General features: G+C 40.3%; 4 long non-coding RNA genes and 1 pseudogene across 7 annotated transcripts in view; 2 read left to right on the top strand and 3 right to left on the bottom strand.

The window, feature by feature from the left end:
* LOC122229817 overlaps positions 1-18,879 on the bottom strand; it is a 23,598-nt gene extending 4,719 nt beyond the window's left edge. For both annotated transcript variants that reach the window (XR_006207144.1, XR_006207143.1), the window contains exons 1-2: positions 18,809-18,879; positions 3,545-3,609 (exon numbers count right to left, since the gene is read on the bottom strand). This is a non-coding gene — a long non-coding RNA (uncharacterized LOC122229817). The remainder of the gene's footprint in view (positions 1-3,544; positions 3,610-18,808) is intronic.
* Positions 18,880-34,848: 15,969 nt separating this feature from the next.
* LOC122229815 lies at positions 34,849-88,950 on the top strand. Of its 3 annotated transcripts, XR_006207140.1 has the most exons (6): positions 34,869-34,936; positions 35,769-35,904; positions 36,987-37,059; positions 56,506-56,647; positions 80,357-80,488; positions 81,734-81,859. It is a non-coding gene; the product is annotated as an uncharacterized LOC122229815 (long non-coding RNA). The 3 variants fall into 3 exon arrangements; XR_006207141.1 differs by lacking the exons at positions 35,769-35,904; positions 80,357-80,488; positions 81,734-81,859 and adding exons at positions 84,333-84,543; positions 87,864-88,950 and having other exon boundaries at positions 34,849-34,936; XR_006207139.1 differs by lacking the exon at positions 35,769-35,904 and having other exon boundaries at positions 34,849-34,936.
* LOC122229814 lies at positions 85,867-86,864 on the bottom strand (annotated as a pseudogene).
* Positions 88,951-117,058: 28,108 nt separating the features above from the next.
* Positions 117,059-128,546, bottom strand: LOC122229818. The gene is made up of 3 exons (XR_006207145.1): positions 128,443-128,546; positions 119,205-119,346; positions 117,059-117,375 (listed from the first exon to the last, which is right to left on the bottom strand). It is a non-coding gene; the product is annotated as an uncharacterized LOC122229818 (long non-coding RNA).
* A 109-nt stretch (positions 128,547-128,655) lies between these two features.
* Positions 128,656-133,771, top strand: LOC122229816. Its single transcript, XR_006207142.1, has 3 exons — positions 128,656-128,826; positions 132,729-132,984; positions 133,702-133,771. It is a non-coding gene; the product is annotated as an uncharacterized LOC122229816 (long non-coding RNA).
* The last annotated feature ends 10,408 nt before the right edge of the window (positions 133,772-144,179 follow it).

The following is a 144,179-nucleotide window of genomic DNA, read 5'->3' as shown; positions in this document are numbered from 1 at the left end:
GTGACTCTTTGAGAGTTTGACCCACAAGTTGCGTATAGAGATTGCTTAAACAAATAAATAAACTTAAAAAATTAACAGTCACATGAGATTAATATTTAAATTGAGATGAACCAGTTAATAACTACAGTTGGTTCATTCCTTCAGTTGAAGGTAAACCTAGTCACGCCTTTGGCTAAATACAAATATTTTATATGTGTATATAAGCATGTATTCATGGGTACACATCCACATCTTTGTGTACACATATATGTGTGTGATACACACAGAATTAATGACATTCTAGGGCACCTAGAATAGAAAAGTAAAGATGATGCAAAGAAGCAAAACCTCAAATGGATGCTGATATTCACTGAGGGTGCAAATTAAATGTGATTTAAACAGCAACTGCAAGAGAACCACCTGTTTGGTAAGCAATCTTGTTTAAGAAAGTAAAACATACAGGGTTGCCTGGGTGGCTCAGTGGCTTAAGCATCTGACTTCCGCTCAGGTTGTGATCTCTCAGTTTGTGAGTTTGAGCCCCGCATCAGGCTCTGTGCTGACAGCTCAGAGCTTGGAGCCTGCTTCGGATTCTGTGTCTCCCTCTCTCTCTGCTCTTCCCTGGCTTGTACTCTGTCTCTCTCTCTCTCTCAAAAATAAATAATAAAATTACAAAATAAAAAAGAAAAGAAAACATATAGAAAGATTTGTGGGATTAAAGACACAGTACCCTGCCAGAGTAAGTGCATACACATGCACATGCTCATATTCACAATTAAATGATTACCCACATTAATACTGATCCTTTGGTTTCGTTTCCTTTTCTCTTTAGTACTAACCCAACTCTATCTTGAGGTTTTTATTCATAAAGATAAAAGATCTCTGTGTTTATGGGCCACACTCCCCCCTCCGAACACAGCATCAGAGTGGTCCAGAAATAAAGTCGCAGGTCTGTATTCTATAGTAATTAAAAAAGAAACTTCCTACGTACTAGTAGCATTTCCCTGTAGGTATAGTCAATTTCCCAGAGCAATAGAAGATATAATTATACTGATGTAAATCACAGTAAGATGCCTGGGAGGGATTGGCCTTTCACCTTCTTTAATTCATTGAAAGATCTTATCTTTTTGACAGGTACTGTCAGGCAGAGCAAGGGGCTGGGAGGCAGGATATTTTTCTGGTAACTAATTTGCTTGAAGGAAAAAAAAAGTATTTATTGAAAACACTCAAAAGCAGAGAGATAATCCAGGTTTAGAGGAGAATTCTCGAAGTCTTTTCCTACCCCCACCAAAGAATAATTGTCCTTTTGTGACCTGCCCTCTAGATCTCTCCGTCTCTAGGTCTTTCTTATTCTCTTTCTTCCCCATAAGACTCTAGCTATTCCTTTGGGCCTCATGTTTCCAAAATATTTGTAAAGAAATGAGTGTATATTCACACACACACACACACACACACACACACACACACGTATTTTTCTCTCATCCTTAGAATGAATCCTTGCTGCCAGCTTTTGTGCTTTTACATTGTTTGTACAGAAAAATCAACACTGGCAGAAGCCAGCATTCTGGGAATGACTTTCTACCCCCACCGGGTCTGACTTCCTTTCACAGTTGCTTCCTGGTTTGCTGCTTTTGTTCAAGAGGCATTTCCTTCTGGACAAAACCATCTAGGGCATGACACTGGATGTCTAGGATTGCGTGAGAGTCAGAGCAGCTCCAGTGGCTGGTGGGAAATGGAGCTGAGAACCCCAGGAGCAAAAGGAGGTGTAGCACCAGCCACCCAATGGAAAATGAAAAGATGCCTGAGGTTTGGTGGTTTCTCTTACCCTCCCTTATGTCCCTTTTATTTTTGTGGCAAAACTTGAAACAAAGCTAGAGTAAAAGTGCTTTTCAGTCAGTGGGTGGGGGAGGTTCTGACTCAGGCTTTGCAAACAAGACATTGCTTGAACCCCTAGATCAACGCTGCCACAGGATTCTGGAGAAACAAAGCTTCCTGCTCCATTGCATGGCACCATTAACCTTGGGAATTCCGGTCGAGCTGGGGAGGTGGCGGCACAGGTGCAGTTCTCCTGAGGCACATGAATGGAATCGCCAGAGTTCAAAGAGGTTTTGGAACTTTAGGTCTAGGCCTTTTAGCTGCATTTAGTCTATTTGGTAACAGGTTTAGGTCTGGAATTACTAAAACAGATTCCCCAAACTCTCACTAATTTTTTTTTTTATTGTTAATTTTAAGGAATCAGATTATGTTAGTGAACAATTGGAAGCCTCCTAGTATCCGATATAGGGGATTGCCAAATAAATTATAATACTGCCATTGATGGAATAGTACGTAGCTAGTAAAAATGATGCAGAAGGTAATGGAAAAGTTTGAAGATATATTATATAAAAAAAACCTCCACAGATTATAAAACTGTGGTACAATAGTATCCCATTTGCGGGGGGCGGGAAAGGAAAAGTGTAGAAGAGAAAAAGATAGCTCCACAGAGAAAAATTGGAAGGTATATTTCAAGATGTTAAAATGCTAGCATTAGTTATCTGTGGGTGGCAAGATGGCAGGGAATTTAATTTTCTTCTTTTTGTGTACCTGAATTTTGAGATACAGAGAATGTGTGTTACTTTGGTAAAAATTATCACGATAATAATATAATTTAAGAAAAGAAACAAATTACATGGTGTTCTTTGAGCTTCCCGCTTGTGCCTGTTGCCTGGCACCAATTTAACAAGAGCAAAATGTGTGGCCTAGTTGTGGAAGGATCAAATGATAGGAAACATGCAGAAATTCCCCTACAAAGCCATAGCCTCTAGGCCTGAGTATGTTGGAACTTGGCACACATGTTCATTTGCCACATTATGGTAAATGGGTATATTGGCAGGGTATTAGCATAAGCGTGCTGGTTTGAGATTTCATAAGTCAAGGGGAAACTGACTTCATCACAGAAAGGAAATGTTTTAGTCAAATATTTTTTGCCAATAAAATCTGAGGGTGCAAAACTTCGAGCCTAGATGTTTGAGGCTGTGCTGGTCCAATTTGGTGTGTACAGATGTTTTGGGTTTGCTCATGAGCTTTGCCAACTCTTTGCCCTATGGACGTGAGGAAGGTAAATGGACAATTGGGCTTCAGATTTCATGAATGAACAGCAATGTTTTAGATAAGCCACAGAACACAAATGCAGGACTCCTTAGTGTCCCTCAGCCAAGTGATCTCGAATCTGACATCTTCTGTCTTTCCGTTATTTGCTTGAGTCAGCAGGGCTTTTGGCCTCCCTCCATGAAGAGGCAGGCTGTCATCTACTCATGGCCCACGTGGACCAGGCATTTCACATAGCTTGTCTCATCTCCACACAGACTAGGGTTATCCTTCCTTTAACAGAGGAGGAAACTGAAGCTCAGAGAACTTAAGTCATTAGGCTTGAAACTTGCTTGAGAACCCACATCTGTCTGGTTGAAAACCTGATGCTTATATAATCAATACAGTAGACTCATTATAAACCCAATCCTATGGCTTTACTTGATTATTTTCAAGTGACCTATTCAGATCCAGCTGTTAGTCTATATTATTTTCTCCTTACCTGAGCCTTATACTCTCATCCTTGTCTCCTCCTTCCGTTCATCTATTCCATTCTCTTTTTCGTATCTTTTAAGCAAAGAGACACGACATGTAAATTTAAGAAGAAGCAAAGGTGATTTCATTCATTGATCTCTACTCTGCAGCCTACTAAAGCTCTCTTTTAAAATTATGCGTCTATAGCTTTTCCCTTAAAATCCAGGCTATCATATTAGACTTTTACTTTACTAATTAAAGAAGAGCGAACATTTATTGATACTATTTATTTAAAAGAACCCTCTTTAAGGAAGATTTTAGAACATATACAAACGAATAGTATCATGAACCCTCACATACCCATCACCACTCAGCTTCAACTCAGACCACTCTTACTTCATCTCAACCCCCCACTTCCCATATTATTTTGAAGCAAATTCCAGGCATCATATCATTTACTCCACAAATGGTTAAGGATGTGTCTCTAAAAAATAAAGGCTCTTAACAAAAACACACAATACTATTATCAGAGCTTACAAATTAACAATAATTCTTTATCATCATCAAATACCTCGTCAGTATTTTAATTTGCAATTGTCTCATCATCTCATTAATTTCTTATTGTTTTTATGGCTTATTTAAATCAGTGTCCAAATGAGGCCACACATTATGATTTGTTGATATGTTTTTTAAGTATCTTTTAATCTGTAGGTCTTTCTCTTTCTCTCTCTCTCCATGTGATGTGATTTATTTGTTGAAGAAAGGAGACCAGACCAAAACAGTCTGGATTTTGTGGATTGTATCTCTGTAGCATACTTCACATATCCTGTATCTTCTGTCTATAGTTCTTATAAAGTAGTGTTTGGATTTAGAGGCTTGGTCGGATTCAGATTAGATTTTTTTTTGACAAGTTTATTTCACAGGTGGTGTTGGTTCTTTCATTAGGAGTACATATTGACTGACTCTCTCTTTTGTGAAGTTAGCGGTTGTTGACAATCTTTAATTCATTTAATTCATTAATTCATTAGTGGCTATAAAATGGTGGTACTTGGATTCTATTATTCCTTCTTCATTTATTATACTATTACTGTGGGCAGCATATATATTTATTAGTCAGAATATTTCTATAAAAAGAAACACACTCTCAGCTCCTATTTATCGAACTGCCACCATACGCTGAGTATTTTACAGATAATGTTTCCTAAGTCGAAGTGCTGATAATTCTCCCATAAAATTATTCCGGTTTTCCCATAAAATTAATTTTTAGGCATATTTCATTTGGTTGCACTGTATTTCTTCATCTTTCCATCCTTCTTTTCTCCCTTTCCCCATTCCCTTTCTTCCAGTTCTCTTTGGAGAACTTTTTTCCAGGGGGGAACTCTCCCCCCACCCCCTTTTTAATGCTTATTTATTTCTGATGGAGAGAAAGCATGAGCGGGGGAGGGGCAGAGAGAGCGGGGGAGGGGCAGAGAGAGAGGGGGACAGAGGATCTGAAGTGGGTTCTGCTCTGGCAGCAGGGAGCCCAATGTTCAAGAAGAACCATGAGATCATGACCTGAGCTGAAGTCGAACACTCAACTGACTGAGTCCCACAGGCTCTCCTCTTTTTCCCCCTTGAAATTTGTTTCTGCAAGGACATAGTCACATCAGTGGTCACTACTGGATCATGAGGAGAGTTCAAGATTCTGAATGTGCAGAAATGAAAATTTAATGTTCAAGAAAATGTAACCTTTCCCAACAGCACTTGCCACATGCAGCTGGAGATGTAACTGCTCTGATCAGGTTTTACCAGAATCTCTGATATTTGGAGGGTAAAGCTCATTCTGGAATTTATGTGTTCAATTTTACCTTTTTTGGGGGTGACTCACTATTGCTTTCAGCCCATTTATGATATTTATGAGTAGATATAAGTAAGTTGGTTGTTTTTCAGAGTTTAAATCAATATTTGTAGTTATAGTTGTCTGATATAAGATGGTCTCCAAAACCAAATCAAAGATTGCTGGGATTTCCCACAAAATTGCTCTTGGTCCACAGAGTCTGGGGGACTTTAAAAAAAAATCTGTGCAGATTGGGGGCTCAGTCCTTATTGAATAGGTGGGGCCCAGATGTGAGGAGGAAGGGACCTTTTTAGGAAAATGAACTTTTAAAGAAAGCCAGGGCACCTCAAAGGCTGGGTTGAGTTAAAGCACTTCACCCAGAGTCCTGATCAGTCCAGGCTGGGGGAACCAGTCTCCTTGAGGTGAGCATAAAGCAGAAACTTGAGTGAAAGGACACAGAAGTAAGGGCATCATGCAGACTTGGTTCAAGCGCTGGGACAGATACTTCCTAAGAGGGACTATAGACCGGAAGACTCTCAGCCTCAGCTTCTTCATTTGTTAAGTGGTGATAAATATGCCCTCACCACCTCTCCAGGGTTGTTATGTAAATCAGATAAGATAATGCTACTGTTTTGAAAGTTTTATAGCCTTGTTTAAATGAAAATATTTCAATGAATATTTATTTCTTTTAATAGTGAAAAATAGCAAAATTAGGAAAAGATTAAAATATATATATATATCTGGTTTCCTTAACACCTTTTTATTGTTGTGTATTATTTCTGGTCATTATTCACATGCCAAAGTTTTACAGACTTGACGTCCTGCTAGAATACCATTGGATATTTTGCATTTGTAGTTAACATTTTATTGTTAATATGACTCAGTTGCTGCATTATCCTTATAATTATTGTTTCTTTGTTATAACCACAGTTGAACATTTAAATGATTTCACTTTTACACAGGAAACCGCCACGAACATCTTTGTACATGAATTATTTCCTTAGAATAAATTCCCAGGGGTGTGATGACTGGGTGAAAATATATGGGCATTTTTATGGCTCTTAATAGATTTTGCCATATTGCTTTCCAAAGGCTAGTAACAATGAACCTGACACCAGCAATGAATGTGTGTCATTTACAGTGATTATTTCAAATCAATTATTCACCAGCCATATGTGAAGGCATGTCCCAGGATCCCTGTCTGCCAGGACCTTCCATTTCTGACTCATTCATTCATAAGAAATAAGTAGATGAAACAAGGAGACTGTGTATGCTGAATAAATGAAGAGTTCTTTTAGTTAAGATTCTAGAAAAGCCAGAGGGTTGTTCAATGTGATACTTGCTTGCCTGTTTGATTTTACAGATTTGGTGATATTTTCTGCAATTTTCCTGGAACCTACAGAGAACCAATACATGCCACTATCTAGAATCTTTTATACAAGCATATATAGAAGTAGGAGTTCTCATACTAGTTTTCAAGAATTTATCTTTTTTTTTTTTTTTGATCAGTCAAGATCTTTTTTGTTTTGCTTTGTTTTGTTTGGGGGCTGTGGTTAGGTAGGTCATGATTCAAAAGCACAACTGAACCCAGAGTAGATATTAATATGCATAGTTTCAAACTATGGAATTATAATAACATCCACCATTTGTGAATACAGATCCTTTAACTTTCAAAGCTTTTTCCTGTGTGTGTGTGTCTGTGTGTGTGTGTGTGCGCGCGCGTGTGTATATTTTATTTGATCCTTGCAACCACTGCATGGGGTAGGCCGTGGTGGCGTTATCATCTCAGAGTGACTGAGATGGGGAGACTGAGGTATAGGAGCCTTGTCTAAGATCGCACCACATCTCAGCTGCCACAGCGCCTGACTCCCAGCTCCTGGCCCTTTTCACCCAAATGTACGCTTTACAATAGTCTTTCGTATCAGTACAGTGCTGCTCAATTAGCATTTTAAAAATATATGGTCATATAGAATTAGCTTGTGGCTTGTTCTCTACAGCATTTGTGGGGAGAAGGAAGTTTCTTAGTTAATGTTAGCAATAGTTAATATGATTAACTTACATTCTCAGTTAATGACAGCAATACCTGTCACATGCTGAGTGGCTAGTGTGTGTCAGGCCCTTCTTACCGGTTTAATCCCTGTCACAGCTCTGTGAAAGAGCAGGTGTTATCACTCACGGTGTTACAGGAGAGGACACTGCAGTTTGGAGAAGTAAAGGAATTCTCCACTTTCATAGAGCTAGGAGGTGACAGAGTTGGGACTTGAACCCAAATCCATCTCAATTCGAATCGAATGATTTTTCATCTGTACCGCACAGCTTTGCTCAAGGGCCACTTTTCAAATAGTGAACATAATATAAATTAATTCTTTATTACAAAAGAATTATATGTTCACCAAACAGCACTTGGAAATATAGAACTTATATTTAAACAATGTCAGGCTGTGGTTTTTCATGCAGAGCACCTGATGTAAGATGTTACAAAGACTGGTATTTAATTAGCTGTCATCTCAGAGACAGAAGCATGGAGTTTAAGTGTCCAGTGAGCCATTTTTTGGCCGCCTCAAAGTCTACGTTTCTGTGAAGCTTAAAGGTTTAACTCGTTGAATCCCACCTACCTAGTTTATGTACTCTCTAGTTTCCGGTCTTGTACTTACTTTATTTGCTCACTTGGGAAGAAAGCAAACACAACAAAAAGAAATCAAGCTCTGACTTGGTACAGTAGTTAATAGAGCATCTTAAATCAACACAGCCAGGGGAACTTGTACTGATTCAAGTAATTACTTTTGTCTCTAGCATTTCACATTGTCTCTGCTACCAAAACTTCCTGATACGTAGACATGGGACAATGGGAAGCCCAGCTGTTTATTGGCACGGCACTCATCTTCGGCTTATGAAAAGAAGATGCAATTCCCGGTCTTGTCTCCTAGACCTCCAGTGTCACACCCTTTCCTTTGACTACAGTAAAGTGGTAGCAGAAAGCATTCCTCGAGACACAATAGAGCACCTTAGCAGCCACTCCAGAGTTGGAATTGGTATTAGGTTACCATTCTGCATTTTTTTTTCATACCATACCCGTTTACAGGAAAGTTGGAAGGAGGTCAGGGAAAGTGCGTAATTGTTATCAGCTTTGCTGAGGCCACACCTGAATGAAAAGTTTGGGGCTGAAACAAGATCGAACTTGAGTGTTATTTGGGACTTAAAACAGCAAACATCACTGTAGAAGTGAAACAGCCTCATGGAATTGTTTTAAAGGGGACTAAAGCCCCATTGGAGCAAATTAACTTCAATTTGACGGATGTTTCTTGTGGGCCTGTTGCGTGCACCTATTTGTGCTGTACAGCCCAGGGTGTGCCTGTAGAGCCCAGACTGGCCAAGCTGGGCATCCCAGCAGTTAGCAGCTCAGGCCCTGGCTGCACGCACTCTCGCAGAATATTACTTGTTATCACGGTGATTCGGATCTAAAACAGATCTGCTCCTGTTCTCAGAAACAAATTCCATCCAGCAAAAGCTTGATAGAGCATAATTAACCTATATCCTGTTCTGTCCCCTGACCCTGGTGATATACAGATCTTTAACATTTTGCTCATATTCTAGCTGCTGGCATGCTGACTCCTTTAATGAAATTCATATCTGGTCTTTGGAGCTGTCATTAGATGAAAATTATTACTGAGCCTGCAAGCAACTCTCAGATGATTTTGAGAACCTCCAGAATTAATTATGTTTAGAGACACTGCAAGCTACATTGGGTCAATCTGTTTCTTCTCATTTCAATTAAATTGAATTTACCAAACATTCATTGCATTCCTACTGTGTGCCAAGCACTGTGGTTACAAAAATGGATGGGATGCGGTTTGTGCCTGAAGGAGTTCTTCGTCATTGAGCAAGTTTTGGAGTCTTTCTCCCTTGCTGCCATTACAGCCGTATTCCATTCTCCCTGCCCCCGGTCTTTGGGTGTGTGTGTGGGTGCTGTTTCTGTTCTTTACACCACATGTGGGTGGTTTCCCCCCTTCTGCTGTGGATAAAACTCTCCCCAGTCCCATTCCTAACTCTGCGGTAGTCTTCCTAGTTCTAGGGAATAGCAGCATTGGGAGGGTGGGCCTGTGCCTCTGGATTTGAAAATGAGGCCAGTTGTCATTATCAGACAAGTGGAGCCAAATGCTTGGCGAAACATGGGTTTGTCAGGGGGGGGAAATAGTTATGCTGTGTTTTTTGAGTTATGGGAAAAAAAAGTGGTTGTGATTTGAATTCCCCTAAAGCATTTGCAGGGAAGGAAGAAAATATGCAGAAGACTCCAGTCTTTTCATTTCTGTCTCCATTTAAAAGATTCCCCAAGTCATCACAGACCATTGGCTGGCCTGGCTAAGGATGGCTGTTTAGAAGTTTTAATTGAAAAGTTGGCTTGGATTTTTCAGTTTGGACCTACAGATGAGAATCTACATTTTGAGGCACAATTCAAAATGAGCAATTTGCCTTGAAAACAGGCATATTTTCCAGCTTCCTATGACTAATGGCACATGAAGGGAGTTTAGTAATCACATAATTAGTTTGCCATTACTAAGAAATCATTTTCAGAGACCAGGAGATGTGGTTTGCAATAACTTCAGTGGTTCTGCACCAACGACGTAGACTTTGGAGGCCTGCATTTGAAGAGAAAGGCCCAATTTTCAATGATAGAGCTCTGGGGAATTCTTCTAATTGGGGGATAAAGCTTGGTTTAACTCATTTTCTTTTTATTTTGTTTAGATTCCAACCCTTGCACCAGGTTTGGGGAAAAAACTTCTTAAAGTGTTTGTAAACTTTACAAATGTCAGGCCCTACTCAAGTTCATATATGTACATTGATTCCATGCTGAGTTTGAGAATTCGATGGATCATATATCTTTTGTAAAATTATTGCACCATGTAATATTATAAACCATGCTTCCAAAAAGATGGAGCTCTTTTTTCAATTTTTATTTTTAAAACCGGCTAAAGGGAAGCAAAGTGTGAGCTGTATTTGTACGTTTGAAAATAATTCCTGGTATTTTTGAAATTTTATTCAGAGAAACTCAAGTGATCCTATATGACAAGTACATTGAAGAGGAATTTATTAAAATTTAGGGTTAACCTTTAGAAGATTAGCTACACATTAATAATTATTGGAGCTCAGTGATGGATATTTGGGGGTTTCTATTTTCTCTAAATTTTGTATGTTTGAAATCTTTTATAATAAAAAATGTAAAATTTCAAAGAAAGAAGAGTGATAAAGATATAAAAGGAAATGAGACAGAAAGAGAGAGGAAGATGAGGAAGAGGAGGAGAAAGGAGGAGGAAAAGAGGTGAGTTAACCTTTTGCAATCACGTGGGAAAAATACCACATCTCTGGAGCCACTGGTTGAATCAGCGAAAAACAATAATAGTTACTAATAACGGTCTCTGACAGCATACTTAACATGTACTGGGACCGAATGAACATTACCTTATTTAGCCTTCACAACACTCTTTGATGTAAGCAGCACATCAAGGTCTGCATTTTTAAACTTGTAAGCCCCGAGGTTCAGAGGGTTTACGTGAATTGCCCAGGGTCACACATCAATAAATGGCAGATTATCTGCAACCAGAGCCCAGGTCCCAAGCAAGGGGCTATTTTACAATGGCCTCCTGCAGGGTGAAGGAGTTTAGGTGAGAAGCACTCCTCATTTAGAGTCATGAAGGTACATTTCCGTAAAGATATCCACCAAAGTGCAGTGGAAACACTGTTGAACTGGACCTTCTTCACCTCGAATCCTACACCTGTAGCTTAAGGCTGCGTGACCTCAGGCAAAATGGAGCACTCCTGGGCCCTAGTTCCTTCATCTGTAAAACAGCACACAGTAGGTACAGAGGCACAGAGTAGGCACTCGGTGTAGAGCACACGTATCATTTTCTTTTCATGCCCTGGCTCCGTTCCAGTGGGTGTCCACAATGTAGCAGCTTTTCATGGTAGAAGAGACCATAATGAGTGAACTTTAGAATAGTTTTTGACCATGAGAAGAGGCTTAAAAATGGACCTTGCCTTATATTAATAGAATATGGAGTCTAGGTCTACGTGAAATGTACTTCATCAGCCACACAGCGGTATTTTTAAATTTTTTTTTTTTTTAACGTTTATTTATTTTTGAGACAGAGAGAGACAGAGCATGAACGGGGGAGGGTCAGAGAGAGAGGGAGACACAGAATCTGAAACAGGCTCCAGGCCCTGAGCTGTCAGCACAAAGCCTGATGCGGGGCTCGAACTCACAGACTGTGAGATCATGACCTGAGCCGAAGTCGGATGCTTAACCGACTGAGCCACCCAGGCGCCCCACAGCGGTATTTTTATAATTGCTTGTGAGACAATGGTGAATCATCTTATTGCTGCTGAATCATCTCTCCACTACTGGGAGAAAGATGAGCAAGGGCTCATCAGGGCTGACCTGAGCATTCCTCGGAAGTCTGGCAGTTCTTTGGATGGGTTTGATTATTTTCTTATTCTTCCTATGAGCCCCAGATAATTTGGGGGGACATAGTGAGTGGCATGGTCACAGTTACCTACTCAGTGGCTAAATGTGCTTATACTTACTGTTCCAATGAATAAAAACCACCCAAATTGGTTAATTCAGTAAAAAATTAGATTAGCCACAGAAGTTGTTTGAAATAACTAATTTAATCAAAACAATAACTTAATAACCCCTACAGACCAGGCTAAAGAAAGTCAAATTAACTTAGTATTCTTAAATGTGTCATGCCACATGCTGAATTGATAAGAACGTGAAAAAGAAGAACGTGTGAAAGACAGAGGATGAAAGTTTCTTAGTGTACCGTGCTTATATCTACAACATCAGGAACCTCTCTTGACTTTTCTTCCTTCACCACGATCCCCAGCCAGGACTGTGTTACTTAGATATGAGCTCTTAACTATCGGCATTTAAAGGGTTTTCTTCGAATCTCCTTTGAGGACTAGAACAAACATTTTCAGACACTTTGTTGGACAGGCTTTCTTCCCATATAAAGAAAGCAATACATAATTATTTCCAAGTGCTGCAGTTCACTTCAACTCCAAAATTTGGCTTGCCATGATGTGGACATGGCTTGTGGTAATAGGTCAAGTACTTAATTAAATTTGGGACATCCTAGGTAAAGAAGCTGGTGAAAGAATTTTTTCCTGTTTAAAACAGACATTTTTTTTTTTCCTTGTAGGAAGCCTTTCATATTCTAAGTCCTTTATATTATAAAACAGCTTCTTATTTACAGCTTCACTATTAGACATTGACAGGGTAGGAAAGAAGACAGAATAAAACATTATCAAGTAAAAGCAAATGGTGCCTCTTAAATATTATTTGGTAATTTTGAAAGTTTAATCTCTCTGAAGAGGGAGGCTTTTAGCTACTTTGCAGAAACCACTCTTGTTTATAAATTAACTACCTAACTTACTTCGTCTTTGCAGCATGATTTAGTAGTTCCTTGCTTGATCGAATTCCCCTAAACATCACTGGAAGTTATGTCTCAGTAACTAGTTTAGAACTAGGCCCAAAGCAGATTTTTGAGTGGGAAAATTCTAGATAATGTGTGAAATTTTGGTGTCTGTGTGTCAGGTTGGGGAGGGGGACATGGAACCTCCTAGCTTCAGATAGTAATACACATTTTATTTCGGTCCTACATTTGGTGAGACTGCTACAGAATACAAGGGGGTTCCTTGTGGAGGCCACACGTGGTCATATGGAGAAGTGAGACTTTGACATGTGTGAAATCCCGAGAATTATCCTGAAAATCTGTTTTCAGAAAAAACAACCCTTATTCAATTGCCGTTCCCATACAGGTGGTCTCCCAGACAGCTTTTTCTGTGTGAACAAATGAACAAGTGGAGGAATCTGACTGTTCCATTAGTGAATAAGCTGCTTTTGCAGAAAAATGCAAACTGGATTAAGGCTGGATTTTCTAAGAAAGAGGATAGGATCTAAGATTTGGAGATTGGTATTTGGTTTTGACGTACACAATACCCTTTTAGCGATTGGTTCAGTAGTTGGCTGTAGATCTGGAAAGGAAGTGTAGGCAGCTCTCATCTACTTGAGAGGAAGACCTGAAACTAGCCCCTTGGGAGCCTGGATGCGCTTGAAGGTTAAGGGTTGGGCGGGGCTAGCCCAGGGCAAAATTGTGAAGAAGGGAAATCTTGATTTTTCAGGTGCATTCGCACTCCCAACCCAAGCATCCAGTAACTTCCAAAGCGGGTGCCAACACTGTCATTTCCTCCCTAAGCCTAGATCGCTTGGTTGGGATCCAGATTTCAAAAGAAGCAAGAAAATAATAAAACAAAAACAGAAGCCAACAATTTATGTATTTGCGATTACAAAATAGTGGATACTAATTGCATAAAACCTGGAATATTCAATAAAGAATAAAGACAATGATTACTCTCCACCCATTACTCAGAGATGATCACATTAGCTTTTCTGATTATTCTATTTCTATTATATGTCACGTACATTTTTAGTAGGAGTGAGGGTATCACAGTTGGCCCTTAAGATTATTTTTTACCCTCTTCCCAATAAGATTTATTTATTCTGAATCTCTCTTTTTAAAAAAGTGTATTTACTTATTTTGAGAGAAAGAGAGAACACGTGATTGGGGGAGTGGAAGTGAGAGAAAAAGAGAGAGAGAATCCTAAGCAGGTTCTGTGCTGTCAGCATGGATCCTGACGCAGGACTCAGTCCCATGAATGAGATCATGACCTGAGCCGAAATTGAGTCTGAACTTAATTAACTGAGCCACCCAGGCGCCTGTGTATCTCCTTCTTTTAAGATCCTGTTGAGTGCTAGAGGTACAGTCAGTTCTGTTCTAATGTGATATATGCACTTCTGAGAATATACATGTTCAGCACAACTGTACAATAAAAACCGTAGTCCTTATGAGAAAATGAGATTAAAGGGAAAACACTCAAAAACATTGTCAGTGACACATAAGAAGACAGAATCCCAATAAAGTGGTAGCACAGTTGTACCCATGTCAAACAGTGATGAAATGTATAAACACTAAAATACATAGGGCACTATATCTGGAAAAAAGAGCTGATGTTTACTTGGAGAAGTATGCATTGGGAGGGTTGGCTCTTGTGAGTTATTATGAAATGCTACAAGAAAGGTTAACTAAAATGTTTTTGGTAACTTAGCTTAGGGAAAACTTGATCCAGTTTAGGTTCATTTGTCAGCACCTGGTTTAAACTGACGTAAGGCTCTTTGTTTTGCACAGTGTGAATATTTATACACTTTGCTGCAAAAATATTTTTGTATTTGACAGTTAGATGGTATCTCAGACCCTCCTGGAGGTTTAAATAATATACGGCATAAGCAATCTTCTAATATCCCCCAAATTCTGAATTCTGAAACACATATAGCCCCAAGAGTTTTGAAGGGGCCAAAAATGTGTAACTCATTTTAGATAACAACACATTTCCATTGTGACGGGGACCTTCACGGCTGTAACATTTAGGGTCAGCCATCTTGGGAAGGCTGTTGTAGAGAACGGTGTGACTGACCATTCTTCCCTTGTTGAAGCTGTCTTATTTGTCTCCGGGAGCTATATTCTAGTCTTACTTTCTCTACTCCAGCTGCTCTTTCTTAGATTTTATTGTGTTTCTTTCCCTCCGCCCATCAGTAACATCAGTGTTTTTTTTTTTTTAAAAGATTTTATTTTTAAGTAATCTCCACACACAAATGTGGGGCTCAACCTCACAACCTTAAGATCAAGAGTTGTATGTTCTGCCAACTGAGTCAGCCAGGTGTCCCAAAATTAGCATTTCTAAAGGTGTGGTCTGAGGCCTGTCTGCATCAGAGACATCCAGCAAAATGCAAACTTTCAGGCCTCAGGGCAGACTTTCTAAATTTGAAACTCATAGAGTGGAGCCCCGTATTTTTAACAATTTGCCCCATGATTCAGAAACGTAAATAATCGTATACCTCAATATCCTTCCCTGTATTCACTTCTTAGTCTTACTTTGGTCTCACTCGATCAATGGCCACGTGCATGCCGACCACTTTATTGTTTATGGCACGTCAGCATACAGTATCTTTATCTTTACTCCTGGGCTTCAGATTCCTATGAGCAGCTGCTAATGTGGATGTCCCAGGGGCATTGCAAAGTTAGCTTATTCAAACTGGACTCCTCTTCTTTTTACATTTCAGTGAATGGAGCCACAACCATCCCATTTTCTCCAGCCAAAACTCTCAGCTCCTCTCAGCTCTCCACTTCCATACCCTTCTTCCACTTTCAAAACATATCTCCAAGTTTTCCACTTTTCTCCTTCCCCTAACCTAGGCCACCACAATCTCTTGCCTCGACTACTGCAGCAGCACAAGCTTCCCCTTCCAGACTGTTCTTGTCCAATCCATTCTCCATAATGGAGCTGGACTGATCTTGTTAAAATGTAAGTTAGAGCATATTAGTCCCCAGCTTAAAAACATTTAAGAGAATAAAAGGTCCTACCTATTGTTACTTGGAAGAGCCCAAACTCCTTATCAAGACCAGCAAGGCCCTGGTTAGTCCTCCAGCCTCAGCTCTATGGCCCCTGTCCCCTGTGACACCCTGCCACCACTCTCCTCCCCGGGCCCCCCACTGCATTTAGGTCTCCCTGCCATGTGCTCCTGTGGCACCTCATGCTTCCCTCTCAGAACACTCATTGAACTGTATGCAATTACTTGCTTAATTATCCGTTTCCTCCATCATCAGACTCTAAGCTCCATGATAGCAGGACCCTGTCTTTCTTATTACGGAGTATTCCAATGGAAAGCACTCAATTAATATCTGATGAACAAATGAATAAATGAATTATTTTGGCATGTGTGGATGTGAGGGCAGGGGTGGGGCCTTTTATGCTTCTTAAGCAATATAAGTGAGGATGGATGGCCAATTCAATTTAGTTCAAGACAACTCAATTTAACAAACAGTTATTATTGAGTATTTATTATGCTCTATTGGGCCTGTCACAAAGTTGGAGAAGACAAGGCCTCTGCCCTCAAAGACCACTGCCCTAACCTAACTTGTCACTTGCTGGCATCCTGCTGTTATGGACAGATGGCTCAGAATCACAATGCCACTGATGCCCTGACTTCAGGAACTGCCCACGCCTCTAACCCCCACTCGGTGTCCTGCTTGTTTCCACTTCAGGTGTTTGGCCAAACTAAGCCTGAATTTGCTACATTCATTAGCATGAGCAAAGAATTGTTTAATGACTAAATTTTCCTAAGGACATTCCGACTAACTCCCCACTGCTATGTGCCCTTGACCATTGGGCGACAAGCAATTTCCATACAAGATTACATTTATAGAGGAAGTTACAGCAGAAGCAGGAGTGAGGCAGAACTCTCAATTCCAGCTTTTAGTAGTTTGTTGACCGTGGGCCAGTCTTGATTTTCTCACGTATAAATAAAGAAAACAATAGCCAACTCATAGATTTTTGTGACTTTTAATGCTGTTAACCAAAAATAATAATGGCAAAGATTTCTAGAGTGCTTATTACATGCTGGGCCTTGCCCCCAGGTTAGCACCAGAGTCCATGTCTGCCGTCACTGTGCTATTTCCTTGGGGGTAAGCTTAATCGAAGATGTGGATAACCTTCTACTCTGGTATTGGGGAAAATCAGCAAAACCTTTCTTTCTTTTTTATTTTTAAGTTTATTTATTTATTTTGAGAGAGACAGAGACAGCACAAGTAGGGGAAGGGCAGAGGGAGAAGGAGAGAGAGAGAGAGAGAGAGAGAGAGAGAGAGAATCCCAGGCAGGCTCCATGCTACCAGCGCAGAGCCTGGCACAGTGCTCAAATTCACCAAACCAAGAGATCACGACCTGAGCCAAAACCCAGAGTCAGATGCTCAACCCACTGAGCCACCCAGGCCCCCCAACAAAACATTTCTGAAGGGATTTATTTTATTTTACGTGAATTCTCTTATTTTCCAGGGCCCAGAGAAAATGTGCTGTTAAGTTTTTTACAGAACAAATGGGTACTATTAAAAATAACATGCCACCGTTCATGTTATCTTCAGGGGCGCCTGGGTGGCTCAGGTCATGATCTCACAGTTAGTGAGTTCGAGCCCCGCGTCAGGCTCTGTGCTGACAGCTTGGAGCCTGGAGTCTGCTTTGGATTCTGTGTCTCCCTCTCTCTCTGCCCCTCCCCTGCTCATGCTGTGTCTCTCTCTGTCTCAAAAATAAATAAAAACATTAAAAAAAAAAAAAGTAAATAACATGCCAGTGTTCATGTTATCTTTTACTTGGCTTTTCCTTCTTATGTTACTGATGTATTATCTGTTAGGTGTAGTTGGATTCCACGTGGCCTGGTCTTACATACGTTCAGCCCTTTGGAAGTTACTTTGGAGTAACTGAGCATACTGAGGAGGGGAGGGGGAGAGAAGGTACATCTTTTAGTCACTTGTTGAAGTAAGTTTAGCAGTCAAGTTAATTCTTGAGTCTAACGGCTGTCTTCAAGCCAGATTTTTGCTTTATTTGATATATTATTATCTTGATTATACGGTATAACTGAAGTAATTTTACATCACAGGAAGAGTTTTTGTTTAAGTGCTTGAAGGTATACAGTGACTTTAGAGCAACATTCCAGCTCACAGTACGGTCAAAAGGGAATTATACCAGTGTTTTAAAAAATATTTTATTTTTTGTTTTTAATTTGTTTTTCCCAGAGGAATTCTATCAAACATTTATTTTTATTTTTTAAATATAATTTGTTGTCAAATTGGCTAACATACAGTGTATATACAGTGTGCTCTTGGTTTTGGGGGTAGATTCCCGTGATTCATCGTTTACATATAAGACACAGTGCTCATCCCAAGTGCCCTCCTCAATGCCCAGCACCATTTTTCCCCTCTCCCCCGCCCCCCCTTCAGCCCTCTGTTTGTTCTCTGTATTTAAGAGTCTCTTATGGTTTGCCTCCCTCCCTCTCTGTTTGTAACTATATTTTTCCACTTCTCCTCCCCCATGGTCTTCTGTTCAGTTTCTCTTGATCCACATACTCACAAGTATCTACTAGACACTAATGATTTCTAGATTATAAGAATTTGGGGACACAGAAGCCATATTAGTGACTGAATGTGGCTAACATCCATTATCCTAAAATATTCCTACAGTCTTACTTCTATAGGTTTTGAGCTTTTTTGGGGCATAATATAGGGCTCTACTGTGATGAGACACATCTAAAGGAGATAAATAGTTGGGTCGAAAGCCCAGTCCATGGCACGTAATTGACTTCACTGGAGTTCATGTAACCAAATTTCCTTGGTCACATGTAGCTCAGAATAACTGAGGCCAGCTACCTCCATATTCATATCGTGTTTTCTCTAAGAAAGATTCAGGATAGTGGCAGGAATATAAATAAATATGCTGCAACTTCATAAATCTATGTATGTGTATATATTTGTGTTCATTCAAGTTTGGATTAAAGTAGAAATTATTGCAGTAAATAAGTCCATCAGCAAAGGGTACCTTTCATCAAGTAGCTGCAGCATTTAAAGAAGTTAAATATATTTAGGCTTCTATCCATTTGAAGGCAGATTCTGAAGTACTGACACGAGGCCCTAAAAATAAATGTGAAAAGACATATGTACTAAGTAAATAAGATTGCAAATTTAGTGAGATTTAACATAAGCATTTACAGAAACTGATGTGGAAGGAGCAGAGGCAATCTATAACTCAGAATATGGAGGGAAATGTCTCTTAAGTGGTGTTATGGGCTGAACTGTGTTTCTCCAAAATTCACATGTTGAAGCCCTAATCCCCAGAATGTGATTATATTTGAAGAGGTAAATTTCAAAAAGATAATTAAGTTAAAATGAGGTCATTAGGGGGGCCTTAATCCAACATGACTGATGTTCTTATAAAAACAGGAGATTATGATACATACATGTACAAAGAAAAGACCCAGGGGAAGACAAAGAGAGAAGACCATCTATGAGTCAAGGAGAAACAGTTCACAGGAAATCAACCCAACCAAGAGATGCTTTGGTCTCAGACTTCTAGCGTCTGGAATTGTGAGAAAATTCATTTCTGGTTTTTGGTTTTTGTTTTTAAAGCTACGCATTCTGGGGTACTTTGTTATGGCAGCCCTAGGAAACTATACAAGTGGTTTTTACCACTTCTCACCCCTTGACCCTCTTGCTTTGTTTTTGAAGACACAAGCATTGTTTCACTTCTACTTGATTTGGCTCTGAGTATGATGTGACTCTCAGAATTGCTGATGAGGCACAAGAATTTCATTGCTACATGGAAATGCCATGTTAGCTAAGTTTGATGCTGAGAGACCCTGTAAATATCTTCAAGTTTATCCTTGAATGGGAACAGAGAAAGATGCTTATTATATTTGTAGCTAACAAGAAACCAGACGGTACGGGCCAACCCGAATCATCTTGGTTGGTTGAACAAGGAGCTGAACGGAAGTAGAGGAAAATTCAAAAAAGATAAGGATAAGCTCTTGAACTTGGATTTAAAAATGTCAATTGCATAAGCACAAGGTAAGAGAGAAATTGTTAAGCAGTAGTATGTATTGAAAGCTCATTATGAGTCATCTGAATCATGAGAATGCCCTCATACCCAGTATTCTTATAAGCTATCATTTATGGATTCCATGTTTTCAGGGGTGCCTAGTAAGAACATGAGCTGCCTTAGGAAGCAGGACTATGAATTTCACATGGATGGAGGTGTCCAAGCAAAACTGGGCAGCCACAGGGATGTGGCAGAGGATACCTAGTTAACTTGACACACTGGTGGTTGAAGTTAGACTCACACTAATTGCTGCCCGAGGAATTCAAGACCACCTGCCCCCACATAATTCTGAGTTTTTGGCATTGCTACCTTTTAAATATTAGTGCTTAGGAAAGCTGGTGGAGAGAAATGGAGATAGCCCTGAAAGCCAATGACACCGATATTAATTGATTTTTAGCTCCGTTTACTTACATCTTCCTTTGAGATAAACCATTTATTTAAATGGGGATTTGGAAACAGTGGTCTTTGACTGTATCGAGGGTCTGTCCAGCTTGACAACTCCAGATATTCGTTGAATTTGATTTATTTGGAGGTTAGTATCTTAAATGATGGTATGTTGATCTTGGTTTCACCTCTATCCTCTGTTGCTTTTAAGATAAGCAGAAACAGATTGATCCATAAACCATGTGTTTACCTGTATACACTAGTGAAATCTTATGCTGGGAAAAGTCCCCATTTTAATAAGCTTTAAACAAAAAATTCTACCTTAGGTGCTAATTAGAATCTAAATTCAGGTGTTAACCTCTTTGACTGAAAGTGCATGTTGAGTAATTGCAGGAAAGGGGCCAATTTCAGGCACAGCAGTAATTACTGAATTAGTAGAAAAGTTCAAGTAGGGCTTCGGATTTCAGATCATTACTGAGCTTTCTGAGGAACAGCTAATCCTGGAGTGGTTGGGCTTCTCACACCTGTGCGTGTGCACTTGTTTGTGTGTGTGTGAGCATGAGTGAGTGTGAAGGGAGCTCCACTTAGATTTCAAAGAAATAACCTCACAAATGACCACAGAATTGGATACCGATATTTCCTATTATTTAAAAATATAATTTTAAAGACCTCTGAGTTGACCTTTACTGCTTTTTTACCCTTTACTTCAAAAGTAGGGGAAAAAACAGAATCTGTTTTATCTGATAAAATGGTTTTATTCTTAAATTTTAATCTGTTGCATTATTTACTTCCTTAATGTCCTGGGAATTAGCCTTTAATATGCCAGGGAGTATGAACCTCTGACGTACACTCTTCATTGAATTTACTTGTTGCCAAGGGTTGATTAAGCCCTTAAACCTACTGTAGTGATACTCTCCAATGATGTAGAAGAGGAAAACAGGAGAGACTACAGTTGCCTTTTTGGTACTTGGGGTGCTGTTCAATCACAACGTTATCTTCCACCTTCAAACAAAATCTAATGGTCCTAAGTAGAAACAAGATCCATAAAGACAAAATCAACCCAAATCTTCAGGGCACAAAATAGCTTATGCCCTCCTTCACTATGGTGACTGTTTCTTTACCTTGGGTGTAATTTCAAGTGTTAGCTCTGATTGATAAAGTGTTAAATGGTCTGTAGTCTTGTAAAGAGCTTCTCACTTACCCTAGGAACAATGGTGAATTATTAGCATCTATTCACTGACCTCAAAAGTCAAACTGTGGAAATTCGCGGTACCCAACTGTTTACGAGCATTTTTCAAGGAGACTCTGCACACACTATTTTTTAGTGTTTACAGCGTGTGATGTAGAAAAATATGCCATAGGCTTCATGCCCTGAAGAAGAATTCATAAGATATATTCAAATAAGATATAAATATGGGTAGAGTTAAATAGTAATACCAAATAGAATAAAACTGAAATAAGGGTAGCTATTCATCAATATGGAAATTGATAAATAAATTATGGGACATCCATATACTGAATGGGATACTGTGTACCCATTAGAAAATTTAGGTAGGTCTGCATTAGTATATAAAGAGCTTCAAGATCTATCTTTGAGATTAGAAAAAAAGCAGAATAAGGATATAGAATTAGCTTACCCATACGTTTTTTTTTTTTTAAAGAAAAGGATGTCTATAAATAATGTGTATGCTTATTACTTTTTCTTAATGTTCTATAAGAAATATGATAGTAGTTATTTTTAGGTGATTGGGGATAATTATGGGAGGACAGGATTGTGTGAATAAGGAAAGAATTACTTTAATTTGTATCTTTTGGTATGTTTTGATTTTTTTTACCATATATATTGATCTATTTTAAAAATATAAGTAATTTCTAAAAGGCATGCAAAGTCAGACTATATTTAAAATAAAATAAGGTGGTATATTATTCATTATCAAATGATGTTATACTCAGTGGGCATCACAGAAATTCAAGAGAGAGAGAAAGATCAGTAAATGAGCTCCTGCGTAATTACTCTAATAATTACTCCATTTATGGAACGGTGCTAACACCATATTTGATGTTTCTATCCATTACAGTTATTTTTTTATTTATTATTTTTTAATTAATTAATTTTTTTAACGTTTATTCATTTTTGAGAGACAGAGAGAGACAGCATGAGCGGGGAATGAGCAGAGAGAGGGAGACACAGAGTCTGAAGCAGGCTCCAGGCTCTGAGCTGTCAGCACAGAGCCCAAAGCAGGGCTTGAACTCACGAGCCGCGAGAGCATGACCTGAGCCAAAGTTGGACGCTCAACCGACTGAGACACCCAGGCACCCCCATTGCAGTTATTATGTTTATCGATTCTCAAATTATCTTTTCTTAAGCCAGTGGAAGCCTCTTCAAGTTGGGTCCCACATCCTTTTGATATAACCTTGGTAATCGTTGATAGTTTCTTGCAAGATATTCCAGGATCATCTTGCACATTTTCTACCCTACATCTGGAACTGGACTTCTCTCCAAAGAGCACTGGTCTGTTTTACTGAGAGATGGTGTTTAGAGAGGATGTCTGGACACTAGTGGTACTTATCGCTACAGGGTTGGTCGCTTTTTCTAAGCCTTTTCAGTGAACATACTTAGGAAATTTGTGTGTGTGTGTATAATACATATTTATTTACATGGTAAAATACACATGAGTTCATACTGATATTTTCTATCAATAATTGCTTTAAACGTAAATGGTTTAAATGCTCTAACCAAAAGACATAGGGTGGCAGAAAAGATAAAAAAACAAGACCCACTTATATGTTGCCTACAGGAGACTTATTTCCGACCTAAAGACATGGCAGAATGAAAATGAAACTATGGAAAAAGATACTGTATGCAAATGGAAAAAAAAAGTACCGATATTTTCAATTCAGATTCAGAGGTTTTTCTTAACCTCACTGATCTTACATATTTATCTCTTTTTATTCACACTGGAAATTCCAGTTCTCATAATGTAATTACATAACAGTCTCACAATAACAATACCAACACTGCTACTACTAATGTAATTATGGAAAACAGCTAGAATTAGTGAAAACAGTTGTCTTTAGAGTATGTCCTCCCAAGAACATATGGTCAAATAGCTGTTGTAAAAATCATTTGAACTAGCTCCTCTCTGTGATGTTAGGCTGTCAGCTGGCCACTCAGTGAGGTTCATTTGTTTTACCTTACTTTTGATTCTTCAAAGATGGCATTTTAAAATTTAGTTTTGTTTATTTATGCAAAATATTAACTCGGTGCCAAAGTCAAAGCTATAAAACAATATATATCCAAAAATGTTAAGCACTAATGTCCCCTGCCCTATAAGTAACCTTTAAATTTTTTTATTTGCTGATTTGCTTTTCCTTTGTTTTATTTTTTAATTTTTAAAGTTTTGTGCCCTGCCACCCGCCTGCCCCCCGCCTTGTTTTATTTTTAATATAATCAAATGGGTATTTTAGGGAAATGGAAGCACATAAAATATTATGGAGATCACACTATAGTAGGAGGTAAAGATATCCTTTATTTCTTTTTATAGCATCTTTCGTAGCTTTTTGTTTTCTTTGAAGTTTTTAGTTCTCAATATTCCATTTTACCTATTTATTTTTTTACTTTGCTTACTTTTTCTAGGTATTTAACACCAATTTATATATCACACTCCCTAATTGTCTAAATCTTTCCTCAGTGTATTTAAGCACATCCAGTATTTCATCAAGTTCATCTCTGAGTCTTTCTCCCAGAGGCATCAGACTCTGATGGCTATCTGGTTGGGTAACTCCTCCAGCCTACTGCACAATTGCCAGCCCATCCTTTCCCATCTCGCTTCACTACCATCTTGGGAATTTCCTCCTTTTTATTGAGTAAAATCACCTGCTTATTGATTCCCCTGTTGCCTTCCTTCTCGTTTTCCTCCCTCATTTTGATAAAGTGTTGTTAACTCCTTTGGCTTGATATTGTGATGAGGTTCATGAGTATTGTTCACTCTGTTTCATCTCCCATCACCCAAAACTGGGGCTATCACTGGAGATTATCCCAAGGAATCATCTTGACCCATCCTGTGTTTTCATATGGCACTTAAATCATGTAATGTGTAAATGTTTCACAACCTGATTTAGATTCTACCCTTGCTCCAGAAGGCCATGACTTAAGGCTGTGTCCATGACAATTAACTAGGGAGTCATTTGCTCTAAGTTCAGATAAGCTTCTTTGCCTACTGCTGAGCAGTTTCTGATATAATTGGCTGAAAGCTGTTTTATGTACATGGTAGAAGTATGTGACACAGCCTAAACAAAGCCTTGAATAAGTCCAAGGATCTCAGAGTGTGATTGTTTGCATCAGATTATCAGTGTCTTTGTGGGGATGATGAGAGTCAATGATAGGTGTGATATCTTCATGCCCACAGAGCATGATTCTCTCATACAGGTACAATGAAATTCCCAGGTTGAGTTTGAAATAACGAGAGGGCATAAGCTACTTGCATTTAAAGCAAGTAAGCAAACAAACAAATAACAGTAGCAAGATTATTGTAAAACGAGAGATGCATGCATGCATGGATGCTGCAGAAGAAAAGAGGAAAGACATTCATTGGTAGGCTTTTGGTTATGTATTTCAATAATGTACAGGGTTTGTGGCTTATAACATCATCAGAGTTATACAATAGCATTATATCCCTGAGAGTTGTGCAGTTATCTCTCCCTTTCTCTTTCTTTTCTTTGTATATAATGGGGGATCTAAGCCTGGATCCATGCCCTACCCAGGACATTTCCTCTTTGTGGCATGTGAGCCGTTACCAATGCTAAGATTTACTGCTTTGGGGATCGGTTCAGAACAAATGTTCCAAACAGCCGTCTGCCTCAGGCAAGGTAATTTTGGACAAATTCAACAAGACTTCAAAGGAAGCCACCTACTACAATGCCTAAGGAGGATAAAGACCTGATTTAAATGAATGTATTGCAATTAGTGGGTATTTACTTTATATGTTGCCAAGTTCTGATAGCTTTCTCTAACCCTCAGGGAAATAATATATATGTCTACTTCTGGTGAGCTGAAGAAACGGGATATGTGCTTTCCAGAGAGACAGGTGTTGTGAGCATACACAGATCTAAAGGAGAGAAAAGACAAAAAGTCCATGAAAGCTGGAGACAAAGAATAAATGCGATGTTTGTTTTGAGCAGAAGAGGAAAAAAAAGATGTGTGTAAATGGTGTGCTCCCAGCATCCCCTTCCCTGGAAAAGGGGTAGCCCGTCTTCTGCAAAATTCTGTTTTCTTTGAAAACAGCTTGTATTAACTAAAGAAGTAAGGAGGAGGAAACATTTATTATCGGCAAATGTGGAAAAGCCACGTATCAATTAAAGGAGTCTTGGACCACCACGCTGACTTAGGTCCATCCTGAAGGGCTGGAGTTTAATCCAATCATTCAGCACGAAGCATTCCAGTAGTGGAGGAAATTAAGGATTAAATAGTGGTGGAAGAATGAGAAAGTAAGACGTTGGATCTATAGCCAGAGTGGACTTTAATCAAATCAAGCCAGAAACAGACCGAAATGGAAATCTAATAGCCCCATGTTCTCAGATTCATGTTCCCAGTTTCATTCCAGATCTTATTCTTAAAAGGGAGGTTTAGTGTAAGAATTGTTACAGGAAGAGACTAGCATGTTCTCTCAGCATTTTTCGCAGAAGGAATGTTGAGAAGGTCAGTCCCAAGTTTTGTCAAGAAGTACAAATAATACTGTATGGAGACTTCTATTTGGGGGTGAGGGGAAAGTAGAAGGGGCTCCATGCCAAAGTCTCCCAATCTGACTTCTCTTTGCCCCCAAAAGATCCCAGGAGAAGAGAAGCAAAATATACTCCCTCTCCTCTGTGCTTGTGTTTATTTCAGGCAGTACACAATTGAGCAAAGAATCTCTCACTAAGAAATCTACTCCAAGACACAGATTTAAAAGCAGATCTAGAGTTATTAGAAGTCTGTTAACCAGTAAGACTACCTTACTCAGATTTCCAAACCCTATTTATCTAGACAATTGTCAGCCTTCTCTTCCACTGGAGACACAGCCATGTATTTCCATCATGTTTATCACTAAGCTCTTCCTGAATTTTGGACTCAAACTCATACTCCGATGTTTAGAACTTATCTGACAGATGAAGACGCTTTGTAAAACTAGCCTCTAGAAAAGACTGCTCAAATATCGTTTTGATAATGGTGCTGTCTCTTGCTATCCGGAACACATTTCCTGATCTTTATCATTCGATATTCTGTGAACCAGCTGAATGTTTTTCAGTCGGTGGCATATTTCCTCCTTGATGTCCTGCACCATTCCTAGTCTGGGAGCTTTGCTGTTGCCCCTGAACTTTGGAGTTCTCTGAAACTGTTGACTCTGATTACTGGTGTTTCTGAAGAAGTGGAAAAACAGAGGAACCATTTAGGAATGGAGAGTGGAACTTCAGGCGGCATGAGACTAGGTATTTCAATCAGTCTTAAACCATCTGACATGCGCTAATGGTTGAAACGGAGGTGTCTTAGGTGTGTGGCCTGGCGTTGCTCTCGCCTCCTGTTTACGTTAGCGGCTTGTCTGTCTGAAAGTTATGATACCACAAAGCCTCTTTAGGGTCTCAGAGCATGATGCGGCACGCTGGCTCCGAGAAACAGCCCCCAGGGCCAGCTCTCTAAGCCGCTGCAGGTAAACGGCAGAGGTGTGGGCAGGTAAGCGTTCAAGGGAACAATGAGGAGGAGAGCAGGTGAACGCAGCCTGGCTTCAGCTGGACGTCCTGAAACAATTAGGCAACTTCTATCGGAAAAGGCTCTCCTTTGGAAAGATAAAGGCAAATCTGTTAAGTGACTACTGTCACGTCCTGAAATGCCATGCGATGCTGATTTCTCACTTCCTGGGCCGGCCATTCCACCCAAATCAGATCTTGCTCAGCACACTTGTTAGCAAAGTCAATCCTGTTGATTGGTGCCTTTTAAGTAAGGAAACTTTCTAATTTTTAAAAACACATTAGCAAAGGAATTTATTCTCAGATAAGGCAGCTTGAAGTGGCAGTGTAAACATAATGAGCTAAAGGAAAGCAACCTTTAAACCACGGGGGGGGGGGGGGGGGATAAGAGATTTGAAATGATCAATTTCTTTAATCTGGCGGCCAGACTTTGGCAAATATGTTTTTGACTGCATCATTTCTGAAACAATTACTTCTAACACAATTTAAATTGTTTATCCCCCCACCCCTTTGACAGTCTGTTCATTTTTTTTTAATTATACAGGTAATACACAAATACAGCATTATTGTAAAAGATTCAAGGAATACTTCTATCCTGACCTCTTCCAGCCCTGCCCAGTCAGACATAATCATGCACCCTGTCTTTCCCCTTAGAGGTACATGACTACTGCTAGAAGTTTGCTCTGTGTCATTTGAATTTCCTTTCACTATTTTTACATATAAATATAAATTCTTCAGAGGTTTAAAAAAATAAGCATAAATAGAAATGTATCTACTTTATTTGAAATTCTCTCTTTTTTTTTTTTTTACTTTAAAACATGTATTGGAGAGTTTTCTAAGTCAGTGCATATTTGATCCTTTGCATTTTTTTTAAATGTTTATTTTTGAGAGAGAGAGAGAGCATGTGAGAGCAGGGTAGGGGCAGAGAGAGAGAGAGAGAGAGAGAGAGAGAGAGACAGAGGATCCGAAGCAGGCTCTATACTGACAGCAGAGGGCCTGATGTAAGGCCCGAACTCACAAACTGTGAGATCTGGACCGAGCTGAAGTCAGACACTTAATCAACTGAGCCACCCAGGTGCCCTGAGCCTCTGCATTTCTTAATGGCTGCATTAGTGTGGAGTTACCATTAACTCATTTACACCTCCCTCTGTTGATGGACGGTGAGGCTGTCTCTCTTTTTTTCTATTATAGTGAAACACTTTCTCTTCTCCCCCCAACCCCTCCCACAGGTGTGAATGTATTTTTCGCTGAAATTTCTACAAGTACAATCTTTGGGTCAACGATGTCAGTTTTGCTTTTTCCAATAAAACTCATCTTTTAATTGATAAATCAATTACTAGCATATATTGTATACCTACTATGTGCATGGGGCTTTAGACAAGACATAAACATATATGTCTTAGTAGGGGATATGAATGACTCTATATGAGGCCAAGGCCTTTTCAGACAAAAACCACCTTTTAATTAATTTTGCTTTCTTTGGTCACAAGACTGTCCTCTAATGTAATTAAAGACTGTGGGCCTTTATTGTAAAGCTGACTGAGGCTACTTTATTATAACATAACAGTTTTCAATTTAGGACCTTGCATCGCAAGTTTTAATTGATATTTCAGTACAAGATTTCAAAGGACTAGTGGCTGTTTTTGTCTGGGGACTCCCAGTCTCTGAATATCTAACTATCCCTCATATATCTGGGCAGTGCAATCCTTAAAATACCTTGTGACCCAAATCAGGGCTCAGGGACTAGACTGACAGCCCAGCCACGATGTGCAGCAGACTCAGATGGGGGTAGGAGGCGTGAGTCTGATGGTGTCTCTCCAGGACAGCCTGATATGATGGGACATCAGCTCTGGGTGAAGTGATGTGCCTTTAGCCAGTGAAGAGTACAGCAGAGACTTGAATTCAGGTATTTTGACACCACAGCCTGAACATTTCACTACTAGGTTATCCTGCAACTCCTCCGTTCAAAATGGGATTTTTGTCTCAACAGTGTGGCTGTATCCTTGTGTGCTTGCTTAGGGGGCCTCGTGCTCCAGCAAAAAGAGTCTGAATTTGAAACCAGAAGGACCTGGATTCACATCTTGGCTCTGCCACTTTGTAGCTTGGAGCAAATTCCTGAATGAAGAGTCACTGGTCCCCGGGATCAAGCGGGGAGAGGCTGAGACCTGGTCACACTTGAATGCCTGGCTAATGAGCTTTGTAAGAATTTTTTGATTAACAAGTGAATGGAGTTTTCTGAGCCTTTATCTCTTCATCTGTAAAATGAGGATCATCAAGCTTATTGCATAAAGTCCTGCCTCCCATAAACCAAAAAATTGTGAATACTCTAGGCCCACACTAGAGACAGAGGCCTGTGCCACAGTATCTTGCTTTTCTAGGAGTTTGGTGATTAGGGGGGAATGATAATTCCTGGCTGGTTGTTATTTCAAAAGATCATTTTTTTTTTTTTATTGGAGTAATACACATTCATTTTATACAGAATTTGGAAAAACTCAGGGAAGTTAAGAATAGAAGATAGAAAGTAAAAATATGTCACTGTAGGACACCTTTTGGGATGAGCACTGGGTGTTGTATGGAAACCAATTTGACAATAAATTTCATATATTGAAAAAAATAAAAATAAAAATGAATGATTGCAAAAAATAAAAAATTAAAAAATTAAAAATATGTCACTGTAAGATAATAGATATCAGCGTTACTGTTTTGGGCAATCTTCTTCCAAACTTTAATTATTGCTTTTCCTGTCTGAATATATTTTATGTAATGTAAATGAATGAATAAATGAATATAATAAATATAAAACTTTCTAACCTGTTTTTTTCCAAGTACTGTTTTATTATGAGAATTTCCCCAGACCTTAACTAGTCATTGAAAACAGGATTTTGAATGTCTGTCTAAAATTTCATTATGTAAAGTATCCTTACATCATTGAAACATTTTTTTATTATTGAACCATTTCTTGTTTTACAGTTTTTCAGGATTGTCAAGAAATGGCAAGAAACCACCTCACTAGTGGTGCTCTGAGGTTGATTCCGGGCTGACAACATTAGAAAGTTACCTGGGTAACTTTTGAACTGGACCTTTCTGTCTTCCACCCTGGGGATCCTGAGCAGTAGGCTTATGGGGAGGGAGGTGTTTTTTAAGGGGGTTAAATAAAAAGGTTAGTGTAGGGTACCTGAGTGGTTCAGTCGGTTGAGCATCTGACTTCAGCTCAGGTCATGATGTAGCGGTTCGTGAGTTCGAGTGCCACATCAGGCTTGCTGCTGTCAGCCTGTCTGCTCAGAGCTGGCTTTGGAACCTCTGTCCTCTGCCCCTCCCCCACTGCACTACAAACAAACAAACAAACAAACAAACAAAAAGGGGTTGGTCTCTCTAGGTGTTCCTGTTAGAGATGAAGGACCACTGACCTTGAGTTCCCTGAAGACTGGCTTGTGCACTGCTGGAGTCCCCATGTCCCAGGCAGTACGTGGCACATAGTGGGTACTTACTAAATCCACGTCAAACACATTGTTCGACACGTTTTGATATTGGTTACTATTTCTTTAACACAGAAACTTGAGAGAGAAATTAGCAGGTTAAAATTTTAATTAAAAATATATTGAGAGTTTATAGTGCCTTCTTAAGAAATCAACACATATTTCTTTTTCTTTTAAAATAAATAATTTTCAAGAGCAATATAGGTTCATCATAGGAAAATTATAAACTGCAGATAGGTAAAAAGGAAAAAAAAAACCTTTCTATAATTCTACATCTTGGGATGTAAACATTCTCCATCTAGTTCTTTCCCTCCATGGGTATATATATAGAATATTATATGAAAAATACATATTAGACACATATCTAAACATAGTGTTTTATAATCTGCTTTTTCCCCCCTCTTTATGGGTACCATAATCAGTGTTTTAAATCTTGGTTTCCAGTTTTTGTTACTAGCCTGTTCATAATTAATTCCTAGTCTATTAAATCTGCATTCAATAAGGATCTCCTTTGATGGCTGAATTTAAATATTTCCTAAACAATTAGCAAACACATTAAAAAATAATCAGTGAAACATTTTGTATGGCAAGGTGTAGATTGAAAGTTTTCATAATTTTTGTACTTAAAAAACTGGTAAATACCTTTTTGGGACCAGTGTGGAATTGACATGAGTAAAGGTATTTAAATAACCTAACTGCCATCTACTACTGTATCACCAAAGGAGTGACATTTCAATGTAAAAAAAAAAAAAAATTAAATACTGGGGCACATGGGTGGTTCAGCAGGTTGAGTGTCCAGCTTGGGCTCAGGTCTAGATCTTATGGTTCTTGGGTTCGAGCCCCACATCAGGTTCTGTGCTGACAGCTCAGAGCCTGGAGCCTGCTTCGGGTTCTGTGTGTCTCTCTCTCTGCCCCTTCCCTGCTTATGCTCTCTCTTTCTCTCAAAAAAATAAATAAACATTAAAAAAATTGTTTTTTAAATATGGGGCACCTGGTTGGCTCAGTCAGTTAAACATCCAACTTTGGCTAAGGTCATGATCTCATATGTTCCTGAGTTCGAGCCCCACATTGGGCTCTGTGCCGACAGTTCAGAGCCTGGAGACTGCTTTGGATTCTGTGTCTCCCTTCCTCTCTGCATCTCCCGTGCTCATGCTCTTTCTCTGTCTCTCAGGAATGAATAAATGTTAAAAAAAAGTTTAAAAATAAAATACATTTACTTTTATGAAAATTAAGACATGCTCTCTGATGAGTGTCACCCTAGAATCACAGGCTTGTGCAGTGAGATGGTGTGTAGCCATTGCAAAAGATGAGTTGAGACTACGAAGGATAATATTGAGAAGTTTGCTCATTTTGCTTCAGACTGGCAAAAACATGGTCATTGAGCAGCTTTGGCCCCTCAGTGTCACCAAAGCAAACACATGTTTTGCTTTTCAGCCATTTTTTTTTTTTTTTTTTTTTGCTCACTGATTTGTGGGCTCCTAGAAGGCAGAGACCATATCTACTTCATCTTTCTTTGTTTTAAACATTAAAAAAAAAAAAAATCAGGCTCTGAGCTCTGAGTGGTCAGCACAGAGCCCAATGAGGGGCTCAAACTTGTGAACTGCGAGATCATGACCTGAGCTGAAGTTGGAGGCTTAACCAGCTGAGCCACCCAGGCACCCCTCTAACTCATCTTTCTAACCTCAGTGTTGAGGAGCATGCAGTTAGAGTAAATGAAACAGTGGCTGAGGGGATGTGCTAAATAGTGGATTCCAATGAGAAAGCATCACTTGTTTCGGGAACTGCTTTCTTTTCACCTTATCTTTCAAGTTTCCCAAAGTTGCTGTTTAAATTGATGTTAACAATTTGAGCAAAAGACGTAGGTGGTAGAGTTGGGTAATAGGAAGTTTTGATACAGTATAAACTTGACTTTCAAGCTCTGGCTGAATCAGGGAAAGGTGTTTAACATGTATTATCTTTGTAGCAACTTGAACCATTAAAGAAAGGGACGTCTTCAAGAAAGCATGAACACATTGCTATTGTGCATATAAGGTTGAAAGTGCTTTGCCAATTTGGTCTCTGTTGCTTACACACTTCAATGTCTCCTTGCTATTTTGTTGTGTTTCCTCTGCCAGAGGGTCCAGGCTTTACCTTCCAAACTTCCTCCTCCTCTTTGAAAGCCCAGCTCAAATGACACTTCCTCCATGGAGCCTTTATCTCCTTCCCCTTCGGTGTCTCCAAACTGGCCAGACGGAGTCATTCTCATCTTTGTTCTCCCATAATGCTTTGTTCATGTCTTTGTTTTAACACATCACTGTGCTTTTTGTGTGAAGTGTATGTTTTAGTCCGTTCATGCTGCTATAACAGAATACCACAGACTGGGTGGCTTATAAACAGCAAACATTTATTTCTCACAGTTCTGGGAGCTGGAATTTCAAGCTCAGGGTGCCAGCATGTCCAGGGAGGGTTACAGACTTCTCATTGCATTGTATCCTCACAAGGTTGAAGGGAGCTCTCTGGACCTCTCTCTCTCTCACTCTCCCTCTCTCTTTTTTAAGTCTTTCTTTTGATTCTAGTTAGTTAACATACAGTGTTATATTAGTTCCAGTTATACAATATAGTGATTCAACACTTCCATGCCTCACCCGGTGCTCATCATAAGTGCACTCCTTAATTCTCAGGCTTCTTTTATAAAGGCACGAATCCCATTCATAAGAGCCTGTCCTTATGACCTAATCACCTTCCAAATGCTCTACCTCCTAATACCGTCACACTAGGGACCAGAGTTTAATAGAGGAATTTTGGAGGACCCGAACATTCAGTCTCTAGCAGTGTATATGGGTCTATCTTGGCTGCCAGGTAGAATTCCCTGAGGGCCAGGAGGGTTATTATTTATCTTTGTGTCCTCAATATCTGGCACAACACATGATATAGAGTAGGGACTCCTGAACTTTGACCTTTTCAGGGCTCTTCCATTCAGCATCACCAGCTGTAAATATACTCGCTTTTTTTTTGTCCTCAGTGGTGGCTGAGCTGAACCTGCAATGATACACAGCAAAATCAGGATGTTCTTTGTGAATGGGCTCTGTTGGCTGGGTGGCTTCCCAGGCATCTTCCGCCCATTGTTAATCCCCATGAGAAGGCGCTGTGGGTGGGGTGGGATGGGACTCTTGAAGCAGATGCGGGGCTCAAAGTCTCTCTCCCCCTACACTGTTACCAAGCAGGGAGGCTTGCTTCTCACCCCATTGGTCTTCCAAACCCAAATGTGTTTAATCACCTACAAGTACCACTCATTAGCTGCCCCTAAAAACAATAATTAGGTACCACTTTTTAATGTGAAGTGATCCATGTTACTATTGTTTCCTCCACATAGTGACTCTCCCACTGCTGGTATTGTGACAGCTAAATAAAAAGGCCAGTAATATGTGGGTTTCTGTTGTGTGTGTGTGTGAGTGTATGTGTGTGTGTGTGTGTGTGTGTGTGTGTGTGTGTGTTTTACCTTGAGGAAACAAAGACTACCCTGACGTAATGAGATACTAGGAATCTCAAAAGAGTCAAGCAGAACAATACAGATTCTTTTAAAAATGTTTTATAAAGCCACCAAGAAGGAATTATTCAGCAATAATATATTGGAGACTGGTTATTGTTAGAACTTACAGTCCATGGGGAAGGGTGGGGCTTGGGGAGAGAAACCAAGCTGTTCAAGGCAACCTGTGAAGGGCGGGTGACCACACACACATGCACATGTGTTGTTAGAGTTGACACTGTCTTCCAAGGACAGACATGAAAAAAAAAGCAAGATTCCTAATAGGAATTGGCCAATGCACCTTTTTAAGAAAGCTCTCTAGTATTAAACCAACACTTTTACAAGAAGCAAACCTCTTTATTAAAAAAAGTGCTCTGGCGGCTCCTGGGTGGCTCAGTCAGTTAAGCGTGGGACTTTGGATTTTGGCACAGGTCATGATCTCACAGTTCGTGAGTTCGAGCCCTGCCTCTGGCTCTGCACTGACAGCGTGGAGCCTGCTTGGGATTCACTGTCTCCCTTTCTCTGCCCCTCCCCTGCTCGTGCTCAGACTTTCTCTCTTTTTCAAAATAAATAAATAAATAAACTTAAACAAAAAGTGTTCTGCCAAATGCCACTCTGTGTAACATGAGTTTCAGAGTCCTCACTGGAAACCTGCTTGCCCTAATCTCCCTGGAATTTCTCCATTTCCTGGTTGGAAAGTTTGGAATATGTCAGCACCAAGATTCTAACTCATTGGTCTGAGGAGTATGCCCCTCTCCCTCAAGGTTCCTGCCTGTGCTCTATGGGGAAGACCCTCCTAACTGTCATAGAATGCTCGGGTGACAAAACTGACATCTCACCATCTGATTGGCTTGGTGCCCAGAAGCACTCTGGGAAAGAATTTGAGTGTTCTAGGTGGTTGAGATTCAGACCCTGACAGTTGTAACTGATGGACTAGGCTGGGCACTGCTGATGAACCTCACATTCCTGAGAGAAAAATCATCCAAAGTAAGGCATTTTGCATGATAGACTAGACTCGGCATCAGAGCTTGTCACTGGAAAGATGTGGTATTTCCAAGGACTTGACCCCACCTAGACACCATACCTGAGAGGGCTCTGTGCCTTGTGAATGAGAGGATTATGAAATAAAACTGGAAAACAAAACAAAACAAATATCATTTGGGTTTCCAGTCATTTGAGAGAGTTGGGCACTAAAAGAGACAATGTTTCCATGTTGGATGGAGAGAGGTGTTAGGACTGGAGATTAGGTGGTGGGTGATGAAGAAATAAAGGCAGGGGGAGAACAGATAAAGCAAGGTCACTGGAGGTCAGGAGTGGGTCAGTACTCCCTCATGGGGCTTTCAGTTGGTACCAATCTTCCCATTACAAGCCACTGCTCTGAGGCTGTGGAAATTTTCTGGAATTAAGAGGATGTTCTTAATTTTAAAGTGAGAATAACCTATGTGAAAGGGTGGGACATAATGACCAACATAGGGCATTGACATTTTATATTAGTACCAATAGTAAGAGCACTAAGGATCCAAAGGAAGAAGGGATTTCTGGGAAGTCATTTAGAGGGGGATTAGAGAAGCCTTAATAAAAAACCAGAGACAACATTTAGGTAGTTGGAGGGAGAAACAAGGGGGGCAAGAAACTGTCCTAGGAGCTGAGATGTACCTTGATTCTATGAGTGATTTGGGGCACCTTCAATATCCCACCTATCTTAACCATTGTGCTTACTTTTTTTTTTTTAAGAGTATTCTTCAACTTTCTAGAAGTCATTATGAGGGGACCTGACTAACTGAGGAGACTCATACAGAAACCCTTGTCCCCATCACAGATACCTGGTTACCATTTTCCTTCAAGATGGCCATCCCTTGGGAGGATTACCCTTGGGCCTCAGAGGAGAAAGAAAACCAAAAGGCATAAACAATAAATTGAAAATTGAAGGTGAAAGTCAAGTCTAAAGATTTAGAGTAAGAGTTGTATGTATTATGAAGTTATATCCTTAAAGGGAATAAACTCTACCTGAGGTAGTAGGACATTAGTTAGTTAATGAATTTTGTCAGTGTGGTTATTTGTATAATTCATGTGAGTGCACATTTACAACCTGAGATGAATTCCTTTACCTTGGTCTGCTTTTGGCTCTATCTTGGTATACAAGGCTGTTATAAAATGGAAGATGCAAACTAATTACAAGATTAAGAGAATTTTCAGATAGGTGTTTATCCTTGACCTGGCCCTACTAGAAAATGAGGATCACTTCAACATGCATTGGAGAATTAATATTCCTGGAAGGCTAATTCTACTTCTTTGCTCAATCCAGGAGAAAAGAGAATAAAATGAAAATAACAAAAATAATTTTCTCTCAAGGCCATCATTGCACTTTGTCCAAGTCTAGCAAGCACCATGTGACAAGTAAGGGGTCAGGTATATGGCTTGACACCTGTTCCCAGGCAGCCTGCTTAGGTGCTCACACTGTCCTGCACTGGAAGTTTTTCTCCCTGAATGATCCAGGCCGGCTTTCAGTGCAACATGAACTCACTGATTCTTTGCCAACCTCTCAGTTCCCTTGAAGTGGCAGGTGCTTAAAAGCCTGCCTCCTATTGCAAACCTCTGACTTCCAACAGCACCCCCTTCTTGGCTACACTTCTGAATCTGGAGTTTTAGCAACCAAATATCAGAGGCTGGCAGGTGGGTATTTTTGAGTTTTGACTTCATGTTTGGACCAAGATGTCATATTTGAAAGGAAAGGTGTTTCTTTGGTATTATTTTTTAAAAATAAAAATAGCATTACCAGCATCTCAACTCTGCCATTCCTGACTAAAGGTTAGCCCCAAACAGGCTTCTGGGGTTTCCATCAGGTTTATCAAAGATACTGGCAATATTAAGCTGTAATTTATGCTAATTTATTTCATATTCTGCCTTAAGATAGTTTAATCCATCCTTCCTCTCTCCCTCTCCCCTCCCTTCCTTCCTTCCATACTTTCCTTCAATTCTTTCTCCTTCCCTCCCTCCCTTTCCTCACCCTCTCTTTTTCTTTTTTTACAATCCGCAGAAATCTCAGATGACGTTCTCCTGGAATCACCTAGCCTGAGGGGTGCGTCCTTATGAGGTCAAGGCTTTCAGAGGTATGTGTGGCCTATGACTTGGACCACCAGGTGAATATTGTTGAATGGGCCCTGACTCATTTCAGGTGGCCACCACATGGACAGTAGGTATTAGGAGGATCTTTTCTGTTCCAGCTGCTCCATGGACATAATTCCCCCCAACCCACTTTATACCCATTCAGACTTTTATACCCATTGCCTGAAGGTCAGATGTAGAACCCCAGGGGCAGAGGGGAATTTTCCCTTCTATGCTCCCTTCCCTCCCCCAAGGAGGCCATTAAGAGCTAAAGGAGAACCGTGTCCTGGGAATAACCTTGGACTCTGAAAATCCTGGGTCAAGTAGTTTAAGAACGGTGATGACTGATTTCTCTGGAAATCCTTTACCCTCAAGACTTAGGAGATGGGCTGAGTGAAATGCGTGTCTGCTAGTGAATGGAGCCTAGAGCTACAAGTTTCAAGCTTGGCCACTGGCGGGGGGATGGGTTGTTGCTAAAATGTTAAGGGAAACAGTTGAACATCAGTAAGGAGTTCACTTCCACACAGAGGAACATGTATAGACAAAAGATCTAAAGTAAACTGAGGCATTTATAGCTGCATGTGAGATTATAGTTGATAGCTTCCTTCTTTGTGTTTTGTACTTCCCAACCCACAAAGAGCATTGCGTAGGGAAACAATGTAGGGGTAGGAATTGTGCTTTTTCATTTCATTCTTGCGGTTAATGTCTTCTGCAGTGGACACCTGGCCTGGCACGTGGGTTGTGACTTACTATGGAGACAATCTGGGGTCTCCTCTAGTGCTCCTTGGGCAACAGAAACAGTGGTGTGTTGGAGACCTGGAAATGGTCCCAAGATAACTCCCCGAAATGAAGTCCTTAGCTAGGGAGTCCTGTGGACTTGTCATGATAATGAAGTTACGCTGCCAGCTTGCTAATTGCAATGATAGAATCATAAAGTGTTAGACCTAGAAGGATCTTGAAGAATCATCTACTATGTGTTCTCATTTTTGTGGCAAAACCAGGATGAGAGTTTGATAGTAATGTTATCTTTCAGTAAGCATCCACTATGTGCCAGGAATGGTACTGGGGACTTTATGCGGATTAATCTTTAATCATACTACTAAGGTAGGTATGTAATACCCCTATCTTGATTTTTATAGAGGAAGTTGAGGCATAGAGATTTAGAAGCTCTCTATGCCTCTACTTCCTCATCTATGAAGTAGCTTGTTTCAAATTATCCAACCAGAGTCCAAGGCGGGCTACCTGTTTGGCTCCAAAATAGGCTCTTGTACATAGTTCTGCCTTATTTTCAGCATGGGTTACCTGATTCTCAGTCTTAGAACTTTATCTCTCCTAGCCACTTAATTATTTTAAATTATAATTATTTTAAATAATACAAGTCTGTTTTTAACCTGTGTTAGCCGAACAGATCAACCCCCAAATTATAGTCCTCTTGTTGGGGTAGTCTGGTGCCATGAAGAAGCCCGCTTCCAAATTTATAGGCAAATGCAATATGAGAACAGGCCTTCAGCCTGAGCTCAGATACACTTTCACTTGCTCACCCACTGCCTTTCGTTTGTGAGTGTTCCCATGTATGGGCTGTGGGAATGCCCAGCCAGAGTGAGGGTGTGGTGACCAGGAGATTTTCACCAGAGCCGGAGCTGTAGGAGGGGAGCTGGGAAGAGAGCCTCAAGGCTGTCGCACCCTAAGGCCTCTGTTGGTGGTAGTTCAGGCTGTCTCCTCCTGACCCTTCTGCCTTCCCACTGTTGGAAGGTTGGGCTGACATGGTCTTTGGTGAAGAGAGAACTGAGGGTTTTCTGAGGTAAAGTTGAGGGGAGGTAGGGCAGCGAGGTATTTTCTCTGTCAGAGGAAAGTAAAGACTTAAATCATGAAGTGAATCAATGTGGAGTAAGTCCTCCATGTTTCAGCCATGCCAGAGGCATTCTGGTTAATCACATATTCTGAACTAGGGTGATGGTGTGTGCTATGCGTGGCTGAATACTTTTCCAGGGATTATAACACAATAAAGTATGGGTAAAACCCAAACTACACTAAATATAATTAAATCTTTCTTTGATGATTCATAAGTCCTTTAGGATCCTGTAGTGCCTCAGGGTCACCATTATGTATATATCATCATCCTTGATGAGGCAGGCAGCTGAATAAAAATATAAGATTTTACGTTATAGGCCTCATTCTCACTCTGCCTATCTGGGTGGTCTTGGGCAGTTCTTGACCTCTTGAGCTTCAGAATCCTGTCCAAAATAGGGGTGGTAACATCACATCATAGGGCTGTCGTAGTACAAAACTATGTGCATGTTGTAATTATTATCATTGCTGGTAAGCTACCAGGATATCAAAATGCTGGCTGATAGACAATTCTATTATATGTTTTTGTTTTTGTTTTCCAACACGATTCACAGTAATTTAGTCTCCTTTTAAGGAAAACATGGTTTTCCCAGAAGCAGGTATTTCTGAGAAATGATTATTTAGTCAAGGGCTAGCAGGTGCATTTAAACTGTGTTTTTAGATGGCAAAAGTGGTACATGTTTTTGTGAAAAAAATTAGAATATTACAGAAGAACATATTAAAAAATAAAAGTCCACTCTGTCTTCATTGTCTCAATCTTCCCTAGAAGGAAACTTAATGTAGTTTAGTATATATGTACTTGTGTGTGTATATTAGATGTAAATTATACTATTCGTTATTGTCCTTATGTCCCTATGACTATGCTTTTTTTCCCCCCACTTAACAGCATATCTTGGGGATCTTTTCATTGTTTTCATTACAGCTACATCTGCATGATCTTTCATAATCTGGATGCTTCATCTTGTTTAACCATTGCTCTGTTGATAAACGTTCGTTGTTTCTAGTTTCTTTTTCTTAAAAAAATTCTTTTAATGTTTATTCATTTTTGAGAGATGGAGAGAGACAGAACATGAGTGGGGGAGGGGCAGAGAGCTAGAGGGAGACACAGAATCCGAAGCAGGCTCCAGGCTCTGAGCTGTCAGCACAGAAGCTGACGTGGGGCTTGAACTCAGGAACCGTGAGATCATGACGTGGGCCGAAGTTGGACACTTAACCGACTGAGTCACCCAGGCGCCCCTATAAATATTTTTTTTCTTAATCCATGGCTTATCTTTTCATTTCATTTCTTAAGTGCTGATTTTTGAAGAACACAAGTATTTAATTTTGATGAGTCTAAGTTTTTAAATTTTTTCTATTATGGATGATGCCTTGGGTATCATATCTAAGAAATCTTTGCTCACCTCAAACTCACAAAGATTTTCTCTTACATTTTCTTCTAGAAGTTTTATAAAAACAAGGTGATTTTATAAGTTATTTCAAAGACTAGATGAAACTAATGTTTTTTATCGGCTCTTTCTTGACTGAAATTAATGGGTCCATGGAGTTTAACCTACAGAGCAGGTCTTTGATACTTTTTCACAGTAGTTTTTACAATTTGGTTGCATTGTGTATCTACAGAATCAACTACTGTGGCCTTTATTACTGACTCCTTAAAATGTTTTCCCAAGAGAAAATGTAAGATCATATTCATTTAGCAGGATCAGGATAGGTTTCCTTTGAGGAAATTGTATTTATTTCCTATACCATGAATAGAATATTCTCTCTGTTACATCATTTAACAAATGTAGGGCAATATCTTTCAGTACCAAAGCAGTAAAGTCATTTCCTATTACTAGCTGTTTTGATATGGCATATTTCCACTTGCTTCTCTTTATTCCTTGGAACTCATTTTATTTCTCTGGGTAATGAAGCTATTATCTGTTAGCTCTTAACAAGGTTCTGTGTGTGTGTGTGTGTGCGCATGTGAGTGTTCAAGCACTATATTGCTCTTGATTATTAGGAAAACTTCAATCTCATTTCTTTCAAAGCTTCATTGATCAGAGCACATATAGTTCTTCATCCCTTATTGGAAACTCTTAGAGCCAGATATATTTAAAAAATTAAAAAAAAATTTTTTTTAACGTTTATTTATTTTTGAGACAGAGAGAGACAGAGCATGAATGGGGGAGGGTCAGAGAGAGAGGGAGACACAGAATCTGAAACAGGCTCCAGGCTCTGAGTGGTCAGCACAGAGCCCGACGCAGGGCTTGAACTCACAGACTGTGAGATCGTGACCTGAGCCGAAGTCGGCTGCTTAACCGACTGAGCCACCCAGGCGCCCCTTAAAAATTTTTTTAATGTTTATTTTTGAGAGAGAGACAGAGCATGAGTGGGGGAGGGGCAGAGAGAGAGAGACACACACACAGAATCCAAAGCAGGCTCCAGGCTCTGAGCTGTCAGCACAGAGCCCAACTTGGGGCTCGAACTCCCAAGCCGTGAGATCATGACTTGAGCCCAAGTGGATGCCCAACCGACTGAGCCACCCAGGTGCCCTGAGCCAGATATATTTTTGAGTGAATAGTTAAAAAATTTTTTTCTTAGAAGATAGTATACTGAATCTCCAGAATGAATATAATTTCTCTCGAGGGTCAAGATAACTACTATTAAATAACATGGATATATTAATATCCATGGATATTACTTGGAGCCACGGTAAGTGGGTTCACATTCCAGGACACACGGACAGACTTTGGCAAGCCTTGGTGAGGCTTTCAGCCTGAGTTTTCTGAATGAACATTTTAAGGAGAAAGAATTTCCACTGTGGACCACACTATGGTTGAGATTATTTTCTAGGGGGAGGTATTTTGCCATTCAAAATCAATATGTGCTAGAAAAAAAAAAATACCTTCTCATCTCCCACTAGTTCCAGTGCATTAATTCCATCTGCCTCACGGCACAGCCTCTCAGATCTGTTATCTAGGGGGTCTGGAGTCCTGGCTTGGGGTGAAATTATATCCTATAAAATGGAATTGAGTCAAGCTGTGATATATTTGAATCCTATTGAGAACTAGATTATATGGTCAATGGCAGCTCAGAAGCATGTTTTAATCACCAAGCGCTGTGGTGCTGACCTGACAGCACTTGTGGAAATCTCTGGCCCATGTCCCTGGGGAAAACGAGAGCTTCATTGTGCCCACAATTTCTTTCCTCATGAATAGGACGTGTCATAGTGACTCATCAAATGGCACTTTATGAAATAATTGTAGGAGTAGTACCTACCTGTCATGAAATATTTGTACAAGTAAATGATAGAAGCTTCCATAAGTATACGGAGGTAAAAAATAAAGGAAAAGCCCCTTAATGCCACTGTCCCATTCCATCCCTTCTATCCTCCTCAAGGAGGAGGGGTGATACCAATGATAGCAATTTGGTGTGTGTCACGCGAGACCTCTCCTTTGTCACCACGTGTGCACACACACAAATACACATGGTCGTACCTATAAACAAATGGGTCATACTCTTCAGATTGTTTTTAGCGATTCCTCAGAGACATCTCTTGGACACTACTATCCTTTTGATGTCCGCAGAACATTCAGTCCCCTAGTGAAAAACCTGTAGGCAATTTGGGGGGTGTTATAAACTATGCTTTAATAACCTTCCTTTATTCATTTATTTTTGGGCATATATGTGTATTTTTATGGACTAGATAGAAAAAGGTTCATGGTTTTTGGTTTATCTCTAAGGTCTTACTCTCAACAATTGCTTTTAGTCAGCCTAAATGTCAGCATTGTCCTCTGTCCTACTGTTTATCTAGAAAGCCATCTGGGGCACTGGTCATCTTTGCTGGACACATGGTGTCTCTTGCCGTGAGGATGGGGGGCATACAAAGAGGAGAGTTGTTTATGTTTACAGCCTTTGATACTTTTGATTTTGTCTGCTAGCTACTAACTGAGTGTTGTGTTCTTTTATTCCCATATATAGGACAGGTCAGATAAAGTAAGAACTTGCCTTCAGTTATGTACATTGTTACAAGCTTTTTGGAGAGCTCTTGACAATATCTACTGAAATTTAAAATGTTCATGCCTTTTGATCCTGCAATTCTGCTGCTACACGGTACTATAGAAATAACCTTATTTTGAGACCTGAAAGATTTTGTTCAGATATGAATCTCAGAAACTTACAGGAAACTTATTATTTAAATAGTTCCTTCAATGGAGTGAATGTTTGTGTCCCCCCCTCTAAATTTGTATGTTGAAATGCTACCCCCTAATGTGATGGTATTAGAAGCTTTAAATATCCTGTGATCTGACCTTATTTTCATAATTTTTACTAATACAAGTCAGTTGGTAGATATGCAGCCAAACTAAGAAACAGGTTGTCCTTCTGAACAGGAAAAAAATGGCTATTAACTTTTAAATGTAAATATGCAGCATTTTCCCATAGAATTGATGCTACTAAATATTATTTAAGACAGTGTAGTACTTGTCGAACACAGGCGTTATAGTGGAAACTACGGGTCTGGGGAGAAATGAGATAGAGCGCTTGTCCTCAAGGAAATTACCAGTGAGTAGATCATATTTTGGCCATTTTTTAAAAACCCAGTAATGCTGGGACAGAAACAGGGTCAAAGGATGAAATTCCATGGAGAAAGCTTTGGACACAATTTATTATATTATATTATATTATATTATATTATATTATATTTTATTATTATTACTTTTCAAATATAACTTATTGTCAAGTTGGCTAACATACAGTATGTACAGTGTGCTCTTGGTTTTGGGGGTAGATTCCCGTGATTCATATGCTTACCTACAACACCCAGGGCTCATCCCAACAAGTGGGCACAATTTATATATCACCCAAATGGATCCAAACTCTGTCCACCTTTGAGTATAAATGAGGCCTTACTAAGATTATGGACCAAATTGTGATGACCCTTGATGCCCCCTTCGATGACTGTAGAACCATACCTCCTCTTAATGTCTCTTCCAGTTTCCAGAGTGGAACAAGTTCATGCATGTTTTCCTCGTCTAGTAACCTGTCATGTCACTTGTCTCTGGTCCAGCTGCAGGTACCTGTGATAACATGCTTCATTGGCAAAGGGTTCTTCTGCTGAGATTCTAGGGTTCCACAGAGGCACAGAGTCTGTGGCAGTGTCTGGGGAGGAACTGTGTTCTCCCAAACCCTCTAAGCACTTTGTTCCCTTGACCCCACAGGTGCTCTGCTTGTGCCTCGAGTGTTCCAGTGAGTGACTTTCATGAGAAATGTTCTTCAAATTCCCACTCTAAAATCTCCCTCATCATGTGGATCTAAACCAGTGCCTGTGTGTGTGTGTGGGGGGGGGGTGGTGGGGGGGTTGGGAGGGAGGTGGGATGGGGTAATGGACTGAAATTGAACTGACTTTTCATGTCCCTTCCAGTATTTCCCCATTTTTCCTCTCCAGTCCCTGGTAGTTACTACTACTCTCTCCTTTAGAGAAACACACATTGTCCACACACATTCCTTAGGCAAACATGCACCCAAGGATGTAACAAGCCCACCAGCTCCCCCAAACTACCTGACCCTGACACGGACCATGTCTTGTTTGACTTTGTATCCCTAGTGTCAGCCTAGTGCTTGCCACAAAAGTGGACCTTTAATCCTTGTGGAATTAATGAATCCATGTTGTTAAAGGGGGTAGATTTAAGTATAATCTATGGATATCGAACAGAGATTTCCCCAACTTCATGGTCACACCCATGGGAGATGCTAGCATATGTTTGTTAACTTAATGAACAAATTGGTATCTTTCATGTTCCAGATTTAATGATCTCATGATTTGTCCTGCCCTGTTTTCTATATTCTTACCCTGTCACCTTTGTGACCAAAGAGATATATTTGTAAACCGTTTGGCCAGGATTAAAGGTATATATTTTCTGTATCTGTAAAATGATTTAAAAGGATTAATAGTAAGGATTTATTAAGAAACACATGTGCAATTCAAATGCAGAACAACTGTTCTAGGCACTGGGGACTTACCCATATTATGGAAAGCAGCAGACACAAAGGAATGAAAGGAAACAGGGAACCTGGGTTGGGGGTGGGGGAGGAAAGGAGGGAAGAAATAGAGAGAGGGTGGGAGGCAAGGCAAATGATGACCACAGATTCATATCAGAACTCCTGGTTATCTAGATTCCAAGTTCTAATACTGGCACCGAGGTGAGCATGTTCACTTTTATTTTTAAAATGGAGTTTTTGAGGAATAAGTAATAGATTCACATGGTTTGACAATTAGGTCTCAAAGTAAGAAAAAAAAATCCACTCATTTTTTTTCTAGTCACTTGGCTCTTGGATAGACATCTTATCTCTCCCAATGCAAACATACCTCAGATTGAAGTCAAAGAGGAGATATAGAGAAACTTACAAAATTTTTTAGTCCCTTAGGCAACGTCAGAGCTGACAGACTTGTTTAGGAAGAATTTGTGATCTTGGTCTCATTAGTTTTATGTTCTAACATACGGAGCTTATTAGCCTGGACAGGAGCCCCTGATTGTTCACAAACCAGCAAAACCTCAGAAGTCTTGCCCTTTGTTTTAAAATATTTCAGGGGTGTCTGAGTGGCTCAGTCAGTTGAGTGTATGACTTTGGCTCAGGTCATGATCTCGCTGTTTGTGAGTTTGAGCCCTGCATCTGACTCTGCTGTCAGCTTCAGATCATCTGTCTCCCTCTCTCTCTGCCCCTCCCCATCTCGCTCTCTCTGTCTCCCTCTCTCTCTCTCAAAAAAAATTTATATATATATATATAAAATATATATTTATATAAAATAAATATTTGTATAAAATAAATATCATTTATATAAAATAAAAAATACATATACATCTATATAAACATTAAAAAAACCCAAAATATTTCAGCAACATTTGAATCTGGTGTTGGGTTGGGAGGAGGCTGTGACCATGCTAGGGACTTCCCCATGATAGTCCAGAAGCAGAGCAGAGCCAAAGGCTAAGAGGGAGAGGGGAGGCTCAAATGCCAGAAGACCAAACATAAGCAGTCTGTGCACAGGGCCCCAGGCAGGTAAGTGGACAAGTGTGCAGGGCCAGAATTAGCGTAAAGGGTCAGAGGTCAGTGAGGAAAATACACCTCCAACATTTAACTTAACCAGTGAAAGAGCTAAGACAGCTTAAGTCACTGCTAACCCAGCAGCAGAGCTGGGTGTTTTGGTGTGACCAAAAAAATCTTTCAAGCTTCAATAAACATTTTAGCGAACTTTATGTAGTAATGTAGAAAAATGATCAGTTTAAAGGATTGCCACTAATTAGAAGGATTGACAGAAAAGTGACAGTCATGATTTTCTTCTAGTGAATACTTTGTTTTCCTCTTTCTGTGTGACATAGTTTATTTTATTACTTAAGAAACAATTTTTTTAAGTTTATTTCTTTTGAGGGAGAGAGCAAGCAGGGGAGGGGCAGAGAGAGAAGGAGACAGAGACTTCCAAGGAGGCTCCACACTGTCAGTGCAGAGCCGGACGTGGGGCCCAATCTTTTGAACGGGTGAGATCATGACCTGAGCTGAAATCGAGTCGGATGCTCAACTGACTTGCCACCCAGGCACCCCCATGTGACATAATTTAGTAATTGTTGTTTGCCCTGCCTTATTTTCCGAAAGACAAATTTATTTAGATATATAGCAATAGCCTGATTACATTTTAACTTTTCAGTTAAATGTTTAAAATTTTACAGTGCAATTCAATTTTAAAAATCCCTGTTTTTGCCGTCACGCAGCTTACAGGATGATCCTGTACCTTCTCTTCCTGGCACTTACTGCATCTGTGAGTAGCTAATGTTTGGTTTCATTTGTGCTTCCCTCACTTATCTTGTAAGCATCCTCAGGACAGAGCCATATCGGATTTCTAGCACCTTGCACGATGTCTGGCACACAATATGCATGTAGTGTTTGCCAAATGATGAAGAGAAAGAGATCAGCTGCGGTGAAGTGGTTAAACCAATGAGGAACCCCTCATTAGAGGAGGTCCTGGTGTTACTGGCATACAGAACAGAGGCTGTTGACCCTGGCGGGAAGGCGGTCAGGGGAAACTTCTGAGAGGGCTGATGTCTGACTGAACCTTCGCCAGGTGGGGAAAAGCATGCCAGCGTGCAAAGGGAAGAATGGGAATATTGGGAATGCCACTCCTTTGACACTGCTACAAGAGTGAGGCTCTGTGGTGAGAGGGGAGAGACAGTGGATGCAGTGAGCCACACTGTGGTGTAAAGGGACCCGTGTGTCAAGGAACGTGGCATTTGCTGAGAGATGGTGGGGAGCCTGGAGGGTGCGGTGGCCACAGGAATGTCAGACTGAGGAGAGGGAGAGACTTTAGGGAGGCTGCTTAGAAGACCAGAGCCATACCAGACACACTTTGTAACTTCTTCTAAGTCTCTTCCTGTCACCTCCTCACCTGTCACCAACGCTTCTCAGAGGAGCGGTCTGTCCCCACAATCTCTTTCCTCCGTCCATTCCCTCCTTCACCTGCTGCAAGGGGCTTCCCCTCCTCCGATTCCAGACCTGTAGCCCCTCTCTCCCCATGCCCCCTCCCCTTACACTGCTGTCACCACACTCACCAGTGACCTCCTTATCCAGCTGTAGTCTCAATCTTTGTTTTGTGGGACTTCTTGACCACCATATTCCCCTTAAAGTATCTTTTCTTTTTTAAAGCTTATTTATTTATTTTGAAAGAGAGAGAGAGACAGAGAGACAGAGAGAGACAGAGACAGAGAGGGCCAGCGGGAGGAGCAGAGAGAGGGAGAGAGAGAGAGAATCCCAGGCAGGCTCCACACTGCGAACACAGAGCTCGATGTGGGGCTTGATCTCACAAACCGTGAGATCATGACCTGGGACGACATCAAGAGTTACATGCTTAACCGACTGAGCCCCCAGGTGCCCCCAAGTATCTTTTGAACCGTACTTCATTTATGATCCAAACCCAGAAAGCGTAAAAAGGAGTGAGTAGGGTCTTTCCCATCCTTGTCTCTCATTTCTCCACCGGCAGCCACTGCTCTTAGTTTCTTATGTATCTTTCCAGACATTCTTTATGCATATTTCAGCAATTCCAAATTTATTTGTATTTAGTGACAAATAGGAATGTGGGTTCTTATTTTTTCCCCTTCCTTACACAAAGAGTAGAATATTACATATCCTCTTCATCTCTGTGCTTTTTTCATTTAACAAACGAAAACAATACACATGCATGGATGCTGGGCATCTGATGCTTATCTTGTTCCAACTACTCATTACTTCCCAAACTTGTTTCTCCTACAGTCTTTCACACACTTGGTGTTGGTGGCAGTAGGGAGGGGTTAGGGCCATTTGCCGAGTCACTGAAGCCAGAAACCTGAGAGTCCTCTCTGACCACTCCTTCAGTGTCATCCAGAATATCCACAGGCCCATCATTTCCTTTTCTTCATTCCTACCACCACTGCCTGGATTGAATAACTTTGTCCTTCAGGAACCCTTTGCCAAGATACTCATTATGATTCACCCAGTTGTTCATTCCCATAGCATTCTGTATATACCCACAACACTGAACATGTCATGATGACTGATTTGTCTGTTCTCTCACTAGACTGTGGGCCCTTGAGGGCAGAGATGTATTTATCTCATGTTTTACCCATAGAGACATAACGGATGTTAAATGAAAATATGAAAGAATAGATGTCCAGAAAAAAGTTCACTTGGTAAACTGTTCAGTGACTCTTTGTATGTTTTGGAGCAGTGAGGGAGACGGATGTATCTCAGAGGATCCCCGGTTTTGGGGCTGGATGCAATGAACAGAGATCCAGGTTCCAGGTAGAAGAACAGGTTTTCATTCTTCAGGGCTGGTAATTTGTGGGTTATACATTCTGTAGTTACATATATGATTTGGTGGGTCATATACTTGTGTATGTATCAGTCACAGCTTAGAATAGTCTAGAGAAGTAAGTTCAGAGAGTTATAAACACAGAGTGGCTGAAGTCAGGGTGTGATGAGATCACCTAAAGGTAATCTATAGTAAGAAGATGGATAAAGAGAGAATCCCGGATGACACGATCATTACTTGGTGAGTGAGAAAGGGGAAAAGAACAAGCGGTAAGTGAAAGATAAAAGGTAGGAGTGTTGTCGTGGAATCCCAAGGAGGAAAGTGTTTCAAGCAGATGGCGTAGGGGCTGACAGTGTCACTTGCTGCCAAAATGTTCAGCCAGATGAGGACTGAGAAGTAACCATTGAATGTGACAACTCTGAGCTCTTTGGTGATGATAGCAAGGCCAATTTTAGTGCAGTGGGGTGACTCTCAGGGTGAGAAAAGGAAGGCCAGGGATTGGGAGGATGCTTCCTTGTAGGGAGAAGAGGTGCATGTATGTAGAGTAAATGTAGGGTTTTATTTTTAAGCTTTTTTTTTTTAAATTATAGGCAGAATATATATTCATTGCTGAATATTAGAGCAGTATGGGAGGGTAATAAAAAGCCAAAAAGATCTATAATCCTACCACTCTAAACACTGCTGCTCTTTAAAACAATTTTTTGGGAGGGCATGTGGGTGGCTCAGTAGGTGAAGCGTCCGACTTCGGCTCAGGTCATGATCTCACAGCTTGTGAGTTCCAGCCTTGTGTCGGGCTCTGTGGTGACAGCTCAGAGCCTGGAGCCTGCTTCGGATTCTGTGCCCTCCTCTCTCTCTGCCCTTCCCCTGCTCACACTCTCTCTTTCCCTCTTTCTCAAAAATAAATAAACATTAAAAAATTTTTTAGAAATATTTTTTAAGTTTATTTATCCATTTTGAGAGAGAGACAGAGGGTGGGGCAGAGAGAGAGAGGGGGAGAGAGAGAGAGAATCCCAAGCGGCTGTGCACTATCAGTGTGGACCCCGATGTGGGACTCCTTGGGGGGGCTCCGTGTGGGGTTCGAACCCACCCATGAACCATGGGCTCATGACCTGAGTCAAAATCAAGAGTTGGAGACTCAGCTGAGTGGGCCACCCAGGCACCCCAACACTGATGCTTTTTTTAACCATTTCCTTACAGTCTTTTCCATGCATTTTAACCAAGCTGGGAAGAGGCCAAATTAGTGATTACAGGTTCTGTTCTGCACATACAGAGGACTGGCTTTAGCATCTGTCCTTGCATTAATTACCAGGGTGGATTTGGCAAGTCTAATTGGCTAGACCGTTTTCCTCCCTCACTGCACCCTGGGTATTTCTCCATATGGAGTTATTTAATTAGACAGAGATAAAACTTCTCATTCATTCATTCAACAAATATTTGTTAGCTGTCTACCATGTGCACTGCGTTAGTTGCTGAGGGATGGAGCAGTGAAGCAGACAGACACTTATCTCATGATGCTTGAATAGTGTCACTTGCAGAGGACCTCTACTTCACCCTGTGGCATACCCCTATTGCACTCACCTGCTAGATCTTACAGACAGGCTTTCGATTTCTTTTGTATAACTTTTCCACTTGATATTTCCTCTAACATTAAAAAGTCTTTAGAAAGTTTCCTCTTAATGTTAAATATTTAGCTTTTCTTTTCATATTTCTCCTTATAATGACACCTTCAGAAGTGTATTTGAAGTTAAGCTTGGTCCATATTTTGTACTATTTTTCAAGAATTAATTTTTGGAAGAGGAATTTGTCGAGTCAGAAGACCTGAACTTTTTATGGTATTTAGATACTTATTGTGAGATTGCTTTCCAGAGAGGTTTCCACTAATTTAAACTTTTTTTTAAATTATTTTTTTTATGTTTATTCATTTTTCAGAGACAAACAGAGAGAGACAGAGTGTGAGTGGGGGAGACACAGAGAGAGGAGGAGACACAGAATCTGAAGCAGGCTCCAGGCTCTGAGCTCCCAGCACAGATCCTATCGCCAGGCTCCAATTCATGAACCGCAAAAATCATGACCTGAGTTGGGTGGGACGCTCAACCGACTGAATCACCCAGGCACCCCTCCACTAATTTAAACTCTTAACAGTGGAAGACAAAGTTACCTTTTTCACCTGAGAGAGGGGTCATTTGTTTATATGCTAAGTTGACTCAGCCAGTATAAAGGGATGCTTTTTGAAGATAAAGAAGATGGAACAAGTTTCCTGAGAAGTAGTGTTGATGAGATCTGGAGAAGGTGCTAGAAGGTACTCTTGAAGAAGAAAGCTCTCCTGTTGAGACAGGAGTTAAGAAGGGTGTTTGTATATGTGTTGTACAAAGAGTGCTACAAAGACTGTATATGTGTTGAGAAATGGGGAGCTGAGGGAGTTTCTATTTGATGGACTCCATTTTCTTTGTACGCTAGGAGGCAGGTGCATCTGTACAGAAAGGAGTAGGGATAAGAAGAATTAGGCTGATAGCTGTGGAGAATGAAGATGGCTTGGAAGGGCTATGTAGAAAATGGGACACCCCTAAAAGGTGCAGTTGCCCAGATTATGTTGCATTTTGTTTATAATTGTAAGTGAAGGCTTGATGCTAGGACTCTGTTTACAGGGTATAGTGAAATTGAGAATTGGTGATTATTTGATTAATTTGATGAATGTTCCAAATTAGGAATACCAGGTCAGGGTATGTTTCCGACCTAAATTATACAACGCAGTTGTCTGCGATGATCAAATTAACCAGCTGATTGCCAAATCTCTATTTCTCTCTGTCCCCTGTGGACATAGCCTAAAGGACTAATAAGTGAACTGGACTCTGCCCCAATCTATTTTGGGATAATTGATGTCTTTGTACTTGCATCCCAGCAGCTTGGTATTAAACACTGAAGCTTTGTGGAGAATGTCAGTAGGCGATTTACTACCTCAAAAAGCAGCCTTTCTCTTAAAAAGCTTATCAATCAGAACTTTGGAGGGAATTTTCCAAGCTCCCTAAGGAAAATCATATTTTACTGCTATGGAAAAATATTTGATTCCATGTGTTTTGCTTCATAAAATGAATTTGTTTCAGATTCTGAATGCTTATTTGTGATTTTTATTTCTGCCTTCGTGAATCACTTCAAGCCAATTTCAGTTTTACATTTAAGTGGTTTTTGTTCTTAAAAATATTTATATTCACCGAAAGTTGCATTTGTTTTTTTTCACTCACTGAAAAGTATCAGTGATTTTAACCTCTTGATAAGGAAAATCAATTGCGGTGAAGAAACATTTCATTTCTTACTGTTTAAATATTTCTTTCCTAAATTGGTGGTTGATGTAATGCAGGTTATGAAATGCATGGAGCCGGTTACTAAGCTAATTTGGGCTCTGAAATCCATTTTGTGAAATAGCAATGTAATCTGAATATTTTAGGGATTGACCTCAGTGTTCAAATTTCCTTTGTATGTCCTCAAACGATGCTGCGAGGAGCCATTCACTTATGCATGAAAACAAAAGTAACTGTAGTTGCTCCAACTTGGACTCTTCCCTCAGAGGCTCAGCCCACCTCCCCTTCTCCCGTGTATTCATCACCCCACAGGGCTGTTGTGGTGCGAGGTGCTGGACGAATAGGCCTGGTGTAACATTTCCCTCCTCTCAAAGATCTCCCAACCTGTTGAGGTTTGCTAGCAGACCAAACTTGAACAAAGAATAATTCTGTTTCAGTGAATATTGGGCTGATTAAAATGTGGCCATTTATGCTGAGAACAGCTTTTGGCATTAGAGATTTGTCATGTGCTCTTACCAATCGTAAAATGGATAAGTAAGCAAAAGTTCAAGATGGTAGAATTGTATCCTTTTGTGTCTGGATTTTTCTCTGTTCCTGGTCTAGGTCTCAGGATTGACAAGAATGACAAGGTGGGCTTGGCCTACTTATTTGTACAGTAGCTTGAAGGAAATGTGTATAACTGAAGATATGTGGGAACACCTAGGCTTCCTCAGTTTTGACCTCCCACCTAGAGTGGGGGAAGCCTCCAGGTCTGAGGAGCCCAGAACCCACTTTTTCATTTGTTTTGTTTTTTGAGAAACTAGTAGAAGTGTATAGTTTTTATAGAAAATCCATGATTTCCTTTTTTTTTTAAGTTTATTTATTTATTTTGAGAGAAAGAGAGCATGCAGGGGAGGGGCAGAGAGAGACAGAGAGAGTGAGAATTCCAAGCAAGTTCGGCACTGTCAGCACAGAGCCTGATGTGGGGCTCGAACTCATGAGTTGAGAGATCATGACCTGAGCCGAAACCAAGAGCTGGACGCTTAACCGACTGAGCCACCCAGGCTCTCTGGAAATCTATGATTTCTAAATATTGGTATCTCATATATACATGTTGGCCTGTTGTACCTGGGCCAGTTCAGCCTCAGGGTGTTGGTCTGTGACCTCTGAGTAAATGGTTTCCAAGCTCTCATTTTCTAGGTAAAAAGCCAGACTTCACTAGTCTCCTTAGAGGTCAATGCTTATGAAACACAAGGTGGAACATGCTCCTTATCATTACTTAATCTGCTCAGCCTTTTTATGTTTTGAAGAATAAGAAGGGACCCGTACTTAAATAAAAAGGAAGGCATGACTAAAATGCATTACACTGTTTTATTTCAATTTTTTGGTTAAATTAAACTGAAAGAAAGCATTTACTACATAGTCTATGGCATTATTTTTCAATGAACATATATGGTGATTTTTTAAATTTATTTTTTATTTTTTTAATATAATTTATTGTCAAGTTAGCTAATATACAGTGTATACCGTGTGCTCTTGGTTTTGGGAATAGATTCTTATGATTCATTTCTTAACTGCAACACCCAGTGCTTACCCCAACAAGTGCCCTCCTCAATGTCCATCACCCATTTTCCCCTGCCCCCCATAAACCCTCAGTTTGTTCTCTGTATTTAAGAGTCTCTGATGGGTTTGCCTCCTTCTCTGTTTGAAACTATTTTTTTTCCCCTTCTCTTGCCCCATGGTCTCTTGTTTCTCAAGTTTCTCAAGTTCCACGTATGAGTAAAAACATATGATATCTGTCTTTCCCTGACTGACTAATTTCACTTAACATAATACCCTTCAGTTCCATCCACATTGTTGCAAATGGCAGGATTTCATTCTTTCTTACTGCCAAGTAGTATTCCATTGCATATTTAAACCACATCTTCTTTATCCATTCATCAGTTGATGGACATTTGGGCTCTTTCCATGATTTGGCTATTGTTGAAAGCACTGCTATAAACATTGGGGTACAAGTGCCCCTATGAGTCAGCATTCCTGTGTCCTTTGGATAAATTCCTAGTAGTGCTATTGCTGGGTTGTAAGGTAGTTCTATTTTTAATTTTTTGAGGAACCTCCACACTGTTTTCCAGAGCAGCTGCACCAGTTTGCATTCTCACCAACAGTGAAAAAGGGTTCCCATTTCTCTACATCCTCACCAACATCTGTTGTTTCTTAAGTTGTTAATTTTAGCCACTCTGATTGGTGTGAGGTGATATCTCATTGTGGTTTTGATTTGTATTTCCCTGATGATGAGTGATGTGGAGCATCTTTTCATGTGTCTGTTGGCCATCTGGATGTCTTCTTTGGAAAAGTGCCATTCATGTCTTCTGCCCATTTCTTCACTGGATTATTTGTTTTTTGGGTGTTGAGTTTGGTAAGTTCTTTATAGATTTTGGATTCTAACCCTTTATCTGATATGTCACTTGCAAATATCTTTTCCCATTCTGTTGGTTGCCTTTTAGTTTTGTTGATTGTTTCCTTTGCAGTGCAGAAGATTTTTATCTTAATGAGGTCCCAATGGTTCATTTTTGCTTTTATTCCCTTGCCTTCAGAGATATGCCGAGTAAGAAGTTGCTGCAGCTGAGGCCAAAGAGGTTGTTGCCTGTTTTCTCCTCTAGGGTTTTGATGGTTTCCTGTATCACATTTAGGTTTTTCATTCATTTTGAGTTTATTTTTTTGTATGGTGTAAGAAAGTGGTCTAGTTTCATTCTTCTGTATGTTGCTGTCCAGTTTTCCTAGTACCATTGGCTAAAGAGACTGTCTTTTTTTCCACTGGATACTCTTTCCTGCTTGGTCAAACATTAGTTGGCCATACATTTGTGGGTCCAATTCTGGGTTCTCTGTTCTATTCCATTGGTCTATGTGTCTGATTTTGTGCCAATACTGTCTTGATGAGTATAGCTTTGTAGTAGAGGCTAACCTCCAAGATTGTGATGCTTCCCACTTTGGTTTTCTTTTTCAACATTACCTTGGCTATTTGGGGTCTTTTGTGGTTCCATATAAATTTTAAGATTGTTTGTTCTGGCTTTGAGAATAATGCCAGTGCAATTTTGATTGGGATTGCATTGACTGTGTAGATTGCTTTGGGTAGTATTGAAATTTTAACAATATTTTTTCTTCCAATCCATGAGCATGGAATATTTTTCCATTTCTTTGTACCTTCTTCAATTTCTTTCGTAAGTTTTCTTTACTTCTCAGCATACAGATCTTTTACATCTTTGCTTAGGTTTATTCCTAGGTGTTTTATGGATCTCGGTGCAATTGTAAATGGGATCGATTTCTTGATTTCTCTTTTTTTTTTTTTTTTTTGCTTCATTATTGGTGTATAGAAATGCAACTGATTTCTGTACATTGATTTTGTATCCTGCGACTTTGCTGAATATCTGTATCAGTTCTAGCAGCTTTTTGGTGGAATCTTTTGGGTTTCCTATGTGGAGTATCATGTCATCTGAAAAAACTGAAAGTTTGACTTCTTCTTTGCCACTTTGGATGCCTTTGATTTCAATATATTGTGATTTTTATTTGCTACTTTGCCTATTGTTTTAGTTAAAAAGAAAGGAAATAACTTATTTTGGGTAGTATCTATTTAAGGAATAGTTAACTAAGTAATGGTGAAACTTACAAAGTGGGGCCTTCATTTATCCTGGGAGGTATAACACTTGCCATAGGAGGGAATGGCTCTTTGATTTAGGTGTTGAGTAAAACGACCCTAACAGTAGGATCAAATCATGCTGGAATGGACTTTAATGTCACTGTCCTCTCTGAACCATTCAGTTCCATAACTGATCCTGTTAAGATCATAGCCTGTATTTGCTTCAGGTGGTGAATACCTTAGAATGCTTGTTTCTCTCTTTATGTTTGTGAAGTCGTATAAAGCAGTTGAAGTTCATGCAACAAACTTCCACTTATATTAGAATGATGCAAGATTAGATGTGCTGGTGAATGAAATCTGCTTTACTGACTTTGATTTATTTATGAAATAAACATTTATTGAGAACCTACTATTGTATTGAGATTCAAGATCACCAAAATAACTGACAGTTGTGCAATTTATAGCACATATATGATAATTAAAATTATATTTTCTCTCCTCTGCCCTCTTGCTGATAGCAAACTATGTGTCTCAGGTGCATGATTTGGGAATAAGAGAGATAGGAAAAGCGCTTTGTGGGAAGCTCTTCTTTCCTTGTCTAAGCCTGCTGAAGTCTCTTAAATAGTCTTCCACTGCCAGTTGGAGACTCATTTATAGGCTTGCAAGGGTGTCCTGAGAAACTCTTCATGACAAGTTTGAGGAGCATCACTGCAAGGTGTCAGATGAGCTCATTCTGGGTGCAGAAATTTATATAACATTAATATCAGTGAAAAGAAAACCAGTGAATACATTCTTATCATTAAGGTTAAAAAATCTAAATGTTTTGTTAATTGAATTCAGAGTATTTGCCTAGAGTGCTATGTGCTTTTTGATTTTCCAGTTAGCACTTCAGTGGTGAATACAGAAGACAAAATTAGTACAGATCAAGTAACCTGGAAAAGAAAAAAGAGACAGCACTAGATACAGAAGTAGACAAGAGGAGGAGAAAACTCAGGCCTTGGCAAAAGCCACATTACCGAACGGTAAGTCTTGCCCATGACACTCTGTGTTACAATAGTGAACTCTTACATGGCACGTAGTAGATTCCAGGAAGTTATACAACTTTATATATGTTATGGGTGGATGCATAAAGAAAGGTACACAGGTAGATAGATAGATGAGAATTTAAGTTAGTTTTACAAGGGTTTTTTTTCATTTTTTTCCCAATAAAGTCCATTTAGAGATGAGTTAAAGACCTCACTCAGGTGTCATTGAGAAGAGAAATCTCAGTTCTCAAGCATCTGTGGACATTCAGTCACTAAGCATGTGCCTAGAAGGAGTTAACCAGTTAACCATCTTTCAGGATTGAACTGCCAAATTTCACCTGATTCAAAACCATTGGCCATTAAAACTGTTCAGAAATGATTAATCTTTTCTCTACCGTAAAACACATGAATGTCTTGCATTGTCAAGGTCTGTCAATATGAATGGAAATCATCATAGTGCTGTACTATAACAAATAGTCATTTGAGTTTTTAGACATTTGATATCAAGGAAATGGTTTTTCAGCGTCCATTATTGGTTATGCAAGATGTGTGTGTATGCGTATGTGTGTCTCTGTATATGTACGTGTATACATTAACATGTATACTCATGCATATGCCCATGTGTGCACGTTTACATGTAGCTGATGACTTGACCAAAGAGAAAAAGATGAGAAAACTGTTGTAGGGTCTTAAAATCAATCAAAACTTACTGTTGCCTTATAGACAGAGCACTGACAAGAAAGCTGGAATTTCTTATGCCTAAGGTACCTAAAACAGGAAGAGGGAGGCAGCCTACATGTGGGGATCAAAAGGTTCTAGGTGGGGTGGAAGGAGAATGCAGAGACCCAAAGCTAAGCAAGGTGTGACACATTAGGTATAACAGTGAATGACGAGGGGAGAGCAGCAGGGCTTGCCAAAGGCTGTGAAAGGTGGGAGAATGACATTGGGCAAAGAGGGAAATAGAGGTGATTGACCAGCATGACCTTCTTGTACATGAGATTTGTTTTGTGTTCCTGGCTCTTTTCTCATTCTTTTCTTGGTTCTGTTAGGGCTTGACTTGGTAGATACTGGCCCAGGTGATTCTGAGAACTCTGATGTACATATTTTAAAACCAAACATTATGAGGGAGATAACTTTATTAAGTAGACATTAACTACACATTGAATTGGGTTTTTGGACCATATTTTGATGTGTAGTCCCCTTTTCCCTCTTTTCCTCTTTGTGCTCACATGAGATTACACAGTTACAGACTGTATTTTTTTAAAAAAAGAGCTTTAAATAAATTCTTCCAGATGCTAAAGCCTCGATGCTTCAAACAAAAAATACAAGTATACCAGGAAAATTCATACATTAATTCATTGGTTCAATAAATATTTTCTTAGACTTTGTGCTAAACCCAAGGGACATGGCTGTGAAGAAGTCAAGGGGCCTGTCCTCCTAGGGTTTACAATCCGGTGGGGGAGGGTGAACTTTCTATTTCTATTCTTTCCCAGGTCCTATCACACACATTATTTGAATCAGTCTTGCCTGTTTCACGCATCCAGTATGGGAAATTCAGAAATTCATTTGGGAGTAGCAGTATTAGAATTTGAATTTGTCTCTGCATCCAGTCAATCATAGAATTCCCAAATGTAGTGTCTCTTTTTGACAATGGGATAGGCTTTCAGGACCAGATGTCAGTGTTGATAAGCCTATAGGCAGTGACTCAAGACAGTGTCCTTCATATTTATGGGGGAACATAAATGTTACTTTATTCCCCCTTCTTTAGCGCACTCGACTGAATGAGGGGATACTTTAATAACTAAAACAAAATTGTTTCCATACTTACCTCAGCTCTCATAAAAAGTTTGGGTCATTTTTATCAAACAACTATATTTCTTAATAATGTAAGTGAAGTATAGAAAATTTAGTTTTGAAGCAGGATAAGAAAGAAGTATAATGCAGTTTTTGAAATCAAAGGAGATTTTCTTGTTTCTGTCTCTCGACCACGGCTCTCAACCCAAGTGTCTTGAAGGAACACATGATCAGCTTTGTATGAATTAGTGAAGGAACATTTCCATCTCCACTTAGTTCAAAATCTACATGTAATTATTAATAATGATTTATAATTCTAAAGAAAATTTTTCTAATAGTTCAAGGTACTTTTAAAAGACAGGCAACTTTCCAAAACCTGGGGAACGCCGGAACCTCTTACTAGAAAGGATTATAGTTTAAGAGACCAACCTGCCTTACCCTAGTTGATCCATGTTTTCTCTTTATGTCCATGCCTGATTTTTAAGGCACAATAGATCTTCAAGGTCTCTAAACACAGCATACATTTATGATGATTCCTTCATCATAATTTGGGCCATATGACCCTTCTGCACCCATTGAGCTAATAGTTAACTGATCATTTGGCTTAAGAATTTCATTTAAAATAGTTCTGGGGTGCCTGAGTGGCTCTGGTTAAGTGTTAAGTGTTCGACTCTTGGTTTTGGCTCAGGTCATAAGCCCACAGTTTTGTGAGTTGTAACCCCACATTGGGCTGCACACTGACAGTGTGGAGCCTGCTTGACATTCTCTCTCTCTCTCTCTCTCTCTCCCTCTCTCTGCCCCTTCCCCACTCGCTCTGTCTCTGTCTCTCTCAAAATAAATAAATAAAAAATTTTAAAATAGTTCTGAAGATAAAAGGAATAGAAGGAGATGTTACTTGGCCCTTTTTGTCAGATATCCTCCGTTTATTTTAGAAGTGCTTTTTCAAGGAATGGCACCAGGAGTGTGGCCATGAAAATGTATACAAGCATTGGCTGGTGGAACACTGAGGGGTTGAGGGAGGCAGGCTCTGACTCTGTGTCCTGCTTCTGCTACAACCTGGTCAGGCAGCCTTGGGCATACTTAACATCCCTCTTTCCTAGCAACTCATTTTGTTTGTCTTGACAATGTAGGCTTATGAAATGGGGTCCATCTACGGCTGTTAGTGTTTCAAGGATTGGGTTTTGGGGGATAGGTGTCTGTAAATCCCCATAAATAGCATGCATAATTCTGTTTTTGGACATTATTTTTTTCCCCCTGGGTCCATAACTTTATTCAGAGTCTCCAAAGGCTCTGAGATCCTTAAAAGAACATTTAGAGGATCACTCAAATCTTTTCAGTAGGAACATTCTATGACCATTGGCTGTCTGTGTTCATGTATGCACATTTTCTTCTAGACTATAAAAATGTGTTTGGCCTATTTGAAGGAAAGATTCTGATGAGGATATGGCTTAGAAATCCTTCTAGAAGGCCAAAAGCTCTGATGCTGAGACATGGCTGGAAATCCCAGTTCCATCATACATAGCATATATAGGTATATATATACACATGTATAGGTATATAAATATATATACACGTGTATATACTCATATATGTAAAAGTACTACATATATTGCATTAAAGGCAGCTCTGATCAAGTTTTCCAAAGTGGTTGCTTAGAATGTCAGTGTCAGACCTGACAAAGCTTTAACAACTTCAGCCTCAGTATTAAGCCAGTATGTATTTAAAAATCTTTCCTAATAACAATTTGTTTTAGATATGTCTCTTATAAGTAGCATATAGCTGTTTTTCCCCCCAACTTGACAACCTCTGTGTTTTCACTGATTAATTATATTTATAACTTATTTAATTATATTTATTTATTTAATTACATTAATTGCATTCATTTAATTGCATTTATTTAAATTTATTTTTATTACTTGTATATCCTATTTACTATGCTTTGTATGCTTTTTTCTAATTTCTTATTTCTTGCCCTCCTTTGAGTCGACTACATTTTTAAAATTCTTCTTACCTGGGTTAAAAGTTTTAGAATCTATTTCTAGAGTTTTAGTCACTACTCCTAAAATTTTAACACCCAATTTATATGCTTTTAGTTTACCTTTGGCATTCTACTTCTTCCATTTGTATTTCTTTTTATTTCAGTAGTTCTTTCAGATTTCTTTAGCATTTTTTTCAGTGATGATTTTTGCATATTATGACCTCTCTAATGCTTATTTGTCTTTCACTTTTGAATGACAGTTTTGCTGGTTATAGAATTCTAGGTTGACAGAATTTTCTTTCAACTCTTTGAAGATACTATTCAATGATTTTCTTTTGCTACTGATGAGCAGTCCAGATAGTGCTAAGTAGCTAAGATGTCTATTTTCCCTGATTGTTTTTGATATTTGATATTTTTCTTTGACACTCTATAGTTTCACTCTGAAATGTTCTGGGTGCGAATTTGATTACATGTATATTGATATTGATATTTATTTATTTTTAACTAATTTACTTAGTTTTAAGTAGACTCCATGCCCAACATGGAGCTTGAACTCACAACCCCGATATTAAGAGTTGCATGCTCTACTGATTAAGCCAGTCAGATGCCCCTATGTATTTATACTTTCAGTAAAGTGCTATGCTGTGTTAACTGTCTTGACATCTCCCCCAAACAATAAGTATTGATACAGAACATCTTCCCATGTCTATAAATATTTGTCTACTCTGTCAATTTCAATTATTGCATTTCTGGGGCCCGTGGGTGACTTGGTCGGCTAAGCATCCGACTTTGACTCAGATCATGATCTCACAGTTCATGAGTTTGAGCCCCACATCAGGCTTTGCACTGTCAGTGCAGAACCTGTTTGGGATTCTCTTTCTTTCTCCTTCCCCACTTGTGCTCTCTCTCTCTCAGAATAAAGAAATAAACTTAGAAAAAAGTTAAATTATTGCATTTCTGTATAGTTTGAGATTAAAGTATTTAATCTCATTTTTTATTTGCATAAAATCATACATACACATATGCCAGAAAAAGAGGTCATAATGTCTATGTAAGTATTGGACACTCCTGATGTGCTGAGTAGCTTACCCATGCGCTGAAGCCACTCAGGCTGTGTTAAGGACTGCAGACTGTATGCATCTCCTCCCAACTCTACATTTAGTAATATCACTTTGGTCACAGTGGGAATATTTACACTATGAAAATCGACTAATGCTGCAAATCAGAGATGTTTTTTTCTGGAGAATTTTTTCTTTTTTTTAAGTTTACTTATTTTGAGAGCGAGAGAGAGAGAGTGCACATGCATGAGTGGGGGAGGGGTAGAGAGAGAGAGAGAGAGAGAGAGAGAGAATCCCAATCAGGCTCTGTGCTGTCAGTGCACAAGTCCCGACATGGAACTTGATCCCATGAACTGTAGGATCATGACCTGAGCCAAAACCAAGAGTCAGAGGCTTAACAGACTGAGCCACCCAGGTGCCCCCTGGCACATTAGTTCTTAAACTTTCACCAACACACCACTAGTGATCTTCCTTCTGGTAGAAACTTGTTACCTTTTGCCAGCATCCATCATACCCATCTTCTGTAAGCTCAGCCTTGCTGAGATCCAGAAACACTCATGACTTCTGCAAGAAGTCTGTTGGTAGTCTCAAAGTCTACTCACTAGTGGGCCATAAAATCATTCATTCATCTGTTAGTACATTTGTTTAATGAATATTTTTGAAGGCCTAATATGGACCAAGGAGCACGGTGGGCAGGAAGAACACAGATGACCAAGAACAGGACACCTAACAAGTCAAAAGTCAGTTTTAATCTCCAGTGTACCTTCTCTCTACCACTTGGCATGATCATTCGTTGGGCTGTATTCCTAAGGCCCAATGTGCCTCAGCCTAATATTCCTGCATTATGACATCCATGTCAACTAAATGGGGGCGAAGATGTGGCCAGAAGTATGGCATGGGTTGGTTGCTTTTGTTTATAAGCATGAACTTCTCTTAGCAAATACTGCTCTAGCCTTCCAGAATAAAGAGTAGCAGAACCCACTGTTTATCTATAAGCTCTTATAACCTCATCAGGCTTCTCTAAGTAAACAATTTTAATTAAGTTTTCACCTATAGAATTATACATTTTGAAATAAATTTTAGAGGTTTAGGAATTGATTCCTACTTACTGTAATACCAAGAAGACTACTTAAAAATTTAAATTCTTGAGATATCAAGTACTCTTTCAAAGTTATATTTTGATGAGTTCAGGATAAATTAATAAAAAACAGATGAATGAAGTTATTCTGGAGTTCACATGGGCTTAAAAATTAAGCTAGATATATTGACAAAATATGTTGTGGCTTTTGCCAACTTTCCAGATTTTTTAAGAAGTTTGAAACATTTTGTTGAGCTGAAAATGTGACTGAAACTACTAATGGACTATTTAACCAGCATAGTGTCTGTTATTTAGCCAGCATAGTGTCTGTTAAAACAATATTGAATTTTTAATTGAATTGATTATTCCACTTTTATGAAGATATGATAAAGTTAGTATCTTAGTTTACTAAATTAAAAACAAAAGGAATTATATGTTTCATAGATTAATTATAGGTGTCTCATAATTAATGTGTTAGTAACATGAAAACATCAAAACTAAGATCCAAGTTTAGTTATTTATGAGGCCTTGTAAGCTCTTCAAAATATTAAGCCGTTATGTAAATGATTGCATAAATTAAGAAAACATGAAAATTCCGAGATATATGTTACAATATTTCCTAAACATTCATAAACCTGTGAAGCAAATCTATCTTTCACATTCAAAGTGGTTTGAGACAAAAACTCAAAAAATCTTGTTCAAAAATCTTGAAGAAGTCATTCAAAATATTAGGAGAGGTGTCAGAAGAGAAAAATGTGATTGCCCAGAGAGTTTTTCAGTGAGCTCAAATGGTAAGGAGCCATGGAAGAACGGCCGAATAAATGAGGATTAATGCAAAAGGGGCACAGTTTTGTTTAGAGGCTAAAAGAAGGGTTAGTTTTAAAATGCATTAAGCCTCATGAAACACCGAAGACCTCAAAAAGGACATTGAAAGCAAGAAGAAAAAGATGTCTAGCTTGGGAATGACAGACTACCGGTGACCCTTGAACAGCATGGGTTTGAACTGCATGGCCCACTTATACACAGATTGTTTTATAGTACAGTACTATAAATATATTTTATCTTCCTCATGGTTTTCTTACTAACATGTCTTCTCTAGCTTGTGTTATTGTAAGAATACAGTATATAATACGCATAACATACAAAATATGTGTTAATCGACTCTTTATGTTATTGGTAAGGTTTCTGGCTGACAGTAGCCTATTAGTAGTTAAGGGAGTCAAATGTTATATGTGGATTTTTGACTGTGGGGGGGAGGGGCTGGGAGATGGTGTTGGCCTCCCTAACCCTTACATTGTTAAAAGTTCAACTGTAATATTAATAGAAGGTGGAAAGAAGACAGATAAAATAAACGCTTTTCTTCCTTATTAAAGAATATAGTATTCAGATTCAAAAATGTAGGGTAAATATTCTAGACAGAACACATGACTTAGGATAGGATAAAAAGTTTAAACAAGTCCATGCCTTTAAGTAGATTTGTGCCTCAATTTTTGAGTGATAATATGCAGGATGATCACTAGGTCTACAGATGTGACTACCAATCCATTCTGACAGAACTTAAGGAGATGTTGCCAGGAGTGGGGCCAGGAGACAAGAAATGGAGCACATGCTGTTGCTGTTAACGAAAGGAGAAACTGTTGAGCTACGAACTTATAATGCTGATCCTGGGCAAGAATTGAAAAAAATTAGAAATCTAATGATTTCTAAGCACCTAATGGAAAAGCTGAGTTATTAGTTGTCAGAACCAAATACAGAAGAACCAAATACATTGACAAGCTGTTACCTTATTCTCCGCAAGATGATACAGTCTGTCATTAAAAACCTGGATGGCAGAAAAGTTGGTTGGATTAACAGCATGTCTCTGTGATTATGGAGAGAGATTCTTTAGAAAACGAAAGGGTCTTAACCTTGATCCTGTTCTGTTCAGTGTCTATTAATGACTTAAATGAGGGCATATATAATATTCATCACATTTGCAGAGAAGTCCAGATTGGGAGGGAAACAGATGACAAGTGTAAAAAGATAACCAATTCCTGGAACTATGGGTTTAAATTAACATGATGAAAATTAACAAAGAGTACTATAAAGTTATGGGTTTAGGTTAAAAAAAGAAAAAATCAAAGCCTAAAGGAGGGGTTGGGAGTTGGGCATGGCAACAGTTCGTGGGAAATGTGGATGGACCATCTCAGTTACTCTGTTTCCTTTTGAAAAGTCAAGTCACCCCGTGTTACAATGGTCAGAAAGAACATTTTGATTAGAGTGTTCACTTTGGAGGAGGAAAGTAGTAAGGATGGGGATGATTCTTGTAGTTAACTAAAACTGGCGGCTGGTTGAATGAATGGTCGGACCTACATCCAACAGGCCAACTTACCTGTGAAAGTGTGGAACAGGCAAAGGATTTTGAACAAGTAATGTTCTGGAACAATTCCTGAACTAGACTGTTGGGTGCCTCTGTGTTTTTGAAGAAGTCCCATAACTTTTATTAGCCTCAGTTTCCTTGGCTGAAAAGTGAAGATAAAAATACCTGCTTTGAAGAGTTGCCATGAGGATTATTGACGTGTAAGAGACCTCTCTCAGGGTCTGCCAGGTGTGTGCTTGGGAAATAGTAGCTATTAGTATAATAATGACCATTTCACTGGTTCTGGGCCATAGAATCATGTGTGGACTTCACAGATTAGGATGCCCTCATAGTTCACTGGTCCCCAGGAATAGGGTACATATAAACAAGATTAAGAAGAGTATGAGGACACCATCTTTATGAAGACTGCACTCGGGATCAGATTTTTAAATTTTGATGAAAGTGGTCTCTATTGGAAGCAAATGCTATTTGATACATATATCGTAAAGGAAGAGGACACCCAAACTCTGAGGTTTAAGGCTGCAGATGATGGAGACTGATTTGAGACTAGGTGCTAATGCTAATAGAGATTTAACTGCTAAGGATTTTTAAAGGACCATTAATGTTTTTATTAGTGCTCTGATACAAAGCTCTACAGTTTTTGAGGGGTCTGCCTAACCTTATTTCCCGCATAAAGTCTGTTATTTTTCTTTTTTTCTTTTAAAAAAAAAAAATTAAATTTTTTTCTTTTTTTTGAGAGACAGAGAGACAGCACGAGCAGGGGAGGATCAGAGAGAGAGAGGGAGACACAGAATCTGAAACAGGCTCCAGGCTCTGAGCTGTCAGCACAGAGCCCGATGCGGTGCTCGAACTCACAAACGGTGAGATCATGACCTGAGCCAAAGTTGGACGCTTAACTGACTGAGCCACCCAGATGCCCCAAGTCTGTTATTTTTCACGTGCAATTTTGCAGAAAACAAGGTTTTCTTCAATTACACATACATTGTACTATAACAGAAATGCTGTAGATGGAACGTAGGAATGTAAGTGAAACCTGATATTTACCTGATACCTTACACAGAAAGTAGTGAGAGAGAACCTTGGTTTAAACCTTTGAGTAGCTGGGTTCTAATCTGAGCTCTTCTCCCGTTGGCTGTGTGTCATGGGCTGACTTGTGTATCCTGAAATTATAGTACTATCCCCAGTACCTCAGAATGTGACTGAATTTGGAGATAAGGTCTTTAAAGAGATATTTAAAGTTAAATTAGGTCGTTAGGGTGGTCCCCAATCCAATGTGACTGATGTCTTTAGAAGAAGAGATTAGCACACCTACAGGCTCAGAGGGAAGACCACGTGGAGACACAAGGGGAGGAAGGCAATCTAGAAGCCAAGGAGAGAGGCCTCAGAAGAAACCAGCCCCTCCAGCAACTTGATCTCAGACTTTAGCTTCCAGAGCTGTGAAAAAATACATTTGTGTTGTTTAGCCAACCAGCCCATGGTACTTTGTGATGGTAGCCCTAACAAACTAATGTACAGTGTAACTCTGTAAATTTAACCTCTTCGAATTTCATTTCCTCATCTTTAAAATGTAGATTATGACATAAAAATTGGTGGCATTTTATTTTATTTTTTTAGGTTTATTTATTTATTTTGAAAGGGAGAGAGAGCATGAGCAGGGAAGGGGCAGAGAGATAGGGAGAGAGGGAAAATCCCAAGCAGACTCCACACTGCCAGCACAGAGCCCTACTCAGGGCTCAAACTCCTAAAATCATGAGATCATGACCTGAGCTGAAATCAGGAGTCAGACGTTTAGCCGACTGAGTCACCCAGGCGCCCCTAAAATGGGTGGTACTTTAAAATAAACAAATAAAATAACCTATTTCATATGGGAGGAGGGAGGGGAGATGAGCAAAAAATAGTACTGAATCATGGTGGCTTTTATATTTTATTTCCCTAAATGTCTGAGAGGGAAAATATATGTATATCTTGACTTGAAAAGACCAAAAATGCTGTGTTAAAACTAAATAAGTGAATGGTAATCATTTATAGGAAAAATTCCCAGTAGTGTGATGCCATCAATTAGAGAGTACTCCAAGGGAATTTCAATTATAATTTGATCCCCTCGCCCCCCCAAATTTCAATTTGCATAAATCAGCTCTTCAGAAACACACCTATTGCATAAATCAGGACACACCCGCACTTGTTAAATACTCGAGGTTTGATTTATTCAAAGATTTCAAATGCTAAGAGCAGTCTAGGCCTGCCATTATTGTGATGCATGCATCGGCTGCAGTTGATAATCAGAGCTGTGTTGGGCATTCCACTTTGCACCTCCTAGGGCACCAATTTTCAGCGACTGTTAGAACCCAATAGAAAAATCTCACCTAAGATTCATCTGTGAGCTAAATTACAGGGAAGCCATTATCATTCATTTTACATGCACTATTGTTCTGGGGTGTCAGCCGAGCACCTCTAGATCAGAGGGAAGAATTTTGCTAGCTTTGAGAATCCTGAGAGTTGAAATGGTCAACCGAGGTATTTCTTTGTTCTTCTGATCAAAAAATCTTAATTGAACCAAAAGGGTAAATTGAATCCCCACTAGATGCCTCGCCCTGGATGCCTGAGTTCTGGAGTGGGGATGGAGGAGTAGATATTTAAAATCTGGTTGGAAGAGACCAAACAAATACCAAACAATTAGAAATCAATGAAATGTTAAGTTATATGGAATTAAGTGAAAAGGGATTTCAGAGAAGGGCAAGAACAGTGTAAACTTGAGGAAGTGGATGAGGCTGAGGGAGGAGGAAGAATTTGGATATGGAAATTTGAAGTAGAGGATACATTGGAGGTTATTTTGGGGGGGGGTGCAATTTGAGGGGAAGGTTGTAAGCATGTGTTGCGTGTATGTGATCAGGCACTGCTTTCTGCAGGGAGTGGTGAGGGAGCATGAGCAAAGGCATGTAAGTGAGGAACCTAGATTCCGTGCATAATGAACAAAGAAAAATCTGGCTGTGAGAAAAAGATGTGCAGTTCCATCCCATTTATTGCCAGGATTAAGAATGTGTTCTTTCTAAATCCTGAGAATAACCTACAATATTAAGCATTACCAGCCTCATTTTGCAGATAAAGGAACTGAGTCTTAGAGAAATTAAGTGACTTGCCTTCAGTCACACGTATTAAATGCACAGCCTCCAAAGTCTCCCAGAGGTTGTCTAGGCGTAGTGGAGCGTATGTAGGTCTGAGTGGGAATCACAAATGAATGGATGCTGCTGGTCCCCACGGTAGCATCCACTTTGCCAGCTGCATCCCTCAGCTGCATTCATTCCCCGGGAGGATACAGCCCTCGAGACCTTGGCTAATGACCATTATGCATGGGGTACAAAAGGCCGGCCCCTTTGTTCAAGCTGGAAACCACTTTGTGATGTGCTTTGTGCTCCAGAGCTTTTTCATGGGCTCCGACTGAAGCTCATCTGAAGCTGAGATCACATTCTTGTGTTCTTCTCCTCCCTCCTCTCCATACACTCTGTATTTCATCCTTTACTCCCTTTCTGCCAAGAGCACTCCCCTGATATATCAAACCTTACTAAGACACAATCATTCAGCAGATAGGTCTCAAATCGTGTTTGGGATGCACAGTGTTATCACTGCTGCAAGTGCTAACACTATGTTGTGCAACCATCATCTGTCCGGCAGCCTGTGCTGAGCAAGCAGTGGGAGTGGTGATGGTGACCTCCACCTTCAGCCAGCATGTATATGTTAAGCACTGTACCTGCATCTTTGCACCTAAAGCTTATGACTAACCCTCCAAGTTAGGTTCTGTGATAATGCCTGTATTCATATATATTCATAGATGAGGAAAATCTGGTCCACAGAGTACATGTATGTATGTATGTATGTTACCTGTTTGTGATCGCACAGCTTGTAAGTTGCACAGTCAGGATTCTAACACACTTGTGTTTAAAGTCAAAGTTAGCTCCAAAAACTAGTTTGTGCATACTGGCACATGTACCTTACTAAATGTGTAATTGACTGAAATGCTTAGGAACCATGGCTCAGCACAGACAGGGCAGCACGTAGTTCCACTCTGTGTTGAAGGGAGCACCAAGTTATAATGGTGGGTCCAATCTAATCCCTGAAATGTGTCACTATAAATACAAAATGATTTGAAGTCTACAGAGCATAACAGAAGATGGTAAAGTGGGCAGAGGAGTATGAAGTAGTCAGGAGATACAGTGACCACATAACTGATTGTTCAAATTGGAACACTATTGAGGATGGTAGGAGAGGCCATTAGTAATTACACGAGGATAACAAGTGTAAGCCAAGACTGTAGCAAATGAGGATGTATGATCACCGCAGTAATAAGAGGCAACAGGAAGCTATAGTAGGTTCTTGAGCAGGGGCGTGAAAGAATTCTTCTGTCACTGGTACGCAACATGATGAAGAAGAAGCCTTGGAGGTGAGAGAACAGCAGATAGTAGATTGTTCTAGCGCTACAGTGTGTGATGTGTCTGGGTTTCTGTCCTGGCTTCTCGTTTTTTCTCTAGTTCATTGTTATGAAAATAGTCATCCTTTCTGGACCGCAGCATGCTTGGCAGAAGCTCTCAGCCAATTGTCTCCAGGTGATCAGAACTCTGTCCAGGTACTTCTGACCATTGGATCTAACCAGTGGACTCTGCCTTAGAACCAAAATATCCTGGCTCTGTTCCCTGGAACATTGCATCCCCATGGGGTGTCCCAGGCCCTGCAGGGCCTTGTAATTGTCCCCACGGACACTTTTGCATGAACATGAAGGGGAGGATGTGTGAGGATGCACACCTGCCATGAGACACTCAGGGTTTCTGCCTGGACAGATTTGTCCTAAAGGTCATTTCCCTCTGGGCTAAAGCAAGAAAGTAAATGGAAAAGGTTTGTATGAAAGGTCTAGGGTTTTTGGCTTTATGTTCCTCAGAGTTTACAGCAATCCTGGGTTAAATGATGAGGCCTCCTACCCTCATGTAGGTCCTTATTGCTGTCTTTTTGCCTGGGGTTTTAAATCCATTGCGTTACCTTTACAGAGTTAAGATTAAGGTCAATAGTTCTAATCATGTGGGTTTCAGAGGGGGAAAATTAATAGAGGACCTGTTATTATCGATGGAGAACTCCTTTGTAAAAAGGTAGACTATGGACTTGCAGCATTAAAGAGAGAGAGAGAGAGAAAGAATGTATCTCCAGCAAATCTCCAGGGTCTGAAGAGATCCAAGGAAAAAAAAATTAAACATGTAGCCTGTGTCATTTGGAATTGAAACACAGGGTTTTTCATGAAGCAGCATTCTGTGCCCTGGACCTTGGGAAAATACTGTCTCTTGGTCTGCTTTCAAGGAGAATAAAAGAAACAAGGAAACTGAGGAATAAATGAAGCAAATTTAGGGAAGAGCCCTTGAGGTGTGAACGTGGGAGTTTGCCTCTGAATGCAAGTTGATGGTCCAGGTATAAAGAACTTGAGCTTGCGAGATGGGCGTAGAGTGTATTCGTGTGATTTACAACGTAGTGAAATGCACCCAAAGCTTGGAATCCTACAGATGAGGGCTCAAATCCTAGAAATATCATTTAATGATCTTGGGACTTTGGATAAGATCCCTAACCTCTAAGCTCTATATTCTGTAGCTACAAACTGTCAGGGGAAAACAGCGCCCCCGAGGTCATCAGGCCATGTAAATGAAGTGCTGTTTGTCACGTCTGGAGTGTGGAGCCTGGTGCTCAGTGAAGGGCAGCTTTTGCTCAAACAAGGCACTCACGGGCTGATTTCTGCCTCCTCTATGCTCCTGTACTACTCTGTACAGCCCACTCTTTTTTGTTTTTTAATTTTTTAATGTTTATTTATTTTTGAGAGAGAGAGAGGGAATGGGAGAGGGGCAGAGAGAGATAGAGAGAGACACAGAATCCAAAGCAGGCTCCAGGCTCTGAGCTGTCAGCATAGAGGTGGACATGGGGCTCGAACTCACAAACCGTGGGATGGTGACCTGGGCCAGAGTCAGGCATTTAACTGACTGAGCCACCCCGGTGCCCCTGCACAACCCACTGTTAAGGCACGTATCATACCATCTTATACTAGTTGTCTTGTGCCTCCTCCATCATATCACTCGTTTCTCCTTGTATTCCAGAGCCTGGCATACAGGTGCTCAGAACATATTACATATATATATATATACATACATATATATATATATATAATATATTATATATAATAATACATGTATATTAATATATACATATGTACATATATAATACTTATATATGCATCTGTATATACATATAAAATATATATACATATATGTTTTAATAATAGCTTCAAGGCAATATTCTCTTTAAATCTTGAATCAATAAAGTTTTCGTTCCTTTTTTAAAGAAGAGGCTATCTAAAAGTAGAATTGCATTTACACGTGTTTTTTTGTTCTTTTTTTTTTTTTTAAGATGTACACTTCCAACGCCATTTCCCCATAAAAAACAGGAGAAACTCACAGAGCTTCTTTTTGTCTGGGGTCCCTGTGAGGATTAAATGACTCAGGGTCTGTGAAGGGCTCGGCACAGGCCTAGTTCTGAGCAGGTGCTCAGTAAGCACTTGTGGTCATTTATGTTCAACTAGCTGTGTATTTGCTATCATAGAGAATAGCATTTGAGGTCGCTTGATTTATAATTTTTGTTTTTTAGAAGATACATTTATGTTAAGAAACCTAATAACATGCTCACTACTGATTATTTGGAAAATACAGGCAATACTGATTCCTCAGCTTACTGAAGGGCTTCTTTTTTGAGGCTCTCGTGGAGTTGGGTGAGCAACACTCATCTTAGAAGACATGAGAGAATCGGAGGCCAGAACTGGGATCCCCAGACAGACCTGTAGACGTAGAAGCCCTCTGGCCCAGGGCCTTGGTCTGGGCTTGGAGCACATTTTCTGCTGGGATTCCTGAATGGCTTTGGAGAACATTATCAGTGAGGGGCCCAGCTACATGATGTCTTTCAATCCAGTCTGTGTTTCCGAAGCTGTCTTAATGGAACCCGAGTGTTGCTCTGGAACCTCTGGCACGGGCCTGATTGTCTTGCCGCTGCTAGAGTCCGCATCTGCACTCAGACTGCCTGGGTTGCCATCCGGCCGTCTGCTGCCTGACCCCAGGTTCGGGCGAGGTTAGTCGAATGTTGATTTGTAAAAGTCTGTAGGGTCAATTAGGCTATGCCCACATTTATGACCACTGTGTTGTCTCATCAGCTGTTTTAAACACATTCTCTCATTTTAAACCACTCAACCAAATGGAGACCCTGCCCTCTCTCCCACTCATCAAACTGACCCTTTAGTAGCAGAACCAGTGACTGCATAGGAAATGGCCCATTTGGCTGTGTGGCTGCAACAAACCCTCACTGTCTTCTCATTCTTTCCACAAGTGAAGAGCATTACCAAGGATAGGACAACAATTACATTCTCTCAATTCAATCTCAGAAGGAGCTTCCAGGGGTGCCCGGGTGGCTCCGTCGGTTGAGCACCCAACTTTAGCTCAAGTCATGATCTCATGGTTCATGGGTTTGAACCCCACATCCGGCTCTGTGCTGACAGCTCAGAGCCTGGAGCCTGCTTTGGATTCTGTGTCTCCCTCTCTCTCTGCCCCTCCCCTGCTTTCACTCTCTCTCTCTCTCTCTCTCTAAAACAAATAAACATTAAAAAAAAATTTTAGAAGGAGCTTCCAGATTGGCCCTTCCCATCCATCCTTATTGTCTAGCCTTCTTGAAGCCCTATAAATGTGCTCATGCCACCTTACAAAGTACTGGCCATCTTGTCCCAGCTCACACTTCCCATCTCACTTCCTGGAAGGAGACGTGGCCAGTATCCAGCTGCCCCAGGCATTTTGCTGCCCAGGAGTTTATCACAGTTGTCCGTAAGTCCATGTCTTTCAAATGTTGTTCTCTTTGCCTAGAATATTCTTCCATTTTGGAAAAATCTTGCTCATCCTTCGTTGCCAAACTTGAAAGTCATAGCCACGGCACTCTTTGTTGACTCTGGAAAAACAAAGAATTATCCCCTCCTTCTCAATGCTCTCAGAGTTCTCTGTTTTGTCTCTGTTAGGGCCCTTATGGTGTATTTACACGTGTGCCTCTTCTCACTGAACTGTGGGATTGAGAATGGCACAGATAGCTCAGATTCAGAAGGCCATCCCTGGAACCCAACACCTATTAGGTGCGGTGTTGGAGGAACAGCTACTGACTAGATAGAAGGTTCTTTTGCTCATATAAAATGGGCTTTACACTGCTGTACTTAGTGATTTAATGTAAAATGATAAACTTTAAAGAGGAAAAACTTTCCTGACCTGTTGCAACGTACAGCAAGAGATTTTATTGCTTATTTCTGTTCTCATCTGCCATATGGCTTTCCATTCACAAACTGCTCTAGTGAGAATTACTTTTGCAGGTAATTTTCTAATGATTGTCTTGGGATAAACAAATTTATCAGACTTGTTTGGCTAATGTATTCAAGGAGGTTCACAGGGGAAAAGATTAATCATCTAAGAAGCAAGCCGGTGTCTGTCATTAAGCGGAAGAGTCCAGAGATGATCAGAGCTGAGCGGGTGGTTGCTATGACTGCAGATACTTTTCTCTCCCTTTGTGAGGTCAACGGCAGCTCCCAAGCTGATTGGCTAAAATTAGATTATCCTGCTGACCAACCATGGGGAGTTAATTTCATCAGAAAGAGTGAAATGGTGGGAAATCCTGCCGTGATGCTACAAAGGAATTTTTTTTCGAAACCCACAGAGTCCAAGTTTGCTTCTATTATAATTAATATGTTCTTTGTAATAAAATAATTTAAGGAAAGCACACAACAGCATTTGCCTATTATTTTGTATATCCATATAAGCTTTAATCTGGTTTGTCCTCAAACCAACTCTAAAAGCTAAAGTAACCTATTTTTTCCTGTCTTACCTCCATAACCGAAGACAGTCATCATGTGTGTGTTTATATGATTGGAGATAAGCTAATTGCGGAAAACAAAAAAGGAGCTGGCACAGTTAAAGGTATTTGCTTACAGGGCTCTTGCCCTAGGGAAATAGCATCACAAAAACCTTTAAGCAGAAATACCTACCTTTGGATGGAGAGCATCATTCAAATCATTGAAGGGAATCCTACCCTCCAAAGGGTTCCCTCCTAGAAGTCCTATATGGCCTATCCTCCAGCTTTCCACTGGGTACATCTTTTTTTCTAGGAATTAATTACCATTGGCCTAGATTATTTATTTCTGTGCAGGAAAGATACAGAATGAATCTTAGAAACAAGACTAACTTCAGGTTCTCCTGAGCTGTAAAACTAAGTGGATGTGAAATATAAATCAAGGAAAACCACGCCAGCATTTATTTGTTTCTTTAGCTCCTGTGTGACTATGGAAATAAAATATGATTAAGGAAGAAATGGAAAAAGAACTAATGTTGAAATTATGGGCAATATGCATGCTTCTATCTGTGTGATTGTCAAATCAACATATTTTAAAAATCAAATTAGCTTGTGGCACATTAGGTTCTGTGCCAAAGGGTCCATAAGGAGGTACCCAAAATGCCATATTCCTAAGAGCCACGTTGTGGGGAGTCAGGGATCATTATGTACATATAAAATGTAATGAAGAACTCCAGGCAGCATAAAAACACTGCCAAGCAATAGCTTCAAGCAGGAAGCTCTATAGGAATTTCTAGGAAGGAGAGGACAATAGCACCATGGCTGAAGTCATCCAGATCCAGGCATTTCTCCCAGGGAGAGAGGAGAAAGATAAATAGATCCCCATCCTGATGTGTGTACTATTAGCACGTCACTGAGGATTTAGAAAACAAAGACAGAGCACCACAGTTCCATCACCCTTATAGTAATCGGTATAGTAAGCTTATCTGTTCGCTGCTTATGTTGTCATCCACAGCACTCATTTACCTCCCTACAGCACTCCTAAGGCATCAGCTATTTTGTTGTTGTTATTAAATTTATCATCACATTATAGTTAATATGAGGAAATCGGTCAACAGAGATGAACCCACGTAACTTTACACAATTTACAATCTGGGAAGCCAGGATTGGGAAGCCAAGTTTCTCTTGTTAGCATTTTTGTGCATGTGTCTCTGAATGTTTGACATAGGTATTCATCACAATGTGCGTGTTTTGTTACTTTTTCCACTCGTCATTATATAAATTTAGTAATCATTTTTGGTAACTGTATACGATTTCGTTGAGCGGCTGTACCACCATTACTACACATTTCATGATCGCTGAACTTTTCATATTTTCAGATTTGAAAAACATTTTCTATATAAAACTCTTTTATCTGTCCAATATTTAGGCTATTAAGGTTAATTCCTAGGAACAAAAGAGTAGGAAGGCTTTTCAAAAAACCGTGTTGTCAAATTCTCTTGTCAAGAATATAAGGATGCTCTCGGTTGACCACATCCCTGCCAGCACTGGGAAGAATCATTAATAAACAAAACCAAAGATGTAAATTGATAAGCAATAATGAACTTCCTGTTTTAATATGCTTTTCCTGACCACTGATTAATTCATTTATCTTGGAATATATCAGTGGGCAAAATAAGTAAGCGATCGTATGTCTGTTTACTAATTCCACTCAAGTATTTTTATTGGTCATACCACTCTGGCAGCATGTGGAAGGAAGACCAGTTAGAGGGGGGAAAGAGTTGAGGAAGGGAGGCTGGTTCCCATTCTATCTTAATAGGATGAATAAGCTAAACGTTCAACTGAGTAATTTAAAAGTGACAATTGGTGCAGAGAAAATATAGTGTCACAAGTTCCATGAGTTATTTAGATATTTAGTTCTAGTGGAATTTCCTTATGAGGAAGATATTATCCAAGTCCCCAACCCAGGCAGTTACATTTGATAAAATCTTTGTAGGTAGAAGTGAGAGATTTTCAAAGCTCATCTTCACACTCATTTCTTTTCCAAACTCTTCAGACAGACTGAGGCTGTTGGGTTGTCATGTTGAGTAGCTTCAAACTGAGGTAGCATGTCAAGCAGGAGTGATGTGGTTCTGGTGAGAGATGTTGAAATCTGAGTTTTTGTAGCATAAGAATAAAATTGATGCAGCTCTGTCTCATGGCTCCCTCCCTGGGAGGGAGGGAGCTACATTTCTGGCTACAGTGCAAGCATCATACAGCCAGATGGTTTGTTCGAGTGTGGCTGTCACACAATGAGGGGCTACTTGAAAGCAGTCAGATGGTAACACAATCGATTATTGTCATCTTAGAGAGTAGACAGTATGAAACCAATCATATTCTGTTTCTAGACAAAAATAGCTCAGAAGATGTTTTTATTCTGAGATCATGCATGCTGGATACAAATACACACACACACACACACACACACACACACATTTAGCTCAGTGCCTGGTACAAAGTAAATGCTCAGTAAATATTCACCACTTTTGCAATTTACATTATGATTGTTTTATTTTTAAATTGCTGAAGTGAGATTTCCCCCTCATACTCTAAAGGCACCTAGAAATGAAAGGAAAAAAGGAAGAGCACTGTGGAAGATCATGAAAGACCATGAATCAGCAGGCAGGATGAAGGGGGGGAGCTATTTTTAGGATGGGGTTGCTGCTGGAAAGCTCAGAGGAAGGAGCAAGAAGAATAAAGAGGCTGATGAGGAGGGCAGAGGGGAGATCAACGGTTAACTGTGTGGAGTTTCAAGAGCAAGGAAAGGTCCTGGACAGGAAGAGCACTTCTGTGGAAAAAGGAAAGAAATGTGAGCAAGTCAGGGCTCTGAAATCCCTAAGGACTCCAGCTGCCTCAGGCTAAGCCCTGGTCTGTTTCTGAAGCCACAAGGTGCTGAACCGGGCTCATAGGCTGCCTGCCAGGGTGTGTGCGGATTTGCAAATGAGAGCAGATCACTCTACTGTTATCAAGACATTAAAGGCTGAAGCTTGGGGATGATGAGTTGATGGACCATTCTTTTGTTTCATTTAAAGCAAGATTTGCAACTTAATGCTGAGATTTCAGTTTGTTAACTGCACAGAGGATCATGTTCTGTTCTGCACAAAAACCGAACTACAGGTTCCAAGATTTGGGGGCTGGTCTAACGAGGTGGCCAGGACCAAGTGAGCTCAGATACTGAAGAACACTCCCCAGGAAAGGATGCCTTCTGTCTTCCTTGGACAAGTTTGCTGACCTTTGCCCCTGCTGAGGGGAGAGGAGGTGGCATCTCACTTGCTGGTGGGCACACAGTTTATTCAGGGTCCCCAAAGAGATTTGGCAAGTGGAATCTCCACAGACCAAATTGTGTTTCAGCCAATGTCGCTGGCTCTGTGCTTGTAGTGTCAGCGTCTGCCAATGGAAGGGACACCATGATGGGTTCACGTAGGACATTGCCAACCACCCACCTGGCTTGAAGCCAGCACCTTCACCCTGCTGTACTTCAGTTTCCACATCTGTAAGGTGAGGGGACTGGGGAAAAAGCTCCCTGGGTGTTCAGTCATGATTGAACTTACGCAGGTGTAAAGATACGCCTGCAAGATGTGGGCCTGGAGAACAGTTGAGAAATATTCAACAGAAACGTTGGCTGAAATAGGAGGAATATGATCTTTTCCAATTGTATTTTTCTTGGCCCAGGACCAAGTATTTGTTTAACCCCTCTCTTACCTTCGTGTTATAGCCTATTAGATATTTTTTTTTTTATAGCCTATTAGATATTTTTAATGAGCTCTTGCCTGTTGTACGTGTGTTTATCAGTTTGGGCCGTGAGCTATTCAAGGACAGGGACGGTTTTGAATAGGTAATACATTTACATGATTCAAAAGGAACAAAAGAGGAATATAGTGAAGCCTCCTTCCCCTGGCTACCCACTTCCTACTGGCCACCAAATATTGTTTTCTTGTGTCTCCTTCCAGGGTTGTTTTATGCACGCACACAAAAATACATATGTATTTCCCTTCCACTTGCTCCCAGTACCTTTCAGGGAAAAATGATAGTGTAGTATATGCACTGTTCTGCATTTTCTGCTCAATACTTTATCTTGAAGCTCTTTTTACATAGTAAATAATGAGTTCCCTCAGCCTTTTTTATAGCTTCATGGTATTCCATTATATATATATATGTATATGTGTGTATATATATATATATATATATATATATATATATACAATTAATATATATATTTACCATAATTTATTTAAACAGTCCCAAACTGATAAATATTTAGGTTTTCAATCTTGTGATAACTAATACTATAATGAATAATCTGATGTATAAGTGATATTGCATGTGTGTGTGCGTGTGTGTGTGTGTGTGTGTGTGTGAAATTTTGTGCTAATGAAAGAAATGGTAGATATCGTTTAGCGTGATTTGGGAAAGACCAATGGGGTCTCTCACATCTGGGCACTTAGCCCACCAACACCAATTTCATTTGATTTCTCCTAGTTCTACACTGGGACTCATTCTCTTGCTGAAGATTTTGTCTCTTATTGAAACACTAACCAGTTAAGCCTCAACAGTCATTTACAATCTATGATGAAATGACTAACCCCCTGAACAGCTTTGCTGTGGTTGTACCATGCTCCTGCTTAATACACTTATTTCTGTGGTTGTCCCCACCTTTGGTCAGACACTTTCGGCAAAGCATGCAAGGCCTTTCACAGCCGGCCCCTGCTCATGTTTACAAACTTAGCTCTTCTGGTTGCAGTCATACTTCACTTCTGTCGCCTCTCAAGTGAGTGATGGCTTTCTCATCTCCAGGCCTCTGCTCACGGTGCACCTCTACTTGGATTATTTTCCCTACTACCTCTAGACCTGCCAGTGCCTTAGCTCAGTCATCGCTTCCCCTGGCTATCCTTTGCCATCTTGCCTGGTTTCAGCTCTTGAGGGTCATCCCGTGGACTCTTACTTCCATCCAAACAGAAGTTCCCTAGCATTGCAATTGCTTTTAATAGTTTTTTTAATAGTTTAATTTTAATAGTTTTTTAATTTTTAATAGTTTAATTCCTGTAACTTAATAGACAATAAGTTCCTTATAATTAAGAACTTTTTTGTGTGATCCTTTTATTTTTAGTGCCTATAGCACAACAGGGACTCAGAATGTTTTGGGGATGGTAAATGAATAGATTATCTTTCAGTCCAAGGGATGAATTAACAGTCAACCGATCAAAAGGAATATGGGTAGAGGAACTAAAAATTGGATTAGATTGCCATCTGGATTATTTGAGCTGGAGTGTCCAAAATCTGACTGTATAGTTAAACATATACACTGGCTGGAATCCCTTACAGAACTAGCGCAAGAGAGTCGTGTTTTACCAGTTCCTGCATAGACTCACTCAGTCAGGGGATTGACTGTGTCCTTTAGCCACAGCTGTCCGAGGTAGATGGCGTAGAAGTTGTCCTTTTGGGCTGCATTGATACTGTCAAGATGAAGATGCAACCGGATCATTGTTTCCCTTGTGGTCACATCGAGGGAATGAGGCAGAGGGGGGCAGAGCACAGACATGAGCTGGCCTCATCTGGCATGGCAGAGACATAGCCAAATGAGTCACTTTGGTGTCTCTCCCAGGATATTTGGCTTTGAGATGTGGGTTTGAGTTGGGGAAGTTTGGTTTTATAGCCCTAGGCCTTGGAACTATAAGGTGGAAGTAGGCATCCCTAAGCAACTTATTGTAGGAAGATTTTTCATTTGCATGTGCTGAGGGTTGGGATGACCTTCTACCTTGGATATGAGAGTTGTGTAAGTTTCAGTAACACAGCATCACTTCCAAGTAGACCCATGGGACCAGCCCCTGTCATAATTCTTAAGCCATCTTTTCCTAGATATTATTTCCTTGATTCTTGGAAAGTTGGATACTTCCTTAGATTTTTGTACAACTTACGTGACTTTCGGTTAAAACTAGGCAAGCTAAGGCCCCAAACATCTTTAATTTGCTTATGTAAGCCCACAGGACCTCATATCATGTTGGTACTAGGATAAAGTGTTTGTTAATCTCATAAAATATTAGTGAGATTTCCCTGTATTACAGTGTGTGTATATGTGTGTACGTGCATGTGATATATGTAACCTGAGTGGTGGCCAGGATATCTGCTGAAGATTACAGCAATTTTCAGGGTTGGGTTAGGTTGATATATAGCTGACTTTCAGTCCTGGCTTCATATTGGCATTATATGACCCATGGCAAATTATTTAACATTTCTGTCACTTGTGTTGTCATCTGTAGAAGAGGTTGATGATAATAATACCTTCTTGAGACATTTTGAAGATGAAATGAGGAAATAGATGTAAAGTGCTTCAATTGGTGCTTGGCACACAGTAAACGTTCAATACGTGAGAGCGATTATTATTATCAAGGCACTTTACATGATCTCGGGCATGCTTAGTGGAGAAGACACAGTGGCCTGTAGAGATCCTGGTAGGGGTCTGGTGTTGAGAATATGCACCAGCTCTCACCGTTCTCTTACTTCCTCACCTCTTCAGAGGAGCTTGGAGATGCAATAGCCAGATCATGGTGACTTGGACATCCGTTGGACAAGAACAGGCCCTGGGGGATGAACCCAAGATGTGGATGGGAGCTTGGCAAGGCCACAAGTAGATTTCAGGAGAGTTCAGGTGCGGATGGGTCAACATGGGTCAGCATGGGGACAGTCAGGCTGCCAGTGCCATGCTGCCACTGTGGGGCTGGGTTTCTCAGTGGAAACTGACGGGAGAAGGCAGACTGGTGGGTGAGGGGAAACTGCGCGGCTCAAGTCTCCGACAAAGGGACGGTTTCTGTACTCTAAAAAGAACTCTGCAAGCCAATGAAAAAAAGCCCCAAACCCTATAAAAAGTAGGCAAAGGATATGGACAGTTTGCAGACACTAAAAGAGAAATGGCTTTTAAGGACATGGAAAAGCTACTCAGCCCCACCCATAGGAAGAAAAATGCAAATTACAACAACAGTGAAATTTCATTTTTCACCTGTCAGATTGGCAAACTGAAAAGAGTTTGATAATACTGAGAAATGGCTTTCTGCCAATTGGTACAACTTCCAGAGAAAGAAATTTGTTAATATCTGTCAAAATGTAAATGCAAATGCCTTTGACCTAGCAGCTCTACTTGTGGCAATGCATCCCACATACATATTCTCAAATGTGTGAAACGATCCATGTAAAGGATTATTAATTGAGGCATTGTTTGTAGTAGCAAAGTTTCAGAACATTCTGAGAGTCCACTAATAGGATTGGTTAAATAAATAATGAGGCATCAATTTAATGAAATACTAACAGCTGTCAACAAGAATGAGGGAGTTGTTTATAGATATGAACTCCAAGGTTTCCTGTTTAATGAAAAAGAGCAGTGTGCAGAAAAACATGTCTAGTGGGCTACTATTTGCTTAAAAAAGAAAAAAAAATTACTATATATATACTTGCTATCATATATATATATATATATATATACATATATATATGATATATGTATATGCATATGCCTAAAATAGGTAATAATTTGCCTAGTGAGTAGGGAATTGGGAATTGGGGGCTTGGGGATAAGGGAGGGAGAAACTTTCCACTTTGTACTATTTATAGTGTTTGAATTTGAATCATATTAATTCATTACCTATTCAATCTTTTTTAAAAATAGCAATATTGCATCTTGCTCCCTAATACAGCCATTGGATTTAATGTGAAAAATGCTATAAAATATTGATTAATGCAATTACTTAATCCCCCACCACCTTACTCCTCCTGTTCCATTTGACACTCACTAATATTTGAACGGGTTTGATGTCCCAGGAAAATGCTACAGGTTTATCCTATAGCTCCCCTCATCCCCGGCATCCATACTCAACTATTGCTGGACGTGCCCCCTCCCCAGGGAGAAGAAGTTGTGGCGGCATGAGCACGGCTTTGTGAACGACAGAGCTGGATTTGAATCCTGCCTGTATTATTCACTGGTTATGTTAACTTGGCTGAGTTGCTTTACTTCTCTAAACCTCAGTTTCTGACCTGTAAGTAAAGTAAAAAAAAATTAAGAAAAAAAAGGCGTGTTTACTGTTGCATCTGAAATCGATCGTGGCTAGAGGATTTAAAGTATCTAAGGATCAAGTTCATTAATAACAACAACTTTATTGTGGCCCGCCACACCCATATCCCAATTGACCTTTGCCAGAGTCATGGTGGAGCTGGCCAAACTCAGCGCTGCCCCTGGTTTCACTAACACACTCAGTAATGACCTGGGACCACTGCTATCCTGCTGGAGTTGGTCTCTGTCCTTCCCAGCTCAGCCGGTTCCCCCTCTAAGGTACCGTCGCCACCTCGGCCCTAAGAGTTCCTCTTTTGTGTCCAAAGTCTCTGGCTGCTTTTGGACAGACTTGGTTATTTTCTCTGGTTGAGAGAAAGTTCCTAAAGTTCCTTTAGTATTGGGGTATGGGGGCCAGTGTGTGATGTCCGCAGCACCAGGGACCTGGTGACAACCACACTTCTCTTGTGGGGATTTGTGCCTGGTGTATAGGCGTAGGCATTTCAGGGGGGTGAATTTCGGACCCCTATGTGAACTTTTCATCCGCGTACGTACCTGTGTCTTGCCAACTGTTTATTTAAGCAACTACTGGGCCCTGTTAGTAAGTGATATCAAAAACTTGGAGGTGGTTGTTTTATAGTCAGTCTAAGCAATGGTAGAAGGTTCAGGTTTACATGTGCTCATATACTTGAATGGGGGGAAAAATTCATATAGGGTCAATAGCTTAGTTGCTATGGTGAGATAGAATGCTTTTTGAGAAAGTTTCTCTTTAAAGTCGAAGCTTAATCACGTTTAAGGCGGAGGAAAAACAGAAGGAGAAAAAAAAAACCAGACTGTGGTAGGCTAGATTTCCCCCAGATATTATTGCTGCTTCTGTCTCTACAGCCGAACATAACAGCTGGTGAGTAGAGAGAAACTGGAGAAAGATCTTTTTTGCCTTTAATCCAGTATGCTGTTTTCCTGTGCCCGTTTTACTGTAATTCTCAGCGGCTGCAGGACAAAAGCTGTTGACTGATACATGCAATTACCTCCTCTAATATTGCTCTCAACTGTCGGCCCTGACTGACAAAAGTGGATGAGGTTTAGTTAAGGTCTGGGAAAACACTCTTCTAATAAAAGCCATTCCCATCTCTATGATCACCTCCCTCCCTCAGACCTTTTCATCTGTTTTCTGGAAAGATAAGGCCTGGTGATGGAAAGTTAAAAAGTGGTGCTGAACTTGGACGATCACGACACCACCATTTACCTCATAAAAACTCTCACAGTGTGTGTCTCTGTGTGTGCCTGTGTGTGTGTGTGTGTGTGTGCAATTTGCATTTGAAATAAGGAAAATCAGTTTGGGTCTCTGGGCAAGTCTTTTCCCAAAAAGAATAGGAGGTGATTTTAGGAAGTTACACCACATCCTTTTTGGGCTCAGACCTCTTTTGGTTTTTGTAGGCAAAAGTAAGCCCTGAGGAGGTACTTTCCTCAGTGTCCTTCGGCAGATTGCTGGACTTGGATGCTCTACTTCCTAATGGAGGATGTGCACAGCAAAACTGTGTTTAATGAACTGTAGGTGGAAACCTTCTCCTTCCTGCTGATGCAATGCTGTACGTTGAATGCTCACAGAGCACCACAATCCGAAGGAGTCAAGGCCCTCCCAAGGAGCCCTGGGCAACCCCAAGGAGGAAGAGGGGCGAATCTAGCGAGAGGGTTCTCCCCCTCCCCCGCCCATTCTCGGCTTAGAAGAATTTACAGTTCACACAGGAGGAGGGTGAGACACAAAAGTGAGGACGGCACCCTATTTACAGGTGTGGTCTGGGAGACTGAAGTGGAAAGTACAGGAAGACGTCCTTATACAAAGCGAACACTGTGTGGATTGGGCTGTGTCCCTGTGTTTTGAAAGGCCTGCTTGTTGCTCTGAATGCAAACTGCTGGCCATGGTGCAGGCATAGGGGGTTCTTCAGGAGGCAGCACTTGGCACAAAGTCCTCACTGATCCCTTTGATTGGTGCGAGCAGAGCAGACGGAGGGGGTTGGGGCTGAGGAGGCTGCTGTTTGTTCCCATGCCCAGAAGGGACCTAACTTCGGTCCGAAGGAAGTCTGCTCCCTTATCAACAGAATGAGGTAGCTTTGTCCTATCAGTTTTCCCCTGTGTTGGCACTCAATTTTCATAATACAGTTTGTAATGTGATAAGGTCTACACATTATTAATAGTAGCAATAGTATGGCAAGAATATTCCTATGCAGTTTTGGTAAAGAACAAAGGGCCAGGCTGCCGATGAAGTATAATTACCTAGGATTTTAGAACCAGGGCACAACATGTTCCTCTTTTTCAAGTATCTGCAGACTGTTTACTAAAAAAATGCTTCTCGTGGAGAGAAACCCACCTTCTACCTCCACCCCACCCCACCCCACCCCACCCACATTGATATGGAGACTATACATCAAGTTAACACCTTGGTTGCTTTCTGTAGGGGTCACAGAGAGTGTCAGCTGGGGTCAGATGAGAACAGCAGTCTGACTCAACAGACATTTATTGCACTCCTGCTGTATGCCAAGAAATGCACTGAAATCTGGAAGTGTGTAACACAGGAGAAGAAAAGGCTTATCGCCAAGGAGCCCTCACCTGGAAAGAGAGATGGAATCTCAGCCTAAGGTGGTGAAATGTTGACATGCTACCAGGAGGTGAGTCCATGGACAGAGAGCAGGAGATAGTTAAACTCAGCTAGGTCAAGAATGGCTTTCTGGAAGAAAGGGATGCTGGAGCTTTGTAACTAAGTGGCTACTTCCTTGGCTGCTTTACAGGCACTCAAAGGCCACTGCTCTATGTCCAAGGGACAACAAAATATTAAAGGGGCAGCAAGGTCTCCCTTAGGGCAGTAACATCCCAGTAATGCAGACAGGCATGTGACCAAACAATGGCATTATGGTGTGATTCCACGGGGCCAGCAATAAGGCACCACAGGGGCACAGATGACGAAGGGGGTGACCCGCTTCAACTTTCATGATAACGAAGGGGCTCACCTGTCACCTGTTTGTGCTAATAGTGATTGCACCGTGCTTTTCCCATGCCAGGCCTGGCTCTAAGTACTCTGGATATAGCAACATGTGTCATGTTCACACAACACTAAATGAGGACACGAAGGCAGAGAGAAGTTCCTGGATGCACAGTTAGGGCCAGGACTTAAACATGGGTTGCCTGGCTCCTGAGTCCATGCTTGTCACCATTCACTACTCGCCCTCCAATAGGGAGCAAGCTTCATTCTGGCCTTTCCTAAGGGGGAAGCAATTGAGCCCACTGTCTCATCTGGCTTCTGGGGAGAAGGCTGAAGAAACTTCTAGGCAAGGAATATTGAAGGAATTTTTCAGTTGTGGAATCCTGCCCCCAACCCCCTCCCTGCCACACAGAATCACATGTGCATTCACACCTACACAACACATATACACCCTCTTTCTCTCCCTTGGGCCCCAATTCTGCCTTTGCATCAAAATCACCCAAATTTTAAATAAAATACCAATGCCGAGGCCCTTTCCTGGATATACTAAATAATCGTATCTGGGAACAGACCTTGAGGATCTGTTTTTTCCATTTTTAAGAAAATTAAATGACATGCATGCCCAAAGTAAAAATTCACAGTACAGGAAAGAAAGTGTCTGCCCCTTCCATCCAGCTTTCAGTCCTTCCTTCCACAGACAAACACTTCCAACAGTGACTTGTGATCTGTTTCCTTCTAGAAAGCAATGATCTCACATGCCCGTCTGTTATTTTCCTCTCTCTCTCTCTCTCTCTCTCTCTCTCTCTCTTTTTGGCTGGGTATTTATTAATGGCACATGACAAGGCAGGTCTCCCCAAGCCCCTCCCCTTTATCAAGGGGTCTGGGATGGAAACCATATAGAGGTCAGGATATTCTCAGTGTGTGAGGGGAAGGGTTGGGGCAAGGACTCTCCAGCAGCTGAGGGCTTCTCTTTTCCTCTTACTCTTGCTGGGACTGGTGATCCAGGGGGCTCTTACTCTTTGGAGGCCATCTGGACCACAAAATCTACCACCCAGTCCCCTTAGCCAAATTCATTATTATACCAGGAAATGAACTTGACAAAGTGGCCATTGAGGGCAATGCAGCCCCGGCATCAAAGGTGGAAGAGTGGGTGTCACTGTTGAAGTTGCAAGAGACAACCTGGCCAGTGTAGCCCAGGACGCCCTTGAGGGAGCCCTCCGATGCCTGCTCCACCATTTCTTGACGTCATTGTATTTGGCATCTTTCTCCAGGTGGCAGGTCCGATCCACAACTGACATGTTGAGGGTGGAGGCATGGAAAGCCATGTCAGTGAGCTTCCCATTCAGCTCAAGGATGATCTTGCCCACAGCCATGGCGGTGCCAGTAGAAGCAGGGATGCCGTTCTGGGCCCCTCCTCAGTCATCACACCACAGCTTCCCAGAGGGGCCATTGACAGTCTGCTGGGTGGCACTGATGGCATGGACTGTGGTCATGAGTCCCTCCACGGTGCCAGAGTTGCCATGGATGACCTTGGCCTGAGGGTCCAAGCAGTTGGTGGTACAGGAGGCATTGCTGACAATCTTGAGAGAGTTGTCATACTTCTCATGGCTCACGCCCATCACAAGCATGAGGGCATCAGCAGGATGGGCAGAGATGATGACCCTCTTAGCTCTACCCTTCAAGTGAGCTCCAGCTTCCTCCATGGTAGTGAAGACACCAGCAGACTCCACAACATATGCGGCACGAGCATCACCCCATGATGTTGTTGGGAACTTTCTCTTAGAAGACGGAGATGGGCTTTCTGTTGATGACGGGTTCCACATTCTCAGCTTTGACTGTGCCATTGAATTTGTCATGGGTGAAATCATACTGGAACACATAGACCATGTAGTTGAGGTCAACAAAGAAGTCATTTGGGATGACAATATTTACTTTGCCAGATTTAAAAGCAGCCGTGGTAACAAGGTACCCAATAAGGTCAAATCCGTTCACTCTGACCTCCACCATCATGTCTGGAGGATGCAGCTGGCACTGCACACGAAGACGCTGCTGTCTATTGAATGGGGAGGCGCAGAGAGCCCCCGTCTGTTATTTTTTAACCTCTGTAGATGATTGTGATGAATAGTCAGGTGAGAATCTCTGACCTGTGCCCTGCTCTGTCCACCTCAAAGATGTTTCATCTGTGGGAAAGGAGGGCAGGAAGAAGGAGGCTTAAGAAGTGGGGACTTTTTGAGTAGATGAAGTAGAAGGAGAGCCAAAAGGGCAAAGCTCAGAGAGAGCCTACTCAATGTAGCACACTGCTTCAGAGTGAAAGAGGTGAGAATTCCTCTAACACGCATTGAGTGCTAACTGCTGAGAGAGGCACGGTGGCGAGACACAGTCAGAAGTGAGTGGGGATCAACAAGGAAGTGTCTTCCAGAGGAGACTTGAGAAGTCTCAAAAATGAAAGGAAAGGGTATCTGGGGTGGAAAGAATGGCATGGGATGTGAATGCTCATTCGCTCATGTATTCCGGGTATTTTTTCCTTCAGTCCTTTGGGATGCGGTAGGTGTAATTGCAAGAATATGCACTGTGGTTTCAGGCTGCCCTGGATCACAGGTGTTGAAAATATAGTAGGTATGGTGACGGTCATACAGGAGGCACTGGGAATGAAACATGAAGTAGACATATCCTTATGTTCAGTCTCTGGGGAGACAGACATCTAGAAACCCGCTAGTGTGATAAATGTTTTCCTAATGGTGGGTAAGTAAGTGCAAGGTATGTGAAGGGTGGAATAGGACTAGTAACACTTGGTAATTTTTTTTTTTTTTTACTCTTGGGATTTTTTTTTTTTTTTAAGAACTGAAACAGGACCTTCTTGGTCAGAGTCTTGAAATAGATCATCTTTTTGGTCCTCAGATTCTGGAAGGGGTCAAAACTGACCTGTCACAGACAAACTTGGGGACATATAAGGTTTGGTGGACTTGAGCAAGCACTTGGTTATAGTTTTGTGGTCTGTTTGCTTTCCAGAGTTTCCATGAGTCACGGGAAGACACAAGCGGTGTGCCTGCATACCTGTTGGATAGCCCTTCCTCTTCTAAATGCAGGCCAAGTCTGAGTTAGAAATCAAAGGCTTAACTGAGTTTTATTATTTCCAAGACTTTTACAATTGCTTTTCTAACTTCCTAATTATACATTTTCATTTTCTGAAGACAATCTGGAAAGGATCATTAAGGATGCAATTTTTTTTTTTAATGGATCAGAAGGAAATTTTCATGTTGTACCCCAGACTAGCCCAGATTAGGTTCCAGGATTTTTTCTGAATAGGATAGGACTGTCATAGGAGGGACTGTGAATCTTTTTTTTTTTTTTTTTCTTTTTAAGCTGGAAGGACTTTTAACAGTCAGATCTTTTCCTTTTTAAGTTCCTATCTCATGCCAATATGGTTGTCTATGCTTTGTCTTTGCAGCAGCACCATAAGGAAAGTAGGGCCCTTGCCATCATTTTACAGATGAGGGAAATGAAGACATCAAAATATTCAAGACTTTACCTAAGATCTTTTTGTTCTGATAAGTGGCCAGGCTGGTATTTGAACTTGGGTAACTCCACAGGAAAGTCCAGCTTTTCATTTTGCCGATGAGCCAACTGAAGTCCCAAGATGGCTCACTTCATTGGTTGCAGATCTTGGAGCTCAGGGCTTCCGATTTTGTGTGTTTTGTATGACACGAGGGTCACCCCTGAGGGGCGACCTGTATCTTGGGTCTCTTTCTTCCCAATGCATCTCATATACAGTCACCCTTCAGCCTGCTCCCCCCTCCCCTACCCCCACAAATCCATGCTTGTGGTTTCCCTGAAACTGCAGATGATGGTCCCAGCCTCTGTCTATCTTGACGTCTAATATCTCTGGCATTGACCCCACCATCCAGCCAAACCAGAGACCCTACATTCCCCTACAAGAACTCTAGATACATACTTTCCTGTCTCTGTCTTTATTCACCATTTCCCACTTTCTGGTATGCCCTCTTCTTGTCAGATCCACAGATCCCAAGGCTACTTGTCTTTTAGACCCATCATCCAAGCCACCTCCTCTATGAAGCTTGTGAGGTCCTACAGTTATATAGGATCTGTCACTCTTGCTGAAGGATAAGGGGCAGGTTGGAGAGGAGAGGGAGGGGAGAAAATTGTTGGAACTCAAAAGACAGTAGATATGAAGCTTGGAGGTGGATGCAATGATGGATGACCCCAAGGCTAATCAACAGCCACGGGAGTTGTGGATTGTTGAGTGCTTACCATGTCTTGGAGCAGTTAAGTGCTGTCATCTCCTTCAATTCACAGCAAGTCATTGGGTTGCTGCAGCTGGGAGGCAAGTCTAGCTCTGGGTGAAGTCACAGCTTGTGCTCTTACTTGTTATCATGTTGTTTCTGGACAGCTGGTTGTGGGGCAGGAGAAGAACAGAGCAATCTCTGAAATGGAGGAGTAAAGGGATGAAACAAAATTGAGGTCATGGATTGAGACAATGCAGTGAGAGATACTGGAATCAAAAGGGTTGATTGAGGGCCATGGGCAGAGTGGAGCTCTCTTAAGGATATGGCCCTCGGTCCCTGCACCTTTGTCATAACAAGCCAGCTCAGCTTGTGGTGGTCATCTGGGCACTGGGGCCTGCACTTGTGGCTTGTGTCTTGCTCTGTGTTTCAGGGCTTTTGGTTCCCAAACTCCCTGAAGGCAGGGACTGTGTCTATGCCTTTTTAAAGTAGAAACATAGTCCATCCTACCAAGTGGCCAAAAGGAGGTGGGCAGAGGGACAGAGGGACAAGCACCTTGCTCTGCCCAAGGATGTGGGGAGGCTTCACACAGAGATGAAATGTCCAGGCAGAGAAGGGAACAGGGTGAGGGAAATTGGAGATGGACGGCAGGGCACGTGTTCAAGAGGGAAGGCCCAGAAAGGCCTGGGAGTTGTGTTGAGGGATGTGAGAGTGAGTCAGGAGCAGCCAGGGGGGGAAATGAGACAGGTTGGACCTGGGCCTACATGTAAACGCGGCCCCTCACCCTGCCCTTCTGTGTGTATCTGACACACACACTCCAGACTACTCCCAGCAACTTGTCGTTTGACACATTACCTTGTTTGTGAGCCTTGTGTAGGCCCAGGAGAGACCCTTCTTACTCCTCTTTCAAGGCATTTTAAGCACGCGTCCTGTGAGGCCTGCGTCAGCACTCTCAGCTAGAATTCACTGTCTCCCAGCAAGTGTCTTTTCTCCCTCTCTGTTCTAGCGCTGGCCACGCTGTTTTGTCTATCTTCCCTACTATTGGGAGAGCTATTTCCGGGGGAGGAATTTTGTCTTCTCTTTGCACCCCCGATGCTAGCGCATAGTAGGTACTCAGCACGTTTTGATGATCGAATGACTCTGGACTAGCATTCATGTTTTTCCCATAGACCGTGTAAGCGGTCAGTGGGGCCCCACAACTCCGGGAACAGTAGAGGGGAATTTCCCTATTTGCTCCGTGAAGGCTAGTGGGCGGCCAGCATCCCGTTCACCCTGACTCCCTTCAGCCTCCGGTACCTGCTTACCCCGCCATGTCATTGCTCTGCATTTTCTCCTTTATCACTTTTTTTTTTTCTTTCCTTCGAGGAGTGTAGCAACCCCTCAGGAGTTCGATTATATTGCAACATGAATAAGATATTTGAATTACGCTGTTTAAACGAGTCATCGCACCCCTAGTGTAATTGTTCGCCCCCTGTCCCGCTAAAGGTGATCTGCATTCCCAAAAAAATGCTTTGGGCCTGAATAGGGAATTGCTGAAATTGTGTGTTCCAGTTCTCTGGCTTATCTTGTGCATTGCAGGGTGTGTCATTTGTTTTACCCCTGGGCAGATGTGAACTTTTAAATGGTTACTCAGTGGAGTTGCTGCTATTTACAGAAAGACGTTGAATGGTAGGTAGCGCCCAACGTTCGTATATGTGTGGTGTGTGTGGAGGGGACAGAGAACAGCAGAGCGCAGGCTGGTGTGGAAGATGGTGTCCGATCTCCGCGAGGCAGTTTCTCAACATAGAGGAAAGCTTAAGCTCAACCGATTTAGGTTTTGGATTTGTGGTCTGAAGTCTCCCTGTTCCACATTTCCTCCATACGAATTTTGGTCACTCTAAAATATTAGCCTGCCCTGATGTCCTCACGCTGGATGGATCACCGAGGTAGCTTGCTATGCCTTAGCACTTCTTCATCTCGAAGCTGAGTTATAGGATAGGATTCGTCTACTCCCCAAATGGAGTGGGCACATTTCCCTCCATTGTTCATTTCTTTTAATGAAGAGAACATGATTGATTGTCAGACTGTCAAACATAACTAACTCCAGAGCCACCACTCATAGTCTGTGAAGGTCTCAGGAACTGGTGGTTATGTTGTCTCAGACATTTCAATTACTCAGACCTCTGTGCATTTGAGTTGGGGCAAGGCCCACACTGAGATAGACAGGAATTAAACTTTCCAAATTAAGGGTGAGCTCTATTCCTAAAATGATAGGTAAAGTCAGGTGTTATATTCATTCAGCATGCCCACGAGACAGAAATACGCTCAGGGACTGGTAATATAAGAGAAACAGGCCCTGGAGGCCCCTGCCCTCAAGAAGTTCACAGTCTAGTGTGGTCGACTGGCATGCAAATGGTAACAATGTAATGGAGGCATGTACGACACACTGTTGGAAATCGGTACAGCAGGGCCTGCCCGAGGAAGTTAAGCAAAATTTTAAAAAGGAGGAGATACTTTTGTTGGAACTTGAAAGATGAGTAGTGGTGTTTATGAGGGTGCACAATTTGGAGGTGGGCATGCTAGGCAAAGGCTAGGGTGACTAGAGCCTCATGGATGGTGACTGAGATGAGGCAATTAGATCATGAAGGGCTTTGTGTACCAAAAACTATATGCTAGTTTTGCACTGTAGATGTATTAGCATGTGTTCATCTGCACGAATGGAAACCTCCAACACTACTGACTTAAACACTGAAGAACATTGATTAGCATATATAATGTGCTCAAAGGCAGGGAGGTTCTAAGATGGCTGAATTCAGTGGCTCAACTCTGTCATTAAGGACCTAGGCTCTTTCCACTTTTTTGCTCTGCCATTCTTGGTATGGCATTCTTTATCCTCAGACTGCTGCTGCTTTGGATCGCAAGATGACCAAAGAGGAAGAGAGGTTTGTTTGTTTGCTTTCTGACTTGATCTGTGTCTTTCTAATCAGGGAGGAAAATCTTTCTTAAGATGATCCCCTGACAGACTAATCCTCATGCCTCAGTGGCCAAAACTGCATTACATGCCCAACCCTAAACCATTCACTGGCAAGGGGAATGCAACCACCATGACTGGCTCAGACCAACCTGGACTCACCCCCTGGAGGGGACAGACCCACTTCTTCTGAAGTACATGGCCAGGTAGAGAATACTGGAACAAATTTGGGCCTCTGAGAAAAAGTAGGGGGAACAGGACAAATGGCTGCTGAGTTGGCAACTGACAGTATTTGCTACAGTAGGTGATGAAAAACTACCAGATGATTGAGCAGGGGGTAGCATGGTCAGCTTTTCATATTTATTTATTTATTTATTTATTTATTTATTTATTTATTTATAATTTTTTTTAACGTTTTATTTATTTTTGAGACAGAGAGAGACAGAGCATGAACGAGGGAGGGTCAGAGAGAGGGAGACACAGAATCTGAAACAGGCTCCAGGCTCTGAGCTGTCAGCACAGAGCCCGACACGGGGCTCGAACTCATGGACCGCGAGATCATGACCTGAGCCGAAGTCGGCCGCCCAACCGACTGAGCCACCCAGATGCCCCTTTTTCATATTTAAAAAGATCACCCTGTCATTAGTGTAAACTTTGTTTTTATAGACAGAAAACTGAGAACAAGTGGAACAGTCTTATGAGATAGCACGTCATTGATCAATGCTTGTGTTGAACTGGAGTTCAAATTTTCCTTGAGTCATGCTCTCCACCTTAAGGGTGGGAGGGGGTGGAGGGGTGGGTTCCGTGCAGAAAAGAAGCTTTCCATTCTGGATTTGCCAAGAAGTCCTTTATGGTATCATGGCAAGCATGCTATCTCTTTTAAATCCAGATAATGTGGTCCACTCAAAAGGGCCATTATAATCCTAGAATCCCAGCATGTTGGAGCTGGAAGTGACTTCGAAGTGATCTAGTTCAAGACCTTCACTTTACAAATGAGGAAACTGGGGCCTAGACAGTGAAGTGACTTGTTAAGTTCCAGTGTCTGGTGCATGGCTGAGCTGGAGTCACGCCCGCAGCTTTTCTTGACTCTAGCCCTGTGCTCTTCGTAATGGTTTCTCAGGGTCACCTTCTATGGAGGCTTATGTATGCACTCAGGAGTGCTAGAAAGGCTCTGCAGGACTTCTTCCTGTGTTTCTATTATCCTTGAAAACTACCCTATTGGATTTTTCTTTTTAAAAATAATGCTTTGGTTTTTATAAAATCGCAAACAATACTGGTATGTATGTTGAAGTTCTCTTATTATTCATTTATGATATGATATTAGTGTGAATGTGTCCCTCTGGTTTTTTCTTTGAAGCAGTTTTAATGGGGAATGAGGAGAGACCTTCTGGGCCCTGGCAACCTCAGAGAGGAAAGGAGACCCTAAGAAGAAGCTTTAAGATGTGAAGTGGGAGGGGCACCTGGGTGGCTTAGTCAGTTAAGGGACCAACTTTGGCTCAGGTCATGATTTCACGGTTCGTGGGTTTGAGCCCTGCATCGGACTCTGTGCTGACAGAGACTGCTTCGGATTCTGTGTCCCCTGTCTGCACACTCCATCTTTATTTCTTTTATAAATATTAACAAAAACAAGAAATGGTTTTTTAAAAAAGATATGAAGCAGGAGACTTGAGGGGCTCATTACTTTGCTGGGACTTTTCTTTTTTTAAAAAAAAATTTTTTTTTTTAACGTTTATTTATTTTTTTGAGACAGAGAGAGACAGAGCATGAACGGGGGAGGGTCAGAGAGAGAGGGAGACACAGAATCTGAAACAGGCTCCAGGCTCTGAGCTGTCAGCACAGAGCCTGATGCGGGGCTCGAACTCACGGACCGCGAAATCATGACCTGAGCCGAAGTCGGACGCTTAACTGACTGAGCCACCCAGGCACCCCTTTTTGCTGGGACTTTTCTTATGACACTAAGCAAAATAAGGCACTAAATAAGATCTTTGATGTCAACTGAGACATTAATACGTGGCAATTGGTTTGCAGGTGTTGGATGGAACCTCTAGCCCATTTTTCTTGGTAACTCAAACATCCATTCACGGTGGCCAATCGCACCCTGCCTCCACTCTTTCCTTTGACCTTCAGGGTGTTATGTGCCCACCCCCCTAGAACATACATATGTCTTGGCTAAAATTTTTACCCAGAAACCTCTGAAAATTCATCCTTGTAGACAGAGTGGTACCAAGAAGGGGGGTGGGGGGGAACAAGTAAAAACTAGAAATAGTTCCAGAATCAAGATTTTACTGACAACGTGCTACGTGCAAAGCACCAAGCTTAACCAAAGACTGATAAGTCCATCTATCTCAACTTCGCTTTTGAAAATAGTTCTACGGTATATTGGTTTATCTTTCTAGTAGCATGTCGAACATCATAAAACTTAGTTCTTGATGTAGAAGGTGGGGAAAGATTAGGCTGAAGCTGTAGAGACCAGGGCATCTTTGGATTTTGTGTAAGGTGGTCTCATTCATAGAAGGATAGATGGAGTTGCTAACCTAAGTTATTTTGTTGAGCAAAGTGGGCGGGAGACAAGGGCTGGCACAGGCCATAATGTAAGAGAAGAAAGGGACTGAAGACGCATGTGTATGGTGCCATTTATATCAATTTATCTTTATAGGTGGGTATGTATACAAAAAAGTAAATAAAATGCTTTTAAAAAGTGACCTGGGTAATCAGGAAACAAGTGACTGTAATCTTCACGTGCATCTAAAGTGATGACATGCTTCAGGCGATTGGCCGGACTGTGGGATTGTTAAGGGGGCCTCGCTCAAACTGGCAACGTTACAATTCTCTAAAATCGGAAGTGTGAGCATGTGGCTGGGGATGCTGCTCCACCGTGATTTACATTTTTGTTCTACTTTCACCTACTGATTATACAGTTTTTCATCTCATTTCATTTTTGCCATCTTTGTATCAGTAAAGGCTGAATTATAATAAAAATATGAATTGCAGATATAATTATATATATAGTTATATCTAAGTTTATTTCAAAATTGGGTATACTTTGTTCTACAGTGTGAATTTGTCCATCGTAAAAATCCTCTAGTATTTTTATAATGTCCTGATTTAAAGGAACCCCTCAAAGTGTTATGGAGAGATCCCTGAACAAGCTGGTATCATCTGACATTTTTAATTGAGCTCTTGTGAACCCCTTTCACAAGGTGTGCCTAATGAACTGAAACTGCCTTTGGAATCACCCAGGACATTCATCTGGCACCGTGACTGGGCAGAGGCTAGAGGCAAACCTCCCTTTCCTCCCAGCCACAGCCTAAAGCACCTCCCAGAACACACAGGAAGGCCAACACCATTTATTAAGCACTTATGTGTCAGATACTTTCTTCAGGGTAAACCAGCAAGGACGTATATTTTATGCCCATTTAATAGATCAGGAACCCGAGGCCCGAGGGGTTTAGTAATTTATTCAGGGACAAATGAACTGAGCCAGTGTTTAAATCCTTAGCTCTTTAATTGAATAGGACAGTTTTGTTGTTTTCTTTTTCTCTTCCCATACCAACTCAGCCATTCAGGAAAAAAAGCAAACTGGAAGGGTTTCCTTACTCTGAAGACTTCCCCTTTTTTTGAGGTTTTTTTCCCAGCCACGGCTTTCAAGATGTGGAAGAGGAGATGGGAAGTGAAAGAACAGGTGGGGACAGATGGGAACAATCTCCCTCCATTCAAAGGTTAGGTTTTGCTAGGAGAAATGCCAGTCTAGAAATGACTGTTCTAGAATAGCTCAAACTTGGGGTAACTTCCCTCTGAGAACCACATCCATTCATTTCTGGAACCAATGCCTGGTATCAGTGACCTGGCTTCCAGAGCTTTCTGATCTTACTTAAGACCATTTCATTCTTAGTGTGTTGGACAGGGAGTAGAGCTTCTGAGTGTTCAAAGACAGAAAAATAAGAATAAAACAAGGGGAGGGGGTCTTGATGTGAGCAGACAAACCTTTCCCAAATCTTGGCTTCTTAGAGGTAAGCTTCCTTTTGTTAAGTAGCAAGAGTTGAAAGAAACTTCCACTAAAAGGAACATTCACTATAATCTCCTATGGCCTACAATATATTTTTAAATTTATTTATTGTTTAATTTACATCCAGGTTAGTTAGCATGTGGTGCAACAGTGATTTCAGGAATAGATTCCTTAATGCCCATTGCCCATTTAGCCCAACCCCCCTTCCCACAACCCCTCCAGCAACCCTCTGTTTATTCTCCATATTTAAGAGTCTCTTATGTTTTTGTCCCCTCCCTGTTTTTATATTATTTTTGCTTCCCTTCTCTTGTGTTTGTCTGTTCTGTGTCCTAAAGTCCTTATATGAGTGAAGTCATATGATATTTGTCTTTCTCTGACTAATTTCGCTTAGCATAATACCCTCTAGTTCCATCCATGTAGTTGCAAATAGCAAGATTTCATTCTTTTTGGTTGCTGACTAATACTCCATTGCATATATATACCACATCTTCTTTATCCATTCATCCATCGATGGACATTTGGGCTCTTTCCATACTTTGGCTATTGTTGATAGCACTGCTATAAACATTGGGGTGCATTTGCCCCTTCGAAACAGCATACCCGTATGCCTTGGATAAATACCTAGTAGTGCAATTGCTGGGTCGTAGGGTAGTTTATTTTTAATTTTTTGAGGAATCTTATGGACTACAGTAAAGTGGAAACAGGGCAATATGGATATTTTTTCTCTACCAGTTTGGACCCTTTATCAACCCTCAGATTCAACTGAGCACGTGTTTATTCCTCTCTGATACATGCACTTTAGGATTAAACTACTCTGAGTTTGTTAAGGGGAAAAAATCCATTTAACATTTTAAGTCATTACTTATTGTGTAGGTTTTATCAGTTGTTTTAGCAGAAGGCTTTTGGTTGCTTCCCACATATAGGATTTTTTTTTTTTTTAACCTTTAAATAGGACAAAACAGCAGAGGACTAATTTTTACTTCCTGTTGGCTCAAGCAGGAAACGCAAGCCAGACTGATTCCTCCATGTTTGACTTATAACTTCGAGAGTGTCTAGCCAGGTATTCTGAGTGCCATCAAGCAAGTAACAGCTGGAGAACGTGCAGCGAAAGAAACCACACAACAAGGAGCCAAATCACATTTTTCACTTATTACCGAACAACTTTAGGATAAATTGACACTTAACACATTGCAGTACGATGTTTGCCGCCGTGTCTGATACACGGTACTGTGTGTATATCATGCAATTATGTTCTTCACGTGATTGTTCACATAAACTTATTACATTTTGGAACAGATACAGCTAAAATAAATCTCTTTTGAATTTTCAGCAGAAAAATGCTATTGGTTAATACCAATTAATATACGATTAGACTATGTGTAGTTGTTTTGGGCATATGACACTAAGGGTTCTGCACCTAGTTCCAACGTGTGAATTTTTCCCCTCACACCAAGCAATGCTCCAACACCCGCTAGGCATCCTACAATTCAACTCAATAGGTTTCTCATGCTGTCTCTACAGAGATAGTCCCACAAGACTGCCCTCCACTTCGCATAGCTTTTGGCAAGTCTAGGCTTGCTACTTTTGCTTCTGACAGACTCAGAGGTTCCCATGACACCCTCATTTTTTCATTCTATTTTATTTTAATATTTATTTTTGAGAGAGAGAGAGTGCACAAGTGAGGGAGAGGCAGAGAGAGAGGGAGACAGAATCTGAAGCAGGCTCTGGGCTCTCAGCTGTCAGCACAGAGCCTGATGCAGGGCTTGATCTCACGAACCGGAAGATCCTGACCTGAGCGGAAGTGGAACGCTTCACCGACTGAGCCACCCAGGTGTCCCCCCTCCTTGGTTTTGATTAATTTGCTGGAGCTGCTCATAGAAGTCAAAAACATTTTACTTACTAGGTTACCACTTTATCAAGAAAGGTACAACTCAGGAGCAGCCAGATGGAAAGACCTACAGGACGAGGTTCGGAAAAAAAGCTTAGAGCTTCCGTGTCCTTCCAGAGCAAGTCACCCACCCCAAACTGCCATGGGTTCACACACCCGGAAGCTCTTCGAACCCAGTCCTTTTGGATTTTTATGGAGGCCTCCCTCATTACACAGGCATGATTGATTAAGTCATTGGCCTTTGGTGATTGAACTCGATCTCCAGCCCCTCCCCCCTCCTGGAGGTCGGGGGTGGGGGGATGGGACTAAAAGATGTAACCCTGGAATCACAGGGTTGATTCCACAGGCAACGAGCCCTAATTCACAGGGCAGTCCAAAAGTCCCTTCATTAATATAACAAAAGGTACCTTTGTCACTGTCCTCACTTATGAAATGCCATGGGTTTTAGGAGCTCTGTGTCAAGAACCAAATATGTATGTCTAATTATAAAATTGCAATATCACAGATACCCATTCTCTGACCATTTCATACTGAAATAACTAAATTATGCAGTAATAAATTATTTGTTCAGACATTTTGAAGGACAAGAGAAAGGTAACCTAAGATATTTTAAAAGGTAGCATCAGAAAAAAAGGTAATTATAAAGTAGAAACATAGTTAGGCTGGTGGTGGTCCGACCTTCAACTGCCTTCTTTTGCTTTCTGATTGAGTAGTTAAGGGACCTTGTAAAGGCATCTCTACCATTTTTACCCAAGGAATTATCAGCTTTTATGTGAATAATATCAAGGTGCTGTGATCTGTTGCCCTCTGCTATGATATGCTCTCAGCAACTCCTAAGACACTGTTAAGCATTAAACGGACCCAGGCTCATTGAAAATAGTGATCTTTATACTTTTTAATTCAAGGAAACGAGTAGCTAATTTGGGGTAGGAAAGCATAACAAGACATGTTTACAGTTTCTTCTTGATGATAGGGGCAATTGGTACCAAAATTTATTCAACCACTCTCCTAGTTTCTGAATTTGGGGCTGAGTCACATGCAAAAGTGAAATATTAGAGCCTTTGAATAAATTCCTTATTTAACCTTCCCTTAGAATTTGCTTAATTGGCATGGGTTCTAAATTATAAGCCACAGAAAAGAATATACTTCTAATTTTTTTCTTTAGATGTGATTCACATATAAAATTCACCCCTTTGAAATGCACAATTTAGTGATTTTATGTATATTTACTAAGTTGTACCACTATCACCACTATTTAAGTGTATAATATTTTCTTTACTCCCCAAAGAAATCCCATACCCATTAGCAGCTGGTTTTCGTTCCCCCTTCCCCCGTCTCTGGCAACAATTACTTCACAGTCTATTCCCTATGGATATGGCTATTCTGGACATTCCCACCTTTTTGATAAACCAAGTCATGTTGATTATTCTTGTCTCACTTCTATCAAGAGTCCTCTGCACTCTCCTAGAATGCACTCTTTCTATATGGAAAGCCTTCCCTGTGAAAATATCTGCATAAAGAACTTATGATTTTATTCTTATATCTTATTGTCATATCCAGGTTATTAGTTCCAGGAGATCAGGGAAAATATCTTAAGGTTTAGCGTTTACTGGGGACTTCTGTGTTATCAGGGCTTAACCGAGCTTACATATTTATCGGGCACCTACTGCATGTTAGGCACTGTGCTGTGTGCTAAGGATACAGTCTCTGCCTCAGAGTTACCTAAGCCTCATCACAACCTTTGATGTTTTATACTGTTCGTGCAATCTTATACACAATGGACTTGAAGTCCAGGTTTTCCCAACAGGCAAGTGAAGAAGAAGGATATGAACCCAGGTTTGGACAGCCTTTCCAACTCACACTCTCCCCATCATGGTCCCCATCACAATCTTCATGTGAAGATTCACCACGTGGACCTAATTCAGTACTTATCACTCACTGTGTTGATCCATGTTACTGTTGGTGTTGGTCCTCTTAACACAGCCCTGTGGTAGACAATTTAAGAGTTAATAAACTTGTTTTAAAAAGAAGTAGAAAAATGTTTAACCTCACAAATTATTAGAGAAATGCAAAGCTACAGAAGAAGGAGGCACTATTTTATATGTGCTAATAAACATTTTTAAAGTAACAATATGCAAGTGTTTGCGATATCTTTACATTTGATGAAAACGTGAATTCTTAAAGTCCTTTGGAAGACAATAGCTGTCCAAAACAAACAAACAAAAAAAGTTCAGTCCCCTGACTTAAAGGAATTTAATGTAAAGAAATAATCCAACAGATGAGAAGAGTTTTATGTATGAAGATATTCACTATAGCATTCTTTCCAATTGTAATGCATTATTTAAATGTCCAAGAATAGTTTAATAAGTGGCATAGTATGGCAGATATTTTTAATGGAACATTATACAGCCACCAAAAGTGATAATTATGAAGACCTGAAAAATGTTTTAAAACAATGAAAAAAAAAAACAATGGTGTTTTAAAAAACATATATATAAAACATATATACTTATATTTAAACCTTGAATACAATTATATAACAATTGCATGTACAAACAAGTTTTAAAAACTGAGGACAATATCTGGCACATGGTAAATAGTAAATATTGGTTGAATGAATGACTGCCTGAACAGAAATAGAGAAACACTCTGCATGGTATGTAATGTCCTTTTCACAAATTACAAAATTTGAATAGTGTATTCTGGTTGAAGAAAGACTTTTAATAAGACTAAAGGCTATGTAGTGACTCAGGAAATGTCAATTATAAAATATCATTGCAGGTCTAGAAAACATGTAATATTTTAAATGATGCATGCATACAAATGATTTATAACAAAACTTTAGAACATGTAGAGAATGTTAGTGAATATATCAACAATCATAATAGTTTTAGTAATGTGGTATAATAGTGTTTTTGTATTTTTAAAATAATTTATTATCTAATTTCAAAAATAAGATAGATTGGCTAAGAGTAATAATTAAGAACATAAAGCCTTCTGCTAGTGGAGAAAGGAACCATGTAGGAGAAAGGAACAGAGACAAGCTCTGTTCTGCAAGCTCTGTTCTGCAAGCTCTGAAGTTGAGCTTGTTGCTACAATAGACAGTCAGAAGGGAGAGAGATCTGTGGTGGGTTTCATAACAATCCCTACCATTTATTGGATGATGACTCTGCCTGGTTTATGCTAGAAACATTCCATATGCTATCTTGTATCCTCATGGAAGAGTCTGGTAGATATGGAGGCCACCTCCCACTTACTGTATGACCTTGGATAACTTCGTCTGTAAAATGGGAATAACAGTATCCACCACACAGAGTTGTTGTAAAGCCCAGTGCCTGGCAGACAAAGTGTTCAACGGTAGCTATTCCCATCGTAACTCGGAAAGATATTATTATTCCTTTCTTACAGGAGAGTAAACTGAGGTTTATAAATATCAAAAAGAGAAGATTCAAACCCAAACACATCTGCCAAACACAGAACCCAAACATTTCCCACCATACCTTGTCAAGTATATTGCTGATGGGAGGGAATGTTCATTTCGAGGAGACCTCAAAGGGAAGCACATCCTCCGCTCACAATTTTACACGTTTGACAATCGAAAATTTCCCACAGGCCACGTTCTAGTTTAATAAATTTGAAACTGTGTTACTCCTCCATTGCACAGGTAATGCTGGGGCCAGCTGCTGCAAGACACATTCATGTAACAATATCTGCCTTGTAACTTTGCTTTGTGATGCGGGGTGAGTCAGCACAGTAGTGGTAGGCATCAACTGGGAAGCCCCTCTTTATACTGTGATGGCCACCAAACCATATAAATACATCCTATTAAAATGAAACAAAATATTTCCCCAGATTAACTTCCCCTTAACTGGATCTCAAAAATACACGTACTCTAAGGCCAGCTGAATGAAACAAGGAGAAGCATGACAGAAAGGAGGTCAGAGTGGAAAGACACCAGGGTGTTAACTGATCAAGATTAGATATCTTTTTTCGAAATTGCCCAAAGCACATGACCACGTGAACACTACCAGGGCTGCTCCCAGAGCCTTCGAAGGGGCCTGTGCAAATGAGGGGTCCTGGAGCTCAAACCTCATTAGTGTCATGATACACCTGCCTTTGACTGTCACTTCCTCAATGAAAGGAAAGAAAGTTTTAGAGAGACAGAGACAAAGCCATGAGTGGGGGAGGGGCAGAGAGAGAGGGAGCCACAAAATCTGAAGCAGGCTCCAGGCTCTGAGCTGTCAGCACAGAGCCTGACATGGGGCTCGAACACAGGAAGGGCGAGATCGTGACCTGAACAGAAGTCAGATGCTTAACCGACCGAACCACCCAAGCGTCCCAATGCTTGTAATTTTGAATGGTATAATCTAAAAACATTTTATTGTATATAAAAAAAGGCATGCATGTATAATGCACATTCCAAAAAAAAGGCCTTATTTCCAGGGTACTGGAAAGGTTATATAGCACATTAACTAGCTCTGGCAGGAGGAGAAGCTTATTGGTCATCACAGCCTCTGGTTCTTCTTTTATCCTACATCTTGGAAGTCCACTCCTGGGCCTCTCCCCACTGTCACCACTGGGGAACATGTCTCCACATCTCTTCAGTTCTCTAGTTGCCATTGCTAGGATGCTCATAACCCAGGGGTGCCTCAGTCACTAGAAACAGCCAGAAAGGGACTCTGCCTTTCTTTGCTGTTGCACTTTTACCTACCCAGATCTATCTCAATCCATAGCTTTGCTCTAGCTTCTTTGCTTCTGACTTTTTGCAGAGTAGAAATTAACTCAAGTTGTTAGAGGGGGAAGAACTGTAAATTGTAGCACAAAAATAGTCTGTCAAATCAAAGGAAAAGGAAGCCGTTCTAATTTTGGCCACTGCAAATACATTAAACCACTTATTGAAGTTTTCTTGGTGCCTTAATATTACATGACCTCATGGCCTTCATTCCAGGCACCCGAGATTAATCAGCTCTGTAAGGAAGGTAGACAGTGTCAGAAACTAAACAGGAAATAGGGCACCCCAAATCTGGGGACAGTCACTGTGAGACTAGAACATAACAGCACATCTGAATTTTGTAAGGTCACAGAATAGACGATTCTATTCAGGAATCCTTTAGTAACAAAAGAAGGCTGTGTGCAGCAAGTGGAGGAGGAGGATAAAGTGGATAAGACCCTTCGCCTAAATTAATTGGGAAGATATGTGGACTCTGGGAGTAAGACATGTCTACAGTAGTTTTTTGAGGGGATTAGTTACCTCTCTAAAGTTATGACTTTGGGAAGAAATCAGTAGGAAGTTTTGGTGACCAAGTGGCAGTTAATTATGACATTTCTTACGTGGCAATAGTTGTTTTTAAGCTTGAATTTTATTTGTACTTAGTTATTTTAAAATGCAAAGTAACTTTCGTTGTCACTTGGAATGTTACAACAGGGACCTTAGTTAAGCAACTATAGGTATTTCACTTTTTAGATATTGTCCGATAACACACACACCATAAAACAAAAACCCTCTGGCTTCAGCTCTCACCTGGGTTAGCAGGGGAGATATTTTCAGTAACTTCTGGTATCTGGCCATACACCTTAGGGCCCCCCACCTCCTCCCCCTCACCCCAGAGGAAAGAATCACCTAGATTTTCCTCTCAGATTTGATATGTGGATATGGAACCGAGCAGGTCTCGGGGGCCTGTGGCTTGCTGGGTTTCTAGCAGAGCATGCCATCTTTTCAGTTTGGGGCTCAACATCAAGCTTCAGGATGATAAGCGTGTCTCCTCCATTGAAGGCAAGTACTTTGCTCTTCTGGCTTTCATTCCATAGCGTGTATACATTCCTGTTCATCTCACCCGGCTTCTGCCCACCGTATAAAACTAAGAACATTTAGTACCATATCCCAAACCAACGTGCGTTTGCAGCAGTTTCAGAATCACTAATGGTTGAATCAGAAATGATGCTAGCACTCCCTATCAGCTATATCCAGAGAGTAGGCTGGTGGTACTCACTGTGCCCTGCCATGGGATTTGATCTTGACATCAGGTCCATTCCTGTTGATCCCAAGTCCAGAAGGAATGCCTAACCTGATGGTAGCTGGTCTAGGACACGCTGTGTATTGGGGCGGTTTCTTTGTAAGGGTCTTTCACCTAATGGATGGTTCTTTTTATCAGTTAAAATATTCCTGTCAGAGGATTAAACTTGGGCCCCAGAACGTGACCTGATCCAACAGAATTTGCTTTTTCTGAATGGGTGCGTTTTTCTACTGAGGCAGCAGAAGGAAGTCAGCCAGAAAAAAAATGTGAAGAAATTAGCCTTTCTCTGTGTGAAGGGGACTTGGCCGTGGGGCTTGGTATCTGAACCACACACTGGACCATGGGTTGTTATCTTTCAAAGACTTGGGACATCATTTGGTGGTTTCAAGGCAGATCGGATCTATGAGTTTAGGCAAAGGTAAAATGGTAAACTGGAAAGACAATGACTCATGAGGAAATGGAGGTGGTGATGGAAATTTCAACCAAAAGGTAAAGTGGGCTTGTTGTGCTCTTTATTTTCACGATGAAACTTTACACAACACTCTAGTTGTTCCTGTTCAAGGGATCTTATTCTTTCGTAAGCTTCATTGTTAAGCTATTCTCCAAAGTCCTCTGAACATTGGGATCAGGATCTAGTAAGGGAAGACAATTGCAACTGTTATGCACGAAAAGAGAGCATCCAGCTCCCACTGTAGGTCAAACCAACAAAGAGCAATCGTGTCCAGAAGATGAAGTGTGTGTTAGTGTGGCAATGTTTCATCATTTCCAACGAAAGCGAAGAGACAGAATGATGATTCAAGGAAGAGAATTTTTGTCCAGGTTATTGTTATCTCAGAAAGAATAGCACAAAGTTGCATCCAATGCTGTTTTTATTTACTAATACTTCTCTTCCTTCTTAAAATCATACTGTCTGATCTGATTCCTTCAGGATTGAGATGGCAGATGTGGATTGAGTCTACCTGCCCACAGTGTCTGGTGGTATTCTTGACTTCAGTGGGACCTTTGTCTCAACCTCCATACTTGCCATAGCAAAGTTGAGAGAGAGAGAGAGAGAGAGAGAGAGAGAACTAGACTAATTTGTAAATTTACAATCCTGTGCCCTTTTCAATTTGGGAGAGGGGGGAGGAAAAATTATATACAAATTACCTCATTTTTTGTGTAAATCAGATTTAAAATTTCTGGGTAAAAATGTCACCAATCAAGAATTTGAATTTTTCTGACCACAGTACAATGTTTTATCCTGGCTCTCACCACCCCCAGGATTTTACTACTCTATGAAAGCTCTGAATTTAGGGAAAGGAAACAGAAGGGTCTTGTAGCAGAGCTAAGACCGGGGCTGCTGCATTGACAAAGTAGAAACCACTTTTGTGAGTATGGAGAAAGGAGGACACTAATATGTGGTCAAGACATGGGGGCACAGCACACGATTCTTGTCTGGGACTGAATTTATAGCACGCCTAGTGGAAAGCATATAGGCCTTTAGATCAGACTAAACCTTGGTTTTATTGCTTAGATAAAAGCTGTATAGCTTTGGGCAAGTTGATTTATCCATTTGTTCTCAAATTTTAGCATGCATTAGAATCCCCTAGAGAGGGCTATATGCATACAGATTACAGGGACTTGTCCCAAAGTTTCTGATTTAGTGTTGGGTGGGGTCAGGAATTTCCACTTGTAGCAAGTTCCCAGAGGCCCGACTTTGAAAACCATCCGAGTAACCCAAGCTTAGTCTCAATCTTTTCATTTGTGAAATGGTGCTAAGGCTTAAAATAATATCTAACTTGTATTGAGTGCTTACCATATGCCAGCCAAACACTATGCTAACTATGTCACAAGTTTATATCATTTAGTTCTCAAAGAAACCTCACAAGAGTTGGTTTTCTCTCACAGAAGTGGTAACTGGAGAGTTTGCTTAAGGTTAAACACCTAAGAAGCAGTTGAGGCAGAATTTAAACCCAGGAAGTCTTGGGACCAGAGCCTATGCTCTTAACCACACCTCTATGCCAACTTTTGAAATGAAATGAGATCATATGTAAGGTATCTATTATGGTGTTTGGCTCGCTTCATACACGTAGCGACTGGTGGTAATTTCGAATTGTTCTTTCTTGAACTAACCCAGGGGTGGTAATAATAATAATAATAATAATCAACAGAGTACAAGAAGATGAAGTGCCTGTGTTCTCAGTGGCTTCTTCTATCATAAGGTGCCAGGCTGGTGGCTTGGCTCCCTGAGCCTCTTTTCTTCCTTTGCTTAATAGAAATAGGTATGTCAGAGAGAGACATGGGAGACTCAGCTTTCAGACGCTCCACCCTACCGTTTTGTCTGGTGTGATGTGCCACAGTTAAAAAGCCCTAGATTTTACTCTCTTGGGTTGAGACAAACCCACAACCCCAAAGCAGTTTCTACCATCATCCGGATTGGCTCAGGGCTTGGCCAGAAGGGAGTGTGTTACTAGAGCCAAGCTTTGGCATTCTTATTGGAACCTGAAACCACTCAAGTTCAAATATATCCCCATGAGCCAACTTTGACTATCTGGCTAAAGTAATGATAACATTTAACAAATATCACCAGATAGGGCATGTAACTGCTCTGAAGATAAAAACTGATGAAGAGCATGAGAAGATCCTGCTTATTTGTTGCATCATTTTATCTTTTTTTTTTTTTTTGAATGTTTATTTTTGAGAGAATGTGAGTAGGGGAGGGGCAGAGAGAGGGGGACCGAGGATTGGAAGAGGGCTCTGCAATGAGCCTGATGTGGGGCTCCACGCCTCAAACCATGAGATCATGACCTGAGCTACAGTTGGACGCTCAACTGACTGAGCCACCCCAGATGCCCCTGCATCATTTTGCCTTTAATGAACGTCAGTGGAATGATTTTTGGGGGAGTGGAAGTCACTTCCAGGACTGGTGCCCCAAGTTGTCACTAACTTTTCCTAAGGAGAAATCATAACCTTGATGTTTCTAAGCTTATAGACCTCAACAAACACCAAACTAAACTTTGAATTAAGAAAAATTTCCCTGGTTCAATGCTTTGTTAATTATCAGCAGCAGCAGGAGAAATGGTGACTTATCATGGGGGATACTGTGATGTATATTTTCTATATTTGGCTCTATTTGGAAAAAAAAGCCTTTTTAAAAAACTGGCCTGCTGCTTTGCTTTTCTGATATTTCTTCATTTACATCTTAAAAAAGGTTAGTCATACAGTGCAAACAAATTTAGTGAAACTTATATTGCAAAAATCTGACACGTATAAAAAGAAGGAAATAAACCAAAATCCAATTATTTGTGGTTGTAATTGGAACTAGTCCAGTCACTCAGGATTGAACTACCATTCCCTTGAGAAGGCAATATGGATTACCAAAGATAAGAACGTGATAAATGGGGATGTGGCTTTTATTTCTGTGACTGCGACTATTAAAACAAACATACGTGTACATACATTCATACATACATATGTTTATGTATATCTACAGCACACATTTTTCTTTTGGTTATTACATCTTGAAAACAAAGAGGAGAAATTCAGAATGGAAAATGTAGTTGACAAAATTGGACCCTTTTCATCAAGAAGAACAATGCATCTTTCTGGCTCTGTTACGATGCTCTGAGCGAGTTGTCCTAGTCCTGCACAGACTGCATTTTCCCATCGACACCCCTGACCTCCAGAAGGGGACCTTATGAGGATTATCAGGACAATGTTAGCAAATGCACGCAGAGTTTCCTGGTTAGGAGGCAGCATTGAAAATCAAAGCACCATTATGTTTGGCACTTTTGATAATCTAAGGTCTATCTGATTTCTCTAAGGCTTCCTATACATAAAACCATAAATATCGGATCTTAGTGCCTGTAAAAATTCCATTGCCAGTTACTGCCCTGCATTCATGAGCTGGGGACCTTTGATGTTTTCAGTCTACAGAGTTTCTAATCTTTCTGTGAAGTAAACGGAGCACTCATTCTTTTACCGTTTACATTCGGTGCTTTAATTTTGTAATTCCACCTTCCCTTCCCCCTTCCTTCCTACTTTGCAGATCTCACAGGTGTCTGGTCAGACCTGTCAGGTGGGTCTCTGTTTGCCTGTCATTTGGGAAGCTGATGGTCTTACCTGGGCATGGCTGATTGCACAAAGCGGAACAGGGGTTAGTTTGAATTGCAGGTGTGAGCAATCAGTGTAGATCAGCACTAATCCTTCAGATATTAGAACTGCCAAGCTGTTGCAGACACTGCAGAAAGAGCCAAATGCTGAGTGTGACTGGAGGTGTCTGTGTGTGTAGCCAATGGTTTCCAGTGTTGAGGGATTTTGTGTTTTTAGAGCATGGTCTCCCTGACTCTTACGACGACATATCCTTAGTGGGGCCCCATTCTGTTCATGGCTGCATGAGAAATCATGGTGACCGGAGATAAATAAGAAAATGATTACCTCTTTGGGTAGTTTGTAACCCAAGGCAGAGACAATGATCCACAGCCTAATGGTACAAGCTCAGGCTACAGAATTCTGAGTTCAAACACCCATTCTGTCATTTATTGTCTGCTTGCCCTTTGTGCAAATTTCTTGTTCTCACTGGGCTTCATTTCGTCATGTACAAAATAGGGATAATACCTACTTGGAAGAGTTATTGTCTCTGGCACATAGTAAGTGCTAAATGCACGTTAATTGTTGTTATTGCTATTTTTTACTAGTGTCATTAGAATGTGGTCAAAAACCTGAGTGGTACATATGGAGTGAGAACAGGAAGATACCACTCCCAGTCCGGGAGCACAGGGAAACTTACAGGAGGGTTGGGATGCCAGGAACCCGAGCCTTGAAGATCTAGACGGGATCACAAGGAATGGCCTTAACAATGCCTGGTGTGTGGGCTCTGGGACCAGCAACAAGTTCATTTGGATTGGTGTGATAGAGACAACTGTCCAAAGGGTCCAGTTTGTCAAGGACTGGCTCATAAGGGGTTTGTCCTTTCAAAACCAGTTCTGAGATATGAGACCTCCAGCAGTCATTTGTCAAAAGGTTTGGTTGTAAATGCTATTGCTATGATACACCTGTTGTCAAAAAGCCAGGGCACATCGGAGGCACACTTTCCTTCTTGTCAGTGACTTTGATTGACTATGTGCGCATTCCTCAGCCAAGGGATGTTAGAAGTAACTGCTCCATCTGGAAGCATTTGCCTTTGATAATTTTAAGACTGCAAACATGAGGGGGATGTTGCCCTTGGGATCCTTTAGTGCCTTTAAGCTTCATATAAAAATATAGGGTCATAAACCCATGAGGTCCAGGAAGCCAAAGACAGCTTAAGACTGAGATACACGTTATGAGATGATGGATGTTAACCAAACTTATTTTGGTAATCATTTCATAGTACACATAAGTCAAGTCATTGTGCTGCACAGAGTGCTGTATGCTAGTTACAGCTCAACAGAACCAGAAAGAAATGTTTTTAAATAAAAACTTGAGATATGTAGAAAGGTGAGTTGTGAACAAAATGATTGGTCACAGTATCAGGGGGAGAGTAACAGGTGAAGTCAGGAAGTTTCTGTCATTTATTAATGGGGAGACTGTGGGGCAAGTCACCTCACCTTCCAGGGCCTCAGTTGCCTACAGAAAATTAGAGTGTCATCCTGATCATTAGCGGAAATAAATTTTTTACTTTAAGTCTTTCTTAGGCAGCAGCAAAAGCCCTTTTAAAACCGATAAATCCCCTCCAGAAGAGCAAGGCATATGTGATATAAATGCAGAGCAGCTCCGGCTGGTGGGTTCAGGGCCCTGCCAAGGCCTCGGGGTTCTCTCTTGCAGACTAGGGGCAGCAAAGGACACCTGGGTTTCTGTGCCGATGGACTGCAGGATCAGTGAGATTCCTCATACTTCCAGCGTGCTACAAACCTCCCATAGCTTAAATTTATGTGGCAGTGGGGGGGGGGGGGGAGGGTTGGGGGTTTTAACTGAAAAGTTTTGTAGAAAATAAACTCATAAAAAGCTTCTCTTGTAGCAGATTGCATATTTACGTATGCAATGGTTTTCATTCACAAGACATATTTTGTTTTATTAATGATGCCAGAGTTCCAACACCAAGTGCCCTGATAAGAAGGGCTTTGAAAAACTGCATCTTATTGCAACTTAGAGATATGCTTATTCATATGGGAAGTAGTCTTTGTTAGGAATGATACCCAAGTGTATGCAGTGAAACTCTTGCCTGGCATTGAAATAGAGGTGAGGAAACTTAAAGGAAGAGATTTTTTCTTTGCAGCAGAAGAGGCTTCCCCTGGAGTTGGTTGATGCTTGTCTATTGATTATTTGCCAAGCAAGAGTAGCATGGTGGCACAGAAGGGTAAATGCTCTTATCCTGGAGAAGTCTGGGCACAAAGGAGAGTGGCTGAAAGACACGGTCATCTTAAGAATTCAAAAGTTTCCTAGTCCACTCCTGCCTCTGTTGGAACAGTCAACACTCGGCTGGAGAAAATGATGCCTTAAAGCTTGGACATTATGTAGCCCTTGGCACTGTTATCCCCCGGCAGCAAAGCATCCATGGAGAAATCAGATAGTGTACCTATAGTGTCTCTAATGCGACAAAAACTTGGACTGTACGATAAGCAGGATGATTATGTACACACCTGAGGATTAATGCATCATAGAGAGAAATCATATCCGATACTCAGTCACCAACTGCTGTCATAGAATACCCGTGGTCAGTTGGCATGCTCCATCTCAGAGGAGCAGCTGTATAGATCAGAGGATTCCTATGACCTTCCTGAGCCACTCAAACACCTTTGCAGCTGGGAAGCCTCTGTGGCTAGCAAAGGGGTGTCACGTTCTCCTCTGTGCCTCCCTGCCTCATTTCCATCATGTATTCAACGAGTAGGTTTCCTCCTAGAAGATTTTATCTTTAGAAAGTTCCAGGTTTATCAATAATTCCTCGAGAGTTATGCTTGAAATTCTATGCTAATTTCAAATTCTATACTAATATTGAATTACTATGCTAATTTTTTCATGCATCTAAATGCACATTATTATACACATTATAAAAGGAAAGCAAAGAAACAAGTCCTACCAAACAGAAAAGCCAATAATAGCGAGCTGAAGTCTGTGTGTTGGCTCTCCCACAAGGGATAGCTGTATAGCTGTATTATTCCTACTGTGTAAGGATATTTTAATTCGAACCTTAACACTATGGAAAGTCCCTCTCTAGTCTTCCTGTAGGAAGTAATAAACGGTATCTTTATTATTGTCATTTTTAGTCTCTATTTGTTAACTGATTGATCCCGTTGATGATTGTGTCTGAACCATGAACTCATTAAATACAAATTACTTATCTGAAATTCTCTAGAAGAGTTATCTTGTCTAGGACTGGGTATTAGTTGTCCATACCAAGAGCACACACAAGAAGTGGCCCACAGTCAACCAGCTAATGATACATTGACTTTCTGTAAATGAGAACCCATTATAAATGAATTCATTATAAATTTTAAACAAATAATAAATTATTATAATAAATAGCTTAAGATGCTCCTGAGGCATGATTAAGCCTTTTTGGAGGCAATTCCAATATAACTCGGTTCAGACCAATTCCTAAAACACATGGGATTAATATTAAATAAACACACTGGCAAAGTGATAGGAGTTAAGTCACTTTCTAGACTTGCTAGCTTAATGCTAATGTGGACAAAGCTTAAATGGCTAATTCTACCTAGAAAGGAAGGTTTGAAGAGCTATCGCCTCTCTATTCTTTTTGACCCCTTTGCTAGTTAGGGTGTTTTTCTTAGCTTGAGTGGAAAAAAAAATACCCCCAAAAGATTGCTAGGTATTTCTTTCCTTCGGTTTACTGTTTCAGCCAAAGTATAAGACCTTACTTAGATGACTAGCAATTAAGGAATTTTTGTGGTTTATTTCCTGATCTAACTGCTTACTTCTGAAGAAAGCAATTCTGACAAGTTTGTGTTAACCTGGATCTGACCAAAACTGTAGATCCAACAACATTTTTGAAAGATTTAGTAGAAGAGTTGGCCTGGAATTTTAACAGTAACATCCTTCTTAATGTTGCTCTTCCTTGATCACATGGACTTTATTTTCTCTCCTTAGATACTGATTTTGTAGAAAATGTATTTCCTGTGCATTAACTTAATATTTTAATAACATTGGAGACCTGCAGCTGAACTAGAAGTCAGGTGACTAGTAAATCAATGATGGTAATTCTACTTCAATAGTATTTTGAGCTAATAAAACCCTTCACTTATAGAGATCTCAATACTGTTTTTATAAATTTGATTCATTGTTTTGTTAGCACTAATTGAATATGGACTTAACTTTTAATTATTTTTCAAAGCATTATTATAAGGAAGAAAAAAAAAACGTTTTAAAATCCACTTTCCAGGGCCTCCTGGGTGGTTCAGTCAGTTGAGCATCAGATTGCTGATTTCGGCTCAGGTTGTGATCTCACAAACCATGAGATAGAGCCCTGTGTCAAGCTCTGTACTGACAGCACGGAGCCTGCTTGGGATTCTGAATCTCTCTCCCTCCCCTGTTCTCTCACTCTCAAAATACATAAATATTAAAATAAAATCCATTTTCGAGGAGGAGAAACCCAGAAGTGTCACATTCCGTGTCAAGATGCAGAACTACATCTTTCTGATTTTTGGTTATGATGGATAGTTGTAGTGTCAACTACATGCATCAGCAGCTTGAGAATACCCCAAGGACCAGACACTTTCATGTCTCTGTTTGCTGATAGACGTATTGGCTTCATCCTAGGATGCTTCGCTAACAATTGCAAGATGGCTGCTGGTAACTCCTATAGTTGTTTGCTGCCTGGTTGACACAGCAGATGAGCATGGCCATGTTTGCTTCAGTATTCCCTGCAGAGATTCTGAGGTCACCCTTACTAGACTGGCTTAATCACAGTTTAGGGAGCCTCACGCACCATGTCCACTGGTTATGAGAATGCAAGGTGCTCGTTGGCCTTGTTAGAGTCACAGGCTCTATGTCTGTGGTCCCAAGGCAGAGTTAGCAGCATCCAGAGCACATGGTCTAAGACTGGGGAAAGAAGTTCCCCTGGAGCAAATGACCATGAGATTGATTACCACTTTACACAGCCACACTTTGAGAAACACTGTGGAAGGTGAAGGGGGGTGGGTGTATGTGGAGAGGTGGTAAGAGAGTGAAGGTGCTGGGGGCTCTTGAGCAGGAATGTGGCAGAGTCAAAACGGCAATCTAGGCATTTGAGAATTATGATGATAATGATAATATATAACTAGTGCTTTGTATTTTCTAAAGTGCTTTCACTTACCTGATTCAGGTCTCAATTTTTGATATACTTTCTTTTTACTGTATTATCATTTACAATAGAAGTTATTGCTACATCACCTTCATCAAAGAAGACTACTCATTTCGAAGGTCCCTAATTCGCTCACAGAATATTTCTTGAGTGCCTGCTATGTGCCAGGCATCACATTAGATGTAACAAATTCTTTGAATTTATTAAGAGGTAATAACAAACAAGCCACCATGTTGAGTCATTAGTTACATGAAAGCACAGGGTGGCAAATCACTAATCTAGTCTAGAAAGAGAGGAGCTGTCAAGGAAGATTCTCAGAGTAGATGATATCTCAACGAAAATCTCCAAGACAAGTAGGAGTAAGCCAGATGGAAGGATGGAAGGCCAAGAGTGGAGAGAGAGTAAAACCTCCCAAAAGAGGGAACAACATGTGCAAAGTTCCTGGGGTGAGAGCATGGTGTGTAGAAAAACTGCATGCGGTAGAATATGGCTGGAACACCAAGAAGTGGGTGCTTCAGTTGCGGAGATGAAGGAGGCTGGTTATGGACACAGTGTGGAGTGTCTTGAATGCTTTGAGATTTACCCAAGGGAATGCAGGGACATGGAAAGCTTTTAGAAAGGTCAGTCAGCATATAGAATGGAAAATGGATGGGAGCAGGAGGGTGGGGGAAAGAAATGGGACAGGAAGACCACCATGCCTGTTTTAGTCACTGAGGAGTGAGGTGATGATGGTCTGACGTAAGCTGGTATTAGAGGAAGGAAAATAAGTATTTTGATTTGTGTGATATTAAAATGGCAAACGCACAAAACATTATTTTACCTCAAGAAATAATAAGTGGTCAGATTCAGAACTTTTCTCTCCTCATTCAAGTTTCTCTTAAAACAAATCCCATGGGACCTCCTTCATTCAGCATTAATTGAGCACCTGGTGTAAGCAGATTATAGCAAATATTCTACCACTGTTCAGATGTGAGCATTTTTGTCAGCTTAAGTTGTTTAAAATACGTACATTTGCAGCTTTTAGATATATCACAAAGTCATTTTCTGTCCTGTTTTACTTATTTCAGATTGTTCTGAATTCATATTATTTTGAGTGCAAGAGAAAAGGTTTTCAAAGGGAGTTGCGGGATAACTTGTTTTTTAGCAACTTTTCCTAAGCTAAAAAAATCTTGTTCATTTTTCTGATAGTATCTGGGAAAGAAAGATAAAGAAGTGTATCCAGAAGTGTATCCAGAAGATCACTTTATCACTTTGTAAAACTGTGCAAAATCACTACAGAAATCACTCCCAATGCATTTTGTGGGGCTTGCTCGAATTTCAAAATTAGGACAATTCTGTATTCCAACAGATGCAAATGAGGAAAGGTATTTAGCTCCTTCAGGGAATAAAAGGATTTAGGCAAACATGCAGGATGTGTTTACCAATTAATTCAGCTAAATTTTGATGATGTCCGATGCTTAAAAACATTCTATTTACTTACAGAATTAAAAGTCTCTACACTTCTTCATTATCAGCAGTCTGGTATATTCCTCACCCACGTATCAAGCTCCCCTAGTAATCTCTAAGCTGTTGCAATGCTTTACAACTTGGGCTGATAAAGGCAATTCTAATTTAGTGCTCACGTTAATTATCAGTAATATTAAATGAATATATTGGAGCTATTTACATGTGTCATTCATAGTTGCTGTATTCTAAAGAAAATGATTATAATTGTTCTTATTAGTTATCATATTTCATGCTTCTACAGTGAAGTTCTTCTTTTTCTCTCTCTCTTTCTTTCTTTCTTTGTTTTTGTTTTGGGGGGGGGATATCTTAATGAGGAAAAAGGCTTACAATATTTTGAAATGTTCACAAAGCACCAAATAGCACTTTCTAATTCATTAGTCATAATTTATTGGACAATTCCTTTGTGTTATTTTATTTATTTCTGAGCTCATGTAAACCAGATTAAAAAAGAAAAATGGGGCAGTCAGTCAATCTTCTTTAACTGATAACTGGTAAAGAGATTAGAACACAGAACAAAAAACAGCATACCTCTGAGATTTGAAAAAGTTTACATTTCTCTGCATTTTGTTCTTAGTTTCATTAGAAATTAAAATATGAAACATGAAGCATAACTTTTGTTCCCTAAATATTACCCAATTAGAATCCTGACTCATAGTAAACCTGAGGATAACTTGTTTTGATAGTACCTTTCCCCTAAGCCAAAGCATTTCACTCTACCTATATTGAACAAAAACTTATAATTTCTAGTATGTAATTACCTGCCTGCTATAGATGGTTGATTAAATTTCAAAGTTGATTCAATATTCTGAACTTTGCTATGATAATAAAAGTTGCAGGATGTTCACTTGAATTGACTTACATAAAATAAAATCTGTTATTTAGTGCAATTGGGGGAAAGAGGTGTTTTCAAAAGATGGATTGTTTCCAAATAGCTGAAGTTCAAATCTTTAAATTGTTTTTCACCCTGAGCACTCCTATTTATCATTCAAGGCTCAACTCAACATTGCCTTTTCTGGAAAGCTTTCCCTAATCTCTCTGCCAGCCACAGTCAGAGTTTATGCTCCCTTTTTTGTGACCGCACACCATTTTGTATTGTAAGCATCTGTTTTACTCATCTGTCCTTATCAGCCTCCTTTCTCCTCCCCCTCCATTAACTGTAAACTCTGTGTGAGTTGAGACTGTCCTGCTCATCTTTGTATTTCCAATGCCTTACACCATGTCTCATGTATAGCCGGTAGATTCTTACCATGAGATGGAAGCCATTTGTGAATAGACCATACATTTCCTTACCTTCGTAAACAGAGTTTATAGTGAATAATAATCATAACATTTTTAATTACTTAGACTTGTCACCACAGGCCAAAAATGTTTGTAAACCCTGCAAATATGTGTCTGTCAGACTCACAGTACACGGCCGAGCTGCCTCAGGTCTGTGTGCCCTCTGCAAGCTCCTGGGATGAGATGGGCTCTTGGTGCCAGATCTCTAGAGTTATCGAAGAATCCTGTGGGGTCTGCTGAGGTAACTCCTAACAGCAGGGTGTCTGCTCCTCAATGCTCTAATTGACCTTCATCTCTGTGTTATGTCGGTCTCAGCCTTTTGATAGTGATGCTATGGCTAGAAATGTCCGAGGCACTTGCCAGACCTGTATTTCTGGTAGCCAGCCCCCACAGACATGTTCCTCACAGGCCCTTGTGGTTGCAGGATGCATTTCAGTAAAAACCATGAAGGAACTTTGAGGAATGAGATTTATTATTCACAAGTCCTGGAAGGTATAAGACACACCCAAGGATTGCACAGTGAAGTCTGGGGTAGAGAAAGAGAGAAAGCTTTGACCTGCCTTTAGCAGGGCCCCAAGGTAGCAGTCTCAGGTTTCACAGGTACACTCTGTTGGCTAGTTTGTTTATCTATCTATCTATCCGTCTGTCTATCCGTCTATCCATCTATCTATCTATCTATCTATCATCAATTTTTTATTTGAGGGAGAGCACATGCACACGCACGAGCAAGGGAGGGACATAGGGGGAGAGAGAGAGAGAGAAAGAGAGAGAGAGAATCTTAAGCAGGCTCCAGCCCTGCACTGAGCCGTGCTCAGTCTCACCATCCTGGGATCATGACTTGAGCCAAAATCAAGAGTCTGATGCTCAACTGACTGAGCCACCCAGGGGTTCTCTATTGGCTAGTTTAAAGCATAAGAGTGGGACTTAGGGCACAGGAAGGGGGAAGTGGGGTCACTTGGGTGGTCAGTTCTGTAGGTCACCCAGGGCTTTCTGAAGGAGGGAACTTCATGGGTGGGGGCAGGCCCATTCCTTAGATGGTTGTTTTGCTAGTAGCTTTATCATACAGCTAGCTATATGTTTATTCAAGATGGATGTCATTTGAGTTGGATGCAATTAAAAGTTTAATGCCAGGTACTTATACTACACTCTGCTACTTCCGATGGCCCCTTTGTTTCTCTTTTCTCTTCTTTTTAGTTTAAGCAATTGTTGGCTCTTGAGCCAAATGTCCTGGTTTTCAGAGCAATCACCATCCTTTCCTCACAATGTGGAAGCCAACAACTCCCATTCCATCTTATGGCATCTTTCTGGTTAGTTTCATTAATGTTTGTTTTTCAAATTTTCAATTACTCGTTTACCTTTTCTTCTCTCCTGATAGAGAAAGCCTAATTAAAAAACAAACAAACAGACAAGAAAACCAAAGAAACAATCAAAACTCCAGACTCATTTTCATTCTGAATGTTTAAGCTGAATGTTTAATGTTTACAGAAATCTGTTTTCTAGAAGATAGAGGTGTGACTACAACTGATTCCCATCTCAAATGATTCCTTACAATTTAATTTGTATCTAGCAGAAAAATAAATGTAATTCTGCTTGGCAAATGCAAGTAGAATATTCTAAAGGTATCAAATTCATTTCAAGTAATTCTATAAACTTTTTGCTTGGATGAGTTCTTTGTCCATTTCCTTTAAATTCTTTCAAGACTCTCAATGGTCTTTATTTTTGTAACTCATAACTCTTACATCAGAACATGTTTTAGATAGTTAACCCAAATATTTCTTAGAGTGATTTTGCCTTTTCTTTGCTGCATGATTCTCAGTGAAAACACAGATTCTTCATTTAGTACCAATCTAGTGCAGCCCTTTAAAAACTTAATGACTCCTCTAGCCTATAATTGTTAGAGCCAAAAAACTCATTAGTTTTTAGCATTTACTTTTAGGACTTACATACAAATCTGCTAATTTTTCCCCTTAATTGTCCCACCTTTCTTAAAATAAGATCCTTAGATCACTTGCATCAGAATCAGACTTACTCAATAGTATTTACTGTAAAGGAAAAGTACCTCAAAATCGCACTCCACATACTCATTTATACAGTATCTCACTTTGTATAAAAATAGAAGTAACAACAACAAGGCGAGTATTCTACTGATAACTAAATCCAGATTGTAGTCTACTGTGAGCCCCTAACCACCACCTCCTTTATCTATTCAAAGCCAGCTTGTTTCATTTTAATTTGTGTTGAAAAGACCCCATAGAGGTCAAGTAATCTTTGTCAGTTCCTTTTGAGGAATTCTCCCCCTTTTCTAATCTCAGTTTTGATTCTCCTTTCTATCCATACTCTCTCTGGTTAGCTGCACCCAGTCTCATGGCTTTCAATAACATCTATAAGCTAATGGCTTCCAAATTTATAACTCTGGCCCAAACTTCCTCCTGGACTCAGGACCATATATTTAATTATCTACTTGTCATGTAATGGGCATCTCACATTTAACATGACTAAAGTTTAATTTTCGATTCCCATCTCAATATCCGGAGCCCATATTTTTCAGGTCTTCCCCATTCCAACGAATGGCATTACATTCATTCATTTTCTCAGCCAAAAACCTAGGAGTCATTTCAGATTATTCTCTTTCTCTCGTCCCTTGCATCCAGTCTTTAGCAAACCCTGTTCGTACAATATCCAACATACATTCTGAATCTGACACTTCTTGCCCCCTTCATGAGTACCATGATGGTCTAAAGCCACTATTATCCTTTGGCTAGCTGTACAACAGCCTCACCACTGTTCTTGTGACTTTCACTCTTACTCTCTACCCAGTGGCAGAATCACTTTTTAGCTTTAGTCAGATTGCATTACTCCACTGCTCAAAACTCTCCTTGGGCTTCCCACTGTACTTAAAACGAAACCTAAAGTCCCTGCCATGGCCCGCAAGGCCTCTCTCCCATCTCATCTCCTGCTACTCTATCCTAACATGTTCCTATGTCAGGGTCTTTGCACTCGCTATTTCTTCTGTCTGGAATGCCCTTGCTCCACAGATCCACCCAAATTCCTCCATCACTTTTCAAGTCTCTGCCCATCTATCACCCTATTCAGGGTGGGGATGGGGGCTTTTCTGTCTAAACTGCCACCCTTCTATCACTCTTCATTGCCTTACCCTGCTTGACTTTCCTGCAAGACATGTATACTACGTGTCATTATATTACATACTTACTTTTTACGTGTCTGTTGTCTGTTTTATTTCTGTCTGTGTGACTCTACTGTATGTACTCCTTGCTCACAACTGTTCAGGGCCTACAGCAGGACCAGCACATAATATCTGTCGAATGTATGAATGTAATCCAGGTCCCTTCTTCCTATAATAAGTCAGATAAACTATGGCTGAGAGTTTGAAAGAAACCATTTTGAAAATGTTCTATGATCTAAAATAACAATGAGATGACTCAGCATTGGCCGATCGTTAAAATAGCATGTTAACCTTTCCTTTCCTTTCTTGTTTCAAAGTATTTCCTTAAGTCTGATCAGCTTTGTTCTCTTATTGAGATTCCTCTCTTTATATCAGCTGAGTCTCTTAGGCCCTCTGCCAATCTAACCCAAATCGAAATTATAGCACAGTCATAACTGTTTTTATTCTTTGATCTGGCATGTGAATCTGTGGATATAAGTTATCCACAGCATTTCCTCTAACAAATTTCTTGATCTTGTTTCCTAATTTTATAAGTTACATGTATTTTGGACATGTATAGTCATATTTTTACTCCCGAAGTAGCAAAGACATATGTTAAATTGGTATTAGGGATATTAAAAGCTCTTTTTTCTTAGTTTGGCATTATTAGCCATGCTTATGTAGGTAGTTGAATAATTATGCCCAGAATTTAGTATATGCATTAACTATGATAGAGTTCACCAGGAAATGTAAAAATAGAATAAAATACAACACTTTACTTGCAGATTGGAGGTGAGGTGATTGGTATGTTAATTAAAGGTGACCTCAGCACTCTTAATATTAACCTCCTGATTTTCTCCAGTGTTTCAGGTAGAAAAAAAAATTATTCTTCAATATTCCTAAGAATGAGATTGGATAAAGGACACAAATGAAGTCCAGACCAAGTACAAAAACATGAGCTCCTTCTTCTGGCTGCTCAACTAATGCAGACTTAGTCTGGGGATGAGATAACTATCTCAGCAGCCATTCCATCGCTCAGACTTCAAATTATAGTAATTATGACAATTTGTGCCAATAGCCATGAGGTGGGATTTTTGATGTGGTTAAAAATAACATCTGTAAAACCCAATAAAAATTACATTTTGCTAATTTTCTGATAAGATACTGTTTTAACTATACTGTGTCTTCTGCTGCTGCCAGTTTTCAATTAGAGCATTCCTTTAAAAAAATTTTTTTTAACCCATTTTGTCTCCTGGATCCAGTGCCATCCTCAGCAATGCATTTGTTTTAATGCTCTTAATTAATAGTTTTGTGTGCATTTTCCCTTTCAAACTGATACTAATCTTTGAGACTTTATTAACTGGCTGATTGCTAAATGTTGATACAAAAGGACCAAGCACAGGACCCAGTTTGTTCTTTCTGGCTTAGACAATGGAGTTCCCATAGAGGCCTGCTCAGCCAAGTCAGTGCCAATGATGCAGTGAATAATGGGCCTACTAAGACAGGTTGGGTCTGCGGTTCTGTCCACCTCAGAAATTGCTGGCCTACCCAAGAAACATAGTCATTGGTGATAGCTCACAAGCAGTTCCCCTCAAATGCATTGTAACAGTGCCTTGTGAGTCTTCCTGTGCTGGGTTTCCTTAAACCCTTTTCCTCTTGGTCAACTTCTGATGAACCAATTATATATTTTCTCATCTTCATACTGCATAGATATAAATCTGAGGTTCAGAGAGCTCCAGTGGCCTGTCCAAGCTCGCCCACTTGGAAATGAATACTAAAGGCAGGGCTAGCACAGGGTCCTTTAGATTCTTCTTCCACTGGTCTTTCAATCAAATTGTGCCTTTTCTAAGCTATATAAATGTGTGTGGGTAGGACCCACCACTGGTCTGGTTCCTCAGAAATCATTCCCCTTTACCTTTGCCCTTGTGTCTACTCCTTCTAAACAAGCCAGTGAAACTCTTCCTTGATCCAGCACCTCCTCCAGCCACCACCTCAGCTCTTCCCTTCCCTTTGCTTTCCTTTCTTTTCCTTCACATCTATCCTTTTTTTTTAAATTTTTTTTATTTTTATTTTTTACGTTTATTTATTTTTGAGACAGAGCATGAACGGGGGAGGGTCAGAGAGAGAGGGAGACACAGAATCTGAAACAGGCTCCAGGCTCTGAGCTGTCAGCACAGAGCCCGACGTGGGGCTCGAACTCACGGACCGCGAGATCATGACCTGAGCCGAATTGGGCTGCTTAACCGACTGAGCCACCCAGGCGCCCCATATCTATACTTTTAAAAAGGATCAACTACTCTTGTTGACTCCATGTTCTCGCAATCACTGGACAGCATATTTGCTGTTACTACAATTACTAGTCTCAATTGAGACTAGCAGGTGACAACATTTCTCAATTCCAATCTTTCTTCTCTACTTGTACCTTAATTGCTCCATTTCTGGTTCTTATCATCTCTCTTCTGATCAAGTGGGAATTGGGTAAGATGGGAAATGGGAGTTTATTCATTCACCCATTTATCAACTGCTGAGGTCATTAAAGTTAGCAAGAGAAACACAGATCCTGTCCTCACTGAGCTTACAATTATCTTGGGTCTGTCCTGAGATGGATGACTAAGCTTCCTTCTCATTTTCTTTGATTTTCTGTCTTTCTGCCTCAAGTTGTGTATATAATCCTCTCACTCAAAAAGAAAACTTCATTTTACTATAATGACCATATAGGTCAATAATTATATTCTCTTATATCAACTTCTGAAATATATCAGCTAAAATAATAGCCTAGTTAGGTATCAAAACTTAAGTCATATTCTCTAGCAAAATTTTTGACCTCCAAGATTGGTGAACATGTATGTGTATATGTGCACACATGTGCATGGTCAGAGTTTACATGTACTATTTCATGTGATAACTTCTCTAGTTGCTATTTATATATGAAGACATTTTCTTTGTCATTACTGACTACTTTCAAACACTCAAGGGTGTCTTTTTAAATATCAATATTCAGGTTTTACCTTTTCATTCACTTTCTCCTACTTGCAATAGGTAATCTCTTGCTGACTGGGAAAAACCTAGATTTTAATACATTGCATTATCATCTAATTCTTCAGCAATCATTTTTGTTACTTTAAACTTTATCATTGGCAACAGATAAACACTTCCAGTTTATTTTAGTTTAAGTCCAAAATACAAATAGTATCTTTGGAGTGACTCAACATTTTGTTATTGTTTCATTTATGTTTTTGCTCACTCTACTTAGAGCTTGAAGATTCAGATATGCTGAGAAATTAGCCCTTCCTGAAGGTTTGAATGGCTTGTTAGGGAACTTGGCTCTGTCTGTGCCTGGCAGATAAATGAATATAGCTTGAACAGTCCTGACAATTTTAGGAACCACTAGAGACCTAAAGGATCCTTCCATATCAATCTTAAAGATATCGAGAAAGAAATAGCCATCTTCCGTTCTTATCTCACTGACCTGCCACACTGAGATTTGATTTCTGGAGGAAGAATGAACATGAGCCATTGTTTTTCAATCTCAGTCAATCCAGGGCTCACCTGAAATCTTTTGAGAGTAGAGTTTAGGGAACAAAAGGAGACAGTGAAGAACAGTGGGAAGAGAGTGCTTAGAGATTCATTCCCCAAAATTTGCCCAGGGTATCAAGACTTAAGGGCAAGTAGGCCACAGAAAAATGAGGACAGGGGCCAAGTGTGCTTTGTTTTCTGTCACATCCTTTCACTTGATGAACATTTACCAGTGAGAGGGGTTTCAGTGCTTTCGTGATCTGTTCTTTAATGATATTTGTTTGAGTAGGAATGAAATGATGGCTAGAGAAGCTGTGGAATCAGATGAGGTATTTGTTTTTGGTGTGTGTGTGGGGGGGGGGGGGTTGAAAGCATCTTACACATGTTTTTGAGAGTAGCAAAGAAGTAGAGGAGAGGCTGAAGATAAGGAGAAAATGTTGATAGATCAAGACCCAAGAGGAGCAATGTAGGATATGCTCACACACTCTCTTCCACACACCTTAACAAACATATGCGTCTCTTTCCCGTATGGTATAAGAGAATTAGACTTTGGAATCTTTTGACTCTCATAGGAAAGTCTTTTCTCTTGCTTTTATTTCTTAAGACATCCTGGTGTAAAATTCCTAATTCTGGAAAAATGAAGGAAAAGGGAAAGAGAATTCCACCAAAGCACCAAACAGAAGAAATAAAGGTAGATGCACATATATATTAATTATATATGAATACGTAATATATATATAAATTATACATATGAATTACATAGAAATTTATAAAATATATATCTATTAATATGAGTATCTCTAGGCAGAGATGTATACTGAAATATTATATTATGCCTGTATTTTGTTTAAAATGATCTAGGTTGGGAGAGACCAGAAGGGGCATAGATGAAACAAGATTGATCATAAGAACCCTCCACTATTGTATATATTTTAAATTTTATGTAATGAAACATTTTTTATAAAGCAAAAGTCAAATGTCCATTATTCACTCACTCCTTGAGATTTATTTTGAAGATACCATATTTTCCTGAAGAAAGTAAAGTGTATTCGCTTGTAAGACCTTGGCTAGTCTATAATGATAGTTCATTGGGTGTTTTGATATCTTTGGTAAAAACTGCACCAGGGGACTTAAAACATTCTCAATCCCTTTAATTTCATGATCTGATAGAAAACAGGTAAGTTAACTGTTTTTTTAAAAAAAATTTTTTTAACATTCATTCATTTTAACATTATTCATTTTAACAGAGAGAGACAGGGCCTGAGCAAGGGAGCAGCAAAGTGAGAGAGAGAGAGAGAAAGAGAGAGAGAGAGAAAGAGAGAGAGAGAGAGACAGACAGAATCCAAAGCAGCCTCCAGGCTCTGAGCTGTCAGCACAGAGTTTGACGCAGGACTTGAACCCACGAACCATGAGATCATGACCTGAGCCAAAGTCAGACGCTCAACTGACTGAGCCACCCAGGCACCCCAATTAATTGCTTTAATTGTTTAATTATTAGTAACATTGAATATCTTTCATATGCTTATTGGCTATCTGTATTTCTTCTGCAGTTGGCTCTTTTCTATTTTTTGCCAATCATACTAGTTTCCTGTGGCTGCTCTACCAAATCACCACAACCTGGTGGCTTAAAACAACTCAGAAAGGTATTTTCTCACAGTTCTATAGGCCAGAAGTTAAAATCAGTATCACTGGACAGAAGTCAAGGTGTCAGCATGGTTCACTCCTTTCGGAGACTTTCAGGGCAAATGTGTTCCTTATCTCTTCCAGCTTCCAATGGCTGCAGTACTCCTTGGCTTGTGGCTATCACTTTAGTCTTCAAGGTCGACATCTCCAAATCTCTCTCTGCTCTGTCTTCACACCATATTCTCCTGTCTATAAAATTCTTCTGCCTCTTTCTTATAAGAATATATCTGATCAAATTTAGGGTCTACCCAGATATCTATGATAATCTTCCTATTTCAAGATCCTTAATCATACTCTCTGAGAGCACATCACCCCTCTCCACCAAATAAAGTAACACTCAGTTGTGGATATCTTTGGGTGGCTAGTTTTCAGACTACCACACAGTTTTACATTGTCTTTTTAAAAAAATTTTTTTTTTTTAATTTTAGACTAATTTTAAGTTTAGAGAAACATTGCAATGATGGTACAGTGTTCCCATACATCTTTACCCCAGCTTCTCTAGGATGGTTTTTAAAATGTTTTCTTTCTTAAAAATTTGTTTTTGCATTAGGTGCTAATAAGACTGGGTACAGTGTTTGTTTTTAGAACAAAATATGTTTAAAAAAGCCTATGTGGTACTTTTTGTTTGTTTCAAATGAGATCCTCATTATCCATATCCTACGTTTCCAAAGAAGGAGGGAGAAGACCATGATTCTGGCTAACAAACGAATTGATTAATACAAGCATGGATCCACACAGTTCCACTTAGAGTAATAATTGGGAAGAGTCATGATTGTCAATTATGAGTAAGATTTATAGTAATTTTAGTAGGGTATACCCCAAATTTATTTTTTTACCTTAATAATAAATTTCCATGAATATTCTGTTTCATATATATCCAAGAACATCTTCAGATATTTCAAGATTTCTTTTTATTAGAAGAGGAAATGAAAAATAAAAGTTCATTTTGTGAGTCAGTGAACAGTGAGAAAAAAGAACATCTTAAGTGTCCCATTCACCGGGCCGATGCTAGTCAATTAAATTGTACATTGAACTGTACATTGAACAGAGTGAATTAAGTATATACTGTTTATTGGGAATTATCCAGTGTGATCTGATCTAAACTCTAAACAATGTTAGTACATCTAGGGAGGTTAGCTAAGTCAGTACAAATTTCATTCAATGTAAGCCATTTGAAGGTGTGGGCAAATGACCCACTGCTTTCAGTTTCCTTTTCATTTGATTTCTGAGACCAGATGTTTGTCACGATACATATTGGCCATGGGGATCTGGGGATCAGATCTTTGATCGGATTTGATAGGATCACAGAAGCAGAAGGTAAAATTCTACCTGAAGACTGGGATTTGGCGATGATGATATTCTTAGCTTCTTTAAGACCATTTAGTTGATACTGTGCAGAATCAAGCTGATGCTCTTATTGTAGGTAGCAAAACACCCCATTTTCATTGGGACATCTGGAGAGAGCTATTGGCTACATTGCATTTTACCCGATATACAGAAGACTAATGAGAGAAGCAAACATTTTATTAAAGTTTGAGATCTCAGGGCTCCTCAGGCCACCACCGTCTTCAGATATTGTTTTCTTGATGGCTTTGGGCCAATTACTTAGCCTCTTTACCTCAGCTTCTCAATTGGTAAAATGGGAACTGTTATAGTGTGATTAATTTATCTCCTAAGGGGGTTGTTTATATTAATTAACTGCTGTTAAGAGCTTTGAAGATGAAAAGTGCTAACTGCTTATGCCATGATTAGCCATGGAAGGGTGGAATATGATAACTGCTTCACTAGATAAATGACTAAACCTGATACACACAAACTGTGAAATCTGTGGGAGGAGTTAAGACCCAGGGCAACGAGACAGCTGATGAACCAACCTCATCAGGGAATATATTAGTTACACTTGAGCCTTGGTTTAAACGGTTTAAACCCGCTTCTGAAATATATGTTTAAAATGTCATAACAGAGGCACCACAGTTTGCTTTCTGAGTGCCTGTTACTGATATTTCTTTCCTGGATACATTTTCTCCACAAACCCAACTAAATCTACCCTCACTCATATTCTAAAGAGTATCGATTATTTTCAAATACCCTTTACTTTTGCACTTAGATACAACCCCAGACAACATGCAAATTCTATGGTTGATAAGGTAGAACATTCTGCCTTTTATTTGTATTGTTCAAACCAACGCAAACATATTAGTGGATCATAAACTGCCATTCCTTTGAGCCAATGAATATTTAAGGATATTAATTTACTTCCTTTAATAGTCTTTAAGAAATTTTAAAAATAAACATATGGAACAAAGGAATAAGATGTCACTTTAAGCTTGAGCTCTGGCTGAGGACTGTGTGTTTTGCCATTGACCGTATCATTACCTACCTAGTTATGAGGTCATTCCTCTGCACAGTTCATTAGAATTTATCTTTGATTTTATGGCAAACCATAAGTGCAAAGCCAAGATACTTTGGTCAACATTTATTGCATTGGTATATTTATCTCAAAGGTGTATGCTAAAAAAAAAAACAAACGAACAAACAAACCAACAACAACAACAACAAAAAACTAAAGGGACAGGGTCTCTCCAAAGTTCTTGGCATTAGGATTCTTGGTAATACTCTAAAATGATATTTCATTTGGGATAGCATTTTGGGAACCTCCTCTAGCATTCTCATGATTCACAGATAATATGTAATCCCATTTTTTTTTTTTAACGTTTATTTACTTTTGAGACAGAGAGAGACAGAGCATGAATGGGGGAGGGTCAGAGAGAGGGAGACACAGAATCCGAAATAGGCTCCAGGCTCCCAGCTGTCAGCCCAGAGCCCGACGCGGGGCTCGAACTCACGGACCGCGAGATCATGACCTGAGCTGAGGTCGGCTGCTCAACCGACTGAGCCACCCAGGCGCCCCTTCCATTTTGTTTTAAGACAACTTATAAACTTTCATTAATTAAAAAAAAATTATTTCCTTGCTTATTTATGGATATGCCACATTATTTTAAAGGGGGATTTAAAAGAAGTCCCCTTTATTAGGGGAAACACCTTTTCTGTATTATAGTTTAATCTTTAAAGCTTGTATCTGGAGTAGGATATGGGAAAGTGCAGACTCAAGTAATTCTCATTTTAAAAACAACCACTAGAATACTTAATATTCATGTCCAAGGGGTGTCACAGTGTAGTGGAAAGAATACCAAATTTTGAGTCAGAAAACCAAATTTTACATCCTCGTCCCAGCACTTTCTCAGCAGTGCAATTTTGACAAATCATTTACCTTCAGTATTTCTATCTATGAACTGGAAATAATAATGTCTTTGTCATAGATTTACTCTATGGTCGGAATGACCCATGTTTATGAGAGAGTACCTGCTATCTGGTAGGGACTAGGTAACATTTTACTTATCCTCTTTGGCCCGTTAGAATCCAGTAGAGAGTCTTGCCAAAGAGCCATTATAGACTTTTATCTAAAAGCTCACGTTTGCATCATTTCTATTTCTGAGAATAGTTTATTCTTGAAAAATTTCCACAACTATAATGTGGCTAGAGCTTTCTTATGCTGAGTCATAAGATTCATATTAAAAGCTAATTTGCTTTTAAAGAATTTAATCTTAAGAAAAAAAAAAAAACCCAGATGTATCCCAAATGATTCTTCAAGTGAGAAATCAAGGATGTGAAATCTCACAGGGTATTTTGTTATTATTAAAAGAAAACAGATACGTTTTCAGAATGGTCTGTTAAAGATTTGACTACGCAATTTGGGTTTAACAATTTAAATTGTTACAACTTTATGTGTCCCCAAATTCACCATTTTCAGGCTCCAGCTACTATTTCCATAAATAAAACATCAGTCCCTTAGGACAAATGACAAGGAAATCCTCATATAACCTTAAACAGAAGTAGAAGGGAACGGGGAAGTGCTTAAACCTAACAGAGGAAGAAGTCTTTTCGGAATACAAGCCCAAATAAATATTTGAACAGGAATAGTATCTTCATGCGTGTGGTGAAAAATAGTCCTTTTCAGGCTGTACAGTTTGGCAGGCTGGCATGTTGACTTTATCACCTCGGGATCTCTGGGGTTTCAGACACGTACCCGCAGGCGTCATCACGAGCATGCGCACACCCCTGCCCAGGGGCCTGAGGCTGCAGGCTGGGGCCTGTGAGCCGCTCCCAGGAACATCCCCGGGGCCCAGCCCTCCAGTGCCAGGGCGAAGTTCTCTATCCCGCCTTGGACACCACCAACGCCATCGAATGCCATTTTAGTTGCGTCTACTTCGTATCCCTGGAATTCAGAACTCTGGTATAATAGGTAGAAGTGACAACCTTTCTATCCCGGGATGAGTTCTGCTTCTCTCATTTCACTTTTATGATAAAACTCCACACATTTGGATTGAGAGGGAAGGCAAGAAGCAGTTAAAATTTTTGAGAGTTTGGATGGCAGACTATACTAAAAGGAAGCATAGACCCTAGCAGCCTGGTAAGTAAGGATCTTTAACAAGTTCGGTTTCTTTATGTAATGCAGGGGGCAGGTTCAAATGCCGTTTTGGAGGGAACTTAATATAAAGTGTGGAGACTGCCCAGGTTGTTCTTTTTATTGGTTGGCATTTAAGAAGAAGGTGGGTTCAAGAGATTATTTCTGAGGGTAGAAACTCTGCTTGACGGACAGTATTGAGATGCCCACCAGGAGTGGTCCCAACCCCATGACCTGATGTGACAAATGCCCAAAAGTTAGTTGGAAAATTTTATTATACTCTGCTAGGAAATAAAAATGCCAGAAATAAAGTACCGTCCAAATGAAAACCATCAGTTGTTTATAAGTATTTTTAGGTATTTGCTGTGTTTTCAGAAAATAGTTTTGTTTGCTTTTTGAAAGTCATTCCATGATGAAAATGGTTATGTCACATGTTCTTAGCTCAACATCCATTCACTATTAGAGCTTAATATTTCTAATTATTATGATTATTATTTTTAAATAACATAACGAATCATTGTGTATCATTAGTACTTTGATCTCCTTGCCTTCCTTAATGGAATGTCTTTACTCACAGTATACTTTGTTCTTTCAGGTTGGCCTTGGGAGAGTTGGCAAGGCCTGGGTCTTCAAAGTCAAATGATTGTCAAAAAGTGAATATGATGTACCAGTACCTAGTTTATTACTTAGAGTAGAGGCTGGAATACATAACTGATTTTAAAATAAGAAGAGTGGTTTAAAAAAAAAAAAAAGACTCTTAAATACAGAAAACAAACTGATGGTTGCCAGAGGGGAGATTGGTGAGGAGATGGATGAAATAGATAAAGGGGATTAAGAGTTACAAACTTTCAGTTATAAAATAAATACGTCACAGGATGAAACGTACAGCGCAGAGAATACGGTCAATAATATTGTAATAACATTGGTGACAGATGGTGGCTACACTTATTGGGTGAGCACTGTGTAATATATGGAATTGTTGTATCAGTATGTTGTACACCTGAAACCAAGACAACACTGTGTGTTAATTACACTTCAACAAAAATAAAAATTAAAAAAAAAAAAAAAAAAGAAGAGTGGTTTAATTTTTACAAAGTATTCACCCAGATTTGCAAAGCTAAGCTCTAAAGAACCTTTTCTTGACTTCATGGACAAATTCTGAAATAGTTTCCAAAGGCTGATAGAAAGAATCAGATAATGTCCATAAAGTGCAGAGCACAGGGTCAGGCACACATGAAGCGGTAATAAATAAAAGCAGTTATAATACTGTTAAGAAAAGCCTCCAGATATCATTCAAATCAGCGCGAGACAGAAGTAGAAGACCATGTCAACCATTGCTCATGTAGCTCTCTGCTGTGCTCCAGTGTGTAATACACAATGTAGTCTGGAACTTCTTGGGTCACTATGGAAAGATTTCCCTTCTTTATACGATTCCAGCACAGCACTTCTCAAAGGGCATTGGCTTGCCTTGTTCTGGCACCAACTATATGCCAGTAAGAATAGTGGAAGTTTAACTGACAGAAGGGTAAAGTTCAGGGGGCATGTTATCATTCATGTCCTTAAAAAGTCAACATCAGTCTCAGCTGACAGCTTCCCTCCAAGCTTAAGTATACAGTCTGGGTTTTCCAGGATATTGTCATGAGTTCACAGCTTACTTCGTTTCCCTGACCCTATCCTTGACCAACCTGCTATGTTAGAACTATGGCTTCCAGTGGTTGCTCAACACTTGGCAGATGGACTGAACTTTTAAATGGTGTTTTACATGAGGGCAGCCCTTGCTCTGGCTGGATCTGTATGAAGAAGCTTCACTGGGGAGGCAAATTATTTGAACATGTATATGTGTGTGTATAGAGGAGTGGAGGCAGGACTATGGCTGCCCAGCCTGAAACTAGCCCATATCCCAGAATTCCATTAACTTTTCCAAAAGTGGACTCCAATTCAGTGACCAACAACCTCAAGCTGACCTTTAAGACATGACAACAATATCAAAGCTCTAGTTCCCACCAGAACCTGAATCACCGCCAGAGGCATTTGGCCTACAAAGTACCCATCCATTCCACTTTTGGAGCCATTTTGATTTCAGGAGACCAGTATGCCAAGGTCTGAGGGAGGCAGATGGCTCCAACAGTCTTTTTTTTTTTTTTTCTTTTTCTTTCTTTTCCTCAGAGAATAACAGCATGAGAGCCATCTTTTATCACTTGTACCTTCTGGTTTTATGTCTTCATGGGTAGTGTAGGGCAGTAGTAGGTGAATGTGTGGAATGGGGTGGGAATAGGGAGTAGGGGAAAACAGAGATTAGATAGGGAGAAAATGGGCTTAAATGGAGAGTACAGATTTCATGAGCCTATACCAGGGTAAGTGGGGAAATGAGGCTAACCTAGAAAACTGAAATTGCTGCCTTCCCAACATAGAATTATCATCTTAGTCATGCCTGAGGCCAGTTTGAGGGCAAGTTGTTGGGGGGGGGGGGTGGTGACTCTCCCATCCTTTTCCCTAAACCTAAATCCTTTTCTTCCCGCCTGACTTCCTTCACTTCCACTATTCTCTATATATACATATTTTTGTGGTCTTTTAAAAAACTAAAAAGATATGCACCAGCCCGTTAATACTAACTAATGTTGGAGGCAAGAGGGATGATATTCACTTTATTTTTTTTTATTCTTTTTTTTGATATTCACTTTAAAAACTATATATTTTTGGATTATAGTACTTGTTGCTTTACACATTTAATATTTTTAAAATTAAAAAATAAAAACGTTGATAAACACATTTTCCTTCCTCTACTGCTCCCCTTCCCCAAATCTTCTAGTTCAAAAGTGAGTCTTCCTTCCATTCCAGCCCAATCAAAATTTCTTTTTATTTTATTTTATTTTTTTTTTATTTTTGGAGAGAGAGAGACAGGCTCAAACTCACAAACTGTGAGGTCATGACCTGAGCCTAAGTTGGGTGCTCAACTGACTGAGCCACCCAGGGCCCCTCCCCTCAGTCAAAATTTCTATTTCCCCAATGTTAGGTAGCTAGGCAGTGATCAAACTATTTGGTTAAAGTAATTCCACTAATGTGTGTTCAAGAAGTGCTGTTGGGCGCTATTGACATTGACGATCAGGCAATAAGTGGGTGAGGGTATCAGAAGAGTGGTCGACCTGGGTGATAATCCCATCACCATGAGCTTCGTCTAAGACTTTGAGCATATCATTTCAAATGCCCATATCTTCGGCCTATTTGTTTTTTTTTTTTTTAATCTTACATGCAGAACTAAGAAAGTAATACTACCATTCTTGTACTCTGAAAATTTTGAAGAGACATTTTGGGCTTAGTCTGTGAGTTTTCACTGCATTGTCTCCTAGGTCTGGTGGCAATGGTGGTGGTGGTGATGAGGTGCAGGGAGATGGAGAGAAGAAAATACCATTTCTCTTTACAAAGGAGAAAAGATACGCCCCCATTGACCTAGATGTCATGAGTCTTTTTTTCTCAAAGAGAAATGCAGGTTCCAGAAGCACCTTGTAGTTGGGAACCACGAAAACTTAAAACACAAACTACTTTGCTTTGTACTCTTTATAGACGGATATGACCTAAAAATGGTTCTGTACTGTCATTGCACTTTCCATAGAACACCATGAGGAAGAACTGGCTTCCTCAAGGACATGCTTTCCTTTGCCACACTGAGTACCTACCTTGTGCTTAGATTGTTCTTATACTGGGCTCTGTGGACAAAACAGAATTTCTTAACATGAGAAATGCTCAGTTAAATGCTCATTTAAGAAGTGAAATGAGAATGAAATTTCAGTCGCAAGCAAAGCCTATAGTATTTTTAAAAACAATGAATTAAATGAGGGAAATGAAATCATAACCTTTACCCGAACCAGTTCATCCTCTTTTTTTTTTTTTTTTTAACTTTATTTCTCTAGTAGGAAAATAATTCATCTGGCCTGACTGTATTCGTTACCACATAGCCGGCACGGTTGTCTCATGCCAGCACCAAGACCATATGAAGCTAAATCAACAGACCCTGATTTGTTGGCTCAACCAAGTATAAACTAGCCACTGGAAAATCGAGTTGAAAACATAGGACAAATATATGAAAGAGACAAGCCACAGCTTGCAGGAGAGAAGATGTTTGCAGAAAACTCCAGCATTACAGGTTTATCTAAGGTGTGGTCTCAGGTAAGCTGCAGTAATTACCCAGGATACCACAGCTAGTGGCTGAAAAATGAAGTGCTTCACAAACTTAACCCTTTCATTTCTCCCCAGACAAGCTTTTAGAGGAATTCACTCGATAGCCAGCTTGTAGTAAACTAGAAGAATCGTTTTTATTGTGATTGAAATTGTTTTTAATCATTCCTATATCCAAAGATATTTCTTAACTGTGGCCTTTCATTTGTTCTTTCTACATTTAGCTTTACAAATGTATAGGACTTCATTTTTTGATGCAGCATAGTTGAAGATCTTACACCACTGGGGGCTTTGTGGTTTAAGGATGATGTGGTTAAAGAAGCACAAAGAGGGGCGCCTGGGTGGCTTGGTCGGTTAAGTGTCCGACTTCAGCTCAGGTCATGATCTCACGGTCCGTGGGATCGAGCCCCGCGTCGGGCTCTGTGCTGACAGCTCAGAGCCTGGAGCCTGTTTCAGATTCTGTGTCTCCCTCTGTCTGTGACCCTCCCCCGTTCATGCTCTGTCTCTCTCTGTCTCAAAAATAAATAAACGTTAAAAAAAAATTAAAAAAAAAAAAAAGAAGCACAAAGAACATTAAAAATTGCATTCTGGTAAAGGCAAGTCCCTTTACAACTAGGATCTCAGTTTCCTCATCCTATACAAGGCATGACATCACATGGTCTCTGAAGGCCCTTTTTAGCTCTGACCCTTCATTTTTCTATTTTGTAGAAAGTGTGGCATCAAGAAGCAGTTCTCCAATCAATCCACAAGACACATCTAAATTATTGATTAATTATAGCATCTGAATTTAGAAAAGCCATTATGTATTGAAATTGCTTTATTTTTGTTAAGTAATGAGAAAAATTTTAAAGTGCCTGGTTTAGTTTGAATTGTGTACAAGCTAAAGCTCTTCTACCTACTTAACTTCCCTTGAAAATGATCTGGTTATATTGTATTTTACTATGTATTTTGGATTTTCACATAACATTAGCACTCTATGTCCCTTGAATATATTTTCATGCTTTTTTTCAGATGGTTTTATCTTTGCATCACATTTAGAATTTAAGAGAGAAGATGCTTATACCTATAGCTATATTCCTTATAGAATCTGTATTTCATTTTGCCTTCGCACAGTAAATAACCCATTCCCAACAGAAACTATGCAAATACCTACGGCTAGTGGTCCATCAAATCCTATAGTTGGAAGAAAAATTAGGCATAATCTTATCCAGCCTCTCACTATTTTTATGATAATAATAGTATTATAATAATGAATAGCTATCATTCTTTCAGTACTTCCTATAAAAATATAAAGCCAGATACTGTGCTGGGTTTGTTATGTTCATTATTCATTCAGTTCTTAAAACAGCATTGTGAAATAGGAGTTATTATTCCCATTTTGCATATTAGAAAGCCAGAGCAAACAGTTTAAGTAACTTGCTCCCAAGTCCATACACTATTGGTACTGAGACTTGAACTCAGGCCTGTCAGACATTAAAGTCCCTTGATTTTCAGCCGTAGAATAGAGGGAGGAAATCGAGGGCAGCCAGAGACATTAAGTATGGCTCAGGGTAAGAAAACTGCACATGCTGCTTCCTTTGTGTGGAGTACTTTTCTCTCCTGCTCTCCACCCCCTTCTTCAAACTTCAACACCCCTTTGGAGAGAATGGTCTTTTTTAAGATTGCTATCCCTTCCTAACAGATGGTGTCAGTCTCCCAGCCACCATTTTGTTGTCTCAGAACAGCTTTACTTTTCCTCCATGACACTTGCCACAGTTTGCAGGGAAACATTTTTATGACTATTTTATTGGTGTCAAGTTCATAGCACTTCTCACCATCTAACATATTATACAGTTATGTGTTTCATTTATTGTCTATATCTCCACTAGAATGTGAGCTAGATATCTCTTGAAGATACTGGGTATCTATCATCTATCTCTCTATCTATCAATCTATCATCTATCTGTTATTTATCTTGAAGTCTCTAAAGATGGGTAGTTCTAAAGAGTCATACTTGATGTATGTTAGGACAACAATGATTATTGCAAAAGAGTCTGCCATTTATTCACTAATCCTTCTTGATAAGAATTTCGTTGAGACATGCAAATGCTGCAAAATATTTCTTATATCTGCTTCTGATTTAAAAAATTCTTCACGTACATAATCTTATTTAATCCTCCAAGACCCTGTCACATAGGCAGGATAAAATGCCCCTGGATGAGGAATTGAGGTTCAGAGAAATTAAATAATGTATCTCAGATCACATGGTTTAAGTGGTGGAAGTTGGGATTCTTCTCTTAGACACTGTATCTCCCTGGAGCGTGGACAAAAGGCATCTGGAGTTCATGGAAGCGGGGGTGAGATGGCAATTACTCCAGTGAAGTTAGACATGGCAACCAGGGCCCTGAGGCACCCTGCACCTCAACACACACACACACACACACACACACACACACACCCCTGGGAGAATCCCTGCTACTGGACAGAATGAGTATGACTTTGTAAAGAATAAATTCATGTCTTTGATATAATTCACCCCACATCAGTGACAAGTATGGCTGTGATAAGGACAGAAACAAGAAAAAATTCCATGCCTGTTAGCCATCACCACTGGGGAATCACTCTAGAGCAATTGTCCATAAGCCCACACGGTTTGGCCTTCTTCTCTTTTAGGCAGATGAGAGAGTATAAGTGGGGTCCAGATACCACCGGAAGGCCCCTCATGAGCAAATTCATGCAAGGGGAGGGTATGGAGAGAAGCAAAGGGGGAAGATCAAGTGATGTTAAGGGGGCTTTACTTTTAAGGACTATTAGGTGAACTGTTCTGTGGGTGTTGGAGAGCAGGGTTAGGGAGTAAGTGGTAGGGTAATCTGACTGGCAGTGTGTATTCAAATATGCATAATGATAGATTATCTTGCCTGTTATAAGGAAAATTTAGATTCAACTTTATAAAACACATTAATTAATAAATATAACTTTGTTCAGACTTCCATTATGTAAATATTCAAATGATTCTTGAATCAGTTCCAATGAGATTATGAGTTGTCCTTAAAAGCCCAGAATGCAAATTAAAATTGTATCTCCCCAACTTCCACAACACCTGCCACCCTCCTACCACGAATGCCTTTAAATAAGTTTATAACTATTGTACTTGGAAACATTTTGGAGGATTTTCAGGGACATTTTAGCTTGGCCCAGAAGTTGCTGTGGTCTTGACAAAGTTTAGACCACTGATTTTGACAGAACTAAGCTGCCTATTTTCTTAAGTAGCTTCCTATAATTTTGTTCTCTTCAAGATGATGTGAATGGAATGATTTGCCAGCCAGAAGAGGCTATAGTGAGAGAAACTGGGTTAATATTGAACACACATGGCACAATGTATTCCCATCTATATTTACTACACACATACCACAAGTTTCTTTGGTAGAAATAGGGGGGTTAGGGTAGATGATAAAGAAGGGGAAAAATGAGAAAGAAGATTAAGGATTGACATTTCTGAGTCTTGGAGTTTTAGTTATCTATTATTACAGAATGATTTGTCCCCAAACTTAGCAGCCTAAAACAATAAACATGTATTATCTCAGTGTTGGTAAATCAAGAATTCAGGAGCTTATCAGGGTAGTTGTGGCTCAGGCTTTCTTACAAGGTAGTAACCAAGGTGTTATCCAGGACTGGAGTCATCTGAAGGCTGGATTGGGGCTGAAGAATCTATTTCCAAGATTCTACTTACATGGTTGGTATGAGGCTGCTGACAGGCAGCCTCAGTTTTTCCCACAGGCTTCCCAGGGCTGATTGAGTGTCCTCATGGCATGGCAGTTTGTTATCCCCAGTGTGAGTGATCTAAGGTGAGACAGAAGCCTCAATGTCTTTAATGATCTCACCTTGGAAGACACACTTCGTCATTTTGGCCTTATCTTATTAGTTGTATATGTCAGTACTATTTGATGTGGGAGGAGACTACACCCAGTGGGACTACCAGGACCTCAGTTACCCCACTTAGTTTCTGTGCTCAAAGATAATATTTGCCCAGCCTGCCTCATAGTGCGGTTGTGAGAATCACATGACATAGTCGATATAACACCTAGACACAAAAGAGCATAAAAGTATCATGTGTCATTATAAATGTTATTTTAAATGATGGAGAAAAGATTTACTGAGCACCTGCCATATTCCAGGCCCTTGGTAAATGGTAGTGAATAAGATGGACATGGCCCTGGCTTTAGAGCTTACTTTCTAGGAGGAAGAAAAGAGTGTAAGAAATAAAAGAACAAACAATACTTATGCTATCGTGTTGTTTCTATGGAAGAAGAAACAGCATTCTTTGATGGAGAGAAGTTGGGCACCAAAGCTAATGGGGCACTATGGAATGCTCCCTCAGGATTTGACCTTTTAGGTGAGATTGGAAGGATAAGATGGACACAGTCATACAGTGAGGGCTCAGATATCCCTGGAATAGGGCTCACCAGCTGAACAGATTTGTAGAGCTCCTAGGGTGCATCCCATAAAACACCAAATGAGCATGAGTTGCCCATAATGCAGGGTATTAGTCATCGTCTCAAACGCTAAAATTATAAAGTATACTCATTGTGTTTCCCATTTAGGGAGAACTGTAGCCTGCCCTGTCAACTAGAGGGGTGGCACCTAAAAGAAACAACCCCAAAGATGGTATTTACGTGGCTTAAGAAACATCTGAGTATCGGGACCCCCCCCCCCCCCACCTCACCCCTGCCCCACTGCAATGTTGCCAGCTTTAGAGCTTGCAGAAAAATAGATTACAATATAATAAGCACAACAGTGCTGGTTTCTGGGTTCTTTCCTAGTTAATTTTTAAAAACCATGCTCTTGCTTTAATTGTTTTGTTATTTTTTGATCAGAGCAATAGAAGTAATTCTTCCAATTCTCAGCCTCACTAAGTAAACACAGACCTGAGTGGAGAGAAGGCTACCTGTAGTTTTGGGGGAGAATAAAAGATAAAATGAAGTATTTCTATCAAGTCTTGGCTCAGAATTGTTTTTTTTTTTTTTAAAGGTTTGTTTATTTATTTTAAGAGAGAGAGAGAGGGAAAGAGAGAGAAGGAATCCCAAGCAGACTCTGTGCTGTCAGTGAAGAGACCTACACAGGACTCAGTCTCACCAACCATGAGATCAGGACCTGAGCTGAAATCAAGAGTCGGATGTTCAAATGGCAGCCACCCATTTGGCCAAGGCCCTCCTTGGCTTGGAATTGTTCTGACTGAAGTCTCACAGAATTGTCTTTTGCATAGGAAGATTTCACAAATGGATCACTCAAAGCAGAAACCATTTTGGGGTTCCTCGTGAATGTTTGTCCAACAATTCACCCCACCTGTATCAGAACAAGCTGAATGATAATATAAAACAACACCTGAGCAGCTGGTAAAAGGCGGGCTTTGGGCCCACAGAGGCTTTAAAAAAGAAACGCAAAACCTTACAAAACAATTTTGTTTTAAATATGTTTTTCATGTTAATCTCAGTCACAAAAGATCCAAATCAAAAGAATGCACTATGGAAAATTGCTGTAAAGCCCAATGCAACAAGGTGCTGCTTGGCCAAGAAACATACCTGACAAATTGTTTCAGGATCATGCTGGATGAAGCCTCATGGTGGTTATTAGACATACGATTTAGGGCCATGTACCACTTTTGATCTAGCCTACCACTGTCACTGTTTGCAAACAGAAGTCCCGGTTACTGCCACCCAGATCCCAGAGCTCACACTCATCAGAAGCCTGGCAGTCTGGCATCGTGTCATGGGCATGGACATTGATGTCAAAGGGGCTGGAATCTCAGCTTTGCTGCTTCCTATCTTTGGAACTTTGGGCAACTGAAATGTCTCTGAGACTCACTTTCCAATGGGAAAAGATATAATATATACTGCCCGGGCATGTTGAAGATTCAGTAAGATAATGTTGATAAAACATCTTTCATAGTAAGCATTGGATTACTATTATTTTTATTATTTTTTGTGCATTATTTATTATGTAGAATTGTTAATACCACATATTTATTATTCACCGTCTTTCTGTTCACCGTCCTACATTTCGAGGGGCCAGTTATGGCCTCTGGCAGATAAATTCTACATCTGCTATCATTTGCATCTCTAACACTCCTTTTCCAAGTGAGTTTCATCGTTTTCTTTTTAGAGTTGATAATAACAAATCTATCCAGCAGAAGACTATAGTTTTGCCTCAAACCTCTATTCTATAGGCCGTAGTGCTGGAGTTATACTGCTATTATGTATTTGGACAACCTCAATAAAACTGTTAATGAATGAACATAGACCAGTGCTGAAGTCCAGTGCTAAGAATTCCATTCAGGTGGGATGTTTTTCAGGCAAATAGTGTACAATTTTGCAGTCATTTCAGCTGTGTGACACTCTTCCTATGAGCTATTTTATTAGTGTAGCCATCATTTTTAGAGACATTACCAAAAGATTTTGTATTATTTAAAATTCACCTTAGACTATCTAGGAATGGTTGAGCTGACTGGAAAGGCAATGGGCTCTTCAAGTTCAATGTAAATTGGCAATGTGGTTTAGACAAATTAAAGACCTCTTTAACTTCCCTGTGCTTAATAGGAAAAGCATCCAGACTAATACAATAGGTCACACTTAAATGATTCTCTCCTTAAGAATTAAACTGTCTTTGCACTATGCATTGGTGGCAGAAGATAATAAGATGCAGCTCCCCTAACTGAATCTTTCTTAAAGGAACTGACCAGGTAAAAGAATGGAGTTACTGTGCATGAAAAAAGAAAAATACAAAAATAATTTGACCTGCTAAAAGAATCAATTTTTCTGTGTACTGGAGCAAGACGCTAACAAGCATGACAGTAGCCCTTCGGCTATTGAAACACTCTGTAAAGGCTTCGCTTCAGCACGGAAGGTATCCGCAGACCCGATTTCAATGTGGGTGCTTCTAGCTGCCTAGGTCTGAATTCATAAAAGAGTCTTAGATAGAATGCGTCTGTAACTGCCAGGGGTTGGGGTTAGTTGCAAGATTTTATGTGGTGAGGAGAGGGGTTATTAGGATACTGAGGATTTAACCCCGTAGAGAAGCAGACTATCACTTCTATCGGAGCCTGCCAACCGCTCCTGAACACTTAAAAAATGTTTTTAAAAAGTGGGCATGTTTGTTAGCATTAACATAGAAAGAACGCAGTACTAAATGGGGTTAAAACATTTAATTTCTTCTGAATCAGGTAGTATTTCACCTGTGTCAGGTGATAGTGGGTGGGGACGGAGTTGGGAAGGGACTCTATTTTTGTAATGGGATTGCAGAAAGCTTTCTGAAAAATTGTATCATATTCTTTGGTGAATGAGCCTCTTAAGTTCTTTATAAATTTGAAATTATTTCATTCCAGCAAATAAATTATAGCTATAGGTTTGCATTGACTGTGTGAGGGGCACTCTTCTTCTTTTTTTAAAAATTTTTAAAAATTTTATTTTAGGGAGAGAGAGTGTGCATACAAACGTGGGAGAGGCACAGAAAGAGAAAAAGAGAGAGAGAGAGAGAGAGAGAGAGAGAGTCTTAAGCAGGCTCCAAGCTCAGTGTGGAGCCATCCCCAGGCTGGATCTCACACCCTGGGATCCTGATCTGAGGGGAAATCAGAAAAGTCTGGAGCTTAATGTTTAACCAACTGAGTCACCTAGGTGTCCTGAGGCTCTGTTCTTTTATCCACATTTTTAGACAATGCCCATAATAACCCCCTAAGGCAGAAGTAGGTTTTCCCAAACAACAGATCAACAAACAAAGCCACAGTAAGTAACAAGGCCGTAGAGATTTGAACCCAGGTCCTCCAATTCTAAGATGCTTTTGTGATGCTCCTCACCATGATGTAATTATTTCAATTCCTTCTGGTCCTCTGTGTTCCATGGTGAACTCAGGATCCCCGTAATTGTTTCTCAAGGGAGAGGACTTCCTTCATGTTATGGCACTACTCAATTTAAGGAGCTAAAGTGTGTGTCATTTTTGTATGTTTTGAAATGTTAATCATAAAAGTGCTTATGGAGACACAGAATAAACTATTTTGAATTGGAACTAGCAGACAATACTGAATGCCTGGTCACTCTAATTTCGAGACATGTAACACAATGCTCAGTGAATGGTACTGCAGTTCCTGGGACCACAGCAGCCAAAGTGGGATAGGTGGTTGAGGACATATTGAGTATTAGATGAATCTCTTTTCTTGTATATGGTCAGCACCACTTAAGATTTGAGTCTGGAACAAGGGACTCCGAGCCTTAATAAGGCCTGTCCACCCACAAAGACCTTTAGACAGCACCGTCCCTGGCTTCTTGGCTTTAATGGCAGTGCGTGACTGAAACCAGACAATGTGAAAATGCCGATTGACAAAATAAATACTGTGAGCCCATCAGAGATACTGCCAGATCCGCAGAGTGACCCAGGCAACTGAGAAGTGCCAGCCCGAAGCCTCCTGTGTTTAGCCCCTCCCTCCACATCAGTACCTGAGGGCCTCCCCTCTGGGGCCAAGTTTTCCTCATTTCCCATCCCTGAATGAAATGTCTACGATCTAGTTAGCTAGACTCCATCTGAAAAATGAATTCATCTATTCCTACCAAGAATATTTTAAATCCAACCGGTTCCAATGAACCCAAATTCTCCTTGCAAAGAAGAAAAAAAAAAGTATAAAAAAACATATGTTTATTTAACATCTTTCACATAAGGGCTGAGTGGCAGAAGGAATAGAAAGCAGAAGCCAAAATGAATACTATCGGGCTCAGTATCTTATTAGGACCATTTGTTTGGAGAAGTGCAGTAGGGAAAAAGCCTAGACCTAGATGGTGATAATAACTTTTTACTAAGTGTTAAAAAATAAAGAAAAAAGAGAGGAGAAGGAAGGAGAGAAAGGAGAGTAAGGAAGGGAGGGAGGGAAGAAGGGAGGAAGGAAAAGGAACAAGAAAACATGTCAATACAGTAGGTGCCACGAACCATGTACTTGTAGCAAGTTAGTACAAAACATGCATTGGATTAAATCTAGGTTGGCACCTAAAAGTGTAAAATCACCATACACTCAAATGCCTTCAAACTTTGTGAGCTTCGTGGCAGAATCTTGGAGGGAGAAGGAAATTAACCAAAGTTGTTATTGTCATTTATAGTAAGTCTGATGTTAGAGACCAGCACAAATCTCTGAAAATAGACTGGATTTGCTTAAAAGCAAATGGTTTTTGTTAGGGGTTATTTTTCTCATGTCACAAATATGAAGTCACACCATAAAAGGAAGTGGTAAAACCTATATCACTCAAAGCCTTGAGGATGTATCCACGTGTTCCCACATGCTCAACAGTTATTGAAAGTGTGATTCTCATTTTACCTGTTAATCCAATACTTGGAAGTATTCAACAAGCAGCTTAGCCTTCTCCTCAGTTCTGATTTCTGAGCAATTGCAGAGAACACATTCGCCTGTAAAAAAAATCTCAAAAGTTCACAATCCCGGAAATCGTTTTTATGACCAACAGTGTGTTACGTGACTCATCCACTGTGAGAACAGAGCACCAATTTCCAATTAATATCCAATTAATATTATATATAATATAATATTAATATCCAATTAATAAACCTGACTTCAGGTTTCTCTGAAGGGAATTCAGGAAATAGCCAATGAATTTATTCATTTATCCATATGCATCTGTTGAGAGGCTCTGTGATATAGGGTAGTAATGAAAACAGATTTTTCTGGATGAAATCAATCATGGGGACAGGTGTGAGAAATAAGAGAGAAGCAACTCTGTTCTGAAATTTTCCAGATAACTGAGTCAAGTCTGCATTTCTTTTCTGTGATCTCACACAGCTTTTTGGACTTTTGAATGAAAGATGGGGAGAAACATGCACATTTTCATTGAGATCATGAAAGATCTCAAAATAGAAATTGATCTTTAATTTTTTAGTGGTACTCTTTAAAAAGTTTAAACGTATTAGCATTTAAAACTATTTAAATATAGGGGCGCCTGGGTGGCTCAGTCGGTTAAGTGTCCGACTTGGGCTCAGGTCATGATCTCACGGTTAGCGGGTTTGACAGTGGGTTTGAGCCCCGTGTCATGGGGCTCTGTAGTGACAGCTCGGAGCCTGGAGCCTGCCACGGATTCTGTCTCCCTCTCTCTCTGCCCCTCCCCTGTTCACGCTGTCTCTCTCTGTCTCTCAAAAATAAGTAAATAAATGTAAAAAAAATTTTTAAATATAAAAAAGATATCAATTACTTCTGCTGTATAAGGAGAGCAGGAATATTGAGTCACTCTTTATGAAGCCACTTTTCGCACTATATATGTACACACACATGTATACATATATACATATATATTAGTTTTTTCATTAAAAAATTTTTTTTAGTGTTTATTTTTGAGAGAGAGAGAGAGACAGGGCATGAGTAGGGGAGGGGCAGAGCGAGAGGGAGACAGAATCCGAAGCGGGCTCCAGGCTTTGAGCTGTCAGCACAGAGCCTGACATGGGGCTCAAACTTATGAATTGCAAGGTCATTACCTGAGCCGAACTCAGACGCTCAACTGACTGAGCCACCCAGGTGCCCCTTATATATATTATTTTTAAGGCAGTATCAGGGAGCAGTTGATATCCTTTGAAATTTCTATATAGGCAAAACTCATTGACTTCAAAAGTCATAGTTGTCCCTTGCTGATTCCTGGGTCTGGGATTTAAGGGCTAAGTGGAGCCTGGAGAAATGGAAGCACCAGTAAGACAAGGCTGACCTGGCTCTTAACATGACTCTTCTATACTGATTTGGAAGGGAACCTCAAGGTCTTTGGAGAAAAGTAGCAATGGTATTAGTTACAATAAAAGGCATTGACTATGCTTTACATGGATGGAGTACCCAGAATTTCTGTGGGCTTGCATTTGTGTTACCTAATTTCTGAATTCAAGTAGTGGGTAGTGTGCCTTGAACTGTCTACCTAGCTGCGAGACTAAAACAAAAAGAAAAAAAAATAAGCCGTCAATTGTCTTGAACCAAACAGCCATTCTAACTGAATTCTAGTTTTCTTCTAGTACTAAGAAACACTGGTGAATGGATCATGCTTTTTGCATACAATTTCCCTAAAAGATAAAATAAAGATGGCTATTTCTGCTTATTTGGAGCTTTGTCATGGAAACATGCTATAAAAATAGGCCCTAACCACTTGGGACCAATCTTCCCAAATGGATATACTGAACATACTGTGGAT

This window comes from Panthera leo, chromosome C2, assembly GCF_018350215.1.
Source record: "Panthera leo isolate Ple1 chromosome C2, P.leo_Ple1_pat1.1, whole genome shotgun sequence".
Taxonomy (NCBI): domain Eukaryota; kingdom Metazoa; phylum Chordata; class Mammalia; order Carnivora; family Felidae; genus Panthera; species Panthera leo.
Note: the sequence above shows the minus strand (reverse complement) of the source record. Positions and strands in the feature narration are given on the sequence as shown.